The sequence below is a fragment of the Oncorhynchus mykiss genome, chromosome 14, assembly GCF_013265735.2.
Source record: "Oncorhynchus mykiss isolate Arlee chromosome 14, USDA_OmykA_1.1, whole genome shotgun sequence".
Lineage (NCBI taxonomy): Eukaryota > Metazoa > Chordata > Actinopteri > Salmoniformes > Salmonidae > Oncorhynchus > Oncorhynchus mykiss.
This window is the reverse complement of record NC_048578.1, coordinates 3,353,577-3,480,000: the sequence shown is the minus strand read 5'-3', so window position 1 is coordinate 3,480,000 and position 126,424 is coordinate 3,353,577. Positions and strand designations below refer to the sequence as shown.

Here is a 126,424-nt window from a genome sequence, read left to right as displayed (position 1 = left end):
TTCAATATATCCACATAATTTTCCTACCTCATGATGCCATCTATTTTGTGAAGTGCACCAGTCCCTCCTGCAGCAAAGCACCCCCACAACATGATGCTGCCACCCCCGTGCTTCACGGTTGGGATGGTGTTCTTTGGCTTGCAAGCCTTCCCCTTTTTCCTCCAGCTGCAAACCGTTGTCTGGCTTTTTTTATGGCGGTTTTGGAGCAGTGGCTTCTTCCTCGTTGAGCGGCTTTTCAGGTTATGTCGATATAGGACTCGTTTTACTGTGGATAGATACTTTTTTCCTTCATAAGGTCCTTTGCTGTTGTTCTGGGATTAGTTTGTACTTTTCGCACCAAAGTACGTTCATCTCTAGGAGACCTCCTTCCTGAGTGGTATGACGGCTCCATGGTGTTTATACTTGCGTACCATTGTTTGTACAGATGAATGTGGTACCGTCAGGCGTTTGGAAATTGCCCCCAAGGATGAACCAAACTTGTGGAGGTCTTGGCTGATTTATTTTGATTTTCCCATGATGTCAAGCAAAGAGGCACTGAGTTTGAAGGTAGGCCTTGAAATACATCCACAGGTACACCTCCAATTGACTCAAATGATGTCAATTAGCCTATCAAAAGCTTCTAAAGCCATAACATCATTTAATGGAATTTTCCAAGCTGTTTAAAGGCACAGTCAACTTAGTGTATGTAGACTTCTGACCCACTGGAATTGTGATACAGTGAATTACAAGTTAAATAATCTGTCTGTAAACAGTTGTTGGAAAAATGAATTGTGTCATGCACAAAGTAGATGTCCTAACCGACTTGCCAAAACTATAGTTTGTTAACAAGACATTTGTGGAGTGGTTGAAAAATGAGTTTTAATGACTCCAACCTAAGTGTATTTAAACTTCTGACTTCAACTGTAAGTACTTTACACCACTGCCTTTAGTCTCTATGGACCAGATGGTTGCTGTGTTCAAAGCCACTCTCTTAGCAGCACTTCATGACAACTTCTTCAACTGATGTGTATACAAAATTGCATCCATACAGTAAATGTACACTAAATCCTACTTTCAGGAACATTTAGCTATACCTTCAACACTATATATTATATATATATTGTGGTGACCGGACATTCTGCTCAACAAGCCGAGTCAGCCGACATCTAAGTAGACTGATCAGTGTATAGAAGAACTGGGGCACAAAGCCATGACCTTGCTGCTCACACCCTGCCAGATAAATGTTCCTCCTGGGCGCCTACAGCTTGTGGGGATCAAATTAACAGAATAGACAGCGGTCTCGTGGGGGTGGGGGGGAGTGCCCCGCCATGTCTGTGAAATGTCACTCATTCTGGGTAAACCACTACGCACCCACCCCTCGACTTCTCCAGGCCCTCCAGAACCTGGGTGCTGCTGTCGCCTCCTGAGGTACTGCCTGGCTGGAAAAGACTACATTTAGACAGAGGGGGGACTGCCCTGGAGGGGAACAAACGGAAAACAGTAACACAAATGAGGGAATGTTGGTTGGCACCCTGGCTGGGCGGGGGTGGACCCTTCATTAGGGTAGTGAAGTGCAGAGAGCTAGGGTCACCCCCGTGCCTGCTCCCTTCCAGAGAGGCCTTAAAAAGGCAATGTTTGGAGAAGATCCTCTGTTTACATCTGGAGAAACGGGGGCCATTAAAGACGGCAGCCAACCAGTGCCTCAAGGCTTGGCAGCTCCAAACCCTAATAGCCCGGGCCGATATGGCCCTTTATTTCTTCTTGTAAATCGCATGCTTCATGTGTGTGCACTTTTTCCCTCATATGGAGAGGACCAATGACTTATGGGCTTCCCCCTAAAGAATTGTATATATGGTGTCTTGCCATATGGCGTAGTGATTTTACCCCAAGAATAGACATTCCTTTTATGCTAAAATATTATATTTTTCTTATACACATCCATCTTTCTCCAGAGGCCCAAATGTGTTTTTTTTTTATGTCCTTTTAATTTATTTATAACTGAGCTAAGTTCAAAGAATTGATGGATATGATTAAGAGAACTTTGAGGAAATAGAGACCCAAATGAATTGTGATAAACACCAAAAGGGGTGATACACAAGCTGCTTTACTCAGACCTTGACACATTCTACAGCTTGTTAAGATTTGCAGCATACATATACAGAGATATACACTTTTACAGTTTATTAGGTACACCTATCTAGTACTTGGTCTGACCCCACTTTGCCTCCAGAACAGCCTGAATTATTCGGGGAAATGACACTTTGCTCAACTGGTATCAAGGGACCTAACGTATGCCAGGAAAACGTTCCCCACACCATTACACCACCGCGACCAGCAGGTACCATTGACACCAGGCAGGATGGGACGATGGACTGACTCATGACACAACAGGTACAGAGATACGTAGGACCAGACAATGTTTTTCCACTCCTCAATTGTCCAGTGTTGGTGATTGAGAACCCAATGAAGCCTCTTTTTCTTGTTTTTAGCTGATAGGAGTGGAACCCGGTGTGGACCTCTGATGCTATAGCCCATCCGTAACAAAGTAACGGGTTTTGCATTCTGAGATGCCATTCTGCACACCACTGTTGTACTCCACCGTTATTTGCCTGTTTGTGGCCCGCTTGTTAGCTTGCACGATTCTTGCCATTCTCTTTCGACCTCTCGTCAATTAGCTGCTTTCGGCCACAGGACTGAGACTATTGGCACCGACAATCAGACCATGCTAAAAGTCGCTTAGGTCACTCGTTTTGCCCATACTAACATTAAATCGAACAGTAACTAAATGCCTCAATGCCCGTCTGCCTGCTTTATATAGCAAGCCGAGGCCACGTGACTCACTGTCTGTGGGAGCGAATCATTTTTGTGAATGGGGTGGTGTACCTAATAAACTGCCCACTAAGTGTATATGAGTAGTACTGTAGACAAACATTCACCTTTGTTCAAATAACCCACTGTGTGCCCAGTGGGAACCTGTGTCAAGAAACTTAGAAAATCTCTGACTTTTGATCCCATTGTCCATTCAGTACCTCTAAAACTCAGGTTTGTGGTATTTTACCTTTCTATCTCTCTCAAACTGTTATTTCACACCATTCAGGTATGTGTGTGAATTGGAGTCTGACAATTGGCATCCTGAATCCATCTTAATGGAAAGGGAGCAGAAGCACAGGATGAAACACAAGAAATACTATGTTTCTCAGTTCTCTATTTCATATGAATCAAAACATTTGACCTTGAAGGGATATTTAGTAGCAGTGAGATGCTGGGTCATTAATAGGGCATTTTGTATAAGTCTAGGTCTAGGAGGCAGTGGCGGTTCTAGACCATTTCAACTGGGGGGGCCAAGCTGGGGCCAGTTGTACTGTTAGAGGGGCCAGTTACATTAGACGTTATTGTTGTCATCATCTTCTTCACTGCATTGCAGGCATTAGCAGGCAAAACACCATGTTCATAATCATCATCGTTGCCCCGGTCTAATAACGGATGTAAAAAAAAAAATGAACGACAGCAAAAATTTATGTAAAAATGATTTTATACTCCACATTTAGGGGGGGCCACAAGGGGGTATAAAAGTAATAGTTTTTGTTTTATGGAGATGACAAAAATCACATTTTCTTCTCAATTGCTTTATGTAATTAAATGTAACATATTGTATTTGAACCAAAATTCATATTCTATCAGGCAGATGAAGTTGACAGTTTATGGTTGTGATGGTGATTCCAACATTGTTTGTTTAAATCTATCAAAAGTAGATAACTTTACAGACCATGAATGGTCTTCTTACACTACATGTAATGAGGACATGAATAAGGGGTCATTATGGTATAGCTGACCCTCCTCATTCCTGATTAATTTAGTATTTTAGACAAATGTGACAAAATTAACCAAATCTCCAGACATCTTTTAGGAATCACAGTTTTGAGATAAATATTCTTTAAAGTCACAGGGGGCTATTGCAAGAAATGACATAAGATAATATTTCAGTTCATATCCATTATTGCCATTTAAAAAAAAAAATTAAACACTTTTTGGGAGAGTTTGAAATTGCAAACCTTTGCTCCGGACGAGGACATATCCAGGCACAGAGCTGACATGGAAATAATATTGAAAGTATTTTGAAAATTCCCCAAAAATATACATATTTTCTTTATAAAAATGACCCTAAAGTACATTTAAGCAAAAATATGCAAAAAGTATATTTTTGTCAAGTATAAAAAATAAGGTTTCCCTGCCGGACAAGGATTGTCCCGATGTTCAAGAATCCCTGAGCTAATTTCAGCTATTCTTCAGATTTTACCATAACGCTGAAAGAAAATGTAGCCGTTTCAAAGGTCATTTCCTGTAATTAGTCAAAATAAATTATGACGTGTTCATATGCTTTCTGGGGGGGGCCGACCTCCGGGGGGAACCCAACCCTGCGGGGGTGTGTGCTACGACAGTGGTAATACCCCTGGGCTTAAAGATTTCTTTTCCACATGCAACACAAATACATAAAACACACAAACCAATGGGAATTCCCACCAAGTCTGTCATTCACTCTATCAATGTATGTCACCAACCAACCCTCTCTAGACGCAATAACAGTATGCTGTTATTGGAAGGATTGAGTCATTTCAACAGAGAAGTGATCTTAAAAACACAAAGGGTTTGGGTAATGGGAGAAATACACTTGAATGACCTTGGTTACTATAGTATGGCTTGACAAGAGGCAGATTTGTGTCTCTACATTCAAAGAAATATAGCTATATATCCTAATCCTCTACCTTTATGTCCTGAGTAGGGAGGTGAGCCAATGTGCTAAAGATATAACTTTGGCCTGTCATGCCAGAATAAGTTTCTACCACAACAGGATCCACTCCGCGCACCGTCTGCCTGCCTGGGGGAGGGATGACAGAAACCATACAGCCCAGGCAGCAGGATATAGCAGCAACAGAAGATGGAGAGGAGAAAGGCACAGATCCTGTTTGGCTGACAGTCTGAACTCTGGATGTATGAGTGAGACAAGTAATGGGAAGGTGGGTGGGGGTACGGGTGGTTGTGAACTTAGTAACTATTCCTTACCCGTTGCATTTATGGAACCAAACGGGTCCTTCAATTTGGGAGTCTTGAGTCTTCACTGCTGCTGGAACAAAGAGATGGCAGGACTATATAAGGAAGTGGTTTTCAAAATCAATACTGACGGCCCTTGTTCATTTGCCTTTCTCTGAATTAGCTCTCTTACCAGCCTAGCGCTTCAGCTGTCTTGCACAACTACCAGTGTGTTCCAAAGATAAAATAAATGGAGAAAGGAGAATTGCATCATTTCCTTCAACCAGTCAGACCAATTACAACTGAAGAATGTAGGGAGAGAAAAAGGGAGTAAAAACACAAACAGGGAGCAATAATAATGAACAGGACTGGGATTCAGCAGAAAGACAACAGGGTCTCAGCCAGGAAACGACAGTCATGGACCCTGGAATGGCCAGGGCACCTTCATCACTCTACTGGTTTGAGTCACCCCTCTTTCAACTATCTACACATCACACAGATAGTGAGCCTGTTAGCCATTCAAATTAAATATAGCCTTGCCTCCGACATAGCTTGCCTGTTTTGGTCATATTTCTTTGAAAAGCCCGAAAATATCTAGCGTCTACACTCTGCTGTGTCTACGTCTGAAAAGTATCAACAATAGGAAATTATGTTTATACATCATGAACAAAGTGAGGAGACATTTCACAACAGGGGTCAATTATAAAACAATCATTTGTTCGGGTGGAAATTAAGATATGAATCATGGAGCTGAGCGCTAGCATAGATAACACTAATAGCCTAGGGTTGAGGAGGCAGATTCAGAAAGGGTCTTGCAAGATGTACGCGTCCCAAATGGTGACCTATTCCCTTCATAGTGGAGTACTTACAGGGAATCGGGTGCCATTTGGGATGCATACATGGTATACATGTGTGTGGATCGTCGTTTTCCACAGACACAGGCAGCTTTGGACACATCAACAGGAAAGAGTCAGGATGTGAGGCTTGGTAATTAGGAAGGTGGGTGTGGGCACCAGATCCTGCTCAGGGACATACTTCACCTTGTTTTCTATATGCCAGGCCTACCCCCCTAAAGTATTTAATATGCCATCTGGGCACAATTAAAGGAGTGTGTGTGAGGTGTTCTGTTGAACATGTTGCTGTACCAGACTTAATACATCTTCAATTACACAGCAGTACTTTTTTTTACGTTAGGTTGTTACTATTTCAGTGTACAACATTCTTAAACATTTTGCTAAATTGAAAGATGATTAACAAATCCTAGCTCTTTTTGGGAATGGTATATGGAGGTGATTTGGCCAAAGCTCTGTCACACAGACATGCTGCAGGTCCAACATCCCCTCCACAGGAACCAGAGTAGATTATTACACATCTCCACAAATCTTCTCCGCTTCCTGCTTAGACAAGGGAAAAGGGGACAACTGGCCTAGAACATTACACACCTATTCTGTGTCAGAACATATAAATAGTGTGACAAAGACTTACTCCAGACCAGCCGCACAACCTTTCTTACAGTACTTGCCTTGGAGTCCACTTAAAAACTAGATGTCTTTTTACTGCAGCAAGGAAATGGATTATCCAGATGTAGGGCAGCATTTACACTTTCGAATTGAAAAGCTGGCAATCTAACTCCACTTGGATGACACCTGCTCATCTCTGCAAAACCAGGTGTTTTAGGCCTCTTAATGAAAAACACCGTAACTACTTTTAAACAGGGCACTATATAGGGATCAGGGTGCCATTTGGGAGGCACACTCAGAATATATAGTCTCTTTTTAGATCTCACAACTTAGTGAACTTGTCAGTCGAAATAAAATAAAGAGGCTTCAGTCCATTCTCTGTGCACCCCACACACTAAAAAAAAGAGATGTTCACACCTGCATATGACATCACTGCCAGACAAAGCATGACACACACACTGACAGCGGTGCTCCACTTGATTCAGTTCTCCCTTTTTATTATGTGAAATAGTTTTTTTTATATAAACATATAAAACAAATCTTGGAAGATCCATTAAATACAGCACATCTGTACATGGGTTTTTGTACACAGGTTTTCTGCAGAGCTTAGCGTGTTTCTAGATTAACTTCACAAGCATTAGTAGCCTGGCTTTGGAAGAGGGTGGAAGGAGTCACCCAGACAAGAGAAAAAAGTAGAGCAGCAAGAAGGGGGTTATCACACTTTAAAAGGCTTTTTTTTATTTTTTTTTATCCGACTCTTAAAGTGCCCTTCAAAAATGTATTTCCTCGACTAACAGGAACACTGGGTTCTTTCACAGTTAACAGATTCAGCATTGCGTGCGTAGTTAAGACAAAATGCGTGTTTGTTTGCATACACCATCTGACTTCCTGCCGAAGAGCCTGTGTGAAACTCAAACATCCAAAGGGTAGGAGAGACTAGGGAACATCGAAGTGTCTTTTTCACTAATCCAGAGACCTAGAAAAGAAGCTTCAGAACATATGGTACATTCCTGTACTGTTCTTTCTTTCTTTCTCCTACTTCCTTCTGTGTTCCAGTGCGATGCACATACATGAACAAAACTTTGTTGTGCTTCCTAAAGAGAAGTATTATTATACCACATAAGACACACTGTGGTGCTCATGTGTTGAAGGTCATCTTGTTTGGATACGGTCTGCATGCTTGCAGTCATCTAGAGATGAATGAGACATGCTTTTACGACCCTCAAAAACAACCAGCCAGTGCCATTCTTGAAGTCTCTAGAAATGTGGGTTCAATTAGAGGCGGGGAGAATTCTTAAATTATTTGTAAGCATGAAAGATGCTTAACAATGAATGCCATTTCTTTTTTCCCCCCTTTTCTTTAGGAACAGCTTACAGGAGAATTGGCGGGGGGAATTAATTGGTAACAAAATTTATTTTGATACCGCCGCAGTTCTCTCGCTCTTGTTTTACCAAGTCGTGAGGTAAACAGAACTCCGCAAGACAGACCAGTCATAATGCACACCTAATGAACCTACCCACCCCCAACAACAACAGACCTCAGGAACAGAGGTGAAGGACTAAAACATAGAAAATACAAATGAAAACAAAGCATAAATAAATTAGCCAAAAAACTATTGGGAAAACAAGTTTTTTTTTTATACAAACAAATCTAAGGGCACTTCTAGCATCTAGCTTGAGGGTGCTTCTCTAAAGCTTGTGTCTTTGTCAGCACCAGAGGTAGGTGAAAACACCAAACTCCCGAAAACTGATATTCGTCCATTCCAGTGGAAATCTTGCCAAAACACAAAAAGGGAATTCAAACCCTCAAGAAAAATAACATCTTGGTGAAAACAGAATACTAAGCACTGCCCTTTCAATTCTCCAAGCTCAGGTACGTGGTTCTCTCTCGGTGCAGATCTCAGATTTATACAATAACATAGGCATACACACTTCCCTGGGTGCTTTAACATATACGCCGGTCCCCACACATAGTTTCAACATCACCTATACGGCGAGGTAGTGCATGGAAAGATCAACATAGCGTATCTATGAGTACGAATGGCAGGCAAGAGCAGAGCTTTAACTCCTCTAAGGTCAAGGAGCTGTCATTCCCCCACTGAGAAAAACCCTAAACAATGGCTGTGAGAAGACAACCAACCCACTGAGCAGCCTCTCGCTCTCCCTTCATGTAAGGTCAGAAAATACAAAACAAGGCAACTTGAGACAGACACTCCAGTGCCCCCTCCCTGGAGCTCCATTGAAAAATCTGTCAAGCACTGGTTCTCAACATTGGGTGGGTGGGTGCAATGCTCACAGTAGGAGCCTGGCAGGTAGACACCAGGGTGCTGGGTCTCCACTCAAGACCTCCTCCCCTCCCTCTCAGGTCTCTCCCCCAGTCCAGGACAAAACAGGAGGCACTAGATGTAGTCATCGTCCACAGGTTCGCCCCGTACGTCACAGTAGTGGATGAAGACCACCACCACACGCTGGAAGACCCCATGCCGCGTCTGGCGCCGCTCCGAGATCTCCTCACCGATGGTCTCCATGCAGATGTCTGCCGAGAGCTGGCCCTTCCTCCGCGGGGCGTAGATGGTGGCTGCAGGAGAGACACGGGAGAGGATGGTTGGTACCATAGCAAATGAGTAGAACGGGCTAGAAACCTTTCATCATGGCAATTTGACTGGTAAACTCATGGGTACACTCAAAACAGCTGCCAGTCCACCCATTATGGCATCATTGAATGTGGCTAGCACCTTATGATTGACAAGCAGACTCAAGAGTGCTACCGAGAAGGTACCTATCAGGGAAGTAGGCCCTAAAAGGTGCGTTCCATTCTATTCATTTGAATGCCTCAAGAGACAGATCACAGTTCACATATAACACAACTGACAATGATCCTAGAAATTTGGGAGCAGGTTTGCTAGTCACGGTCTCCAGGTTGAGCACATGTGTATAGCAGGTAGGTAAAGATGGTGACAACTGGACAGGGGAGACGGTCAACTCACTGCTCTCATCATCCTCAAAGTCATAGCGTGCGTAGCTGTTGGGATCAGCTGTCCGTAGGGTACGGAGCCAGGGGAAGTCTGTGATCATGGAGTAGGGCGCTTCATCTACCAGTCCTACAGAGAGTATGCACACACACACACACGAGACAAGCTACATCAGACAGGGCAGAGTAGCTACCACCCCAAAATTGCAAGGGTAAAGTGAACACAATGTAGGTCTTGAATCATGAAAGCCAGAGGGGGCCAATGAATGAAGCATGGAAAAACACTAGAACCGGGTGTACGCTACGCGATTTTGGCCCCGATTTAGCGGTCCCAGACAAGTTTGACATCGGAGACAAAAATCCCCATGTTGTTGTCTACTCGGGGCCGATGCACGTTTAATGTGAGTGGGCCGGAGACGCAATTTGAGGGCTACCGATCGATCCAGTCTTCGAGCAGTCCCAGACGTCCCGGTATTTTCAAACATGTTTGATTTTATCGGCACAAAATCTGCAACGCTCTAGTAGTGGTAGATATGCAATGACAAGATTTGAAAACGGCGATCAGCAACAGCCAAAAAAAGCTCTCCAGAGGAGCAGCCAGTGAGATGACGTATCGCATCACCCAGAATGTGTACTCTCGAGCAGGAGCGATGACTACTACTAGCATGCGTTTACTTGCAAGCGTGAACGTCTGACTGAAAACTTTTATGAGGCTGCTTTGAGCCATCAGCTCGTTCTAGCTATCTTATCACATCCTTGTTTTAGCGAGACAGGGTGGTATCGAGAATCCTCACGACCAAGTGAAGAATCATTTAGTGTATGACTCCACAGCTGGCCTTAATTGGACTGTAGAGATCCCAGTAGACCAGCACTATTCACATGGTTTATTAATAGAGATGATGTAGAATAGAGTGACTAGAGAAGGATGTAGCTTTGCTGTGAAGATACCGAGACCCAGTCTCAAAGGGTTTTAGACAGCACTTCATCTCACCCTCCAAGGTGTATATGTCTCGGCCCCAGGGGTAGCTGGGATACTTCTTGATATCCTCTTCCGTCCGCGTAGCTTCGGGGAAGAACTCGTACTTGATGAGTTCCCTGTTGATTAAATGAAAGTGGTTATTCATGTTGTGTTTTTAGATGAAGGAAGGAAATTGGCATTGGTCCTTGATCACCAGCCCAACAGTCTAGTACAGGATGGCTGAATAGGGTCAGGAGAGAATCAACAGCGCCACCTGCTGGCGGTAGTGAGAATGACACCGGGCCATCTTATTGGAGGAAACAGACTGGCAGCAACCCACTAAATATTATACTATAATATTATTGGGGCGGCAGGGTAGCCTAGTGGTTAGAGCGTTGGACTAGTAACCGGAAGGTTGCAAGTTCAAACCCCCGAGCTGACAAGGTACAAATCTGTCACTGCCCCTGAACAGGCAGTTAACCCACTGTTCCTAGGCTGTCATTGAAAATAAGAATTTGTTCTTAACTGACTTGCCTAGTTAAATAAAGATAAGAAAAACTATTGGAAATTGAAACATCTAACCAAATCCATAAACAGAGAGAGAGGGAGGGATAAAAAATAAAAAAAAAGGTATTATCAAGCAATATCTATGACTCACTGGCTGATGTTGGCGATGGTGTCCATCCAGCTGCGTACTCTGACCTTGTTCCTGACATTAGGAGGGTTGCTGAACTCGTGGATGATGGCGATGTGGTAGGGGTACGGCCCACGGAACAGCTTCCTCTCCAGGGCCAGAGAGTCAATCTAGGACAAGGTCACAAGGTTTACAAACCATATCGGCCTAGTGGTTAGAGCGTTGAACGTAAAGGTTGCAAGATCGAATCCCTGAGCTGACAATCTGTCCTTCTGCACAAGGCAATCATTGAAAATAAGAATTTGTTCTTAAATAAAGGTAATGTTTTACAATTTAAACTGGGGATACTTCTGCTAGGATTTAGTCAGAAATCATGCACACATTTCCTGTGGAAGCCATATCATCTGTGGTTCTGACTGACCTGCTGCATGGGGCGCATGTAGATGATGCGGTTTCTCTCCGGGGGCATGCGGAGGATCTGATCCAGGACCTGCTCCATGTCCAGCTTCTTACACTGGGCGTAGTCAAAGCGGTTCACTATGGGGGCACTCTCCACCTTCAGGTGCTTCAGCACTCTGCAGCGCGTGGCTGGAGGGACACAGAGGGGACGGCAGAGAGCCATTTAAAATGGCCAAATGGGGCGATTTGGGATTTAGCCTTCGTATGACAGAACGGCCCACTAATTATGTTCATTATCAAGCCTTGATCATATATCGAGGGAGAATATAGAAGGGAAACCTACCATGAACAAACATCATCTTAGGGCAGTCCTTCAGCACCAGGTCAGTGATGCCACAGTTTGTAAGGGTGATTCCCACTAGGTTTTTGGACTTCAGCGTCAGCACCTGAACGGCAATAGGGATAAGCAAAGGAAGGACGCTGCATTTAATATAGATTCATTAATTTTACCATATATGGCTTCGTTCCAAAATGGCAACCTGGCCTATTTCCTATGTACTGGTAATAAGGTGTCCAATCTATTTCTGTGCCGCTTTGCTCAGGAACAGTGGGTCTCTTCCTAGTATGTGTAGTGGTCCTACCTGTACATGGTCATCCTCAGTGACCGGGTCGCTGGTGCTGGTGGACTTGTCTGCTGTGCGTTTCCTCTTTACAGTGACCCGAGGCTTGGAGTTGGACAACTCTGCATGACAAAACAATAGGAACTATGAGAAACTCATTTTTCACAGGCTTTCCTACACTATCAAAGCCTTGACAATATGGCCTACATTTCAAATGATCAGCCTCACAATACGTTTCATGCTATTACAGAGGGACTGCTTATCCCCTGTCTAACCTGACTCAGACACCAGAGGTACAGATGACAGTCTGCTGCGGGCGCGGGTGACAGGTCGCCTGGGGAAGCCATCTCTTAACCCTCTGGGCTGGGGCTCTACGCTGGCCTCCCTGGAGCTCTGACCCAACATCCTCTCACCACGGTGCCCCTCAGGCACGCCCCTCGCCAGGCTCTCTTCAGCTGGGTCCCTGGCCTCCAGCCCCTCTGCGCCTGCTCCCTCCCCCAGATCCTGCCTCCTCTCTGGGGTCCTGTCCCCTCCTCCTGCCCCTCCAGAGGCTGGGTGGTTGGGCAAACTTCGAGTCCTTCCCTCTGGGATGGGGCGAGCCCTACTGCAGGTGCAGCGAGTCCGGACTGTACCCTCGTCCCCTGCCCGGGCTCTGGACTGTTCCTCCTGGTTAGCGGAGTCTTCTCTCCAGTGGACAGAGCAGACACAGCCCCCCGTGGTACAGCCTGCCCCCCCAGCAGCCCCTGTCCCTGCAGGAGGCTCCTTGGAGTTCTTGTCTTTGTCAGGGACCTCAGTTGCAGCCTTCATGTCAGCTTTGATCTGCTCACTGGTAACCTGGCAACCCTTTTCACAGCTGGGCTCCTGCAGGGGTGGCCCTCGTCGACGCAGGGGCGTCTTCCCTTTATCTGCAACACACAAACACAGCACAGAACTCACAATAATAAAATGTAAATATAAGCCATTTTGAGTTTTATGGCAAGGATAGAAAGTTACTTTTCATCGTCAGCAACCAGGTTCTTATGATCTCTTACAATCTATCATAATTGAAAGAGCTTATTTTTGATGTGAGGAGTAGGGATGAGCATTTGAAATGATTTCACCATTCAAATAATATCCTGAAATTCTTTTGAATATCCAGATAATCCAAATAAAACAATTGCTTGATGAATCAGAATGGCGCAATTGCAGAGGAAAGAGACACCACAACAGCGGGCGGGCTGCTATTCTCCTGTATTTTTAGCTAAAAACAACAGTGAAAGAGAAGTCTGATGCTCGCCATGATAGAACAGATTCTGTTTCAAGACAGTTTTCTGGTAAGTGTTTTGCATTGATCTGTGCCATGTCTCGTGAAACCTCCCTTAGGTGCGCTTGTCATCGCTAATTGAAGAGGGGAAAATATAATATTTAACGGAGAACTTTTACATTATTATTTTTTAGGCCTATATTAACAAACCTAAAATCGAAAACTCACAAGTTAAAACAGTTCAGATATTTTGAATAACCGTGCCCATCTCTACATTTGAGAGACTCACTAATGTGTGTGGCTGCCTCCTCAGCAGTGGCAGTCTTGCCAGTGGGCTGCGGTGGTTCAGGAGGATAAGTGGTCAGTTGCTGCTGCTGCTGCTGGGGCTGGCCTGGAGCCTGGGTTCTGGCAGGGCCCTCCTCATCCTCACTGTCCGAGTCGAAAATCACCACTGGCGGTTTCTTCACCACACACTGAACACCACTGGGACCTAAGCGCGTGGGGGGGGGGGGGGAAATAGGGTGCGGTGGAGAAACACAGAAGAAGAAAAAAGAGCGGGGAGTAAGATGGTCTGTTTATCTCTGACTGAGGAGATGAGAAAGAGAGAAAATAGTGGAGAGAAAAACAAATAAAACGAGAAGTCCGTTCTCATGTAAACTCGCTGAAATATGTGCCACTGTAGTGGAGTTAGTTCTGTCCAGACCTGCTTGCTCCTCGTCTGCGTTGTCTGGCCGAGGGTTGGCAGCAGGCTGACTGGGACCAGGGGGTTCCATCTCATCTGCAGGCCAGGCCTGGACCACGGCCTCAGCCTCGATGTTCTCATCCTGCAACATCCCGTTCACCTCAGGAAGCTCTGGAGGAGAGGAAAAGAAGTAAGGTCATGAGTTTGTACACTAGCGGTACATTACACAGCTAAGATCCCCCATGTCAGCAATACAAGCCATGTTGACGATGTCATTACAACTTTAACAAAAATGTAGCAATGTTATAACACTGTCAAGTAGTAATGTTGTAACAATGCGAGCAGCAGGGTACCCTCGGCCCTGTGTTGTGGTTGAGGCACGACAGCTGCACCCTCCTCGTTGTCATTGTTGTGCGGTGGGATGTTGGGTGCATCGTTGTTGTTGTTGTTCTGGTGGTTGTTGTTGTTGTTATTGTCATTGTCATTGTTAGAGTTCTGGTTGCTGACCAGGGCAGAGGAGACTCCTATCCCAGTGCCAGCACTCAGACCCACACGGGCACAGCCCTGAGGGAGAAACAGAGGGAACACACTAAATGTATTGGGTAAAGTGTTATGGAATGTCATGTAATATTTAGCATTTTATGTAACTGCCTTAATGTTGCTGGACCCCAGGAAGTGTAGTAATGGGGATACTTAATAAATACAAAAAAAGATCAAAGACCATCATGACCGATTATTTATTGAGCAGATGGTCAGGGGGCCAGAACATAATTACAAATCATTTGTAGACTGCAAATTGACCACAAGAAGCCCAAACAGATATTTCCTAAAACATAAGAATTTCAAACCTTGTTTACATTTGTATAAACTATCACATACATCGAGTATACCAAACATTACAAACACCATCCTAATATTGAGTTGCATCCCCTTTTGCCCTGAAAAAAAGCCTCAATTCTACAAGGTGTCAAAAGCGTTTCACAGGGATGCTGGCCCATGTTGACTCCGATGCTTCCCACAGTTGTGTCAAGTTGGCTGGATTTTTTTTGGGGGTGGTGGACCATTCTTGATACACACGGGAAACTGTTGAGCATGACAAACCCAGCCGCGATGCAGTGCTTGACACACTCAAACCGGTGTGCCTGGCACCTACTACCATACCTCATTCAAAGGCACTTAAATATTTTGTCTTGCCCATTCACCCTCTGAATGGCACACAGACAATTGAGACATGGATTGTGTATAAAGGCCTCGTTAACCGGTCACCTCCCCTTCATCTACACCAATTGAAGTGGATTTACAAGTCACATTAATAAGGGATCATAGCTTTCACTTGGATAGTCAGTCATGGAAAGAGCAAGTGTTCCTAATATTTAGTACACTGTGTATATCGCTTTTATTATGCATGGGAATACAACATTTTCAAAATTAAATTCACATGGAGCTGATTTGCTGGTGTTCTTAATGTCTTTCATGACCAACAATACAATTAAAATAAATAATGTTTAGGGGAACCCTGACCTATGAGGTGTTAACATTTTTGTCCAGTCTGGACTAAGCATAGAACTTCATATTCAGTCACAATCCCTGTGTTGTTAGATCACTTCCAAGGTGGTTAATATTCTATATCTGGTCCTCTAGTCTATAGCTCTTTTGGTAGCGCATGGCTTGCAAAACCAGGATAGTGGGGTTTGATTTCAAACACCCGTATGAAAAAAAAGTTGCACCTTGTGTAGTAGATTTCGAAATGTTGTTTTGCATCAGCAGTTTTCTTGTTAGGTCAGTCACTTAGCCCATGTCAGCTAACATTTTTTAGATTATTAAATTAGTTATCTAAACTTGTTATCATGGTCGAATTACTGGCCAGGGGTCCCCATTGATTTTGTTAATCAGTCTCACATAGATATATTAAAAACTACAAACATTTATCTACACCCTATGGCAAAATGTATAGAATTCCAGTAAATTAGCTGTTAAACGGCTTATTTTCCTCTCCAACCCATGGCAAAATTGCACAAAACTCAAAAATGTCAACATTTTCTCTCCGCTGTCATGAGGGGGGCCCAGTGCAGTGGACTTACCTTGGGTGGCTCTCTGAACATCTGGTCCAGGGAGATGAACTCCAGGCTGGGAAGCAGTTCAATGAACTGGCTGAACGACTCCAGCTTGATGGCATGGCAACGCACCAGAGTCAGGTCCACCAAGCGACTCCACCGCGAGTGGTCTGATGACAACACAGACACAGTTCTCAGTGTCCTCTAAGCTTTCAATGTTCATGAGCCTGCCCTAGTCATTTAAGTAAAAACCCATAAAATGATCGGTTTCATCAAAGCTAAGAATGCATACTGCTTCAGGCAAGGTATTAAAAAATGTTTAAAAAATAAAAGACCCTAAAAACCACAAACAGATGATTTGGTCCATTACCTGTAATCCACTTGTGTGGGTTGTGGAGGTGGGGGCAGTTGTATATGACCAGATACTTGATGGAGGAGAACACCTCGTTGACAGCCTTCATCCCGATGTCTGTGATGATACCTGGGTTTTCAATGACGTCAGCCAGGCCATACTTCACTAGCTCAGAGTGGCTCATTTTACCTAACCAAGAAAATACATTACAATCAATGCATTTTATATAATAGCATAACCATAACCTACAGTTAAAAGGCTAGACTTTTTATTTTTATGGAGCATCGTCCTACTTAGCTACATATTGTTTATTTGAAAGTAGATTATGGGGTACAGTAGTAAAGGGGAGGAAAGTAGGAAAGTGTAAGGGGTGGTATTCATATCCTTTGCCCATAGACAATGTGTTTTGTAGGCAGGTTTCCGCAAGATGGGCAATCTCAAAGTCAAAATTGACTATACCTGAAAAGGTCGAGAAAAAAAAATGTTGCTTTTTGGTCTTAATTTAAGGTTAGGCATTAGGGTTAGCAATGTGGTTATGGTTAGGTTTTTAAAAAAAATCTGATTAAGAATTTGCTGCCATACCAGCTAGTGACCACTCCGCAGAGCGTTTTGCACTTCCTAACGTTTAATCGAACAGTAACTGAATACCGATGCCTGCATTATATAGCAAGCCATGGCCACATGACTCACTGTCTGTAGGAGCGAACCATTTTCGTGAACGGGGTGGTGTACCTAATACACTGGCCACAGTGTATAGAACTATAAAATATTCTAAGTTTTAGATAACAACTTAGGCCTTAACTGACTCACACTGCAATAGGAACTCATCGACGTATCCAAGGTGCAAAGTCTCAAACTGGGGAAATTCCAGCTCAGCCATCTTCAGTGCAGAGAACACCCCGTCTTTGGTTAGGGAAGGCTGGATTCGAACTTCATGTAATCTAGATACACAAATAAAAAAAATAAAGCACTAGCTAAATCTCACTATTCATCACGTTTATCCATTTGCTTAACTCAATTAGTGAGTTCTTTGCTTACCTGCGTGCAGCAGTGATGATGAGGTAGCCCAGGTCAACTTCAAGTGCATTCTTACAGGCACCAAATACAATAGTGTGCAAATTGCGAAATCCACCTGGGGCACAAAGGGTAGGTATAGCCATTTCATCTAGCATGTTCATGGAATGCATTTTGATGTGCAACATGTAAAAAAAGGATCCAGAATAATCCAATATATTTTTGGCTCTAGAGATTCATTTGCCTGCATGTTCATTTATATTTTTGCATATTGGCCTAAACTATGTTTGGGAAATCAAAACACAGTGCCTATTTTGAGGGGTGACCTAGCTAGTTAGCTACTGTTTGTACGTTAGCCGATGATGGCAGTTGCCTGAAGCATGATTCTATCATGACCAGGTTAGTTAAATAATGCTGTTTTATTGACAGTAACCTGGTAATGTTACTTGCTCATGTCTAATAGGTCCTTGGGACGTCCAACTGATGTCGCCCCATTTTACTTTCAAATTTTAGTCTTTAAAAGTGTCAGAACAACGCCACTTTCATGTACCACACGAGAAAGTGGGAACTCAAAACACATTAGCTAGATTGCTAACTCTAAATATGATTGTTGCTAGATAGCCATGGAATTGATCTAACAGTAAATGTATAATGTCCTACAAAAACTTCCATTGGTTGGCCTGTCAGTATGCTTGCGCTTATCAAAATGCATCTTTCCCTTCACTCCGTGTGCAAAAGGGAGGCGCAGGAGTGCGAGCCAGCAGCGAAACAGCAACAGGGCAAATACTTTCATTGCAGGAAGCAGGTTAATGCAGATTACTGTTGACGAAATAATGGTTTTAGAACACAAACATCTGCAGGGACGTTGTATAGCCTAATCACTGACAAAAGCAAATTGTGTCGATAAGAGGAGGCCAATGTCGGTGTCTGTAATTTTCGGTTTATTGTCCCAGGTCTAGTTAGTGCTGTTGTCTATCAAATTGTATAAGCTATCTACCTTGCTCTATCCTCTGGCAACCGCACGAATCGCACTGGCACACACAGAGAGCCACACATGCGGTTGGATAACTAACATCTTGAAAGTGCACGTTGAGTATTATTTGATGTTTTTAATTTTTTTATTTAGCCGCAGTGGCAACAATTAGGCAGTGGCACAATATAATGCAAAAACTGTAGTCATGGTCACATTTAAGACCTTTGAGAACTGAATTTAAGACATTTTAAGACTCGGGGCCTTTTTTACCCTTTAAAAAAAAACAACTTTATTTAACTAGTCAGTTAAGAACAAATTCTTATTTTCAATGATGCCTAGGAACAGTGGGTTAACTGCCTGTTCAGGGGCAGAAAGACAGATTTGTACCTTGTCAGCTCAGGGATTTGAACTTGCAACCTTTCAGTTACTTGGCAATGCTCTAACCACTAGGCTACCCTGCCGCCCCTTTAAAATCAGATACGTTAATGTAAGACGTTAAGGAACCGTGGACACCCTGATACTTATTGGACTGGTTTCCCAGACACAGATTTAGCCTAGTGCTGGACTAAAAATACCTGCTATTAAGGTTCCCTGTTGACCATGTTTTTAGTCCTGACTAGTCTTAATCTGGGTCAGGGAAACTGGCCCATTATTGAGCATGACACACAACACACCTCCAGATGTACTGAATTAAATATAATTACGATGGTCCATCCTTCCTTACCTGACCTCCAGCTGTCCTCCACCACATGCTGGATGAGCCCCCCCAGGAAGGGCACTCTGACCAACTCCAGCTGCTCCAGGTTGCGGGCCGAGGCAAGGCCTGTCACCAGGGGCACGTACTTCAGAGAGTTGGTGGGGCCAGCGCAGTTCCTCATCACAAAGGTCCGCAGGCTGACACACAGGAAGTCTTTGAAGGGCTGGGGCTTGGTGAGGCGAACCCACTTCAGGTACAGGTGTCTTAGCATGGAGACGCACGGGATCTCTGGCACATTCACCCCTGGGACGTAAGAGAGGAGTACATTGAGTTAGTACACTGGTGAGTGTCGTTAGTCTGGTAATTATTAATTATGCCATTGAGCACAACAGAGTTGGCGAAAGCCTACACAGATCTGCTACCAGTCTAGGGTGCCATGACCTAAACAGATTAGGAGATATATGCCTAGTCCTTGATACACTCACCGACAAGATGCAGGGTTTGTATTTTGGCTGCGATTGGGATGGTGAGCTTGTTTTCAGGGGGAATGGGGAACGCCCCGTTGCGGTTGCGGAACTTCCCCAGGATGTGGACCTGAGGCATGTAGTTCCAGATTGCCTCCACCAACTCCAGATGAGACGTCTCCACTCCCTGCAGATAGACAAAGACATCTTAGTGTAGACAAACCTAGCAAAACATATTTAGGAGTAATACAGTATCATAGCAATGGTATAACTCAAAATGGATCACATCAATATAAAGATATTTATGTCAACCTAAAAAGGCTTTCAAGATCACCTCACCTATTTTCTGAATTGAAAAACATGACAGTCACAATTGTTCCTTGCCCGGTCTGTTAGACCCAGACTCACCAGCAGGTTGGGGCAGGCCTGAAGTGCCTCCAGTACTCCTGGGATACTGAAGGCCTCGTATCCCCGGACTCTGCGGCGCTCCAGGTAGCGGGGATGAAGCCCATACAGCTGCTCCAGGTCTGGCATCTTCTTCAGCAGCATGAGGAAACTGCAGTCTGTGAATCCTGCTCCATGGCACCAGGCCAAAACAGTTTCAGAGGGTTAACTGAAGAGTGCATTGACACTTTTTTTGTAAGCCCACAATCATTCAATATCACAGAGTATGTATATATTACCTACAATCTTAGCTGCTTTAGACTTTAAGGTAGATTTATGTTTGACAGTGCTTCAAAATCAATTATCAACTATTCTGTACCCTAAAGGATGATATGCATCATCAATATCCTCCTGCTACTTTCCAAACATGCCATGTACCTCTCTGCCTACCTGAGGGCATGTACTCCCACCAACGGCTAGCACACAGGTCCACCACCTTCACCACCCGCAGGTACAGTGTCACCGCTTCCCGAAGCTTCCGAGAAAGGCACTCCATACACATGATGTCCTGCATGGGCAGATACCTGCATGGAGGGGGATAAAGGCGGGAAATATTTACAGCTACCCTATCCTGGTCATTGTGGCAGAGTATCACCTTTGAGGGTCAAAAAAATAAAAAGTTAAATGGTAAAATAATCAGATTTTGTAAAAGCACATTGAGATTTTCAGTCCAAGCAAGGACCAATGATGACATCACATTGTCATGTCAGAGGGTGAACAGTATCAAATAACGCTTATGTCCCAAATCGCACTGTATTCCCTATATAGTGCTCTACTTTTGACCATAGGGGTCCTGGTCAAAGTGAGTGCACTATATAGGGAATGGGGTGCCTTTTGGGGGACACCCCCATCGAATTCTGTTCTTTGACACTCACTGACCGGAATATGTGGCAGAGGACCTCATGGGAGAGTTCATTGATGTAGTCCTTGGGCTCCTCCAGTCTGTAAGGATTGGCAGCTCCCCCACTGGCGAGCTGTGTCTTGGTGGACTTCCGCCTCGGGCCCATCATGTCCAGGGCAGTGAGATATTCACCCAGAGAAGGTAACAAACTCACTCCCTCTCACGCGGGCCCTGTTATTCAGGCATGCACACAAGGACACGCAAACTCTCACTGATGACACTTCTGCAAGAGAACATTTTTTCCCCTCAGTCTGGGATAAAGATGCCGTACTTTGTGGACCAAAAGTGAAAGATACTTAAGTCACCAAGCATAACTTGAACAAAAAGATAGTAATAAGTAAATATGACAACGTTTGCAGACTCAACGATTTATGATGGAGTTGATCAGCGACTAGTGTGGGCTGACTGGAGAACTGACATCACATAAAAGTTTGTATAAACGCGGGCTATTCTTTGGATGCTGAAATACGGAGTTTAAGATAAAAAATACATTTCACATCGGAACTACAGTCCACCCACACTAGTCACTGCCATCTTAAATCATGGAGTTAAGTTTAGGTGGCTATAGCAGCCTGGTTTCATAGACTAGACGTAAATCTGAGACACTCAAATTAGTATGATGTGTTACATTTGGTATGGTTGGTCGGGGTGGATGGATGGACATATAATGTGAAGACTAGCAAGCCAAAGCTTGTGAGTTTAAATCATCACGGACAACTTTAGCAAATGTTCAACTACTTTCCACTTTTTAGCTATTTTGCATGTTAGTTAACCCTTCCCCTAACTCCTAAACTTAACCCTAAACCCTAGCCTAGCTAACGAAATGGGTGATGGACATCCATAAAATTAATACACACCATACGAAATGTAACATATCATACTAAATGGAGTGTCTTGGATTTACGTGCCGAATAATACGAAATGCTCCGAGACCAGGTTGGCTATAGAGACCCATGACTGACAAGCTATCTGTCAGGAATTGGCTCATACTAAATTTGTCATGTCAAATGCTAGCTACATATAGCTCACATACAATAAGCTTTTCACTTAGCCACATGCCATCTATTGAAGAGTTATTGTAATTTCATAATGAGATCGTCACTACAGCAATACAACTAGCCAATCAGTGAACCAGAATCTGGCCTTACAGGAGATGTTGCATATGGCGATTCTCCTTTATTAAGCCCAGTAAGTAAGGTTGTTATTCAATCTGGCTAGTTGAATGGCTGCTTCATGGGCTTAAAGGAGAGTCGCCATATTCAACGTCTCATGTAAAGCCAGGTTCTGGTTCAGACAATCAGTAGCTTAACTATTGAGTTCATTCAACAGAGTACCACAGTGTGAGTCATGTACCCATAAAAGCTAGAGGTCAAACAGGGAGATAGCGTCAATCATTTTTTCCACCATTCACTTCCCCCCATAAGGGATTTTCGAAAAACTTTAAAATAAGTGCTGTTTCTCATGTACATTGAATGACGTTTTGATAACCCTGTAAATATCTCTAGGACAAAGTGACTTATTAAATTAAATTAATTAGCTGCTAATGTGGCTATCACAAAGAACTACAAATTATATCATTTGTCTCTGGGCGAGACTGCAGAGGCAAAGGTGTTAAGAATCTCTGCATTAACAATCCAATGTTAGCAAAATGTAATAAACGGGCTACATTTATTTAAAATGGACAATTCTGTGAACTGTCTTGTGTAAGTTTTAAATTGACACAATACCTGGTAGCAAAGGTGTCCACTAGAGATGACATGCAGGAGCTTGCAGGGATTTGTAGTTTTGCATTTGTCTACTTTGATGCTTATTAGCATTTTAGAATCAGTAAATAGAGCAGGATATACTGACAAAAGTCACCTTGTCCTAGAGAGATTTACATGGTTATCAAAAAGTCATGCCAGGGTAAGCCTACACGAAACACAGCCCTTATTTTAAGTGTTTCTAAAAAAAAAACTATGGGAAAAATGAATGATGGAAAAACGGTTGGAACCATTTCCCTGTTGGACTACTAGGTTTTATGGGTATTATGACACCTCCACTGTGGTGCTCTATAGGCTGCTTAACACACCAATTAACACAATAGCCAGGTAGCTAATGCTAACTTAACTAGCTAGCAAGCTACTGTGTTCATTACAGTATTTCTGCATAAACTGAAAGCCATAAAAAGCCACCAAGGCTTCCTATTACATGACAGCATTTTAGAAGACTAAATACATCTCCAGCAAACGAACGAAACCCACTAAAAAGTGAGACAATGGACATAAATAACGCAAAGTAACAATTAACAAGCACGGGCCACCCCAAAACACAAACAGTTAGCAATGACTAGCTATTACCAGCTAGCTTTGTAGCATGTTTTGCTAAGCAACATTCACCTTTCAGGCTAGTGAGAATTCACGAAGAGAGGGCTGAGGAACATTTGATTCTTTCCAAGTTCTATACAGGTTCTCGTCAGTTGGCTTGCAAGCAAGTTGACTCTTCTTCGAAGCTTTCAATCGCTCAATACAGGTTGACTCAGACAGCTGGCTGGCTAGCTAGCTAGCTGGCTAACAACATCCCCACCCGACACCCGTGGAAGTAACTTAAAGCCTTTTGTGGCAGTGGCAAGCACTGAAAAACAGTTTTAGTTATCCGGTGGTTCTATCTGAACTAATCCTTGTCTGAGGACTTGGACCGGGCCTCTCTGTCTGTCTCCAGGAGGTCCGATAAACACAGCATATGAAAGATGAACTCGCACCTCGATATCTGCGCTCAGATCAGAGACGTACTTCCGCCATACACGCGTACCTCGATTTCTGCGCTCAGATCAGAGACGTGCTTCCGCCATACAAACGCTCCGCCCTACGGTGAATGTATATTAGATAGCGGTGCCGCTTAGGCCGCCCATTGTGACTCGCTTGTGGGCGTGCTGGCAGCATGTTCGATTGTGCGTCAAGAATTCAGCATAGCAAGTTTGTATGAAGGTCTAGTTATTAATTAGTACATAGTTCAATAGTAATATCCTCGAAAACGCTCTGGTGACAAACAAACTTTGCTGCCCTGTTTCCAATTGTCCACATGGCTGGGATAACCTATTCAAGTAAGTAAATACATTTCGAAAATGTAAAAAAAACAACGATATATTATTAGCTAACTAACTACAGTGCAGGCTAACTCAAATGAGCTGCTAAATGAGCTAACTTCACATACTGTATAGATATCTAGCTAAGTGAATGAAATATCACCATCTACCTAACTTCATATTAGCTAGCTATCTTGATGCATTTATCACTGTAAAAAAACAAACTCCAAATTAATTTGTAGGTAGCCAGCTAACAGCCATGGAGGAGGGTGATAGGATAGCAGCCCCAACTGTGAGTAGGCTATTCTGGTTAGGGCAGGTACTTTTGCGTAGTTCCTGTCTCTAGAAGTGAGGATGGAGATAATAGTAACATAATATTCAGTGCGGTGTAATTTGACTATAATGAAGTCTGTTTCTTGTGATGTTTTCTGTCCTCAGATAAAGAGGGCTATGAAAGCATGTCTACATATGAAGTGCAGTGGTTCTCAGTCCTGGTCCTGAGGACTCAAAGGGGTGCACATTGTTGTTTTTGCCTTAACACTGCGCAGCTGATTCAAACGATCAACTTATCATCAAGCTTCAAGTGGTATTTCTGTATTCATTTGTGATGCTATCCTTGATATGATCCTGTTATTGTCACATGCACATGTGCCCATGTATCTATCAATCCAATCTTATCATAATTTATTAGGGATATTATACTTTTGTAATCCACAATGACCTGGTGATGTAAAAGTCTAATTACATTGTCTTCCATATTCCTACAGATACCTTGTAACTGGAGATTTTTTCAAAATGAGTGCCTACAGTTAAGGTGTAGGGTACTGCAAGGTTGGGTGACCAGGAGGGCCATCTGGTACTGCCTCCTGGAGGAATTCAGGTGTGTGAAGACTACCTGTGTCCTGCATAACTTCATGAGGATGGACACGAGGACCAGGAGGGGATCTGCAGCTCGCTGCCATCTGCCAGAGGAGAAGTCTGCTGCTCTGCAGGATGTTTCAAGGATGGGGTCCAACAATGCAGCAAGAGGCAATCCTTGTGCGGGAGATCTTCACCTCCTACTTCTTCAAAGAGGGTGCTGTTCCCTGGCAATACCATAGACTACACGATGCACAAAGGTTCTTAAGAGTCATTCACATTGCAATAAGAATATTCTTCCATTTACTATTCTTCCATGTCAACTGCAGTTATTCAATTCCCCAGTTTCTCTCCCTTTGATTTCTACTTCTCAGGTGAGGGTGCTGTTAAGGTAAGGGTGTGATGTCTGTACAAAAACAGGCTATTTTAAATCACCCATATTGAAAGACACCCTATAACCCACACACTCGTATCAATCTGATTAATGGATTGTGTTGTGCAGTAAGCAGGCTCAGGTGTATAACTGTGGCTCCTTGCACCTCCAAAAATAGGCAAGAGGGCCAACCATGGAGAACAGTAAGACACTTCATTATTTCTATAACTACACTATATTGTTTGTTTTTCAGCAAACGTACTCTGCAGCCACTTAGTGTGGTGTGGACACCAGGTGAGGCCACACACACAGATTCCTGTTGAACACTGTCTTTAACTACCTTAATTTCTCAATAAGTCTCTCTCCTTCACTTCATCCCTCTCTCATCTTCTCCCTAAATCCTCTAGGTTATCAGCTGTGTCGGTGAACCCCTCCCTCATCTGAACTGGCTACATGGAGGGCACAGCATGATCAGAGATGAGGTCACTTAGTCAGGTCAACAGGAAGTATTATTAAAGAGATGCTTAATGTTGAAATACAGATATAGATGCAGTAGTCCCAGAGTTAATGATCCAAGGTCAGTTTTGCATTTCACCTCCTGATTATTATGACTAACAAGGTTAGAATAAAAAATTAAAACAAGGCTTAAACATGCTATCTGTCTCTAGTCTGCAGATATGTTTTGACGTGGGAGATGCCAACCCCCAGTCCCATCATTGCCACCTCACCCGCTTTTAAGATAACCTTCGGACTGTCTAGTTTCACTACTATGTAATTGTGATGAACTGAGAGAATATTTGGGTTGCACTGTGATTCATTAATCATATGCTGCCTTCCCTGCCCCTATGCCTTACCTCTTTCCCTTTCTGTCTTTTACACCTCTCACCACCTCTCTTCCTGTTTTTATAATGCACAACAGATGTGCATTGAAGTACAGATTGAACTTTTATTTATAATATGACAATTATATTTATAATGCATGTATTTATAACACTTGGATAATTAACTTCTTTCAATAAAGTGTTTCACATTCTCTGCTGGTTGAAATTAAGTCTCATTTAATTTATATCCTGTATATCAGGTCAATGCAGATGAAAGGCATTAGATATTGAGATTAACCAGTTTTAGAGTATTTACATGATGCATAGGAAGTGTAGTGTACTGTTTAAAAAAAAATATGAATTACAAATCAATCTTTAACTAGTTAAATCCTGTTTCTAGTCTTAGTTACAATGTGTAACCATTGATGTCCCAGGACCAAGATTAGTAAACACTGTTGAAGTGTATAATTGTAATACATGCATGCAGATATAGCATCTTTCAAAGATCTTTTGATACTCCTGGTATTGGATATGACTGAAAAATTCTCAGACATTCATACCTGAACTGCCCCTTTATTTGCAAAGGTAGAGTACATGATCAGTGAATATATTAAATGTACAGGCTCCAATGTGAGGATCTTATGCATGGTAATGTCTATACAACTTGCATCCTTAGCACAAAGTTATATTCTACTCAATCCATAGGCTTCATTAATATAATTCAGACTGTTTTGAAGTTGATACAACTGGCTATGATAGCTGAGATTCATAGCTAGGTTCTGAACTAATTTGTATACCAAACGTTTGGGTCCATACACAGATGGGGCTAGATAGCTAGCTACACATCCATACAGGTATTTTTTATCCTCCACTGCACAATAAGCAAAGAACATAGCTAGCTAGTTACGTTATTCATCTCTCTGCATTGCATGGCAAATATCAGCAAGGGAAGCGTACAAAAGTGTACATTCAATTTGCAGTAAATGCTTTAGCTAGCTAGATTCTTTACACCCACTGTTTCACAAGACGACAGCCTGATTTGCTGGTTGTTTCAGGAGTCCCTAAAACATGAAACAACCAGACTTACAATTTCATACTCATGTCACAACACCCATAAAGCTAGCTGGCTAATGTTAGCTAGTCAGCTAGCTTGCTAAATCGCTATTTTCGTAAATGAACTTTATGATATAATCGTTTGTCTCTACATTAACTAACATATTCCTGTCAACATTTTGTTGCATGATTCGTTATCTCGTTATAATCACTTACATTTGCTTCCAACCAAGTATTTTTGTCAGCCATCTTTGCAGAAGAAAGTCTCCAGCCTTGGATCGCATAGCGTCAAATTCGTCATGGGAACCACTCGATATGATTGGACATCCCCCAGCGGTCGCTGCATAAAGTTGGGAAAAGTTTATCATTGTCACCGCCTCCCACGCCACATCCGCACCGCCCAAACTTTGCGGAGGTTGCATTGCTTCGCAGTAAAACTGTGTAATAGTGTAAAAACAACACAGCATGTCACTTTAGATTAGAACTCGTGCATTCATTACACTGCAATCATATCAGGGAATGTACATGTACATTTGAAGTTTTGGATGTTTTTCTGTTCAATCTATGGCGCTAGTATTCCACTAGATGGCGGGAAAAAACAACACAATTTGAGGGTTTTATGCATGGTGTGAAACAGCCAAACTCCCTGGCCTTTTCATTGTAGCTATATAGATAGATACGTTGATTTAATTGGTAATCATAATATGTTAATTCATTAAAATAATGTTTTGTGACTATTTCGTTATCTCAGAGAGAGAAAAAAATACAACCAACAAACTAATTGGGCAGGTTGCCTAGCGGTTAAGTGCATTGGACAGGTAACCAAATGGTTGCTAGTTTAAATCCCCAAAATGACTATTTAAAAAAATCATGTTCCTGTTCCCTTGAACACGGCACTTAACCCTAAATGTTCCTTTCAATCTCGCTGGATTAGAGTGTCTGCTAAATTATAAAAAAAATATAGTGGAAGGAAGCGACATCAGGTTTGACACTGGGTTTGACCAGTGGTGTAAAAATACTTTAAATGACTACTTAAGTTGTTTTTTGGGGTATCTGTACATTACATCACTATTTATATTTTTAACAACTTTTACTATTACTTCACTACATTCCTAAAGAAAATGATGTAATTTTTACTCCCTCGCACATATCAAGAGAACATCCCTGGTCATCCCTACTGTTTCTGATCTGGCTGACTAACTAAACACAAATGCTTCATTTGTAAATTATGTCTGAGTGTTGCTCCTGGCAGCTGTAATAAATATATATATATTTTTAAGAACATATTTGTGCAGTCTGGTTTGCTTTTAATAAGGAATTTGAAATGATTTATACTTTTACTTTTGATGCTTAAGTATATTTTAGCAATTACATTTTCTTTTGATACTTTCACTTGAGTCATTTTCTATACTTTTACTCAAGTATGACAATTGAGTACTTTTCCAACACTGGGTTTCACAAATATCTGTTGTTCCAGTGATGATTTGCAGTTACTGTCTTCCAGTGAGAAACGGGGGAAGTAGCCCTGTGCACTGTGTCTGTGTAACCCTACCCTCATATTAATAGGTATCAAATCCTATTAGGAATATTTATTTCCTTGCCTGGTGTTGAACGCACAACTTGATTTTCCCAGAGCATTCCAGAGGATGTTAAACTAACAGTGGATGGAGGCCTTTCTGGGGAGTGTAAAGTAGCAAGTCAACATGGACCAGAATGGCACTCTGTTTTTTTTCACATTTCGTATGTAAACGTCCTCATTGAAATAGATTTTGCAAACACTACACAAAAAGTATAGAAACCATTTTTATTACAAAAATATTATTGTACAGTACTAAATTTACATGAGCACCAGAGTGAGTTTGCATCATGCAATGTTTCAGAGTAATTGCACAAGATTAACGTGACAATTTTAAAACACTTGGGTACTAGATTTATGGCTACTTGAGAGTAGGGTGAATGACTCTTTATTAAATTATCTTTGTAATGGTTGCCATGTTTTTCAACAAATAAAAAAGTGAAAATATATAAAGATATGGTCAGGTTCTTAATAAAATATGAGACAACTAGGCCAGTAGAATCTGTAATTCAACTTAACAATACAATCAACACTTGTCATATTTTTGTCTAAATCCAATCTGGAATAAGAATATAAGCAGAAGAGAAGACACTTTTATCCAAAGCAACTTACAGTCATGCGTGCATACATTTTTACATATGGGTAGTCCCGAGAATCAAACCCATTGACGTTACAAGTGTCATGTTCTACCAACTGAGCTACAGAAGAATAATGTAGGTTACAAATAAATATAGAACAATAAAATAAAAACACAGCTAAATAGCTTTTTTGTGAGTTTTTAAACCATTAGACAAAAGGTACAGTACAATACTTGTCCTACCTTATACAACAATATACCTCACAAGAATTGTAAGTAATATACACATCTATAGCGCTGCAAAAGAACTTGGCATCTGACAGACACTGTACAGAGTAAATAATAGTATTTTTCAGGCACAGTTGGATACATATTATACAATATCTGAATAAAAAAAATACTTTTTTTCACCTCATCCATTCATCCATCCATCTAATTTCCCTGATGAGTTGTACTTTCCTACATGAAACACACACATTTACAAAACCTCTTTAAAAAAAAATTATACCACCTATTTCAAAACAGAGGACACCACAGTTTGTGTTACTATTAGGAGAATATAAAAGCTCGAAACACATTGTAAACATCTTGGCTAGATTTTGATTTGTCACAGTTACATTTTAAATTTTCTTTAAAAGCTTATAAATCTTGAATTTTCCAATTTAGACAAGCTTAAAAGTTCATCATATTACTTTATGCTTTGAAAGTTTGGACACAGGTACATGTTTAGATGAGTGTTATTTTTTATTTTTTTTATAGGGTTGGGGTCAATTCTATTAGAAACACTAATTTGTGTAAATTGGATGTCCTTTACCTAAATTGAACCTAACCCTGACACTTCTCCCATTAACTAATTAATGATTTCTCCAGGGCTACGTGCATCCAAACACACATCTAAATATTTATGTTTGAGTGCCCTGCATTTTGTTGTTTATATAGACATTCTATCATTTGTCCATTCCTTTCCATCCTTTAAAATACAATTCGCGTTTAATCTTAGTTGTCTGATATTAAAAAAACATAAATTACTCAATAGCAAACATGGGAGGGTTTCCCTGCCCTGAGACATCTCAATGAAGCGGTATTAGCTGGCAGCTTAGTAACATTTGTCCATGCCTATCCCAGGATCCAACCTGGTAGGGCTTCTGCCACCAAATGGTGTGTTAACACTGCTTATCATGGGAGGTGTAGTTCATATGAACTACAAGCCTTTCCTTGGTTCCATCTACCAGGCTCATTGTCCCTTGCTCATAGTCCATTGTTGGGTCAGAATAGCAGCAGTGGCTAGGAGACAAGGCCGTAGGTATGGGGTGGGATGAGAAGGGGCTGGTTAGCACTGGTAGTGGAAGTGCTGGTGTTGATGGACCTTACCATCCACATGGGCATGTGTGTGTGTGTGCGTGTGCATGTCTGTGTAAACCTTGGAGTAGATCTTAGGGGGCCCACTGAGGCCGGGGGTTCCCAGGCCCACCAGTCTCTGGCTGGGGTAGTCAGGGCTAGTCAGGGCACTACAGGGGGTGGTGGTGCTGGGCTCTTTGTCCGAGATGTGGTGGTCTCTGTGGACTACAGGTATGTGCCGGGGAGCCAGGGTGTTGTGGAGCCGACGGCTGTGGCACAGCCAGAGTACGATAGTGCCTACGATGAGGAGGGCTGCTGCAGGGATGCCGATGATCAGAGGCCAGGGCAGGCCGGAGCTCAGGTGGGGAGGCGTCACTGTGTTCTCCACCTGAGGGTCTAGACAGAGAGACAAATCACAGTGATATGAGAGACAGCTCTACAGATGTAAGTCTCCATCCCATCCCGTGAATGGCTGTACTCACCTGGCAGCACAGTAAGATAAGCACTGCGAAAGCTGTAGCCCATAGTGTTGGCTCCCAGGCAGATGTACATGCCAGCATCCTCATCGCGGGCCTTGACAATAGCCAACTTGTTGAGGTAGGAGCCGTCAGGCCGGGACCACACATCCCCTGTGGGAAGAACCACAAAATGCTGCCCGCCGACCTCCAGGGTGGAGTTATAGCGGTCCTGTGTGCCTGGGTCCACCCTCTTCAGCCACTGGACCACGGGCTTCACGTCACTGTGGACCTTACACTGGAAGGAGGCGGTGCCACCATACTCCACGGTGGTGTTGACCGGGTGTGTGCCGGTCAGAACAGGCTTGCAATGCGAGCGCTCTGTAGGGAGAAGGACAGGAGTTTATAAGCATGTGAATCATAATGACAATAACACAATTAATTTGGCAACATATGGGAGGTCTGGGTATAAATGAAATTGGAGTGTGATAGAGGAAACTGAAAATTATTTGTTGTGGTGTCGGTGGTGTTACCGATGACATCCAGCTTGTAGGTGGCATTGATGTGCCCTGCTGGGTTAGAGACGTGGCAAGTGTACTTGGCACTGTCCTGGGGCTGCAGGTTCTTCAGGGTGAGGGTCCACTGCGGGCGCTTGCCCTGGCGCGGGGGTGGCAGAGGGGTCTGGTCTTTCCACCAGGTAAAGACAGGGGGAGGGGTGCCCGTGGCCTGGCACTTGAGCCTCACCGAGCTGCCCACCGGCTTGTACAGCACCCGCCTTCGCATCTTAGTGGGCTGGCTGAACCGAGGCTTTACTGCAGAGATAATACATCATGGAGGTTAGGTAACACAGATGTCAACAGCATTTAGATGACAACGTGTACGAGTCTTATAATGTAGTGAAGTGAAGCAGTGTGCTGCTCACCCCAGGGCTCTCCTGTAGGGTCAGGCTGGGTGAGCTCAGCGTTGGGTTCCAATACAGCAGGTGGAGCGTCAGTCTGAGTCGCTGCAGTGTCATCTGAAAAACACAAAAGTCATTGACTGAGGGTTATTCCTCTGTCACTCACACACACACACCCATGCAGGGAGTATGAAGATTGTTTCATAGCGACCCGACCCGTTTCATTTTCACCCAACTTTTCACCTAAATCCAATGAAATGGTGACATTTTTTGTTGATTTCACATTGAAGTCAACCAAACGTAAATCCAAACTAGACGTTGAACTGATGTCTGTGCCCAGTGAGAAGTCTGAATAAATCTGATCGTAGGACTGTGAAAGACGATGCATTAATCTAGTATCTAAAAAAAACACCAAAGCAAAAAAGTTAGGGTTTATGTAGTCTTTCAAAAAACAGAATATTGCAGAAAGATGATGTACTCTCACGCTACAGAGCAAAGAAAGGCAATATAAAACCAATGGGTTCAAGAAAAGGGAGTTCTCCTACCCCCTGCCATTACCACAAAGTATCGTTTAGATATTGCCACATAAATCTAGCGGTCAGTTATCGTTTCAGTGATGTGAGGTATTTCACCCAAGATCCAAGTCTTAACGTCTGAAAATGGCGTCATGTAAATGGCACGGGGGTCTAGGGATGAGTGCAAACTGCTGAAGGATCTCTCAGATTTATTTGCCTTACTTTGAGCTCCAACAAGGACCCCTCTGTGTGACGCAGGATGAATGATTCTGCTTGGAGATCAGTGGACTGTGAGGTGTGTAAAATGACTGCGTGTTTGGCTTTCAGAGCGTATGAAGTTTTACAACTCTATGGGAACGATAAGCAGGCAAAGCGCTGGTATTATTCTAACTGGCTCTGTGAGGCAGGGGTGAGCAAACAGTGCCATATTATTGTTGCTTCTCTCAAGTTTCCACACTGTTTTAAACAAGACGGCGTGTTGACTTAACCCTGAGCTGGAAACCAATTAGCTGCCTTTAACCTAAACTGTGCAGGCAGGTCAGCAGGCAGTCAGACAGGCAGGCAAACAGGCAGACGGACAAGGCTGAAAGAAAGTGCTGCTTTGTTTGGGCCCGACCCACAGGAATGCACAGAGAACCTATTCTAACCCTGAGTCCACTGCTGACTGAGCTCACACACACACACACACACACACACACACACACACACACACACACACACACACACACACACACACACACACACACACACACACACACACACACACACACACACACACAGTACCAGTCAACATTTTGGACACATACTCATTCAAGGGTTTTTCTTTATTTTTACTATTTTCTACATTGTAGAATAATAGTGAAGATATCAAAACTATGAAATAACACATATGGAAACATGTAGTAACCAAAAAAGTGTTCTTCAAAGTAGCCACCCTTGATGACAGCTTTGCACACTCTTGGCATTCTTTCAACCAGCTTCACCTGGAATGCTTTCCCAACAGTCTTGAAGGAGTTCCCACATATGCTGAGCCCTTGTTGGCTGCTTTTCCTTCACTCTGCGGTCCAACTCATCCCAAACCATCTCAATTAGGTTGAGGTCAGGTGATTGTGGAGGCCAGGTCATCTGATGCAGCACTCAATCACCCTCCTTCTTGGTCAAATAACCCTTACACAGCCTGGAGGTGGTTTTGGGTCATTGTCCTGTTGAAAAACAAATGACAGTACCACTAAGTGCAAACCAGATGGGATTGCGTATCTCTGAGAATGCTGTGGTAGTCATGCTGGTTAAGTGTGCCTTGAATTCTAGAGTTCCTCTGTGGAGATGAGAGAACCTGCCAGAAGGACAATCATCCCTGCAGCACTCCACCAATCAGGCCTTTATGGTAGAGTGGCCAGACGGAAGCCACTCCTCAGTAAAAGGCACACGACAGACCACTTGGAGTTTGCCAAAAGGCACCTAAAGGACTCGCAGACAATAAGAAACAAGATTCTCTGGTCTGTGTACTAAGCTGATTGTCCACAATGTCTGCTCTGCCTAGCCGTGTCTTATGCCAACATCACTGTTGCCTGATGGAACCTCAGGTCACCAGGTATGAACGGTCAAAGTCATGTGTGTGTGCGCTTGTGTGTGTGCACTTATGTGCGTGTGGATACTGTTCTTTGTCCTGATTTAATCCTGGTGTTCTGGTCCAGGGGGCCATACGACAGCCAGAGGGCCGCGCCCTGCTTAACACTGCGTAGTGAGGTACAGGAGAGCCCAAAGCCAGCACCAAGTGTTTTTTGCTAGCCCCCATTGTTGCTATTGGCCCAGGGTTCTGGGAGAGTAAGCCTGGGTGTAGCAACGGTTCCACTGGCACGGGAGAGGTGGCTATTCAGCAACACCGAGGTGGAATTAGGGGGGCATTATCTTGTCGAAAGAGGTCTTAGCTAGGGCTCATATCTTTACTCTCTGTGTGCTGATGTTCTCTCGAAACAGGTGCAGAGGGACAGAACAGAGGTTTTCCCTTATGCAGCATTATTAGGAGAACATTGGACCATTTCCTATGTATTGGATATGACATTTTTCAGATACTCTATTTATACATTAAATACACATGATGCAATCTGTGACCGGTTTAAATTATTGGTTGGAAAAAGTGACTGGTTGATAAAGATTACCCAGTTCAAGAAAGTACGTCATACTTTCAGGCAGCGGTCAGTGGAATGGCCTGATGTGATGACTGAGGTAAAGCACGGCTTTACCTTACGGCTGGGCAGACTGTGCCAGCTCTGGCTCCTGTGTGTAGTGGAGCAGTGGAATGGAAAGTGGTGCTGGACTGGTGTAGCGCTAGGCTGAAGGACAGGGGACCCCTTTTCCTCTGCTCCAGTCCAGGCCCACAGAAACACACACAGAGGGGCAGTGAGGGAGGGTGGAGGTGGAAACGGCGGGTCTGGGCGAGAGAGAGGGCGAAGGAGGGCAGCCCAAGTCCCAGTCCCTGAAGCTCCTCATGTGGAAGGAGTGTTTATAAGGTCACATATTATTCTTTCCTACTGGGAGAACTTTAAAGGGTCACCCCTCAAAAAGGCCCATTCTTCATTCCTACCGGGTACCCGTGTTCAAACATACGTGCCACTGTGTCTCATGAAGCACTCTCCATCTGAACATGGGCCCATATCGAATGCAAAACAAACATGGTTTCACAGTGATTTTCATTAGTGACGGCACAGCTGACGTTTGAAGATAACGGAACAGTTGGTCGTTCAATTTATCTTAGAAATTGAAAGAATAGAGTATTAAGTGGCAGTTCCATTCCACACACCATGGTGGTGGTGAACTATTACCAGAACAATAATGTTAATGAAGAGAAAATGATATAAGATTTAAGCAGTGATATGGACCCGAATGACATATACATTAGTTCAACTTGAGCAAAGCAATTCACAGACTAGAAAATAGTCATAGAACTTGTCAAGAACATTAAAAGCAGTTCAGAAGTTCAGAAGATTTGAGGTTCAGATTTGAATTATAACAAAGGTCATTGTTCGATGTACAGGGCATTCGGAAAGTATTCAGACCCCTTGACTTTTTCCACATTTTGTGACGTTACAGCCTTATTTCAAAATTGATCGAAATAAAAATGTTCCTCATCAATCTACACACAATACCACAATAGAATGACAAAGCAAAAAATGGTTTATAGAAATTTGAGCAAATTAATTAAACATAAAAAACATACCTTATTTACATAAGCATTCAGACCCTTTGCTAAGAGACTCAAAATTGAGCTCAAGTGCATCCTGTTTCCCATGGTCATCCTTGAGATGTTACTACAACTTGATTGAAGTCCACCTGTGGTACATTCAATTGATTGGACATGATTTGAAAAGGCACACACCTGTCTACATAAGGTCCCACAGTTGACGGCACATGTCAGAGCAAATACCAAGCCATGAGGTTGGGTCAGTCTGTTATATTTCGTCTGTCTTATCCGGTGTCCTGTGTGAATTTAATTTTCTCTCTCTCTCTCTCTCTCTCTCTCTCTCTCTCTCTCTCTCTCTCTCTCTCTCTCTCTCTCTCTCTCTCTCTCTCTCTCTCTCTCTCTCTCTCTCTCTCTCTCTCTCTCTCTCTCTCTCTCTCTCTCTCTCTCTCTCTCTCTCTCTCTCTCTCTCTCTCTCTCTCTCTCTCTCTCTCTCTCTCTCTCTCTCTCTCTCTCTCTCTCTCTCTCTCTCTCTCTCTCTCTCTCTCTCTCTCTCTCTCTCTCTCTCTCTCTCTCTCTCTCTCTCTCTCTCTCTCTCTCTCTCTCTCTCTCTCTCTCTCTCTCTCTCTCTCTCTCTCTCTCTCTCTCTCTCTCTCTCTCTCTCTCTCTCTCTCTCTCTCTCTCTCTCTCTCTCTCTCTCTCTCTCTCTCTCTCTCTCTCTCTCTCTCTCTCTCTCTCTCTCTCTCTCTCTCTCTCTCTCTCTCTCTCTCTCTCTCTCTCTCTCTCTCTCTCTCTCTCTCTCTCTCTCTCTCTCTCTCAAGCCTAAGACCATGCCTCAGGAATACCTGACTGCTTGTTGTCACCTATGAACATTTGAACATCTGACCATGTTCTGTTATAATCTCCACTCGGCACAGCCAGAAAAGGCCACCCCTGGCCTTCTAGGGAGTTTTTCCTAGCCACAGTGCTTCTACACCTGCATTGCTTGCTGTTTGGGATTTTAGGCTGGGTTTCTATACAGCACTTTGTGACATCAGCTGATATAAGAAGGGCTTTATAAATAAATCTGATTGAAATTTGATGAGGTTGATGGAATTGTCCGTAGAGCTCCAACACAGGATTGTGTTGAGGCACAGATCTAGGGAAGTGTACCAAAAAATATCTGCAGCATTGAAGGTCCTCAAAAACACAGTGGACTCCATCCTTCTTAAATGGAAGAAGTTTGGAACCACCAAGACTCTTCCTAGAGCTGGCCACCTGGCAAAACTGAGCAATTGGGGGAGAAGGGCCTTGGTCAGGGAGGTGACCAAGAACCCGATGGTCACTCTGACAGAGCTCTAGAGTTCCTCTGTGGAGATTGGAGAACCTTCCAGAAGGACAACCCTCTCTGCAGCACTCCACCAACCAGGCCTTTATGGTGGAGTGGCCAGATAAAAGCCACTCCGCAGTAAAAAAGCACATGACAGCCTGCTTGAAGTTTGCCAAAAGGCATCTAAAGACTCTCAGACCATGACAAACAAGATTCTCTGGTCTGATGAAACCAAGATTGAACTCTTTGGCCTGAAGGCCAAGCGTCACGTGTGGAGGAAACCTGGCACCATCCTTACTGTGAAGCATGGTGGTGGCAGCATCATGCTGTGGGGATGTTTTTCAGAGGCAGGGACTGGGAGAATAGTCAGGATCGAGGGAAAGATGTACAGAGCAAAGTACAGAGAGATCCTTGATGAGATCCTCCCTGCTTTATAGCACTCAGGACCTCAGACTGGGGTGAAGGTTCAACTTCCAACAGGACAACGACACTAAGCACACGGCCAAGACAACGCCGGAGTGGATTTGGGACAAGTCTCTGAATGTCCTGTAGTGGCCCACCCAGAGCCCGGACTTGAACCCGATCGAACATCTCTAGAGAGACCTGAAAATAGCTGTACAGCGACGCTCCCCATCCAACCTGACAGAGCTTGAGAGGATCTGCAGAGAAGAATGGGAGAAATTCCCCAAAGACAGGTGTGCCAAGCTTGTAGCGTCATACCCAAGAAGACTTGAGGCTGTAATCAAAGGTGCTTCAACAAAGTACTGAGTAAAGGGTCTGAATATTTCACATTTACATTTTTTATAAATTGGCAAACATTTCTAAAACCTGTTTTTGCTTGGTCATTTATGGGGTATTCTGCGTAGACTTATGAGGAGAAAACAACAACAATTGAATCCATTTTAGAAAAAGGCTGTAACAAAATGTGGAAAAGGTAAGAGGTCTGAATACTCTCAAGTTCATCAATTATCAAGACTCAATTACAAATCTCATTGAACCATGTTTCTTTCAATGTGAAATTGACACACAGTATTTAGGTGCCGATACCTATTTCCAGCAGGACACATCTGACTGAGTGTCTGTTCTGGCTCACGTCAATTGAAACCAGAGAGTTAGAGAGGCAGGCAGGACGGCAGTCAGGCAAATTAGAAAGCGTCGTCAGCGTCCCTCCACACAGCATGAGAGGAAAGGCTAATTAGAAGTCTCCTGGTATCTTTTATAGAGCTATAAGCGTATTGCAGCAGCAGGCGCATGGCGACTCCATAGGAAATTACCCACCTAATGTGCCTTTTCTTTTCTTCTCTGTTGTGCCTGGCTGAGGGGCGAGGTGGGGCATGGAGGGGGAGAAGGGGCGGGCCCCGGTGCATCCTGCCTGTTAAGGTCCCAGCCCAGGCCCCCAGTGAGTCAACCACCATGAAAATCTGGATGAAAGCTGCTTTAATGTGGCGACCCCGTCAAGGTGGCTAATTTGCATCCTTCCAGTTTAATTAAACCCTTGGATCAAACCCTTGGATCTAACAGTAGAGAAGCAGAGGCTGGCAGGGTTCTGTTGGGTCATGGAGGGCCTAGCTAGCCACCCAGGGCCTGGGGTGTGTGGGGGAGGCTTAAGGGCCACTGGTTAGAGATTGGGGGACAGGGGTCTCAAAGTGAGGGGTTATATTGGAGTAATGTTGACTTTAAGCTGAAACGCTACACTTGTAATTATTATGGATCTGGACAGCATCTGTTCTGAGCTGTTCTCACTAACATTAAATGAAAACAGATAAGAGTGTAAGGGTGTCTTTGGTACAGAGAGCATATTTATGGTCGCACAATGATAAGTGCACCATATTACGTATTGTACTGGATCTAAAAAAAAAGAAGTAACTTTTACATTATCGTGCAGTTATCAATTAAATGGTCCGACGGTAAAGTGGACATACTCGGCATTCATATTCTGAAAGAAAGAAATGATCTCACTACAATACATTTGAATAGAAAGTTAGCCAAATAAAATAAGATTGTGCTACCATACACTTAACGACTTGTTTTTTTTAATTATATGAGCAAAAAATATTCCACTTTATTTGGAAAGGCAAGGCAAACAAAATTAAATTAGCCTGTTTATATGATGAATATGAATTTGGAGGGCAGAAATGATTAAATATTAAAGCATTGGACCTCTCACTAAAGGCTTCAATCATACAAAAAAATATACTTAAATCCGAACTGGTTCTCCAGTAGATTAGTAAAAATGGCTCACCCAGGGGTAAAAAAATTGCCCTTTTCCCTTCATTCAGATTACAACCTCTCACTTTCGGTTACTTGAAAATGAAATCATCTCCAAAACATCGCCATTTTTAAAACAATAGAAAGCTGGTTGCAATTTCAATTTAATCCACCAGAAAAGACAGAACAAATATTTCAACAAATATTATGCGTTACCGCAAAGATAGAGGAGGCAAGTGGAAAGAGGCTCTGCATTAAAGACCAAAATTGGCTAAAGAAAATTGTGATAAATAAAAAAGTATACCAGTTTCATTTAAGGACTCAAATAATGACAGCTGCACAGTACAGGTTGCAAAATAGTTGGGAGGAGATTTTCGATGTACCGATTAGAGGTCGACCGATTAATCGGAATGGCCGATTAATTAGGCCAGATTTCAAGTTTTCATAACAATCGGAAATCGGTATTTTTGGACACCGATTTGGCCGATAATTTTTTTTTTTACACCTTTATTTAATCTTTGTTTAACTAGGCAAGTCAGTTAAGAACACATTCTTGTTTTCAATGACGGCCTAGGAACGGTGGGTTAACTGCCTCGCTCAGGGGCAGAATGACAGATTTTTACCTTGTCAGCTCGGGGGATTCAACCTTACAGTTAACTAGTGCAACGCTCTAACCACCTGCCTCTCATTGCACTCCACGAGGAGACTGCCTGTTACACGAATGCAGTAAGCCAAGGTAAGTTGCTAGCTAACATTAAACTTATAGGCCTCTTGGGTGGCGCAGTGGTTACTGCAGGGTATATAACAAAGTATTGAGATAAACTATTGTTATTGACCAAATACTTATTTTCCACCATAATTTGCAAATAAATTCATAAAAAATTCTACAATGTGATTTTCTGGAATTTTTTTTCTAATTTTATCTGTCATAGTTGAAGTGTACCAATGATGAAAAAATTACAGGCCTCTCTCATCTTTTTAAGTGGGAGAACTTGCACAATTGGTGGCTGACTAAATACTTTTTTGCCCCACTGTAGGGTGATTTGATAAATCATAGTCAATCGATCAATAATCTAATAATACACCAAGCAAAGTTATTTATCTTTAATTTACAAGCTGTAGGAGCTATGAGAATAGAAAGGTTCAGAATTTTTCAGTGGGAAAATGTATGCCAGCTAGAAATTAAAACTGGGTGGTCTTCAGAGATAGATTGGAGGGAATCTGAATACTGGGACAAAAACAAATAAAAATATAACATGCTGTCTGTGAAATGTATGTAGTAGCCTAATTATTGTTTGATCACTCCAATAAGGGGAGTTTAAAAAAAAACGTTATTTAACTAGGCAAGTCAGTTAAGAACAAATTCTTATTTAGGAACAGTGGGTTAACTGCCTTGTTCAGGGGCAGAATGACATATTTTCCTTGTTAGCTCAGGGATTTGATCTTGCAACCTTTTGGTTACTAGTCCAATGCTCTAGGCTACCTGCCACCCTGGGTTAGTAGGGTTAGTGGACAATAATAAAGAAGGAAAATATATTTTTAAAATATATATATATTTCAAATATTATATATGAGAGATTGGAAATGATGCAGACAATTACATTGATAGAAGCCACAATCTGCAATATTAAAGCTGATATTTTTAAATGATTGCACAATGAAAATTCCTTGTATTGCAAATTGCAATTAACATGTGGTATTGTTTTGACCAATACTAATGTTAACCTTGACCATGAACCCTTCTGGCTCTCAGCCAAACCCTCTCCTAGCCTTACTATTAACCTTTAACGTATTTACATACTTAACCTAAACCTCACCCACATCCTGGCACTATCTTTAACCCTAACCTCCCTATAGCATTTGCCCTTGCCCTAGGTCTCAAAGTCTAGACAGAACTGACTCCCTTACTGCTTGTCCTGCTACCCACACTTATTTACAACGGAGAACTCTTTCTCTGTCTCTCTCTTTGTTCAGCTTAATTTCATATGAGACCGAATGGTTTCAATTTCATCAAACATCCTTTAATCTTTCCCCCTTTCCCCCCAACACAGGCCTTTCTTCCACTACTCACAAGCATGGATTCATTTGTGTCCATATGTGTTTGTGCTTTGAACTTGCCTCAACTTCCCTACAATGAATGAGGAAAAAAACAAACATGTTCTAGGAGGCCCGGGTGGGTCGGGTTGTCGTGGGGTTCGGTGTTACACGAGCAGTAATCACAATTAGAAATTAGATCATTGTCACGTCGGTGGAAACATGATCAAAGGGGCGACTCAATCCCTCACACGCATATTTCACTGTTCGGATGAGTTAATGTAACGCCTCCAGTTTCAACTGTATCACTGAAACCACTACTCACTGTCAAGAGCTTTTTATCTCTCAACATGTTAACAACTCACAAATCTTACCTCACCGATAGTTCACGGGCTGTTAAGAGAGAGAAGAAACAGGGAGCTGCCTGGAAAAATACGTGTAAATCATTCTCGCTCCAAATATTGCCTGGCTTGGAAAGAACAGAGAGGGAAAAGAGAGAAAAGACGTGGATTTAAAAGCCAACGGATAGGGGTTTGTGGTGGTAATTGTTGAGTCACTCTATTTCCAGGAGTATGGTCAGTTAGGTGGAGGGAGGAAACTGGTGGAGGGTGTGTTCAGTTTTAACCACACAGAGTAATTTATTAACACTGGTGGCTGTGACTCCTGGCAACTAAACCCCCCCCCCCTTTTTCCTTTAACATGGCACAACCCAAAGTGTGCCTGCATTTCTGACAAACTCCACTGAGGCCGCAGCAGGCTGAACCCCCCGCCCCAGCCTGGCTGCCCCCCCTGCTGTCCGTCCGTCTCGTACAGAATTCTAGAGCTGGGCCTGCCAGTATAATTTCGATACAATTATCCATTTAGGTGAGGGAGGCGTGGGCTAAACTGCAACACATGTACCTCACCGCCTGCAAACAAAGAACAAAAGGTCTGGGGCTGGAGCTGCTCCACCAGGCCCTCTAGAAAACCTTCAGCCCTAACTCACTGACCGACTGTCAGACCGCACTCGCCTCCCGTCTGACCAGAATCCACAGTCTCATAGTCATAGAATAGAATGCCTCTCTCTCTCCTACCATGTGTGGTTGTTTAGAGTCAACATTTACACAGGGCATATATAGAACAGCAAGGTCATGCAAGCCAAATAGACTAATCTGCCTAGTATCGAACTATACATGACTGTTCTTCCATTTCTGTTTCAGTGGGTCTGGTAGACTTCCGTTGCCTCTTGTATTGGTATGGTACGTGACCCAGAACTGGGGCAACAACTGTTACTGACTCCATCCCTTATTTACAACTGTCGAGGGAGAGCTTCAGTCCTTTCCTGCAGAATGCCCAAGCGAGGCACTAGTGCTGAGCATTAACAATGTTGGCTGCGTGAGGCCTGGCCCTAAAACAACAGGGTTACACAGCAGGGGACTGTATTCCTGCAGACAAAGGGACCACCAAGGCTACAGCCAGGGGTGCAGCCAGTGGTAGGCTACAGCTAAGAATAGGGGTACAGCCAGTGATAGGGGTACAGCCAGCCAGGCCCTGGGGGAGATGGAGGGGCTATGGGGCCTGGGTGCTGTGAGTGGGACACTGGAGACTAGGGAGGGAAATAGAGTGATGAAGGATTTGTCCCCCTGCCGGACAGGATATCCAGAGTGAGTGGTGGGAAGGTCACAAGAGGTCAGGGTCAAGCTTTACCTCTCCTGAACTCTGACAGCTTCCAAATGTTTCAAACATCCCCTGACAAAATAACACTTTTACTACCATGGAGGTAAAGAGGGAGACATTGTAAATCCTTGTTTTTGCAAAGGAGCAGCACATTACACAGCAGCAACAACCCAGCAGTACTTACCCAGCAGTGTGAGATTGGACCTGTGTTTATGATGTCATTAAAACATATCATGCAGCTGCAAAAATGCAAGTCAAGAGCACAACTAATACCTATGGGGTAATTTCCTGCTGCCACTATTGTGGGAAAAACATGTTTCTATTTACACTTGTGTGCAGAAAGGCACAAAGAAAAAGTACTTCAGTGAGAACTGTGGTCTATGTGTTAAAAAATAGTTTTAAAATTACTGTTACCTCACTCGGGTTTACAGCCAAATTACCACACCGAGGCATCAAGAGCCAAGAACAGAATATCAGCTACAGGGATAAAATTACATTTTTATGACAAGTATGCTCTACTCAGTGTGTTGCAGGATTGCAGCAGTCATTAAAAAAAAAGGATCGGAACTTGAGGTTAGACTTGCCTCTGCCCGTGCTTGCTATGAGGAGGAGTTGATAAGATTGGAGACATGTTGACAACAAGTGCTATTGAATGTCACCAAATACACTATATACAAATGTATGAAGACATCCCTTCAAATTAGTGGATTCGGCTATTTCAGCCACACCCGTTGCTGATAGGTGCATAGAATTGAGCACACAGCCATTCAATCTCCATAGACAAACATTGGCAATAGAATGGCCTTACTGAAGAGCTCAGTGACTTTCAACATGGCACTGTCATAGATTTCCAACAAGTCAGTTCATAAAATTTCTGCCCAGCTAGAGCTGCCCTGGTCAACTGTAAGTGACATTGTTGTGAAGTGACAACGTCTAGGAGCAACAACGGCTCAGCCGCAAACTGCCTCTGGAAGCAACGTCAGCACAATAACTGCTTGTCGGGAGCTTCATTAAATGGGTTTCCAAGGCTGAGCAGCTGCACACAAGCCTAAGATCACCACGTCAGCTGGAGTGGTGTAAAGCTAGCCGCCATTGGACTCTTGAGCAGTGGAAATAATGGTCTGGGGCTGTTTTTCAGGGTTCAGGCTAGGGCCCTTAGTTCCAGTGAAGGGAAATCTTAATGCTACAGCATACAATAACATTCTAGACGATTCTGTGCTTCCATCTTTGTGGCAACAGTTTGGGGAAGGACCTTTCCTGTTTCAGCAGAACAATGATCCCCATGCACAAAGCGAGGTCCATACAGAAATGGTTTGTCGAGATTGGTGGAAGAACTTGACTGGCCTGCACAGAGCCCTAACCTCAACCATAAGACTCCTGAACAGGTGTCCCGCCACCAGCCAACCCCCTCTTTTACACTGCTGCTACTCCCTGTTTATCGTCTATGCATAGCCACTTTAACTATACCTACATGTACATTTTACCCCAATTAGCCCGACTAACCGGTGCCCCCGCACATTGACTCTGTACCACCTGTATATAGCCTCGCTACTGTTATTTTCACTGTCATTTCACATGTATTTCTTTACTTATCTATTGTTTACCTAACGCCTACTTTTTACTTAACAATTGCAATGTTGGTTAGTGTTTGTAAGTAAGCATTTCACTGTAAGGTCTACACTCGTTGTATTTGGGGCACGTGACAAACTTTGATTTGAACCCCATCAAACACCTTTGGGATGAATTGGAACGCCGACAGTGAGCCAGGCCTAATCGCCCAACATCAGTGCCCGACCTCACTAATGCTCGTGGCTAAATGGAAGCAAGTCCCCACAGCAACATCTAGTGGAAAGCCTTCCTAGAAGAGTGGAGGCTGTTAAAGCAGCAAAGGGGGAACCAACTCCATATAATTGCCCATGATTTTTTACTTTTGGTCAAGTCAAACATGAGTTGGCTTAGAGGTGTGTCTTGATGTGGTTGTTTCTTGGGTGTGCCCTTGTCACCACCAAGACACACCTATCTGTCAGAACCTTGCCTACAGCCATTTCCCCTTCTTCGATGAGGTTTAACAGCGGTTGGCATCCAATAAATGTTGCATTGCTGCCACCAACTATACTGAAATAGAACTCCCTTATGCCTTGCTTGAAAAAGTTAATCAACAAATACCCTACCATCTAACCCTACACTCATTAAAAACCCACCACCCTACTCCACTATTTAAACCTATCTAGTCCTACCTCAGGCCAACAGTCTGAAAGGACGGGGCACCACCACTCAACACACCCTGTAAGTCTTCTGATGTCAAATCTTGTACACCCAAATATTTCTCTGCAGTTGCCACCACTACCTCTATTTTCTGCAACTTAAGTTTCATCCCTGCAATACAGTTGATAACCATTGCTATGAATGCTAAATAGCCAATCACTCTTTGGCCTTTCCATCTGTACTGATACAGATCTGGTAACCTCAACCTGCCTCTCTCGCAGCGGACAGTTCAGATTCTCAACCCTACGGGCACGCACCCCTACAATTAACACATACCGCTTCTTTCCCCAATGCTACACATTCGTTTGTCTCCCTTCTGCACACTTCTCACACCTTGGAACCTCCCTCCTGCACACTGCTGCCACATTCCCATAAGCTTGACACCTGTAACAACGTAATGTATTTGGCACATAAGCTCGTACGGGATAACTGAAATATCCTAACATGAATTTGTCGGGCAGGGACTCAACATCAAAACTCAAAAGAACAGACAATGACTCTTCTGTTTCACCACTCACGCCACCCTTTCTGTGTCACACCAAATTACAAGCATCACAAACACAGGGAATCTTCCCCTTCAGTTGGTCCACTTTCACCGCTACCACAGTGATCACTCTTTTCAATTTGCTCAAGAGCAAAACAAGTCACATCTCTTGTCCCAATTAACACAAAACCACTTCAGTTTACCTTCACTGATTCCATAGCACCCAATTGTTTTCACCCACCCTGAAATCACAAAAGGCAGGCGTCCACCTTCTACAAAAATGTCACACTCACCTTTATCCTCTGAGGATTTCACCACACCTGCTACCTCCGATAATTCGCCCTCAATTCCATTCCTCCTCCAGACCTCGATCCGGAATTCGACTCATTCTGCTTACACTTTCTACCATTCTTCTTCGACAAGCCATCTTCCTTTTTCCCCAAATTTTTACCCGACTCAAGCTCACCCTCTTCCTCCCTCTCTTCGACTTCCTCTGCCTATATATGTCTCCTTATGATAATATTGAACTTCTCCTAACATATATTTCATTTTTGCACTCTCAAGGGACACCATTTCAGCTGTTTTCCCCCACTCAACCAAAACAAACAAACCTCCTGCACATTGAGTTCAATAACTAAAGGCAGATAGATGTATGATGAGATGTCAGAGGAAGCTTTGAATAGGTCAGTAGCCCACAGAGTAATATGAGAATGCAATTGCTGAATAAACAACCCTTTACATAATACAATAGTAGCAGTGTTCAGCTAATATAACAATGTGTACCTTTCATTGTCATTCCCAGCTGATGCAGATACTGTACCTCTCCCTCCCCATATTGACGGATACCATTCAATTCAATAATACAAAAGACAATACTAGTCAAAGTTGTGTCTAGTAAAAATTTTATGCCAAGTGCCAGGTTTCTCTACATTTACAGACATCAGTTTCAAGCCCGTCTGTCAGTCTGGACATCACATCATCTTGCAAGCCTCCATGTGTTGGCTCCATACATGTTTCTGTGAACACAGTCACTGTTCTATTAACAGTGGTAGTTAGGATAGGTCATATCTGACACACAAACAGGTACTGCGTTGAAGTTTGAACAGGTCAGACTAAACCTACCTAATTATGGTCTCCCCATCACGATGGTTGGTGAGCAGGCAAGAGGTGAGGCCTTTGCCAGTGCCCCATTGATGGGCATGGCAGTGCAGATCAGCTCCTGGCCCCTCAAAGATACTGGTCGGTCACACACACAGAGCACTGATTACGTTATTAATGGTTGTTATGGTTAGCCTGTTGGAACCAACCTGATCACTGCATTCACCTTTCTATTTCATATTATGATATCGGAAGTGAAATAGAATGGTAAACGCAGTGATCAGGTTGGTTCCAACAGGCTAGATTATGAAGGTGAAGTGGGACAAAACTCGAAACTGTTTTGACCTTCGACCAGGTCAAATTTCACCAACCTGTTTCCATTTATAGGAAAGCTAACAGCGGGGGCATATCTACATGATGCTGAGAGTTCCTTTGCTGGTCTTTTCTATGTTGCATGTTCGGCTGCAAACTGGACATCTCTCGAACAACTGCAGCAGGCAATCCTTATAAACACCACCTCATCTTATGAGGTGGTGTTGACTGGGAGGGCCTGTGACATGGGGACAGCCAAGTACAAAGGTTTTCGATAATGTACTTCACAACCAAAATGACTCTACTACCTGTATCTGCTTGGCTGGGCAATTAACCTACTAGTTCATCAAACCGGGTATTTTTTTCACACAACACACATTAACATTGTTGATGAAGACGTCTGTGTCATCAGGCAGTTTCTCGGGTCAAGCTTATTCTAGGTCGTCTGTAACCTTAAATTAGGGGTGTCAAACATACGAGGGGGTCCAATCCAGCCTGCGGGTGGTTTGAATATAAAATATTATAAAAAATGACAATGTAGAATAATAGTGGAGATAAAAAAACTATGAAATAATACACCCAGCTCATATGTATATACTGTACTCTATACTATGCCACTGTATCTCAGTGCAATGCCGCTCTGACATACATGTATATATATTCTTAATCCATTCCTTACTTAGATGTACGTGTATTTGGGGTATATGTTGTGAAACCGTTAGATATTGCTGCACTGTCGGTGCTAGAAACACAAGCATTTCGCTACACCCGCAATAACATCTGCTAAACACGTGTACGTGACCAATAAAATGTGATTTGAAGTTCAAGTTGAGGAGTGATTTGAAAGAGTAAGAGCATTTCAGCGAGACAAAATCCAATAACGGTAAGATAGTGGAATTTATTGTCCTACTTGCTATGGGCGTCACGCCTGACATTTGGACCAGCAATGTCAGCCCCGAGAGCATGCCGAGTCAGACAGCACAGTGGGTTCGACGAGGATTTCGTACTGAGGAAAGCCGTATTGCATGCTCAAGAATGTGCTGGTTTTCATACCAATGCTGCCATTTGAGAACATGAACACACTCCTAGCGCCATTCGAACAACTGACTCGAGAAATAAGCTAATCAACTGTGTCTGCAGCAGACGTGATACCATCTGTCATGGCATTGAAACGCCTGCTCAACAAAACTGCCGACACAGACCGTGGGGTTAACTTACAAAAGTACTCGAGGCTGTGAACAAGCGATTCGGTGGTATTCTCTCTGAGCCTCTTTGCGGTGTTGCCACCATGCTCGATGCTAAGTACAAGGCCGCTACTTCGATGCAGACAAGAAACATGGTTTACGTGAAATGTTACATACACAGCTGGACAAGAAGGAAATGGACACAGTGACAATGCGCACAGAGGAAGAGAGGCCACGGACAGACAGAGCTGAAACTTCACTGCTTGACATGATTAAATCCTGGTTGAGAATGAAACGACTGAACAACGAAAAAGCACAGCAAGTAAGTGAAAGAAATAGGTTTTGATTTAGTTTTACTGGTAATGGGGACATTCGTAAATTCCAACAAAACAACTTTTTGGTCAGTGTGGTGTGGTGTGTGTGTAACCTTTATTTAACAAATTCTTATTTACAATGACGGCCAACCCCGGCCAAACCCAGACGATGAAGGGCCAATTGTGCACCGCCCTATGGGACTCCCAATCACGACCAGATGTGATACAGCCTGGATTCGAACCAGGGACTGTAGTGACGCCTCTTGCACTGAGATGCAGTGCCTTAGACCCTTAGACCCCTGCGTCAATGTGTGTGTTAACTATTTAACTGTACTAGAATGCTTAAAAGGCCGCTAAAATGTAAAATATCGGTTATTGGTATAAAAAAAATTTGGCAAGGAAAATATTGGATATCGGTGTCGGCCAAAAATGTCTCATCAGTGCATCCCTAGTTACTACATGACTCCATTGTGTTATTTCATAGGTTGTTAAAACTTATTTTGTCTTCAGCGAGGTCCGGAGGGCCACACTGAAAACGTGTTATATTTCCTTGCCATCAACATTTTATGAAAATAGAATCCATTGTTTTGGGGGTTTTCGATGCTTCCTGACTGTCCTAGCTTTCATTCTGGTTGTTTTAGTGAGCTGGACACAGTCAAGAAACTGTTTGAATGTAGGCCCATTATCATTTCTACACAGTTTCGATTTGGTTTGAGTAATTTTCAAGTATATTGAGTTTGTTTTCCCCAGCGACGGGATCCAATCCGGCCTGCGGGTGGTTTGAGTAATTATATTTTATTTTTTTATACACTACCGTTCAAAAGTTTGGGGTCACTCAGAAATGTCCTTGTTTTTGAAAGAAAAGCAAATTTTTTATCCATTCAAATAACATCAAATTGATCAGATTTACAGTGTAGACATTGTTATATTGTACATGACTATTGTAACTGGAAACAACTGATTTTTTTATGGAATATCTACATAGGCGTAAAGAGGCCCATTATCAGCAACCATCACTCCTGTGTTCCAATGGCACGCTGTGTTAGCTAATCCAAGTTTATCAGTTTAAAAGGCTAATAGTACCCGCAAAACACCAGAAGAAGAGGCGACTCCGGGTTCCTCTGTCCAGTGTCTGTGTTCTTTCGCCCATCTTAATGTTTTCTTTTTATTGGCCATTCTGAGATATGGCTTTTTCTTTGCAACTCTGCCTAGAAGGCCAGCATCCCGGAGTTGCCTCTTCACTGTTGACATTGAGACTGGTGTTTTGCGGGTACTATTTAATGAATCTGCCAGTTAAGGACTTGTGAGGCATCTGTTTCTCAAACTAGACACTAATGTACTTCTCCTCTTGCTCAGTTGTGCACCGGGGCCTCCCACTCCTCTTTCTATTCTGGTTAGAGCCCGTTTCCGCTGTTCTGTGAAGGGAGTACAAGTACTGAGTACAAGTACTGTGAAGGGAGTATCTTCAGTTTCTTGGCAATTTCTCACATGGAATAGCCTTCATTACTCAGAACAAGAATAGACTGACGAGTTTCAGAAGAAAGGTCTTTGTTTCTGGCCATTTTTAGCCTGTAATCGAACCTACAAATGCTGATGCTCCAGATATTTAACTAGTCTAAAGAAGGCCAGTTTTATTGCTTCTTTAATCAGAATGGGGCATAATTGATTCATCACCCCCAACGTTTTCAAATGATTACGGAACCTATACGGATTGAACATGCCTCCACAGCCAAAGTTTTATGGTATGCATGCTCTGCCGAAGAACCCTAGTATGTGGAATAGGTGTTTGGAGTTCGTCGGTCCCCAAGTCTGCACCAGTAACGCTAGTTTGGTGTGCAAAGACCAGTGGTAGTGAGTATAGCCAGAGATACTGGAATATAATGACCTCTCTGGTATAACTTTGCTAACATTATTGCTGATTTATGTAAGTAGCTATCTTTTAATAAAGCGAGAATGAGTAGCTAACGTTAGCGTACTCATTACAACTTAATTAGGTCGTAGCTCATAAGTTTGTGTAGATACTGCTGGTTATGTGACGTTAAAATTTGGTAATGATGGCTAACGTTATCCTACAAGTCGGATTTGCAAGTTAATTGTCTACATACTTTTTATATACATTACCGTTCAAAAGATTGGAGTCACTTAGAAATATCCTTGTTTTTGAAAGAAAATTTAAAAAATGTGTCCATTAAATTGAATTGATCGGAAATACAGTGTAGACATTGTTAATGTTGTAAATGAAACGGCTGATTTCTTTTAATGGACTATCTACATAGGTGTACAGAGGCCTATTATCAGCAACCATCACTCCTGTGTTCCAATGGCACGTTGTGTTAGCTAATCCAAGTGTATCATTTTAAAAAGGCTAATTGATCATTAGAAAACCCGTTTGCAATTATGTTAGCACAGCGAAAATTGTTCTGATTATACACTGCTGGTTATGTGACGTTAAAATTTGATGATGGCTAACGTTATCCTACAAGTCGGATTTGCAAGTTAATTGTCTCCATACTTTTTTATATACATTTGAGCCAATCAGTTGTGTTGTGACAAGGTAGGTGTGATATACAGAATATAGCCCTATTTGGTAAAAGACCAAGTCCATATCATGGCAAGAACAGCTCAAGTAACAGACACATCTCCACATCAACTGTTCAGAGGAGACTGCGTGAATCAGGCCTTCATGGTCGAATTACTACAAAGAACCCACTACTAAAGGACACCAATAATAAGAAGAGACTTGCTTGGGCCAAGAAACATGAGGAATGGACATTAGACCGGTGGAGTCCAAATTTGAGATTTTTGGTTGCAATTGCCACTCTGAGACGCAGAGTAGGTGAACGGATGATCTTTGCATGTGTGGTTCCCACCGTGAAGCATGGAGGAGGAGGTGTGATGGTGTGGGGGTGCTTTGCTGGTGACACTGTCAGTGATTTATTTAGAATTCAAGGCACACTTAACCAGCATGGCTTCCACTGCATTCTGCAGCGATACGCCATCCCGACTGATTTGGGCTTAGTGGGACTATCATTTGTTTTTCAACAGGACAATGACACAACACACCTCCAGGCTGTGTAAGGGCTATTTGACCAAGAAGAAGAGTGAAGGAGTGCTGCATCAGATGACCTGGCCTCCATAATCAACCGACCTCAACCGACCTTGAAATGGTTTGGGATGAGTTGGACTGCAGAGTGAAGCAAAAGCAGCCATCAAGTGCTCAGCATATGTGGGAACTCCTTTAAGATTGTTGGAAAAGCATTCCAGATGAAGCTGGTTGAGAGAATGCCAAGAGTGTGCAAAGTTGTCATCAAGGCAAAGGGCGGCTACTTTTAAGAATCTAAAATATTTTTTGATTTGTTTAACACGTTTTTGGTTACTACACGATTCCAGATATGTTATTTTGTAGTTTTGATGTCTTCACTATTATTCTACAATGTAGGAAATAGTAAAAATAAAGAAAAACCCTTGATGAATGAGTAGGTGTCCAAACTTTTGACTGATACTGTATATCTGCATCAGTGGAGTCTTCTCAGAGGAGGAAAGGGAGGACCATTCTCCTCAGTGAATTTCATAAAAATACAAATAGTAAAACATTTAAAAAGTTGTCATTGTTAGATAAAGCTATACTAAACATATTCACGTGACCAAATAATTTATTTAAACACACTGTTTTACAATGAAGGTCTAGAGTAGTCTCAACAGCACTCTGTAGAATAGCACCATGGTGTAGCCGGAGAACAGCTAGCTTCCGTCCCCCTCTGGGAATATTGACTTCAATACAAAACCTTGGAGGCTCATGGTTCTCACTCCCCTTCCAATGACTTACACAGTAATTACGACAACTTCCAGAGGATGTCCTCCAACCTATCAGAGATCTTGCAGCATTAACTGACATGTTATCCACCCAATCAAAGGATCAGAGAATTAATCTAGTACTGAAAGCACAAGCTACAGCTATATAGCACTGCCGTGCATACAATGCGGTGAGTAGTTGACTCAAAGAGAGAGAAAGACAGTAGTTTAACAGTTTTGAACAAATTAACTTCTTCAAAAATGAAGGAAAAGCAAGAGAGAGATAGCTATATTTCATACTTTTTTTCTTTGCTACCAAATGCAACTAGCTAGTTTAGCCTACTCAAACACCCGGCTCAAACAGAGGGAAGCTATGTTAGCTAGCTGGCTATGACTATCCAACACAACACTGGAACTCTTCCAAGTCAAGGTAAGCTTTTGTTTTACTAATTTTATTGCCCCCGGAGCCTGCCAGTGTAACTGCTAAAGTGCTTACTGAACTGCTTACTGATTGTACACTGTAACGTTACTCCATAATTGTAGCGGGTTTATATTAGCTATGAAGATGTGGATGTCACTTAAGGCATAAGGCAGCCCTGCGCACCTTTCTGATTCAGAGGGGTTGGGTTAAATGCAGAAGACACATTTCAGTTGAATGCAGTTGTACAATTGACTAGGTAGCCCTTTCTTTCTTTCTTTCTTTCTTTCTTTCTTTCTTTCTTTCTTTCTGTTGGCTATGACATTACTTTAGCTAATATGGTGACAACGATGTAGGCTGTGTGTAGTGGTTATCATATGATTTGGCATGGAATTTTTTTTTCTTCGCCTGCTTACACAGCTGATTTGTTATTCATTGAAGTCCAAAAGTGGAGGGAAAAGGTGAGAGGAGGAGGGTGCATAGATGCGAGAAGGAATGCAATGTGGCTGTTATGAAAGTGAACTGTGTTTACATGTGATCAGGGGTGTAATCAATCCGTCGATTCTGTTGAAAAATCTTTCTTAAACGGAAGCAAACGAAACGGGAATAAACATACCTGAATTTGTCCAATAGACAATAGACACTTGCCTGCATCAGCTAGATGCAGGCAAGAGTGTGCAAGGCAGTGCTGAATGTGTCACTGTCTGATTCCTCATATTTTTCTCTCAACCTATGTGCACCTACGTTGTAAACTTTGATTCGTAGGCTAGTTGTAGTAACCTCATGATGGGTATAGCCTAAACCTATCGATGATACATTGAACTGGGTGAATGGAATATGAATGACAGTCATTCAATATGATGTAATAGAAATAAAGCCATGCTCATGAAAAAATGATGTGGGTTCTCCCTCATCTTAAACGGCAGCGAACGCCACTGATCTGATCAGTGTTTTTTGTTGCAGGGGAGGCCCTGAGTGGAACCAGTCAGGGGCCTAGGAGGGGTCACTCGAGTTTTTTCATACTCCGTTTAAACTTAATTCAACAGATCGAATTTGGCAAAGTCACATCCCTTGCTTTGTGTCACAAACTTACAACAATCATAAACCATCAGCCCATATCCTTCACAAATTGCCCTGAGCCTCTGTGCTAAACACATACTGAAACTACACATTTTAGCCCGTTTTGTTCCAGGGCTGTTCTAGGGCTATTGTTAGTTAATGACTTCAGTAAGACTTCAGCACAGTGAGTCCCAGAGAGAGCAAGGCCACTATAACTCACAGTTCCACATTACTCCAGGGGACCAAACAGGAAAGCAGCAGGCTACCTTCACTCCCCACGCAGGGAGGCTGGAGGGAGGGGAGGCCCTGTTCAGAGTTCGAACAAGACGAGGAGGACACAGAGGACGAGGTCCGTGGAGGTCGATCAGGGCCAGTTCAGCCACCTCAGTCATCAACCGAGTAATTACCCTCCCTCCTCCTCTATATCCTCCACACACACACACACACACACACACACACACACACACACACAGTGCAGCTGCTCTCCTCACCCGCCCCATGGATCAGGCCGACCAAGGCCAGCACAGGAAGGGCTGGGGGCTCCGTCCCGCTCAGCGCTCCTCACAACTTCTCAGTCTTTCAGCATCACTGGACCGGAGCAGATTTATAGTGGTGCAGGCGGCAGGACGTCTATTTCAGCGGCCTCCTTGACGAGTGCTTTGGCAGAGAATGCCCGGTCTACAGTCCCCCAGCAGCCATCCCTCCTCAATCTCAACCAGAAGTATTTAGCAAAAGCTACACTGCCAAAACCCTCTACCCCCCTCTCCAACCACCTTCCAGACAGAGTTCATTCTTTTACCACACAACCTCACACACTGACACACACACGCAACATTAATTTCTCATTGTGTCAGAGGGGGGTGAAACCCCCGACAGTGTGTGTAAAATAATTGAACACTGGATTAAATTACCGGCACTATAAACAAGCACCAGGGTGTAGTGTGACAGGCGCAGCCAGTAAAGAATCCTCCCTTTGTTCTCCTGAGGTTTGATATGAAACCTGACAGAAGAGCTGCTGGGGTTCTGTAATGCTAACAAGTCATAAATTGGCATTGTTACAATGCTCACTTGTACATTTTCATTTTGCATCGGTTACGTAAATGAAACCATATTCTTTTAATAACGCCAGGGCTGCCAGTCATGTCGGTTCTGTCAAATATAATCACATCTAGGGGCTAACGTGGGGCCAGTAGGCCTCCTGCATTACAATCCCTCTTAATGTGCACTGTGAGTGTAGAATCAAGGCTAGGTCACACTACTAGACCAAGGTACCGGGGAAATGTTGTCGTCATTTTATATGGACATGTCTTAGTAACATTTCAGGGAGTATGTCTGATATGGGACAGGTTTGGAGTTATTCAGTTAACTGGCTAAGGTATGAAAGAATATAGAGAGCTACGTATTCATTAAAGGAGTCACAGAGAATTGGAGCATAAGGCATGTGTGTATGTAATGTGTGTTTACATGATGTGTATGAAATGTAAGTGTGTGGACATTGACTAGGGATGAGATCAGACGCTCCTTGGCCCTACCGATGACGATGAGGGTGTAGTTGAGGGCGATGCTTCCGAAGCCGTTGGTGACACGGCACATGTACACCCCCGCATCCCCCAGCTCCACCTCTTTGATCTTCAGGCTCTGTTTCAGCACCCGGTAGCGGCTCCAGCCCGGGTGGACGTTACGCCCGTCCTTCACCCACAGAATCAGGGGAGGAGGGTCACCCTCTACGGGGCACGCCAGCCGCACTGTCTGCCCCAACCTCGCTGTCTGGCGCTCCTCCACCTGACGACTCACCCACGGGGGACCTGAGAGAGAGGCAGACAATGATCACATCATTTTTTTCTCTACAGCTTTTTTATAAAAAAAATATCCGAATCAGAATAATCTTTATTCGCCAAGTTCATTTACACATACTCGGTGATACGGTGCTGCTAGTGACAGGCGGGGTACGGTGAACATAGAGTTGTAAGAGAATGAGCAGTGGATAAACAAATATACAGTTTTAGCTACAGTAGCAATATATACGTCTATCTAAATGCAGAGAGGGGAACAGAGTGCAAATGGAGCATAGTGCAGTTATTTTGTGTGCAGTACACCCTTTGTCACATTGGATCATGATGTCATGGTGTATAATCACAGACACAAATGATAGTTTCTCCTACAGGTACATTGTTTTGTGGATTACTTATTCAGAGGAGTTAATCGCCAGACCTGGGCATCTGGTAAGACATACTAACGTTCTGCTAATGAAAATAGCCTGCAGTGGACGAGGGTCCATGTTTGAATCATGCTCCAATGGCCTTGCTGGACAAGCAGTTCAATTCATACAGCAAAGATTGTCATTGGAATCATAGCATAGTTTCCTTTCATAATTCCCTCGGTTTTCATGACATTTCCATGTTATTCTATCAATGGGCCTTGCATAGCCTATTTGCTGGTTAAATCATTTAAATTAACTGACTATAATTCCACCATTCAAGAATATTCAGTACTGCATGTTTCATTTGCAGTTTAATTCAAACACACGTTGATGTTTTGCTGCACCTTGTAAATAAAACACCTTCGTTAATCATATGAAACATTCTATTCATTCTGTTGCTGCTGGCGACACAGGGTCTAATGACTTTGGGCAGGTGTGCCAGATGAACCATGGAAAATATAATGGAATTAGAGAGGCAGACCAGAGACCTGCTTCCCCCTAACTAACACTAAGCCTGTCTCTGAGTCAACTGCTGTCTGACTCGGTGAGGGGGGCCCTGTGTCAACTTCACTTCACACACATGCATGCACGCACCCACACGCACACTGTATGTGCCCAGGCCCCCAGACACAGATGTGTAAGAAGGTGTGTATAGAACCGGGTTAGGCTACCTCAAGGGATCTTTCCTATCAGCAAAACAAACCAACTTGGGTACGCCTAAAGTCCACTCAAAAACATAAACCTTCTCAAGAAGAGCGAGGGGCAACTTTGGGGTCTTTTTCTCAACTATTTGAGGGGGAATCTCTTTTTTTTTTATCCGGTCCTTGCGTGCACAAGGTTCTTTTCATCCTGTTCATTCAGACCTCTGAGACTCCCATGAGAGCTCCCTTTCCATTTCCTCTGGCCCTCCTGAGCTGCCTCAGCACTGGGGCCCGGGTGTGTGTGTGTTGGACGGCAGTGGGCCGGGGTGTGTGTGTGTGTGTGTGTGTTGGACGGCAGTTAGGTGGTGTGTGTGCGTGTTTGTGTGTATGTAAGTGTGTGTGTGTGTGTGTGCGTTGGACGGCACTGCTCATTCATGCCTGGTACTTTCACATCCTGTAGCAGTACCAGCAGCTGCTGTGAGAACTGCCAAGATTATAGGAATCTAAAAACAAAACTCCCTCCTCTAAAAAAAGTATCTCTCTCTTTCTCTCTCTTTTCTCTCTCTTTCTCTCTCTCTGCGCTACACATCTCTGTGGAGGAGTGAAGTGTTTTCACCTGGTGTCTACTGGTTGCCATCCAGGAAAGTGGCAGAAAAAGTAAAGATTGTTTTGGTGCTGGAGTTAAATTACAGCACATTCCATAACGTTAGGCCGAGAGGGTTTCACTGACTGCACCAAGTATAGAATACAATTCCTCCGTCTCCATGAATAGAACATAAAGGTAGACATTAAAGACCTATTCCAGCAGGTTTGAATGTTAACACAGCATTCTCTCGTAAACTGATCCTTACATTGACCTTCGCTAATTCACCTCACTGGGAAAAAGGTTGGCTTGAAGACATTCAGACTGTATGTAAGATTTGGCTTAGTATTTGCTGGTTGGTTGGTGTCTGGTTGTCACACAAGTTGGCTCAGAGACTGGCGGATCGGAGTTGAAGTGGCCTGGGGAGCTGAGAGAACGGTGGAGTGGGGCGTTGGGCCGCTCTTGGGTGCTAACAGACACTACACCCCACTGTAGACACACCGAGGCTGGGGAATGGATGGGGGATGGAGGGGTGGACAGACAGAGACTCCTACTACCACTCTGTGAGCCTGACACACACACACACACACACACACACAGCTGGGTGCTGAGAGAGATCAGAGACAAGTGCTCTAATGTAACAGGCCTGGGGGGATCGTAGGGCAGGGTGGGAGTGATATGACTGTCTGAGACTTGGTCATGGCCTGCCTAATGTATAGAGTGTGTGTGTGTGTGTGTGTGTGTGTGTGTGTGTGTGTGTGTGTGTGTGTGTGTGTGTGTGTGTGTGTGAGAGAGAGAGAGAGAGAAAGAGAGAACCTCCACTAATACACCCACCCAAGCCCCATCCTGCAACCTAAGAGGCATTCACCAGATGCTCCGCATGCTCTGCTGAAACCTAATGGTCTGAGCCTAAACCACACGGATAACAACAGTGAACACTATGGAACACAAAGCTTTGACTATCTCATGCTGGAATATACAAGGTCTGAGGTCATTTGTCTTTGGCCTGAAGAGCAGAAACCCAGATCACCAAAATACAGACATTGTCATCCTACAAGAATGACAATGTCTGTATGGTATAGAGGTTGCCCTCTAGGTTACAGGGAGTAGGTAGTCCCATCCACCAAACTACCAGGTGTGAAACAGGGAAGAGACTCAGACTGTTCATTTGGTATAGAGCAGACCTAACCCACTCTATTAAATTAATCAAAAGAGGAGCATTTTACATCTGGTTAGAAATAAATAAGGAAATTGTAAAAAATGTAGCCATGTGTGCTACCTACATCCCCCCAATAGAATCCCCATACATTAACGATGACAGCTTCTCCATCCAAGAGGGGGAGATCAACCACTTCCAGGCCCAGGGACATGTACTAGTCTGTGGCGACCTAAATGCCAGAACTGGACAAGAAACTGACACTGTCATGCCCTCAGACAAACCATCAAACAGGCAAAGTGTCAATACACTAAGATTGAATCGTACTACATAGGTTCTGACTCTCGTTGGATGGGGTAGGGCTTGCAAACTATTATGGACTATTATGGACTACAAAGGGAAACCCAGCTGCGAGTTGCCCAGTGACGCGAGCCTACCAGATGAGCTAAATGCCTTTTATGCTCACTTCGAGGCAAGCAACACTGAAGCATGTATCAGAGCACCGGCTGTTCCGGAAGTTTACATACACTAAGTTGACTGTGCCTTTAAATAGCTTGGAAAATTCCAGAAAATTATGTCATGGCTTTAGAAGCTTCTGATAGGCTAATTGACATAATTTGAGTCAATTGAAGGAGTACCTGTGGATGTTTTTCAAGGCCTACCTTCAAACTCAGTGCCTCTGTTTGACATCATGGGAAAATCAAAAGAAATCAGCCAAGACCTCAGAAACCTCCACAAGTCAGGTTCATCCTTGGGAGCAATTTCCAAACGCCTGAAGGTACCATGTTCATCTGTACAAATAATAGTACGCAAGTATAAATACCGCTCAGGAAAGAGACGCGTTCTGTCTCCTAGAGATGAACATACTTTGGTGCGAAAAGTGCAAATCAATCCCAGAACAACATCAAAGGACCTTGTGAAGATGCTAGAGGAAACAGGTCCAAAAGTATCTATATCCACAGTAAAATGGGTCCTTTATCAACATAACCTGAAAGGCCGCTCAGCAAGGATGAAGACACTGCTCCAAAACCGCCATAAAAAAGCCTAACTACGGTTTGCAACTGCACATGGGGACAAAGCTCGTATTTTTTGGAGAAATGTCCTCTGGTCTGATGAAACAAAAATAAAACTGTTTGGCCATAATGACCATTGCCATGTTTGGAGGAATGAGGGGGAGGCTTGCAAGCTGAAGAACAGCATCATGTTGTGGGGGTGCTTTGCTGCATGAGGGACTGGTGCACTTCCCAAAATAGATGGCATAATGAGGGAGGAAAATTCTGTGGATATATTGAAGCAACATCTCAAGACATCAGTCAGGAAGTTAAAGCTTGGTCGCAAATGGGTCTTCCAAATGGACAATGACCCCAAGCATACTTCCAAAGTTGTGGAAAAATGGCTTAAGGACAAAAAAGTCAAGGTATTGGAGTGTCCATAACAAAGCCCTGACCTCAAGCCTATAGAAAATTTGTGGGCAGAACTGAAAAAGTGTGTGTGAGCAAGGAGGCCTACAAACCTGACTCAGTTACACCAGCTCCGTCAGGAGGAATGGGCCAAAATTCACCCAAATAATTATGGGAAGCTTGTGAAAGGCTACCCGAATAGTTTGACCCAAGTTAAACAATTTAAAGGCAATGCTACCAAATACTAATTGAGTGAATGTAAACTTCTGATCCACTGGGAATGTGATGAAAGAAATAAAAGCTGAAATAAATAATTCTCTCTACTATTATTCTGACATTTCACATTCTTAAAATAAAGTGGTGATCCTAACTGACCTAAGACAGGGATTTTTTTACTAGGATTAAATGTCAGGAATTGTGAAAAACCGAGTTTAAATGTATTTGGCTATGGTGCACGTAAACTTCCGACTTCAACTGTATATACTAGGCGGTGTCAGAGGAAGGCCCAAAAAATTGTCAGACTCCAGTCACCCAAGTCATAGTAAGCATTTCACACCTGTTCTATTCAGTGCACGTGACAAATACAATTTGATTATCTTAGAGAAGAGTCCCATCAGCAAGCTGGTCCTGGGGCTCTGTTCACAAACACAAACAGATTCCACAGAGCTCAGGAAAAGCAGCCCAATTAGACCCACACAAATCATGAGAGAACTCGACACATTTCAAAGAACAAACCAAAAAACATTGGCTTTGGCAATGTAAACCTGTTTCCCCTGTGGATAAAGCATTTTGAATTGAATTGAGCTAGAGAAGGGGGGTGCAACCCATTTACTGAGATAAGGAATAAGGGCAGTGTGGTGTGTGAGAGGAGGGAATGTTGTCTTTTTTTACACATATACAGTGCCTTGCGAAAGTATTCGGCCCCCTTGAACTTTGCGACCTTTTGCCACATTTCAGGCTTCAAACATAAAGATATAAAACTGTATTTATTTGTGAAGAATCAACAACAAGTGGGACACAATCATGAAGTGGAACGACATTTATTGGATATTTCAAACTTTTTTAACAAATCAAAAACTGAAAAATTGGGCGTGCAAAATTATTCAGCCCACTTTCGCAAGGCACTGTACATATTTGCCATACTTTTTAAAAAGATGTTTCACATAAATTCTGAACCTGTCTAATCGCATAGTATCTACAGTTGTAAGTTAAATATTTTTTTACTGAAAGTATTTTTATATTGTTGATTGATTGACTATTGTTTTCCAAATCTCCAGTGCTATATTTATGGCAATTTTTTTTGATAAATGTTGTGATTTTTCAGCCATTCCTGAACCTGTGACCAGGAAGAAGCTCCATAGAGGCAATACCAAAATAATTGATCTAATGATTCTGTCTCTTCATAGCAAAATCTGCAGAGCTGACATGGTTGTTTGCCCCATCCACATAATGTTCTGTTTGCGGCACCAATTTTGCATAATAATTTAAATTGAAAAACTCTTAAGTTTTGAATCAAGTGTTGTTTTGCTTATCAGTTCATAAACCACGTGCCAAGGAATCGGCACGTCGAAAATCTCGTCCCAACTGTTTTGCAACCTGTATTGTGCCACGGTCAACATTTTGGTTCTCAAGTAAAACTGATAGATTTTTTTATTTATGAAAATAATATTGTTGTCAATTTTGGTCTTTAATAAAGGGCAAACAAACAATTTCCCTACCTTCTCCCTTCTCCCCTTTCCACTTTTCTCCTCCATTTTTGCAGTAAAGCTGCAATCAGTTGGTTGTAATTTTGGATAGAGCAAACATTTCCATATACTATATGTTTGGTAACTGCACGCGACATAACTCCACCTTTTCTATTCATAATATCATTAACAAAGATAATTCCTTAAGAAAAATAATCCATAAAGATTTTTTTACTTTTATCAATTAGTATATTTGAATTGAACCATATTATTTGTTCGGTCTTTTCTGGAGGATGAAACTGGAATTGCAACCAGCTTTGTATGTGTCACGCCCTGACCTTAGTTATCTATGTTTTCTGTATTATTTTGGTCCGGTCAGGGTGTGACGAGGGTGGGTATACATGTATGTGTTTTTTCCATGTCTAGGGTTTTTGTATGTTTATGGGTTTTACCTGGTCTAGGGGTTTATATGTCTATGGTTGCCTAGATTGGTTCTAAATCGGAGGCAGCTGTTTATTGTTGTCTCTGATTGGGGACCATATTTAGGTAGCCATATTCCTTGGACAGTTTGTGGGTTATTGTCTATGTGTAGTTGCCTGTTTCAGCACTCGTTGTGTATAGTGTCACGCTAGTTTTTGTTCTTTTGTTTAAGTGTTCTTCGGTAATAAAAGAAGAATGTATTCTAATCACGCTGCGCCTTGGTCTCCTCTCTACGACGAACGTGACAGAATAACCCACCAAAAAAGGACCAAGCAGCGTGCCAAAGAGGAGTGGACATCTTGGACCCGGGAGGTAATGGCAGGGACAAGACCCTGCCATGGAAGCAGCTGGAGAAAGCACAGGAAGAACGGTGACGATATGAGGGTACACGGCTAGCATGAAAGATTTTTACAGGGGGGACACCCAAGGAGATTGGCTGAGTCAGGTAGGAGACCTGAGCCACTCCTCGTACTTACCGTGGGGAGCGTGTAACTGTTCAGGCACCGTGTTATGCAGAGATGCGCACGGTGTCTCCAGTGCGCTATTCTAGCCCGGTGCGCTCTATTCCAGCTCCTCGCATTGGCCGGGCTAGAATGGGCATCCAGCCAGGAAGGAGGATGCCTGCTCAGCGATCCTGGTCTCCAGCATACCTCTGGACCAGGATAGCCTGCGCCGGCTCTGCGTGCTGTGTCTCCGGTGAGTCAGCACAGCCCAGTGCATCCTGTGCCAGTACCCTGCATTTGGGGCGAATAAACATCCAGCCGGGACAGGTTGTGTCAGCTCTACACTACAGACATCCAGTGCGCCTTCACAGTCCAGTACGTCCTGTGCCTGCTCCCCGCACTCGCCCTGAGGTGTGTGTCCCCAGTCCGGTACCACCAGTGCCGACACCAGCACCAGGCCTACAGTGCGCCTCGGCAGTCCAGAGCGTCTGGCGACGGTACCCAGTCCAGAGCGTCAGGCGACGGTCCACAGACCGGAACCTCCGGCGACTGTCCACAGACCGGAACCTCCGGCGACGGTCCACGCAGCGAGGGTCCCCAGCCGGGGGCCTACGGCGATGATCCACGGGTCAGTGCTACAAGAGCGGATGGTAGATGCCCACCCGGACCTTCCCCTATAAGTTCAGGTTTGCGGTCGGGAGTCCGCACCTTTGGGGGGGTATAGTCACGCCCTGACCTTAGTTATCTATGTTTTCTGTATTATTTTGGTCAGGTCAGGGTGTGACGAGGGTTGGTATATTGGTTTTTGTATGTTTATGTTTTGTTTTTTTGTAGTCTAGGGGTTTATGTCTATGGTTGCCTAGATTGGTTCTCAATCATAGGCAGCTGTTTATCATTGTCTCTGATTGGGGACCATATTTAGGTAGCCATATTCCTTGGACAGTTTGTGGGTTATTGTCTATGTGTAGTTGCCTGTTTCAGCACTCGTTGTTTATAGCTTCACGTTCGTTTTGTTGTTTTTGGTTAGTTTGTTAAGTGTTCTTTGTTAATAAAATAATGTATTCTAATCACCCTGCGCCTTGGTCTCCTCTATGACGAACGTGACAGTATGGCTTGTTTCATAAAAGGGCGATATTTTGAAAAGGTTTTCAATTAACTGAAAGTGAGAGGTTGAAATCTGGATAAAGGGGAAAAAGGCCATTTTTGAACAAGGGTTGAGCAATTCTGATTAACCTACAGGAGAACCAGTTTGGGTTTAAGTATACCTTTTGTATGACTGATGCTTTTAGTGAGAGATTTAATCATTTTAGCCCCTCGAACTCATATTCATTATATAAATAAGCACATTTTATTTTTCCTGGCTTGCCATTCCAAATAAAGTTACATTTGTTTTTGCACAAATAATTTAAAATACAAATAGTTCTGCATGGCAATAAGTAAATAGGTAAACTGGAATATGACTAAAGAATTAATCAGGGTGATTTTTCCACAAATAGTATTTACCTTTCCATGGTGGCAAGATTCTATCTATTTTTGCTAACTTTCTGTATAAAAAAAAAATTGTAGGTTCTTTTATAGCTCCAGCTGGACTGGGACTCAGCGAGTGACCTGACTGACCACTGGCTCCACAAAGGCAGCTCCTTCCTTCTATAGAGCCCTGCTCCTAGACGCCTGCTCATAGAGCCCTGTTCCTAGACCCCTGCTTATCCTGTTCTAGAAATGATATAAACAGCCTCCCTCCTTATTGAAATCTAAAACAGGGGCTCTGACTGCTGCATCGCACCAAGTCCACTGCTTGCTTTCTGAACTTAAACACACTGCAGGGTGTTCTCTGTCCAATAGCGACAGGGCGGTATAAGCGTGGAAGGAGCATGGAGTGACGCACACAAACACACACATGTGTAGTGGCATTGATTTGAAATTAATGTCAGGCTTGACCTCTCTCTTTCCTCATTTGTCTTGTTAAATGTCAAAGTCTTCCCCGGTTGCTTTAATCTAAGTTTAAGGGATCCAGAGACAGACATGTACATGTTGGTGGTTGAGCTGACGAGCTGAGAACCCTAACTCCAACCATAGATGGGCTTTTGAATGGCAAATACCCTGACAGGCAGACCTCCCAGTACCACGACCTACAGCATACAACAGCATATTATCCAGACATGTAACGGCATCAATAGAAACAAAGGCAATTTCAAATTTATATTTTACATTTACATTTTAGTCATTTAGCATACGCTCTTATCCAGAGCGACTTGCAGTCAGTGCATTAATCTTAAAATAGCTAGGTGGGACAACCACATCACAGGCATAGAAAGTACATTTTTCCTCTAGAAAGTAGCTATCAGTAGAGTCAGAGCTAGGGGGGGGATCAAGCACAATTTTTGGGGGGGATTGGGGAGTCGAGGTGAGGAGGATTATTTAAAAATACTCTTTGGAGAGGTAGGGTTTTAGATGTTTTCAGAAGATGGGCAGGGACCCTGCCCTCCTAGCTTCTGGGGGAAGCTGGTTCCACCATTGGAGTACCAGGACAGAGAAGAGCTTAGACTGGGTGAGCGGTAGCTGCCCTCCCATAGGGGTGGGAGGGCCAAGGGACCTGAGGTGGCAGAATGGAGTGCTCTGGTTGGGGTGTAGGGTTTGAGCATAGACTAAAGGTAGGGATGGGAAGTTCCTCTTGCTGTTCCGTAGGTAAGCGCCATGGTCTTGTAGTGTAGTTTAGGGGAATCTAATCACAACAGCTGGAACCATCCAAGACATTTAATCTGTGTAAGACAGAGGGAGGACCCCTAACCTATGGATAACCAGGGATCACTGTAAAGCGTCACTGTGCTTGTCCGCTCGTGGCCCACTCTGTTTTAGACATCTTGATAGAGGTTTTTGATTTCAAGGAGGATTTATGGGGAAGGGAGGCCTCCCCAGAACCGCAGCCCCAGAAGAGCTTTGAAGCCGAGGCAGCCGAGGCAGAGTCACGAGGAACAGTGCTGGGCTGGTGTTGTACGGAGAGCTTCAAACAGACCTCGACAGCGCTCTGCCTAGATAAATTATTATGGTAAAATAAGTAGCAGAGCTTTGAGATGAGGGGGGAGAGAGAGAGGAAACACTAAAACAGAAATACACTAAGAAAAAAGAAGGAACAGCATGTCAGAAAACAGCTCAATGTGATTGAAGAATCCATAGAATCAAGTCACTTCTGGGAAAATTGGAACACACTAAACAACAAGGCGGTCGTCAGTGAACAGGGAGTAGAGGAGGGGACTAAGCACACACCCCTGAGGGGCCCCAGTGTTGATAGTCAGCGTGGCGGATGTGTTGTTGCCTACCCTCACCACCTGGGGCCGGCCCATCAGGAAGTCCAGGATCCAGTTGCAGAGGGAGGTGTTCAGTCCGAGGGTCCTGAGCTTGGTGATGAGCTTGGAGGGAACAATGTTGTTGAATGCTGAGCTGTTGTCAATGAACAGCATTCTTACATACGTATTCCCTTTGTCCATACGTATTCCCTTTGTATAGATGTGTGTGCTACTGGGCGATAGTCATTTAGGCAGGTTAACCTGGCATTCTTGGGCACAGGGACTATGGTGGTCTGCTTGAAACAAGTTGGTATTACAGAACGGGTCAAGGATAGGTTGAAAATATCAGTGAAGGCTGGGCCTCCCAAGAGGCGCAGCAGTCTAAGGCACTGCACCGCAATGCTAGAGGCGTCACTACAGACCCGGGTTCGATCCCGGGCTGTATCACAACCGGCCGTGTTCGGGAGTCCACATATGGCCAAGCGTTGTCCGGGTTAAGGGAAGGTTTGGCCGGGGGGCTTTACTTGGCTCATGGCGCTCTAGCGACACCTTGTGGCGGGCCGGGCACCTGCGGGCTGAACTTGGTCGTCAGGTGAACAGTGTTTCCTCCGACATATTGGTGCGGCTTACTTCCGGGTTTAGCGGTCGGATGTTAAGAAGCGCGGTTTTGGTGGGTCATGTTTCAGAGGACAAATGACTCGACCTTAGCCTCCCGAGGCCATTGGGGAGTTGCAGAAATGAGACAATATTGAAATTGGCGAGGAAAAGGGGGTAAATAAATACATAATGTCAGTGAAGACACTTGCCAGCTGGTCAGTGAATGCTCTGAGCACTCATCATGGTATTCCATCTTGAACTGAAATAAGTTCCTGCCAAGGTGCCCTCCATCTTGAGTTTGATCTGTAGCTATTAACTCATTCAGAGAGCAACCCTGCTTATCTCTGTACTCAGATCCTGGCATGGCAGGGGGGGGGCATTAGACCAAACAATGACAGATCTCAGTCTAGTGTGTGGAATTCAGGTTCCTTATCACCGATGAGAGATTACGCAGTTGGAGTCAGAGGAGACAAGAGGAGGGCTTGGTAAACAGAGCTAAGTAAACAATCCCCTGTTTACCTCTGGTTTACCCCAGTGTTTCTCACTCCCACTCCTCTCAATCAAACACCCACCCAGTCACTCCTCACTAGTAGTAATCAGGCTATTTGTGACGTTAAGGTCCCATATCCACTTCCCATAGGTCTTCTTCAGTCACTCTGATACCTTTCTCATCTCTATTGAGTGACATCTACTTGAATACTTCTTCGATCCTACACTTGGCGAAAAGGGTCAATATCAGAGGATCTATATATTTCCGGATATCTGACATTTTATTTGATAAAATGAGTAGACATGCTCCAGATACGCATGCTCTTAATTTCATATATGGAGCTAGGATATTCTCTGTAATGGGACAGTTTCTACATCCACATCCGGCTTCTTCACCTGTGGGATGGTCTGAGGTCAGACCAGACAGCTGATTAAAATGTGGTTTTGCACAACCGAAAAATGTCTGCACAACTGTCAGAAACCGTCTCAGGGAAGCTCATCTGCATGTTCGTCGTCCTCAGCAAGGTCTTGACCTGACTGCAGTTTGGCTATTAATCGACTTCAGTGGGCAAATGCTCACCTTTGATGGCTACTGGCATGCTGGAGAAGTGTGCTCTTCACAGATGAATCCCAGTTTCAACTGTACCGGGCAGATGTCAGACACTATGGCGTTGTGTGCACAAGCGGTTTGCTGATGTCAACATTGTGAACAGAGTGCCCCATGGTGACAGTGGGGTTATGGTATAGGCAGGCATAAGCTACCATCAACGAACACAATTAAATTTAATCTATGGCAATTTGAATGCACAGAGATGCAGTGACGAGATCCTGAAGCACATTGTCGTAACATACATCCGCTGCAATCACCTCATGTTTCAGCATGATAATGCACGGCCCCATGTCGCAAGGATCTGTATGCAATTCCTGGAAGCTGAAAATGTCCCAGTTCTTCCAAGGCCTGCATACTCACCAGACATGTCATCCATTGAGCATGTTTGGGATGCTTTGGTTTTACGTGTACGACAGCGTGTACCAGTTCCCGCTAATATCCAGCAACTTTGCACAGCCATTCCACAGGCCACAATCTACAGCTTGATTAACTGTCGCACTGCATGAGCCAAATGGTTGTGACTGTTTTTTTGATCCACGCCCCTACCTTATTTTCTAAGGTAACATATGACCAACATATGCATATATGTATTCCCAGTAATATGAAATCCATAGGGCCTAAGTCATTTTTTTCTATTGACTGATTTCATAATATCAAGTGTAACTCAGTAAAATCTTTGAAATTGTTGCATGTTGCGTTTATATTTTTGTTCAATGTATATGAAAGCAAGCTTTACTTTAATACTTCCAACACCATCAGGCTTGATTGAGTGAGCTGTTTCGTGTTGCCCGCCTGTATATCTATAAACCTTAATATATTTCATAACATATTTCTTGGTCAGTAGGTACCGTACCTAACATAACAAAAGGAGGAGGTGTTTTCGACACAGTCACTCATATAGATATAGAGGTCTATAGAGCATCCCTGTCGAATGCCTTCAACACCTTGTAGAGTCCATTCCCTGACGAATTGAGGCTGTTCTGAGAGCAAAAGGGGGGGGGGGGGGGGGGTGTGCAACTCAATATTAGGATGGTGAATATATACTATTTTAATAGCAGGACACTGTAAAGTCCATTATCCCTCCGAAGAGTATGAATTAGGCTGTTTGAGAAGGTTTGAATCCTAAGCAAGCTGCCTACACATTGTTGGAAGACAGTGGAGGCTGCTGAGGGGAGGACGGATCATTATAATGGCTGGTATATTTGATACCATTCCACCAATTCCGCTCCAGCCATTACCCCGAGCCCATCCACCCCAATTAAGGTGCCACCAACCTCCTGTGTTGGAAGTACATAAGACCAACATAGCTACTGGAGTAGGTCAAAGCTGTGTGCTGGAAAACCTTGGTAGAGTATGGGTGAAATTCCTTTCTTTTTTGTCTTCAAACCAATGCTGCCTTTTTAAGTTTTCATGGTTTTTACCCCAGAAGGTGATTATACAACTATCACGTTTCAGGAGAAGACCCAGATGCAGACAGTGTCGAAGTAACAAACGTTTATTACTAGAACGGGGGGCAGGCAAAACGACAGGTCAAGGGCAGGCAGAGGTCAGTAATCCAGATCAGATTCCATAAGGTACAGACAGCAGGCAGTCTCGGGGTCAGGGCAGGCAGAGGTCAATAATCCAGGGTGGTGTGACAAGGTACAGAACGGCAGGCAGGCTCAGGGCACGCAGAATGGTCAAAACCGGGAAAACTAGAATACAGGAACTAGAAAAAGACAGGAGCAAGGGGGGAAATGCTAGGCTTGACAAACTAAACAAGCAACAGACAGAACAAAAGGTATAAATACACTGGGGGTGGAAGATGGGCGACACCTGGAGAGGGGTGGAGACAAGCACAAAGACCGATGAAACAGATCAGGGTGTGACAGTACACCCCCCTCTAGGGGGCGCCACCTGGCGTCCTACCTGAACGCATACCTGGTTGACCGGGGTGCCGGCGTTGGAAATCAGCAATGAGGCTTGGGTCCAGGATGTCCCTGGCGGGGACCCAGAACCTCTCCTCCAGGCCATAACTCTCCCAGTCAACAGGTACTGGAATCCCGTGCCCCAAGGTCGAACCTTCAGGAGACGCCTCACCGTGTACTCCGGTTGGACGTCAATGAAACAGGGGAGAGGGGTGGGCGTGGAAACAGGAGAGAAAGGGCTGTGAGACATTGGTTTGATCCTAGACACATGAAAAGTGGGATGTATACAGAGGGTACGGGGCAACAAAAGACGAACAGCAGAGGGGCTAATGATCTTGTAGATGGGGAAAGGGCTGATAAACCGGGGGGAAAGTTTGCGGGACTCCACCCGGAGGGGCAGATCTTGGGTGGACAGCCATATCCTCTGCCCAAGACGATACCGGGGAGCCGGGGTCCGGTGGCGGTCCGCTTGTCGTTGATACCTGGAGGTGGTCTTGAGAAGAGCCGACCGGACTGTCTTCCAGGTACGACAACAGCAGTGGGCAAACATCTGGGCTGAGGGTATGCCGACCTCTTCCTCTTTCTCCGGAAAGAACGGGGGCTGATAAACTAGGGAACACTCAAAGGGTGAGAGACCCATGGCAGAGCAAGGAAGGGTGTTGAAGGGCATATTCGACCCACCCTAGTTGCTGGCTCCATGTGGTGGGGTTGGAGGAGACCAGGTAGCGAAGAGTCATCTCCAGGTCTTGGTTGGCTCGCTCCGACTGGCCATTGGACTGGGGGTGGAACCCGGAGGATAGGCTGGCCGACAACCCAATGAGTGTGAAGAACACCTTCCAGAACAGGGGCGACAACTGAGGACCCCGGTCGGAGACTTTGTCCACTGGGAGTCCATGGATCTGGAAGACATGCTTCACCATGAGATGGTCCATCTCTTCAGCAGAGGGTAGCTTACGTAGAGGATTGAAGTTGGAAGTCCACTACTGTCAGGATGGCGGTGTTGCCATCAGACGGGGGGAGACCCGTGACAAAGTCCAGGGATATGTGAGACCAGGGATGGTGAGGAACAGGCAGAGGTTGAAGGAGACCAGCCGGAGCTTGTCGGGGAGTCTTGTTCTGTGCACAGATCGTGCATGCTGAGATGAATGTGGAGATGTCAGGAACCATGGTAGGCCACCAAAAGCATTGTCACACAAATGCCAGGGTCTGACGGGAGCCTGGACCGAGGAGCGGACAGTGCCAGGAGCAAATATCTGGTTATCTGGGTCCCCCTTGGGTTTCCTGGGAACTCTGCACCTCACGAACATGCTTCCCTATTCCCCAGCTGAGTGCCGTCAGCAGGCACGAGGTGGGAAGGATGGCCTCTGGTTCCGTGCGTGGAGCCGCGGGGCTATAACGGCGTGACAGCGCATCCAGCTTGACATTCTTGGATCTCGGTCGGTATGAGAGGGAGAAGTTGAACCAGGTGAAAAGCAGGGCCCACCTAGCTTCACTGGAATTGAGACACTTGGCGGTGCAGAGATATTCCAGGTTCTTGTGGTCTGTCCCCACAATGAACAGATGTTCTGCCCCCTCCAGCCAGTACCCTCCACTCCTCCAATGCCATCTTCACCGTGAGAAGCTCACGTTTCCCCACATCGTAGTTCCTCTCCGTGGCGTTGAGGCGATGGCAGAAGAAGGCGCAGGGATGTAACTGGAGGTCCAGGTAAGAACATTGGGACAGTACAGCCCCCTCTCTGACATCCAAAGCATCGGCCTGTGCAGACAGGGGGGAAGCCAGGGTGCTGTAACCCCGGGATAAAGCGGCGATAAAAGTTGACAAATCTCAGGAAATGTTGCAGTTGCATTCTGGACATACGCTGGGGCCAATCCACCACCGCTCTCACCTTCCCGGGATCCATCTGTACACTCCCTGCAGCAATGATGTAACCTAGGAAGGGGATGGTGGAGCAATGGAATTCGTACTTCTCTGCTTGCACAAAAAGCTGGTTCTCCAGGAGGCCTGTCGGATGTGGAGCACGTGTTCTTGGGCAGAGCGGGAGCAAACAAGGAAGTCGTCGAAGTAGACGAAGATGAACCGGTTCAACATGTCGCGGAGAACATCATTCAACAGAGCCTAGAATACAGCAGGGGCATTGGTAAGACCAAATGGCATGCCAGATACTCGTAGTGGCCGCTGGCCGTGTTGAAGGCAGTCTTCCACTCGTCCCCTTCCCGTATCCACACCAGGTGGTAGGCATTCCGTAGGTTCAGCTTGGAGAACATGGTGGCCCCCTGGAGTGGCTCGAAGGCCAAGGAGATGAGTAGTAGCGGGTAGCGGTTCTTCCCTGTGATGTCGTTGAGGCCCAGGTAGTTTATGCACGGGCGCAGGGCAAGCAGAAGGAGGGATGAACCCTGCAGCTAGGGAGTCCTCAGAGAGTACAGTCGTTCCCGGGGTAGAGTGGTGCCTGAGAGAAGGTTGATCCCGCAATCATAGGGTCAGTGTGGCGGAAGCGAAGTGTCCCGGGCCTTACTAAACACCTCCTGGAGGTCCTGGTATTCAGCGATAATGGCGGAGAAGTCCTGGGCAACTTTCGAGCCCCCAGGAAGACATCCTGGGGCAGGCTATTCAAGCAATGAGCATGGCAGAATGGGCTCCAGCCCATGATGGCACCAGAAGACCAGTTAATAAGGGGATTGTGTCGCTGGAGCCAAGATAATCCCAATACCACAGGAACCTGAGGAGACTTAATAAGCAGGAATTAGAACATCTCACTGTGGTTCCCTGACACACGTAGGTTGATGGGGGTGGTATTGTGGGTGAACCGGCCTATAGAGCGCCTGTCCAGTGGGGATGTCCAGATCGGATGCCAGGGTAGTGTCCATAAAGCTCTCATCGGCCCCAGAGTTGATGAGTACCTGGAGAGATTGTGACAGGTTCCCCCACAGCAAGATGGAATGAAAAGGAATGCCAGTAAGGAGAGAGGAAAAGTTATCCGTGTGACCCACCAGAGTACTCGCTACTACCGGTGAGCCTGGTCTTTTAGTGGACAGGTGGCCACGAAATGCAATACAGGCAACTCTTTGTGTGAAGCCTGTATAGCCGTTCGGCTGGGGACAGCCTAGCTCTGCCTAATTGCGTCGGTTCGGGGAAGAGGTGAATTGGCAGACTTCTGAGACTCTCGGGGGAACTCGGGTAGCCTCAGGTTCTCTCGGCAATAGAGCCGTCGGGGACTTCCAGGATGTCGAGGCGAGGTGGATGCCTTGGGCAGGCGAGTGAAATCGAACCTCCTCTCCTTCCCTTGCTCCCGTAGTCGCCCATCGATCTGAATGGTCAAGGCGATGAGTGAATGGAGATCAGTCGGTAGTTTCCGAGCTGCAAGCTCGTCCTTTACTTCGTCCGATACTCCGTGCAGGAACATGTCGAACAGCGCTACCGGGTTCCAGGCACTGTCAGCTGCCAACGTGCGGAAATCCACTGCATAGTCAGCCACACTGCGGGAGTCTTGCCGAAGCTGGAGTAACTTCCGGGCAGCCTCTCTCCCGGACAATGGAGCATTGAAAACTTTCTTCACCGCCACGATGAACTCCTCCAGACTGAAATATACGGCCAACTGCTGATCCCGTAATACTGCCGTAGCCCAGGCGAGAGCACTCCCGGACATCAGTGTGATGAGGTATGCTATCATCTTACAGCGGTCTGAGGGGAAGGAGGAGGGCTGCAGCTCGATGATGAGGGAACACTGAGCGAGAAACGTCCGACAGGTGCCCGACTCTCCACCTTCCGGGGAGGTAAGCAGGGTTCACGAGAAACCGGGGTGGCGGTGCTGCTAACAGCCGTGTTACTGAGGGGCTGGGAGGGTACCTTTGTGGTAGGCTGACTAACAGGCAACCCGCGGAATTGCTCCAGCAATGTGTCCAACGCTTGGTCATGGCATTCGGCCAAGGTCTGGAACCCTTCCACAAGACCATGAAGCAACTCCTCATGCCTTCTGTTGGTGGCTCCTTGGGAGGAGATGGTGTTGCGGAGCTGGTCCGAGTCTGCTGGGTCAGTCATGGCCAGTTCGTACTATCACGTTTAGTGAAGACACAGATGCAGACAGTGTCGAAGTAACAAAAGTTTATTACTAGAACAGGGGCAGGCAAACGACAGGTCAATGGCAGGCAGAGGTCAGTAATCCAGATCAGAGTCCATAAGGTACAGAACGGCAGGCAGGCTCAGGGTCAGGGCAGGCAGAATGGTCAAAACCGGGAAAACTAGAAAACAGGAGCAAGGGGAAACCCGTTGGTAGGCTTGAAAAACAAAACAAACAGGCAACAGACAAACAGAGAACACAGGTATAAATACACTGGGGTTAATGGGGGAGATGGTGCGACACCTGGAGGGGGGTGGAAACAAGCACAAAGACAGATGAAACAGATCAGGGTGGGACAACATTATAATACAGCAAAACAAAGCAATAAATGTAAAGTAAAAGTACACAATAATGACAAATGGCAACAGAAATAATGTTGTTATTAGTATTTATTTAATATTAACAGCTGATTTTCCAGAGGGAATCAAAAAACCAGAAACCCATTTAAGCTAATATGAAGTAAACAGGATTGTTTTTCTCTACCCATGTTCTTAACTGACTTGCCTAGTTAAATAAATACATACATACATACATACATACATACATACATACATACATACATACATACATACATACATACATACATACGTACCTACGTACGTACGTACGTACGTACGTATGTATGTAACTATTTACATGAAAATACACTTTAAAGTTTACTGAGGAAAGGCCTTCTACTATATTACATGTAAACAACAGTGAGTTATTACAAAATATACAATTTAGAATCAAACATACATTCATCAGATATAGTAAACTTTGTACATACAATTCAGGGAAGGTCACACTTGCTTTTGAAGAGCCACAGGGTTCTGCAGGCTTTCTTGTTGAAGCCCAGTTCTACCACACCTGATTTTACTATTCAAGGTCTCGATGAACAGCTGAGTAGTAGAATCAGGTTTGGTAGCACTGGGCTTGAACAAAAAAGCCTGCCTAACCCTGTGGCTCAACTTGTCATTAGCCATTTTGGTAACTCCTGATACAAACTGTGACAAATGACAAACTGCTGAGAAACATCTGTAAAATACAAAGTCGTTAGACAAGTACAAAACACTTTTAAGAATAATTATTTACAAATCTGACATTGGATAGGTGCTTTAAATCCTTAAGATATAAATGTCCTTAGAAATGCTCTACACGCTTGTTCAACTCCAGTAAAAGAGCACACATTCCCACATTTATAAATGGCAGTATAAATATGAAAGCAGATGGGAGTACTCACAGATTTGGAACAGAACATACATAAGTGCTACTGATAGTGTGCGATGTACTGTGTGCATACGAATAAGCGTAAGTCGTTTGTCAGCTCCACGTGGGCCGGTTTAACAGATTTCTTAGCTTCTGATAGGAAGCAATGTTTACAACCTGCCAACTTATCGTGTACCGTAGGGATGGCGTGCATGTGACAGATGAGTGCAACGACCTTGTCCTTGAAAGTTTGAGAGATGGTCTCTCCACGTTCTCTCCTCTGTAGTAGCGAGATGAGTGCACTAGTACTAATTGCCACTCAATGAACCCAAAGGTGCTTTTAAGAGACAACTAATACAATAAAATAAGCACACATCGTGTGTGTGCGCATCAGCATGTGTGTCAGGAAAGAGATCTCAAAAACTATACATGACAGAGAATGGTCAAAATATCCCCTCCGGCAGACCTTCAAATCTTAGGGCGGTAACTCTAACTATTGCGCTACAAACCCTGTTATAGATATGGCAACTTGACATTATTTAAATGAACAGTCTGATAACGACAGCACAAGTTTGTTCCAAAATATTTTGTTCATTCACTCAGTACTGATTGATTACTGATTACATAGCTAACCAAGTTAGCAAGCATGGTGTTTTCATTTGACTGGCACAGGTTGCGCAAAACAAGCAATGATTATTATGATCCACACACCTGTTCTGGTGTGTGCATTTATTATAAATTAGCAGAGTGGCAGTTTTCCCCAAGTTTGGTGGATCTAACTGACTATAAAAGCAGCCAAGGACGTTCCCTAGCTTATTTGTTTGTGCTCTGGTTACACACAAGTGTCCAGATCAGCAGTTTACACAGATGACTTCAGCCATATGAAAAACATTCCATAGAAAATGATATCTACCTACTAGCTAGCTACCTTCCTTTTCCATCTACTAGGTAGCTGTTACTGTTGAGCAGCAACTGAGTTGCACCTGGTTTAAGAACTCTTTAAAAAAATATATATATATTTCACCTTTATTTAACCAGGTAGGCAAGTTGAGAGCAAGTTTTCATTTACAATTGCGACCTGGCCAAGATAAAGCAAAGCAGTTCGACACATACAACAACACAGAGTTACAGATGGAGAAAAACAAACATACAATCAATAATACAGTAGAAAAAAAGTCGATATACAATGTGAGCAAATGAGGTGAGATAAGGGAGGTAAAGACAAAAAAACGCTATTAGCATGATTGGTAATGTTTCTAAAACAATACATATATTACTAATAAGAAGTAATATGGTATATTGTTTCATTTCAAAATATCAAAAATGTCACATGCCCTTTAACGGTGGGAGGTTACGACTGTGGTAATGCAAATCTTCTGAGAAGCCGGAGGCTAGCGAGTAAACTCCCAATGCCTTCCATTCTCCTTGCTAATGTGCAATCGTTAGAAAATAAAACTGATTACTTACTATTAAGATTATCCTACCAACAGTACATTAAAAACTGTAACATCTTATGTTTCACCGAGACATGGCTGAACGAAGAAACGGACAATATAGAGCTGGCGGGATTTTCCATGCACCGGCAGAACAGAGACGCTACCTCTGGTAAGACGAGGGGTGGAGTTGTGTGTCTTTTGTTAATAACGGCTGGTATGCAATGTCCAATATTAAAGAAGTCTCGAGGCATTGCTCGCCTGAGGTAGAGTTCTTCACGATAAACAGTCGAACACACTATCTACCAAGAGAGTTCTCATCTGTATTATTCGTAGCCATCTGTTTACCACCACAAAGTGATGCTGGCACTAAGACTGCTCTCAACCAACTCTATAAGGCCATAAGCAAAGAAGAAAATGCTCACCCAAAATGCTCCTAGTGGCTGGGGACTTTAATGCAGGCAAACTTAAATCAGTTTTACAACATTTTTACCAGCATGTCACATGTGCAAACAGGGGGAAATCAATCCTAGACCACCTTTACTCCACACACAGAGATGTATACATTTGGCAAATCTTACCACAATTCTATCCTCCTGATTCCTGCTTACAAGCAAAAACTAAAGCAGGAAGTACCAGTGACTCGCTCAATACGGAAGTGGTCAGATGACGCAGATTCTACACTACAGGACGGTTTTGCTTGCACAGACTGGAATATGTTCCGGGATTCATCCAATGGCATTGAGGAATACACCACCTCAGTCATCGGCTTCATCAATAAGTGCATTGATGATGTCGTCCCCACAGTGACTGTACATACATATCCCAACCAGAAGCAATGGATTACAGGCAACATCCACATCGAGCTAAAGGCTAGAGCTGCCACTTTCAAGGAGCAGGAGACTGATCTGGACACTTATAAGAAATCCCCCTATGCCCTCAGACGAACCATCAAACAAGCAAAGCGTCAATACAGGATTAAGATTGAATCCTACTACACCGGATGTGGTATGGCTTGAAACTGAAATTTGAAACCTAGCCACAAGCTGCCCAGTGATGCGTGCCTACCAGACTAGCTAAATGCCTTTTATGCTCGCTTCAAGGCAAGCAACACTGAAGCATGCACGAGAGCACCAGCTGTTCTGGATGACTGTGTGATAACGCTCTCGGTAGCCGATGTGAACAAAACCTTTAAACAGGTCAACATTCACAAAGCCGCTGGGCCAGACGGATTACCAGGATGTGTACTCAAAACATGCACGGACCAACTGTCAAGTGTCTTCACTGACATTTTCAAACTCTCCCTGACCGAGTCTGTAATACCTACATGTTTCAAGCAGACCACCATAGTCCCTGTGCCAAAGGAAGCGAAGGTAACCTGCCTAAATGATTACCGCCCCATGGCACTCACGTCGGTAACCATGAAGTACTTTGAAAGGCTGGTCATGGCTCACATCAACAGCATTCTCCCAGACACTCTAGACCCACTTCAATTCACATACCGCTTGTAACGGTCGTCGTATGAAGGAGAAGTGGAGGACCAATGCGCAGCGTGGTAAGTGTCCATATTTAATAGAACTAACTGAACACGACAAAATACAAAAATAACAAAGTGAAATAACAAACCGAAACAGTTCCGTGTGGAACACACACAGACACAGGAAATAATCACCCACAACTCAAAGGTGAAACCAGGCTACCTAAGTATGGTTCTCAATCAGGGACAACGATTGACAGCTGCCTCTGATTGAGAACCATACCAGACCAAACACAAAAATCCCAAATTAAGAAAAATGAACATAGACAACCCACCCAACTCACGCCCTGACCATACTAAAACAAAGACATAACAAAAGAACTAAGGTCAGACCGTACCCCCCCACCCCCACCCCCCAAAGGTGTGGACTCCGGCCGCAAAACCTGAACCTATAGGGGAGGGTCTGGGTGGGTGTCTGTCCGCGTTGGCGGCTCTGGCGCGGGACGTGGACCCCACTCCACCATAGTCTTTGTCTTCCTTTTAACCCGCCTCCGTGGCCTCTTTAAAGCGGCGACCCTCGCCACCGACCTCGGACTGGGGACCCTAGCAATGGGTGCCAAATGGACGGGAGATTCCGGCAGCACCGGACAGGCGGAAGACTCCGGCAGCTCCGGAGTGAAGGGCAATTCCGGCAGCACCGGAGTAACGGTGCCTGCAGCTCTGGCAGCTCCTAACTGACCGGCAACCCACCCAACTCACGCCCTGACCATACTAAAACAAAGACATAACAAAATAACTAAGGTCAGAACGCGACACCGCCCCAACAGATCCACAGATGACGCAATCTCAATCGCACTCCACGCTGCCCTTTCTCACCTGGACTAAAGGAACACCTATGTGAGAATGCCATTCCATACAGCTCAGCGTTCAACACCATAGTGCCCACGAAGCTCATCACTAAGCTAATGACTCTGGGACTAAACACCTCCCTCTGCAACTGGATCCTGGACTTCCTGACAGGCCACCCCCAGGTGGTAAGAGTAGGCAACAACAAGTCTGCCACGCTGATCCTTAACACTGGGCCCCCTCAGGAGTGTGTACCTAGTCCCCTCCTCTATTCCCTGTTCACCCACGACTGAGTGGCCAAACACGACTCCAACACCATCATTAGGTTTGCTGATGACACAACAGTCTGATCATCGACAACGATGAGACGACCTATAGGGAGGAGGTCAGAGAACTGGCAGTGGTGCCAGGACAACAACCTCTCCCTCAATGTGAGCAAGACAAAGGAGCTAATTGTGGACTACAGGAAAAGGCGGGACGAACAGGCTGTAGTGGAGCGGGTCGAAAGTTTCAAGTTCCTTGGTGTCCATGTAACAGATGTGAAACGGCTAGCGGTGGTGCGTGCTAAATAGCATTTCAATAGGTGACGTCACTTGCTCAGAGACCTTGAAGTAGTAGTTCCCCTTGCTCTGCAAGGGCCGCGGCTTTTGTGGAGTGATGGGTAAAGATGCTTTTAAGGGTGACTGTTGTTGATGTGTGCAGAGGGTCTCTGGTTCACGCCCGGGTATGGGCGAGGGGACGGTCTAAAGTTATACTGTTACATCCACATCACCAAACATACCAAGACAGTTGTGAAGAGGGCACAACAAAATATTTTCCCCCTCAGGAGACTGAAAAGACTTGGCATGGGCCCCCAGATCCTCAAATGGTTCTACAGCTGCACCATCGAGAGCATCCTGACCGGTTGCATCACCGCCTGGTATGGCAACTGCTCAGCATCTGACCGCAAGGCGCTACAGAGGGTAGTGGGAACGGCCCAGTACATCACTGTTGCCAAGCATCCTGCCATCCAGGACCTATATAATAGGCGGTGTCAGAGGAAAGCCCATAAAATTGTCAGAGACTCCAGTCACCCAAGTTATAGACTGTTTTCTCTGTTACTGCACGGCAAGCGGTACTGGAGCGCCAAGTCTAGGACCAAAAGGCTCTTCAACAGCTTCTACCCCCAAGCCATTAGACTGCTGAACAATTCATAAAAATCACCACCAGACAATTTACATTGAAACCCCCCTCACCCCCCACCCTCTTGTACACTGCTGCTACTCTCTGTTTGTTTGTTACCTATGCATAGTCATTTCACCCCCACCTACATGTACAGATTACCTCAACTAGCCTGTACCTCTGCACACTGACTCAGTAATGGTGCCCCCTGTATATAGCCTCGTTATTGTTATTCTTATTGTGTTACTTTTTATTATTACTTTTTACTTTAGCCTACTTGGTAAATATTTTATTCTTCTTGAACTGCACTGTTGGTAAGCATTTCACGGTAAATTCTACACTTGTTGTATTCGGAGCATGTGGCAAATAAAGTTTGATTTCATTTGAAACCATGTAAATAGTCAAGGAACAAAATATCAACATTTCACTTCAGTAGACTTGTTTCAAGTAAATTAGACCAAGTGTTGTGCCTGTGCGCAGCGCTTCTAAAAATGAATCTTTCACTCAGCTTTTCACAGCCTCCAGCCAGGTAATTTTGCAGCACGAGGTGGAATAGGCTATATAGGATTCGTAGTTCTTTGACTTTGTGCGATTAATTTACCAGCTATGAAACAAAACAACAGAAATACTTTGAAAACAGCTACTGCAGCATTTATTTTACTACGTGGTCATACTTGACTATTTTTATTCACAGATGCGAGTGAAATGCTCGCACTGTGGAGTCCTGACCAAAAATAGAAATAGATATCTTACACTGCCTAAATCTACCCGCATCCGGCAGGTGACAGTGTTAATTTTAGGCCCTGATAAAAACTGTTGCACCTACAAACTTGCGTAGAGGGCAGGTCACTGTTTTCTGGGCTTCCAGCTTCATTTCACTCACTCACTCTTCTTCTACTCCACCGTGTGGATGTAGCTGTGGATGTAAATGCCTAGCAGAGTGTGTGTCTGTCATTCTTTCATTGGCTCCATGTCCATCCATCCACCTCACCCCGCTAGAGCTCATCCAAGCCCCCAGCTGTCTCTCAGACAGACATCATAGAACATCGTCTTGGAATCTTGGAAGAACACTCTCCCCTACCTTAGAAAAAAATACAGAAACCTGGTCATTCCTCAAAAGCAAACCATTTAACATTTCTGGAGGGTGGCGTCGAGTGTCTGCCTCTTTTTAGCTCTGGCATGTTGTTGGAGCAAAGGCTATGCCCGCTCCACCTCCACTGGTGCAGAAGCTGGAGAGGGCACAAGGCCTGACTGTTGGCCCTGACGCCAGGCCTATGTGGGTAGCTGGGTGTTTGGGTTGGTGTGGGGGCAATGATGTACCCACCTCTGACTCTCCTTTCCATACCACTGGCCCTAACACACTCTCACTGGAGCAGATATAAATGTTAATCTCTTATTTCAGTCACAGGAGGGAGTTTTGGGCACTGGGCGCTCTATGTACACACTCTATCTGAATCATAGAGGCTCAGATTCTCTAGTTGTGTTGTTTCCCATCAGATTTGGGAACGCTGCTCTCCTCTGCTGTGAGGGTAAGACAACCCAACCAACAGCCTTGGCCTGAAGTTACCCAGTGGTGGTGGTATGGGACCCCCATGTATCTGTTCACACACAGGTTGGACCACCAGCAGCTCAGACCACACAAACAGAGCCACAGCTCCACAGGGATTCTGGGTAATGTTGTAGAACGCCGGCCCCGTCACAAATAACGAGCACCTGCTTATTAAGCACAACCCTTTGTGTCAACAGTCCACACCGACAGACAGCTATTATCTCACGCATGGTTCCTAATTCTGGTTTGGCTCTCGCTATACACAGTATGTAATGTTTACATGTTCGGGTGTGGCTCACACTCACAGACCCAGCAAGCTACTGCTGCGGCTGCTGGTCTGTCTGTCACTGCTGAATGTGAGTGCCAGAGCAGAGCAGACTAGGCAGGGAGGGCAGGGCAGCTTGCATAAGAATCACCCAGACAAGACCGTGCAGCACAGGTCCAAGGAGGAACATGCCAGGTGGTGATACTGATCAGTGGCTCACCCTCACTCTCACCACTGTTTTACCCAAACCTGCTGCTGCTGTCGGCTCAGAGTAGGGCCGGGTGGGCGCTCCCTCTCTCTCTTTCATCAGGGTACACTTTAAGCTCTATGTATGGCCACTTATTGGTAGCAGACTGAAGAGAGGCCCGTCTTCCTTGTTGTAGAGCATGTTTTCTTTGCTGCTTAGTCCCAGAACATTGTGTAACCTATGGCGCTGAACCAGGGCCGGGCAGAAGTGGGCCATGCCATTGAATGGGTGAAGCAGCAGCAGAGCCGGGGATGAAAGCCATTAAGGAGGCCCTTCCGTTGAGCCACAGGTTCTAAATGCCTGGAATGTCGGTGTTCTGAGAAAACCACAGGATTCTAAAGAGAAGCCGTCCACTGCCCTGAGTCAATGGGACAAATGCACGGAATGGGAATATTCCCTGCTTCTTTTCTGTGACATTTTAAAATGCCCAGAGTGTAGGGCTATGAGGAGTGGTGATGGTTGGAAGGGTTCTGCAATCCCCCTAGTTAAAGGCTGTGTAATCCCACCTTTACCCAGGGACAAAGAGACTGCAACAAAGCAAGCTTCCATTAGGAAGAGGGGCCCCACATCAAGAACAAATTGCTTGTGACGAACACTCAGCCTCACTGGTCTTGTGCAAGCACACTGCTCCGACAAGTTAAGTCCACGGGAATGGAGAGAACAATTCACTCCAAGGTGCCCTCTCCCACCTGTGCAAACAGTGCAGTTCCGGGCTCAAGTAGGTAAAGAGCACACAAACAGGGTCCACGCAAGATGACATCTCGCTGACCTCCAGCGGAGTGGGGCCTTTATCTAAACCAGGGTGAGGAATGTTTGAATACCCGCCGCTAACCTTTGTGTTTTTTATGCCTCCACTATAAATACCAAACACTTCTCTAATAGCCGTGCTCAAGCAATACGTTTCAAACCAAATGCAGCTCATTAACTGCCTTGTTTACGTAAAGTTCCATTCCCCTCACGCGAAACACCACAGACTTGTTTTAAGTGTACACGTTTAACAGAGATCACAGCTACAAAGAAGACTGGGACCTACTTCAAAACAAACATTTAAAAAATATGGAGTGAGAGATACAAAATGAGGTTTGGCAAGCTGTGTTCATGTGGACTTGTAAGAGCCGGATGTTAACACATTGGTTTGTGCACCACACACTCTGAGATCTGCCACAATGAAAATCATGTTCAAATCTAATAACGAAGCTTTATGGAGCCAGAGAACACACACAGTCAGGAGCATCAGCCAAACTGTCGGTTCCCAGGCCAAAAAATAAGTACATTAAAATACAATCGCAAACGAGGTGGGCTTGTGTTAACTTTGAATGGGAGCATGTGTGTTGTAAAATGTAACTGTGTAACACCTGACAAATCCTTTAGCAGTGTCATCATGGTGGACAACATGCTTGTATAGGCCAGGCCCACAGTAATGGTTTGAGTTCCCTCCATCTACAAAATTGACAACAACAAAAAACAGTTTTCTTCTATGCTTGACCCATGAAACATAATTTAAAACATCAGCCACATTAGCATTATATTATATCCTTGCTGACATCAGTCGCTGTAGGGTTGCAATGCTACCAGTAATTTACCAAAGTTACCGGAATCTTCAGTAATTTTTGTAATTAAATGTCACGTCCTGACCATAGAAACTTTTATTTTCTATGGTAGAGTAGGTCAGGGCGTGACTGGGGTGTTGTTCTAGTTTATATTTTCTATGTGGGGTTATAGGTTTATTTTCTATGTTGGTGATTTGTATGATTCCCAATTAGAGGCAGCTGATTATCGTTGTCTCTAATTGGGGATCATACTTAAGTAGCATTTTTCCCACCTGTGGGTTATGGGATATTGTTTATGTTTAGTTGCCTGTTAGCACTGCATTGTCGTCACGGTTCATTTATTCTTTATTTGTTTTCTCTTGGCTAAAGTTTCACTTTAGTCTTTAATAAATATGTGGAACTCTACATACACTGCGCCTTGTTCCGACCATTATTACAAAAGATGTGACATTAAAAGAAAATTAAACTTTGGAAATGTATACTTGAATAACTTAAAATAACATTGATTAATATACAGTATTAATTTATTATATCGGTGTCCATATTGTCCATGAGTTTCTAGTAGATAGACCATATGGTTCAAGAGAAAATAGCCAAATTAATGAAAAAAGCATTTAATCAATAATGGAATTATTTTCATTTAACTCTGCAACTTCCAACTATTGGAACTACTTCCAACTGACACCAGTTTGACGCCAAAACATTCCCAACAAATACATATTGAAATAGTCAAAAAAATCTTAGTTTGTAAAAAAAATATATAGAAAGGATATTTCATGCTGAAACCCTCATATTAAACACCAATGGTATTCACTGTTTATGGTTTATATTTAGGACAGTGTTTTACAGCTTTGTACTTCTATTTCTTATTTTAAAATCATGTTATTTAATTATTTCATATATTTTATATGTGATAAATCCACATAGAGGGCCAGAGATTATAACAGACACCTGTGATAATCTGAAGTAACCAAAAGGGCCACTAGATGTCTTGTGATAGATTACATCTGGTAAATTTGAACGTTTCCATTAATATACTCTCCCTTTGCAACCCTAATCGTTCTTCTGGAACAGTCAAGTCCTCGGTGTGAAGACTGGACGGGCATCTGATACGGTTTAACTGTGTGCACACATTCAAAGCAGGACCCTGCACCGAATCAGACATCCAGCTGGAAGAGGTACTAGCAAATAGCACTCAGATGGATCAGGGAAAGAGATGAGCACTGATGATGTTCTGAAGATAAGGGAGCTACAGAGGAAAACTGACAGAACACTGTGGACTCATCACAGATATAATTGGAATTTTACTCAACAAGTGGAATTGTGTCAGACTGAGCTGCTGTCCATCAAAGGCTGCTGAGGCCAACCCAGTCTACAGTCTCCAGTTAGTCCCCATTGCTCCAGCAGAGGCTGTGTATAATCAGCCGCCAGGCTTTGTGATAAGCAGGAGGCCTGCAGTGCCACATTATCCACCATTATCTGCCTAATGAGCTGGAGGAGCATGATACCTGGTGAGAGAGGCCCACAGCAGTGATAGGGAGCTCTGTTTAGTACTACTACAGCCCCAGAAGACTTCATCACTGAGTGTACTAAGTAGTAGACTACTGCTTATTGCAGCATTGACAGGATGGATGACCTGAACTGGAAATAAACAGCCACAAGCCAGGCTTAATTTCCTGGCCTATCAGTTGAATCCAATAATCTCATATTTATTAAGTTGTTACAAGGTTGTTTAGGGATCTTGAGTGGCCAGAAGGCCTTTCTGTGCTGTGAGGTCTCTGAGAGGAGAGGCCATGGGCCATGACACAAAAACTCCCTCACCGTGCAGTATGCAGCATGTTACTATGTCTCATTTAACACCAAATAGACTCCTCAAAACCATTTTCAGATTGAAAGGCTTAAGCGCAAGGCAGATGCTTTGATGGATGTCCAAGAAAGAAAAAAGGAAAAAGAAGAAGCATGTGGCTGTCGCTGAGTCTGAGATAGAGACACTGTTTCTTCAGAGAGTTTTGTACTGCTGAGTGGAAGTACATAAATCAAACGGCTTCCTACTTATTAGCTTTTGATACGGTCTGCTTGACTTGGTCCTTCAAATCGGCTCAGAGCCAAGCCTGCAATCACCAGGCCCATCTGAGCATGCACATCCGACAGACGGCTGGCTGGTCCTGGAGCTGTGATAGCCAGGCACAGAGCCATGACGCTGGGTGAGAGAACAGGTGAGCACCGGGCTGAACTGCATTGGGTTGGCAGCTAGGCTAGCTAGAGCCTTAGCACCTGTGGGAGGCTCACTCACAGTCAATGTGGGCCACTTCTCTCCAATCCAAATGTCAAAACGAGCCAGTGAGGAACAGGAACTATGTGACGGCATGAGGGAGAGAGAGAAGCCAGAACATTCCGCAAACTGTCTGTGTTCGCACTTTATCTCCGTTGGCGGGTGTGTGGAGCGTATCTATGTTATCCCATCCAAGGATGTGCCTAGCTCCTGATGTGCCTAGCTCCCTCTCTTCATTCATTGAGGGCCAGCCAGCATGAACTTGTTTTTTATCAGCGGCAAATCGCATGCATGGTGCCTGGACTTTCTCTCGCGAGCCCTGCTTATAGCACTCTTGGGAGTCATAACTTTGAATAGTTGAGTATTCCTACCGTGAAAATGGGAAAACTGAACTTTGGATTAAACCTTCATTGCGAAACTGGAAACGCTGTATGATAACAGTTATGTCAAGCACACTCATGCAGATAAGTGGAAGCCCTTCAAAAAATGACTTTCTCTGCTGGGAGAAAAAAAAATCTCAATGAAATTAGGATTGTCAATTTTTTATCTGACCCACCGGAGTAACAAGAGGTATTTGTGTATCAGGCTAGCCCAGAACAATCCCTAAAACCGAGAAGAAACCCAATAATAGGCTGCATCTCTCACCTGGATCACAAGCAACACTTTACAATGCACCCATTCCAGACTCAGACCTCCCGCATGACACCTTTTATCTACATTGCCAGAGAGAGAGACACACTGCATAACGTCCTGGGCTCTGAACGGGCATTCCTAGGATAACTCCGACAAGGCAGAAAGGAAAGGAGCAATCCAAGGACAACACAGATTGTGTGTGTGTATTTCCTTCTACCACCCACCCACTCCAGCACACGTACACACACACAGCCACACAATGTGAAAGAAGTGCAGTGAGCAGATACCAGGGTCAACAGAGAAAACAATGGACTGATTACTCCACAGAGTATGGTCAAGATCTATCTGATTTGCCCAGCAGTCTTGAGGTGGTGGTGGCCTCTCTGAATGTGATCAGGTAGCTTTAGTTACAGCCCACCTGGATGATGATAGACTAAAACCATGAGACACAATAGTTTGAGAATTCTACAGTAGGGGCCAACTTTTGAAACATATCACAGGTGTCATACTGAACTGAATAAAATGTTTGGTTTTTTTTAAACGATCAAGAAATCCTTGAAGAACCTGATTTCGAAACATTTGCATCACACTCAAATTCACATAGTCAATTAATTTCCATATTAACATCAAAAGGGAATTCCAGTAGTATATATATTACAATACAAAATGAAATGTTGTTTCAAATCAAACAAACAATAGCCATTCCCCTTGGACTGGGCTCGTTGCATGTTGAACGCAGTTTGTATTTCCTGCCACTATGGGGACATGGGACACACTCTTTTCATGCCACTTCGATTCAAAGTGATTTTCGAGGCAGGTTAGGAGAGCCTTTTCGCTAACCCATTTCCTAACCTTAACCTCAGTCTCCTAACCTGCTAAAAAAACTCACTTCGATATCGAAGTGGTGTGAAAAGAATGTTTCCCATGGGGACATTGCAATGCCAGTGACCCTGAGTCTAGTACAGTCAGCAGGGTATAATAGAGGACCACAGAGGCCTGGCAAACAGCTCCTCGCTGCATAAAGCAAGACTTCTTCCCCTGGTTTACGCACACAGCCCAGTAGGTGTCATCAACCCTGCTTTGATGTACGCTAACAGGCTCTTCAACTTGGCAGGAGATACAAACTTATGCACCTCTAAATTCCTGCAACGATTCCAAGAAAAGGCATGCTTGTTTGGTTTCTGACGGCCTCCCTCCGCTGATGCAAACTGGGCTTCTTCAAAAGCCACATTTATGTGCAGCCCCATGGTCTGTGTTTTGTCTGTAAACACGGCACAGGGCCACTCTCTCTGGGTGCGCAGTTAATCATTAAACACATTACCACTGAGAGGATTTTTTTGTTTCTGTTGACCTTAGGGCAAATTTGAATGTGGGGTTGGAAGCCAAGTAGAGTTCACAGAATTGTTAAATAAATTCCTGTGAATTAAACATGTGATAGAAGAGGTCACTCTAGGTGGAGTGTAGACTCTGTCTCTCAGTGTTGCAGACACAAACATTCTCAAACAAATTCACTGACAATAGTCTGTGGAAACAGACTATGGTGCCAAAAAATAATGTTTAAAAGATTATATTATCTGACAAAAATGTGAGACACACATGTATTATTCAGATTTTCATCTGGATATCCATTTTCATAAGTATTTGTACATCAATGAGGACAGACGAAACATAATTCTTTCCACATTTCATTGGGTTATTTGCGGGACAATGTTACAATGTAGTAACACTACAGTAAGATAATAAGCAGTTTATCTTACCTCTAGCCTCGCTTGATGTTAGAATCATTAATATCACTGTACACACAGCCAGACATCCGTCCTTAGAGAACATTTTCAGCAAACTGCAGTTTGTGTCTGTTCTGAAGAAAATCGGCAAAATAGAGAATTCAATGACAAAAGTACCGTATAACATCAAGAGACTTGATTGACTTGACCCAATGACGTTTAAATTACATAGCCACACTGACATAATGTAATGATCATACACACGCAATTTGAGTGAAGAGCGCAGATTAGTGGGCATACTCACGTGTTGTCCTCTGCCAGGCAGATGCTTTCCACAAAATGTTTGTAAACACAATGGTTCACTGTAAAGTCTGACGTATTAATCAAATGTCTTGTACAATAAAGTATACTGGTATTCATAACATCCTCCACGCGGGAAATGTAAATAAAATGTACTTCAATATCATATCAATGACATCTCGGCAAAATACTGTCTAATAAAACGTTTAACAAAAAAAAAAATTCTCGCAAAAAAAGGTAAATAACAGGTAGGCCTAATGGTGAAGTTTTCGGGTTTACTTCTTTTTCGGGCTTACTTCTCTCACCTCATCCCTGGTGTGCCCTTCTGCATCCTTTTGCCATGAGGAGCAGTATAGAAGTTTCCAAGAACAGATGTGGAATTCCATTGGCCAATCGTGGACCGGATCGAGCTCTGCTCCTCATGGACAACGTTGCGCTGCAGCAAAGCACGGGCGCCCCCCTCCGGGTCGGGTCGATTCATGTGCAGCACACATGACCTCTACAGTCCTGGACGAAAGTTGAGAATGACACAAATATACATTTTCACAAAGCATATACTCCAGAATGTTATGAAGAGTGATCAGATGAATTGCAATTAATTGCAATGTCCCTCTTTGCCATGCAAATGAACTGAATCCCCCAAAAACATTTCCACTGCATTTCAGCCCTGCCACAAAAGGACCAGCTGACATCATGTCAGTGATTCTCTCGTTAACACAGGTGTGAGTGTTGAAGGGGACAAGGCTGGAGATCACTCTGTCATGCTGATTGAGTTCAAATAACAGACTGGAAGCTTTAAAAGGAGGGTGGTGCTTGGAATCATTGTTCTTCCTCTGTCAATCATGGTTACCTGCAAGGAAACACATGCCGTCATCATTGCTTTGCACAAAAAGGGCTTCACAGGCAAGGATATTGCTGCCAGTAAGATTGCACCTAAAGGGGCCTCCCAGATGGTGCAGTGGTCTAGGGCACTGCATCGCAATGTTAGCTGTGCCACCAGAGACTCTGGTCGTGGCTGGCTCTGTCGCAGCCGGCCGCGACCGGGAGGTCCATGGGGCGACGCACAATTGGCCTAGCGTCGTCCGGGTTAGGGAGGGTTTGGCCGGTAGGGATATCCTTGTCTCATCGCGCACTAGCGACTCCTGTGGCGGGCCAGGCGCAGTGCACGCTAACCAGGTCTCCAGTGCACCGTGTTTCCTCCAACACATTGGTGCGTCTGGCTTCCGGGTTGGATGCGCGCTGTATTAAGAAGCAGTGCGGCTTGGTTGGGCTGTGATTCGGAGGACGCATGGCGGGAGTTGTAGCGATGAGAAAAGATAGTAACTACTAACAATAGGATACCACGAAATTGGTGAAAAAAGGGGGTCAAATTCAAAACAAAAAAAAAGAAATTGCAAATATTGACTCTTTGCATCAACTTCATGTAATTGTCAATAAAAGCCTTTCACACGTATGAAATGCTTGTAATTATACTGCAGTATTCCATAGTAACATCTGACAAAAATATCTAAAGACACTGAGGCAGCAGACTTTGTGAAAATTAATACTTGTCATTCTCAAAACTTTTGGCCACGAGCGTACACACTGTATCAAATCAAAATGTATTGGTCGTGTATACATATTTTGCGGAATGTTATCGCAGGTGCAGCGAAATGTTTATGTTTCTAGCTCCAACAGTGCAGTAACACCTAACAATACAAGACAATACACAAAAATGAAAAGAATTGAAGAAATATCAGAACAAACAATGTCAGTCCAGAATATAAATATATACAGTATATATGTAAATAATGGTGTATATAGACAGTATATGAATAGAAAAGGCGTGTACTGCAGTAGGTATATAGGATCAGCCTTGACTAGAATACAGTATATATACTGAACAAAAATATAAATGCAACATGTAAAGTGTTGGTCACATGTTTCATGAGCTGAAATGAAAGATCCCAGAAATGTTCCATTCGCACAAAAAGCTTATTTCTCTCACATGTTGTGCACAAATATGTCTAGATCCCTGTTAGTGAGCATTTCTCTTTTGTCAAGATAATCCATCCTCCTGACAGGTGTGATATACCAAGATTAAATAGCATGATCTTCACACATGTGCACCTTGTGCTGGGGACAAAAGGCCACTCTAAAATGTGCAGTTTTGTCACAACACAATGCCACAGATGTCTCAAGTTGAGGGAGCGTGCAATTGGCATGCTGACTGCAGGAATATCCAACAGAGCTGTTGCCAGATAATTTAATGTTAATTTCTCTACCATAAGCCACCTCAACATTTCAGAGAATTTGCCAGTACCTTCAACCAGCCTCACAACCGCAGACCACGTGAAACCATACTGCCCAGGACCTCCACATCTGGCTTCTTCACCTGCGAGATTGTCTGAGGAAGGGGTGTGCTGCTGAGGAGTATTTGCCCTTTCGTGGGGGAAAAAAACTTGACTGGCTGGGTCTGGCTCCTCAGTGGGTGGGCCTGGAACCCAAGTGGATGGGCCTATTCCCTCCCAGGCCCACCCATGGTTGCACCACTGCCCAGTCTTGTGAAATACATAGACTAAGGCCTAATGATTTGTCAGTCAACTGATTTCCTATGAAATTGTTGCATTTATATTTTTGTTCAGTATACATAGGAAGTGGGTAAACTATGTAAACAAAGTAACCAGTGTTCAATGATTATGCACACATATAGGGCAGAAGTTTTTAAAGGTGCAGGGTAGAGTACCGGGTGGCAGCTAGCTAGTAACAATGATTAAGTCCAGGGCAGGCTAGCGGCGACTAACATTCTGATGGCCTAGAGAGGGCGTTTCTCTCCGGTCTCTTGGTTCCAGCTTTGATGCACCTGTACGGTTTCCGCCTTCTAGATAGTTGCGGGGTGAACAAGCCGCCAGCGATGCGTTGGGCTGACCACACCACCCTCTGGAGAGCCCTGCAGTTGCAGACGGTGCAAATGCTGTACTAGGCGGCAACACAGCCCAACAGGATGCCCTCGACTGCGCATCTGTAGAAGTCCCGAAGGGTTTGAGGGGCAAAGCCTCAATTTCTGCCTCCTGAGTTGACTGTTGTACCGTCACACCATCTGTGTGGACGGATGATTTCAGGTTGTCAGGGATGTGCACACCTAGGAACATGAAGCTCTTCACCCTCGATGTAGATGAGGTCGTGCTCTCGCTGCCGTTTCCATGTCGACAATCAGCTCTTTTGTTTGATATTAAGGTTATTTCCTGGCACCACTCCTTCCTGTAAGTAGTATCGTTGGTGTTCAGGCCTACCAGTTTAACTAGATTCTCCCTCCCCTAGATAGGGATACAAGGCGGGCAATTTAGATTGATTGACTAGTGGGGGGGCGGGTGCGCGTCAGAACAGTCATTTCTAGCTGAACAAGCCCATGTAGAAAACATGCAGAATAGGCAATTACATCAGCATCGCCCATTACAATTATCTGCAGCAGTCAGTTACTCAACATGGCCCTGGTTTGGTTATATAAAAAACTGCCATCAATGTAAGAACTACAGTTCTTCACTATAACCATCAGTCAAATCCCCACAGCCTGTTTGTGAAAAGATCATTTGGTTATTATTTCAATAAAAACCTCTGCTTTTAACCAAAATCAATTATAATTAAAAACAAAACGTACAAAGGTCAATTTTATTGTTCACCGCTTGACACTGTTCCACTGTCTATGCAGTTGGGACCATACATTCAATTCATTATGTGGTACATTTGTTCAGAAAACACTGACATTGCAAGACAAGAGGATTATGCAGTGACACTCCAGGGTTAGATGTATCAAAGGGCCATGTGAACAAAGCTGGTGGCGGCTGAGCCAAACAGTCTGGCCTGGAGTTTCGTGAATCTGCAGGGTGTAACATTCTGTTCCCCACCCAAGTCCAGAAAGAAACAATCCTGTTGACACATCAATATACATTCAACATATTGCAAATGCAAGCATCTCAGCTCTACTAATCAGATGTTGTAGATCAACTACATGAACTGAAGTCCTGTTCTATTCTCCCTGAATTTAAAAAAAATATAAACTGCCTGAAGATCTTATAGGTACATTAACTTGAATAAAGTTCAAGCATCAATTACTGTCCAAGCAGCTTCCTGCCTTTTCTGTCTTTGGAAGACAAACACGAGAATGTAGACAGTGAGCAATTCAGGAAAGAACTGTGCTCAGGGTTACATAGATTCTGCACTAAGCAATAAGTAGGCGATAATTGATTTAGCTGAACAAAATCTGATCCAACCTCACCTTCAATGGAGTTGTCGCATTCCATACAATCTGCATGTCTACCAGAAATAAAGGAATCCAATTAGTCCCAAGTAAATACCATGTAGCCAGAAACTGACATTTTGAAATTGTGCTCAGAGTTAGAACATAGTGTTTTCACCAACAGTAGGAAGACTGGGTTAAAGCTACTAAGCCCTCAATGCACAGTACAATATAATATACTACTTGCGTTCACAAATTCAAATCAGATGTTTGTGCATTACCTTGTATCGACTCAACGAAATATCAATCCAGTCCAAGCAGTGCCATGTTGTCTGCCTTATCCCAGTGGAGGACAAAGGAAAATGCATATGAGCAATGTATACATAACATAGGGAGCGAGCCATTAAGAACTGTGCTCAATGTTCTGAAGGTTCTTCACTATACAATAAGTAGGCGATAAACTCACTGCAAGTACATGTTTATTTTGTTAAGATACAATTCTTAACCATCCTCACCTATGCTTCAACTCGATTGAATGTAAAACACACATGTATTCCTGAAATGCAAAGACAGGAAGTTATGAATAATCTTAGTCTAATATACAAATACAATTTATATATAGTATACAAATACAATTGAGGCCATAACAGCCATTACAAATTGTGCTCAGTTAGGACAGTGTCTTCACCAACAGTAAGAAGACTATGGAGTTTACCTGGATAATTTCCTGCTGAAATGCAAGCAGTCCACCAAATTTCATTTTTCCTGAAATGCAAATGAATAAAATGACTAAAGCCCCAACAGTGAGTCATGTAGGACTACAATGTAAATATTAACCATTTTACATTGTGCTCAGAGTTGAAAAGTCTTCACCAACAGTAAGAAAGCTGGGTTAAAGCTGTAAAGCTCTCATCAGTGCACAGTACATGTTTAGCTATAACAATTCCCATCCTCACCTTTAATACCCTTTCCATTTAACCAACAATCCAGTCCCAGCAGTTCCATGCTTAGTCTACATTAGAGGAATAAGAAACCTAGTGAGCAGTAGATAAATACAGTGTAGACAATACCAGCCATTAGAAATTGTGCTCCGAGTTAGAACATAGTGTCTTCACCAACAGTAAGAAGACTGGGTTAAAGCTATAAAGCTCTCATCACCGCACAGTGCATTTTCATGATAGCACTAGGGTTTCAAAATCAATGTAGACATTATAGTACATTACCTTCACATATAACGTATACAGTAACAGACATGGGGATGTGCACATAATCTCAGTTTCAAAGTCAACAGTAAAGCTGGGTTAAAGCGATAAAGCTCTGTGCACAGTACATGTTTTTGTAGCTATAATAATTCAGAATCAGCTATGGAGTTTACCTGGATAATTTCCTGCTGAAATGCAAGCAGTCCACCAAATTTCATTTTTCCTGAAATGCAAATGAATAAAATGACTAAAGCCCCAACAGAGAGTCATGTAGGACTACAATGTAAATATTAACCATTTTACATTGTGCTCAGAGTTGAAAAGTCTTCACCAACAGTAAGAAAGCTGGGTTAAAGCTGTAAAGCTCTCATCAGTGCACAGTACATGTTTAGCTATAACAATTCCCTTCCTCACCTTTAATACCCTTTCCATTTAACCGTCAATCCAGTTCCAGCAGGTCCATGCTTAGTCTACATTAGAGGAATAAGAAACCTAGTGAGCAGTAGATAAATACAGTGTAGACAATACCAGCCATTAGAAATTGTGCTCAGAGTTAGAACATAGTGTCTTCACCAACAGTAAGAAAGCTGGGTTAAAGCTGTAACGCTCTCATCAATGCACAGTACATGTTCATGGTGTTTAGCGATAACTACTGAGCCATCCTCACCGTCAAAACGCATTGACTAGAGTTGAATCATCTTCAATGGAGTTGACGGCGCATGCTTTCCTGGAATGCAAAGGAAATGCTCAACTTACAATACCCGAAACGATGTAAAACATTTGATAAACAGTAACAGGCCTTAAATATAGTGCTCAGTTTTTTTTATATGAATTCTCTTCACCATACAATAAGAATGATGTGTTAAATAAGCATCATGGCACAGTACATCACATTTGTATAAACAAAATTGTTATTTATGCTCACCTTAAGAGTTGATGCAATTCATTCAGTCCGCATGCTTGCATGAAATGCAAAGGAAAGGATGAGGTCATTAATGTCAGGACTTAGAATAAAGTATCTACTCATATGGATTGCTTTAATTGTATATTTGTTAACCCTTCTACTAGGGCTGCCCCCGTGTGTAGGTGCAGACCACTCTCAGAAGGGCACAGTTCTGCTACAGCTCAGCACCAACAGCCACTAAAACAGCGTCTGCTGGACCAGGCCACTTTAGCAGAGCCTTCCTCTTCCAGCAGTGTAACACTAGTTCAGGCATTGGCTGGCCTGTACAGCTGACTACCGCTGGATTACTGAAACAACCCAATCACGAAAACCTAATTAACCTTTCATTTTTTATGTAAGGATGTGAGAGACAACTACCTTGAAGGGGGATCGTGTTATTCCCATTTGCAGCCCTCCCATGTCTGAAGACCTGAATGGTGGCACAACCTGTGAGGGTAAAGACATGGTATGCATGAGTTGCGACAACGTTATCGCGTTATAACAAATGGTATCCATCTCGGTTTTACACACTGGCTAGCCAGCTTGGCTACAGTATTTAACTAGGCCCATCTTTTGCACGCCACCACGTGTCATCTAGGCCTTGCATGTGAAACTTGCCAGTCATTTTACAGGCTAGTTCGCCTTGGATACCTATCGCCAAAACTACTAAATGGATGCCAATGCAACACAACTGTTAGCTAACAGAGTTAGCTGGACGTCATTTTAAATTACTTACCTAGATATATTTTAGCCAGTGCTAGAGGCAGCATTGGTTTTGCATTTTTTGTTTATTGTTTAGCTAGGAGCTTCCTTACCACTTAAGGCTTTAGCAATTTGTCTTACCTGACGACTAAAACTCAATTATTCCGATCTGTTCACTTGGTAACGTTAAATAGCTACTTCATTGCGGAAAGAAACTAACCGCCGCAGCGTTTGGCCGGAGCAAGGCTAGCCAGCCAACAACAGGCTCCATTCCAAGTTCCATGAAAGCAAGCAACTATTGCCATAAACGAAAACGGACCTCCTTTCCTTCTCATGTCTGCAAAAAAAAAAGACAGCTGGTTGGGCACATGCACATTTATAGTCTTCCTCGGCACCATAGAATACATGTTCCGGAGTGAATTGTGGGATAGGTCTGTACCTCCCAGAAATGTGGGCTATTACTGCGTTCATATAATAATCTGAACAAGGAAACTCGGAAATGTCAAACTTTCTAACTGGTCCATTTTTCCGTGGACTATTAGTACATTCAAGACAACTGGGATTTGGGAAAATAAGAGGTGAAATCATGACGTCAGTGATCTTCAAGTCTGAAAATTGGAGTTCTAAAGAGTCTTGAGTTCCCGAGTTGGAGCTCGTTTCTTCCCGTGTTCCCAGTTGTCATGAACGCACTGAAATCAGAGATTTCCGAGTACAAAACAACTGGGAACTAGGGAAAAAACGAGTTCCCGAATGGGAAACATCTTTTGAACGGACATCCAACCCTGAACGCACCATAGCATATAGGCCTACCTCCAATAAAAGTAACCAGCTGTAGCTAGGTTTCGATCCAATTGGCATTAGATTTTCATGCAAATATTCTAAAATCCACATAAAAATAATATGCTGCAGAGTTATGTTTCCATCAAATGACTTGTTGCAGATTAACGGCTGTGTGTGATGTACCAAAGGCAAAAAACATTTGCATTTTCAACTCTACTGATGGTTTTATCACAAAAAAATATGGTATTATATACAATGAACCAAAACATAAACTCAACATGTAAAGTGTTGGTCCCTTGTTTCATGAACTGAAATAAAAGATCCCGGAAATGTTCCATACTCACAAAAAGCCTATTTATCTTAAATGTTGTGCACAGATTTGTTAACATCCCTGTTAGTGCGTATTTCTCCAAGATAATCCATCCACCAGACAGGTGTGGCATATCAACAAGCTGATTCAACAAATGCACCTTGTGCTGGGGACAATAAAAGCCCACTAAAATGTGTCAAACAGCACAATGCCAAAGGTGTCTCAAATTGAGGGAGCGTGCAATTGTGCCCCATGGTGGTGGGGTTATGGTATGGGCAGGCATAAGCTACAGACAACGAACACAATTACATTTTATCGAAGGAAATTTTAATGCACAGAGATACAGTGACGAGATCCTGATGCCCATTGTCATGTTATTCATCCCCTGCCATCCCCTCATGGTTCAGCATGATAATACAAGGTCCCATGTCGCAACGATTTGTGCACAATTCCTGGATTGCATGAGGAAAGTAGAGACCCACAGTGGAGGTGTCATAATATCCATGAAACCTAGCGGTCAAACGGAAATGGTTCCAATTGTTTTTCCACCATTCATTTTTCCAATAAGGGATTTTAGAAACACTTAAAATAAGGGCTGTTTCGTGTAGGCTTACTGTGACGTTTTGATAACCATGTATATCTCTCTCGACGGGCCTCCCGAGTGGCGCAGTGGTTAAGGCACTGCATCGCAGTGCTAGCTGTGCCACTAGAGATTCTGGGTTTGAGTCCAGGCTCTGTCGCAGCCGGCCACGACTGAGAGACCCATGGGGCGGTGCACAATTGGCCCAGTGTCGTCTGGATTAGGCAAGGGTTTGGCCGGCAGGGACATCCTTGTCCCATCGCACACTAGCAACTCCTGTAGCGGGCCGGGCGTAGTGCACTGACACTTCGCCTGGTGTTGTGTTTCCACCAACACATTGGTGGGGCTGGCTTCTGGGTTAAGTGGGTATTGTGTCAAGAAGCAGTGCGGCTTGGTTGGGTTGTGTTTCGGAGGACGCACCTCCTTCGCCTCTCCTGAGTCCGTACGGGAGTTGCAGCAATGAGACAAGACTGTAACGTGGATACCATGAATTTGGGGAGAAAAAGGGGTAAAAAATAAAATAACAATCTCTCTCGGACAAGGTGACTTTTATCAACATACACATCTCTATTTACTGTCATCAGATTCAAAAATGCTAATTAGCACAAATGTAGACATCATGCAAGACTACAAATCCCTGCAAGATCCTGCACGTCATCTCTAGCTGACACCTTTGCTAACATGTATTGTGTCAATATAAAACTTGCACGAGACAGTTCACAGAATTGTCAATTTAAAAGAAATATAGCCAATTTATTCACAACTACATTTAGCTAACATTAGATAGTTATTCCAAAGATTCATACCTTTGCCTCGATTCGGCTGTCTCCCCCAGATCATGGCATGTGTAGTTCTTTATGACAGCCATTTCATCAGCTAATTAGCATTTCATTTTTGTGGTGTAAATACAGGCAAATATATTGATAAAAGTCACCTTGTCCTAGAGATTTAGGTGGTTATCAAAACGCCATGTCTGGGTATGCCTAGACAAAACACAGCCCTTATTTTTTTTAAGTGTTTCTAAAATCCCCTATGGGAAAAATTGTGAAGAAACGATTGGACAGCAAGGTTTGGTAGTATGACTCGTATTATATAGTCATACCAGATTCGGACTGATTTACTGATCCATGCCTCTACCTTAAAAAAAAAAATTCTGTGACCAACAGATGCATATGTGTATTCCCAGTCATGTGAAATCCATAGATTAGTGCCTAATGTATTTCAATTTGACTGATTTTCTTATATGAAAAATTACATATTTGAAATTGTTGCATTTATATTTTTGTTCAGTGTCGATTAACTTTCTTTGGCTTTCACAAACCAACAATCTAGCTTGCTAGACAGCTAGCGAGTTAACTTAGGTGGTGAAGCAAGATGTTCTTATGTTTGTGTAGCAGTGTGATGTTGTTCCTCTTGATTATGCACCAAATTGCACACAAGGACCAATTCAAATAGGCCAGGTCAAGAGGGGATGTTAATAATTTGATAATAATAATTCAGTGTATTTTTTTTATTTAATTACAGCTGCATAGCTAATGTTTTTCTTTGGTGTACAAACACTTGTTCATATTAATATTGTACATACATGTGATTGTAAAAGTTTGTATATTTTGGTTTTGCCCATCGCGGGTTATCTGTATTTCCGTACCCCTTTACTGTTGTCTTTTGCCTGTCATTCGGCTAGCAAGGTGAGCTAGGACTGCGCCAAGGGTTAACATAATGTGTGTCGTCTCTTCGTGTGCAGGGCAAATAAAAATAAGTCCACTAGCAGACCTTCAGTTGTGGCAGCGTCCTAATTAAAAGTACACAACGCAGAACGAACCACGCTACATTTGTATATGTGGGTGATGGGTAAGTAGCCTATTTCAAGTACTACTTGACTTGTAGTTACTTTAGCTAGTTGTATTATTTTGGTCTGGCATTTTAAGAGGTTTCAGAGATCAACTGATTTGCATCCTCTCTTGAGTCAAGAGTTTGCTTACTGTACTATGGGAAGACTGATCTGTTTTCTGTTACCCTCTGGCCAGCAGTATAGCTAGTAGGCAAGGTTATGTAACCTTATTTAGTCCTACCTCCTATGGTGGGTTTTAAATTAAATGGTATTCACGTTTTTTTTTAGGTACAATTACTGTTACGTTATTGATGCCAAATTGCAAACCTTAGTTGCACCTTCTGTATTCAAGAACCAATGGGTGTGCCTGTCTTATCACCTCTTAACTAGGTAAACTGTTTCAACCTGGAACACTATTATTTTGCTTTGGTCTGTTTCAGTCATTGAGTGTATGAAGGGTTTTGTCCCTGCCCATCTCTAACACCTGACTTAAATAACCAACATAATTAATCACGGCGATAGGCTATGATTTGTAATCATGTATGAGATGGGCTGGAACAAAAGCTTCAGATCTTCTCCATGTGTAGGCTATTGTACTGGCCTGTGTGGTGCAGTCTTTCACATGTGTAGTTGTAGTTTTCCATTTGTGTCAACTTTAAACTCAATCTAAGCCACAGACTAACTTTCTCCATTTTGTAGTTAATCTTTATAGACACAGACCCGAAGACATTCAAGCAGAAAGCATCCCAAGTCTCTAATGGTCCCGGTACTGGTTGATATGCCGGCCTAAGTGACCACACACTCAAATGGACCTACAGCTGTTGGTTGGGGTAAGATTCTTCCATCATTCACACACAGTAGACATAGTGTAAATCACCATGTTATCAACAAAATGCTGTCCTTAATTCTTAATTTGTATTGTGTAAGGATCAATTTGTTAAAATGCTGTTTTAAACTCATCTTTAATGTTGTGATCCAGACACACGATGAGCATGATTTGAATGCTGCAACTGAGACTGAATGATGTTTAGGGACACGTGCTGAGATCGTGTGACTGGACATGGGCCGGGTATTTGTGACCACGACCTACAAGGGGTGAAAAAGCACAGCAGCAACCACTTTTTTTATGTTTATTCCATCCCTCTAGCTACCCCTTATTCCACACTATGCCTTTTATGTTCCCTCAACTTCGGACACTTTGGAATGCTCCATCTTCTCTCAATAAACCCACCCTACCTTCACCCATTTTCCCTATACTGGTTCCTTCACTTGTTCTTCCCCCTCATTTGATAACATCTAGACTCTAACACATTTAAGTGTTGTGGTGTACTGGTTTTGCAAGCTTTTTTTTTCACCTGTGTAATGAATGCTGTCCTGCTTATTCTGTGGTTCATACTAAATGTAGTGGTAAATGTGCTTCTCACAATTGACAGCAGCAACATGGAACTGTTAAATTGAGAAGATGAGTGTTGACATTACTTTAGGCATGGCTTCCATGTTTTGAGTATGTTAGATGATTTTCTCATTTGATCTAGTACTTTTTAAAATTAAACCTACTTTAAGCATCCAGTTGTTTTGTCCATTTGTAACTCACCCACCAAAAATCATAATATGCTGTTTTACATTGTGTTATTTGTGGTGGTCTAATTCCTAAAAATGAAAAGCAGAAGAATATGTTGGCTCTCGCATAGTAATAATAGATTATATGGTGCTTTTCGATGTCACAGGTTTGTGACATTGATGAATAATTTAATCTTTACCTCAAATCAGATGTTTATACAAGAAGTTTGACTTGATGGCTGGGTGACTAGGTGCATTCTCGTCAAATACATTATGCTTATTTATTCATGAATATCTGCAATGAGTTAATCTGGCTTTGAATCTGCAACAGAACATGTCAGCAAATTAGTTCTGAATTAATACAGCAGTGCATTCGACTCCATGACTTGACATGGATTTCATATAGTATATAGTTGGCAGAAATTATAAATATTAAATATAGAGGATCTGGTAAAATAAAGTTGTTGCTAATATCATCTAGGTAGCTTGCTAGCTTCTATGCAAAAACTAACCTAGTATTCGTGGCAAATTGTAAATATCTGGCTGCTACTAGGACAGTATTTTGTACAAGACACAACCAATTGCATAAAAGCTAAGAAATATTAGCTTAAAATATTGAACAGTAAATTAAAATGTCCTATATCTTTAGTTTTGGATCAAGGTAACGTTAGCTATTAGCTAGATAGCTGACAGCAAAGGTGTCGGCTAGAGATGATGCAGGAGTTTGCAGTCTTGTGTGATGTCTACTTTGCTGCTAATTACCTTTTTTTATAATCTGAGAGTAAGTAGAGCCATATATAAAAGTCACCTTGTCCGGGAGAGAAGTGGTTCTAAAATGAGTGTTAACTCCGATTGGAACCGTTTTTGTGTTTGACCGCTAGGTTTTATGGGTATTATTTTATTTGTCACATGAGCTGAATATAACTGGTGTAGACTTACTGTGAAATGCTTGCTTACAGGCCCTTCCCAAAGATGCAGAGTTTAATAATACAAATAAAATAGTAACACAAGGAATAAAATAACCAAGAATGGAGCTATATACAGGGAGTACCAGGTGGCATCCTATGATGGTGCCATGCTTGAAAGTCACTGAGTTCTTCAGTAAGGCCAATGTTTGCAATGGAGATTGCATGGCTGCGTGTTCGATTTTATACTCCTGTCAGCAACGGGGGTCGCTGCAATAGCGGAATCCACTAACTGGAAGGGGTGTCCACATACGTTTGTGTGTATATATAGGGTATGTACATGAAGGCAGGGTAAAGTGACTAGGCATCAGGATAGATAATGTGAGTGAAATAAACAACCGAGTAGCAGCAAATGATCCAAATGATCAAGTGTGTGTTTTTTTTGTGTGGGAGTGTCAATGTAGTGTGAGCGTGTACTAGTGTGTGTATACATAGTGAGTGTGCGAAGGATCAGTGCAAGAGAGTCAGTGTAGCTAGTTTGGGTACCAATCTGGCTACTTAGCTTCTACCCCCAAGCCTTAAAATTGCTGTCTCGGAGCCTGTTGGTCCGAGAGACGATGCTACGGTACCATTTGCCGGACGGTAGCAGAGTGAACATACTAAGGCTTTGGCGATGGGAGCCTGGCAGATTTTCGGGCATTCCTCTGACACCGCCTGGATAGAGGTCCTGGATGGTAGGTAGCTCGGCCCCAGTGATGTACTGGGCTGCCTGCATCACCCTCTGTGGATCTCAAAAACTGGACTTGGATCTGCATTAAGTAGAAATGATATCTTTCGCCACTATTGTCTTACAACACAACAGATAGTTCGAACTAGTCATGATAATTCAACAATACATAATTTTCAAGTTTCTTACCAGCAAAGTTCTTAGTTACATGATTGTTTAATAAATAGCAAAGGAGTTTTGAAGTTGAGGGTGCAGTATCTATGAAGTTTAGCAATGAGGACGAAAACAATCATAGTTCAGCTAGCCAGGAATACCGGGAAAAAACCTTGGGACGGCATATAGCTGGGCGGCCATGGCACTTGTCTAATTCAGGACACAGATTGTCTTTTTTTAAATCAACGGGCCAGAGTTCATGTCTAAGAAGCACGGCTTCGACTGCTCCTACAGTTTTGGTTCGGTACTGCAGTTTAACTGACGCCCTGCCCAGAAAGACAATTTCCATATATGGCAACATATAGATGTAATAAAACACTTTAGTCATCAACTTTGAGCACAAAACATTCATTGAATTATTCAAATATTTTATTTTTTATTCCTCATCATGTCTTCTCTACTTTTGGTGGCCTTAACTTCATGTTGTTTTGCAATTATAATATTGACAAAGTTCCAGTGAAACTTTCTGCTTTTCATCGGCAGGTTTTCTTGTCATAGTCCTTAATTTATAAACACAATTTTTCTCCACACAGATATTATATATGGAATAATCGGGATATATTGTATAAAAATACCTCTCTGTTTTTAGAATATAAGTTCCGAAATAATATCCTATTGGTGAGCCAACTGGTAAATGCAGAGGGTCTTTTACTCAGTTATAAAGAATTCTTATCACTTTACAAGGTCCCTGTAACACCTAAAGATTTTGCAATTGTTTTAGATGCCATTCCCTCAGGTGTTGCTATGTTATTCAGGAACATGTCAAGACCTGACCCTCAGAGCCTACCTTCTATTGACCCTGTTGACTCATCAGTAGGAAAGATTTGTTTCTCTGTTGGTCCATTCAACAACAGAGCGATTGCGATCCTTGTTTCAGCAGGATGTTGTATCTACCCTATGTCATGCCTTATTGGAATGGATTTATTGATAATATCTGTTGGAAAAAAGTTTGGATGTTGCCACACACATACCTACCTACTTGTTAACAAAATTAGGGAAGTTTCCTTTAAAATTATTCATAAATATTATCCTGCCAACCACTATATGAAGAAGTTTAAGGAAAACATCAACTCAAATTGCTCCCAGAAACAGTTGTGCATCTTTTTTGGCATTGTATGCATGTAAGAAAACTGTGGCAAGACATCAGTAGGTTTATAATTGAACACATTTATGAAGATTTTACACTATTGTGGAGAGATGTACTGTTTGGATTCTTTACATACAATAGAAATAAGCGGAATCATTTTTATGTAATTAATTTCATTATTCTTTTGGCCAAATTTCATATACACAAATGTAAATTTACAAACAGAAAACCACATTTTCGTACCCTACAAAAAGAAATTGAACTGTATTTTAAGACAGTTAAATGCTCTACTAACAAAAAAGCTGTTTTTAATTTGTAATCTATGTATGCTTGTGTTCCCTCATGTGCTTTATGTATTGATTTGATATTAATAATTTTTTTTTTATTTTTTAAAGTGAGTAGATTACACTGAGTTATAAGAACTGGAGACTGTGTCCAAGATGTCCACCCGTTGTTTTGAAGGTAATATACCCATATGCTGATTCATGAACTGTCTATATCCTGGTTGCATCCGGTTTATATACATCGCATACGCGCCAGCATTCACAGGGAGCATTGCAAACAGCAAAGCATTCCCCAAAAAACATGGCAGACAATGGATGAATATAAAATGTTAATATCTTCGGCCGTGAATGAAAAATACATTTGGCCTAAGCAACAAATATTTGAACAATTCAATGGATGTTTTGTGCACAAAAGGTGATGATTAAACAGTCTTATTACAGTATATATATATTTTCCAATCTGGCCATGTATGGAAATGCTCTTTCCAGGCTGGGTGTCAATTAATCTGCAGCACTGAAACAACTGTAGCAGTCACAACTGTGCTTCTAGACCGGAACCGCTGGGCCCTTGGTGATTACATTGCATCCAAGATGTCCAACCGTTTTCAGTCTCCCGTTATTATACTTGTGGTTTTTATGCCCTGAAGCAAAAACAATTACATATTTAAGGAGAGCAAATCCAAATACAATCCTGAAGTCAAGCTGTAACTAAGTCGTAAAACAAAGCTTTAAAAGGATGTTTGAGTCACTTCCGGACACGGTAGACTTCTCGTCACCGATTGCCAAAGGAACAAATTCCTAATTTAAAAAGGAGACCAACAACACCGTTAATTTATTATTTTATTAGAAAAATGAGCACCGGTACAACCTCCTGGCTCACAAACCCACCACATACCAGACGTATTTTTCCCCTCTTCCACTGCTGTCAACTTTGTCTGATAGCTGTCCTGTGCGAAATGCTGCCTCTGGCAAAACAAAATCTCCAGGGCAATGACTTACATTTTTAAAGTGAGATGTGTTACTAATGTGCCTCCTCATCCAATTACACTCATTGGTATAGTCCACATTACCGATGTATCATACGTTGATGTTTCTATTTGTATGCAAAGTATTCTCTCCCAGTACAGACCCATGATAATGTCAAGAATGAGCCAACTCGGGGCTCCTCTGTACTGAAAGGAATACCAGCATTTAAGGATTCAAATGTCTAAGAACAGAAATAAAATGATACATCTTTAACCACACCTATGTGGCTTTACTCGTATCACTGTACATATATACTCTGTTTTCATAGAGCAGATACACTTGATAAACAGGATGAAGCTAGAGAATATCCAAGCTTCTTCTATTGCATTTCCACTGGAGTCGTCAGTTGACCGGACAGAAGCAGAGCTACATGTACAAATGAAACCCAAATGGCGTCACGGTAAGACAAACAAATAATTGCTATAAACACAGATGCAAATAAATGTTTTTAAAATGGACAGGATATATTGTTTTTGACAATTAAATTAAAGGGGTGGAAGAACATACATTATTATACTGTATATTTTACTGCAAAAACACAGTATGTGAGAATGACTTGAAGGCAATAGCCGCCGTTCAGAACATGTATACGCTCCCAAGCCCATCAGTCCATGTTCCCATTGTCTCCATGACAATCGCAAAGGTTTTACTGCTGGCCTTCCTTCTTCTCTCCAGCTCCACCTTCAGACGATGATGATCCAGTGCTGTTGCCACTGCTGCCTTCCCTCTCTGCTGCCATCTAGCAAGAAATTGACAAATACTCAGTTAATAAATAAGTAATATTTCAATTTACCCATTGTAAAAAAAATTGTTGGGCTCTAATTTGACAAGCTAAGCAAACAATCCAGCCTTATTCCAACTCTGTTAGAACCGCAAGTTAAGGAAAAAAAGATTTGACAATATTGGGGTGTTGAGACAATTACCTTCTTGTAAGCCATTTCAAAGAGTTTGAGTGATGCCTGCTGGAGGGTGGTGGCAGCCTGTTTGATATTCTCGCCAGTCTCTTCGTCCTTCCGTGACAGCAAGTCTCTCACTTTGGTAATCTCTTCCTTCAGTTTGTTGCACTGAAAGATGGGGGAAGAAAGTCAAATACTGGGACTATGGAATTTCCTGATATTTGGGATGTTTCAGATGCATATCTGTTCTTGTCAATTTTGTTGTTCAGGGTCTGGGCTTTTTTGAAAAGCCCTTTAAAACCAATGTATTAATATAATAACATGTCCGACATGCCTCATCAGCAGGGAGCTGATCCTTGAACTCTTCCATCTTGGACTCAGTGTCATGGACGATGCCCTCGGCCTGGTTAACAGCCTCAACACGGTCCTGGGCAAAAACAAACAGATTCAAGGACAACTGTCAGCATTCAGTCACACGGTTATCAAAACACACAACTCCAGCTGGGAGTAGCCTGCAGTTGATAAAAGTTTAACGGATGCTTGATAAGAAAATTGTCAACCCTACCTTTCGCCTCCTGTCCTCCTCGGCATACTTCTCTGCATTCTTAACCATGTTCTCAATGTCATCCTTGCTGAGGCCACCAGAGGACTGGATAACAACTGGAGAAGTGAGGGAAAAGGCAGTGTTAGACGAAGTAAATTCATACTATTGAAGACCTACTATAAGTTAACATGTATTTCAAGGGCAGGTTGTTAGATGATCTTACTCTGCTGTTCACGGCCTGTGCCTTTGTCTTTGGCAGACACGTGCACGATTCCGTTGGCGTCAATGTCGAAGCAGACCTCGATCTGAGGTACTCCACGTGGGGCAGGTGGTATTCCAACCTGCATGAGAGAAACACCAGTAAGACATTAGTATCCTTCAGAGACTTAAAAGATACTAGACTTAAAGTGTAAGTATGAATCGGCTAGGACAATTACCAGAGTGAACTGTCCCAGGATCTTGTTATCTGCTGCCATCTCTCTTTCTCCCTGGCATACTTTGATCTCCACCTGGGTCTGGCCATCAGCTGCTGTAGAGAACACCTAAGCACAAGGAACAATCAGTACCACTGATGAAGTACATACAATTAATATAGGTTTCACCAGACTGCTTCAGACAGAACAAAATCTGATATTTGTCCCTCACCTGGCCCTTCTTGGTAGGAATAGTTGTGTTCCTGTTGATAAGTTTGGTGAACACCCCTCCAAGGGTCTCAATACCAAGAGACAGGGGCGTGACGTCCAGAAGGAGCACATCAGTAACATCTCCAGCCAGCACACCTCCCTGGATGGCAGCTCCAATGGCCACAGCCTCGTCTGGGTTGACTGACTTGCTGGGGGCACGGCCAAACAGGTCCTGGACTGTCTGCTGGACCTGGGAGAGAAGACAACAGGATGGGTGGTCAGACGGGGGCAGAGCATGATGAAGAGGTGGGATAGAACCAGGGAGAGATCTGCTCACCTTGGGCATACGAGACATACCACCGACCAGAAGCACCTCGCCGATGTCCCCCTTGGAGACCTCTGCATCCTGCATGGCCTTCTGGCAGGGGGCCACTGTCCTGCGGATTAGGTCAGACACGATGCCCTCAAACTGGGAGCGGGTCATCTTCATGTTCAAGTGCTTGGGGCCAGAGGCATCCATGGTCAGGTAGGGCAGGTTGATGTCAGTCTGTGGGAGAACCAAGGATCTATGAGTGTTTTTTTCCATCTTCACTGAAAAGGGGGTAACCTACAGTGAGCTCCAGAACTATTGGGACAGTGAATTAATTTTGTGTTGTTTTGGCTCTGTACTCCAGAACCTTGGATTTGAAATGATACAATGACTGAGGTTAACGTGCAGACTATCAGCTTTAATGAGGGTATTTTCATCCATTTCCGGTAAACAGTTTAGCAATTACCACACTTTTCGTACATGGTCTCCTAAAATGGGGGGGTTAAGAGACTAAAAGTATTGGGACAAATTCACTTGTGTATTAAAATTGTAAATCATTAAGGGTTTGGTCACATTCATAGCACACAATGACTACAAATTTGTTGGATGCATTTACAGCTTGTTTTGGTTGTTTCTGTAGTCAAATTGTCCCTACCCTGACAGACAGTCCCCTCAGCAACGACCACCCCCTGTCCAATCCCACTCCAGAGGCGGGACTCCAGCACCTTCATCACCTTTAAATAACCACACCTGTCACTAACCAGTGTGGCAGACCTTACCGTTTGCAAGTGTTTTGTTACAAGACACCCTTTCTCTTGTAACCCTGTGTGTATTTTTTGGGATGAGTTTAAGTAAGATTGTTCTTAATTCATACACTCATTTAATTGAGGGCATTTGTTTGATTTTGCCAGTTGCTTTATGCATTTCCTTTACTCATGTTTAATCACTTAAGTTACTTCACTAATATTATCGTTGAGATTCATGTACATTTGTTTCCTTTGCATCTTTGTTAACCAGCCCATCCTTACATCCTCAACAATTCAACTGAAATAAACTGGGCAACAGCCCTTTGAACTCCACATCCCCATTAGTGTTTTAAAATGTACACAACCACAATAGCCCCAACTCAAACCAACAGTTACAACTCTGATCAGTTTTCACATTTCAGATTGTGCCCAATAGAAATGTTAAATAAATGCCATGTTTCTAAACAAAAATATAAATAAAAAAATGCAAATTTCAAAGACCGAGTTAGTTCAAAGACCGAGTTAGTTCATAAGGAAATCAGTCAACTGAAATAAACTCATGTGGCCCTAATCTATGGATTTCACATGACAGGGAATAAAGATATGCAGCTGTTGATCACATACCTTAAAACAAAAAAAAGGTAGGGGCGGCATGGATCAGAAAACCAGTCAGTATCTGGTGTGACCACCATTTGCCTCATGCAGCGCAACATCTCCTTCGCATAGACTTTGTCGATAGTGGCGGGAACTGGAACACGCTGTCGTACACATCAATCCAGAGCATCTCAAACATACTCAACGGGTGACATGTCTGGGTAAGCAGGCCATTGAAGAACTGGGACATTCAGCATCCAGAAAATGCAAGTGTTCGTTTTCCGTAGCTTAAGCCTGCCCATACCATAACCCCACCATGAGACAGTGTTCACAACATTGACATCAGCAAACCGCTCGCCCACAACACTATCTGCCTGGTACAGTTGAAACTGGGATTCATCCGTGAAGAGCCTACTTCTCCGGCGTGCCATTGAAAGTGAGCATTTGCACACTGAAGTGAGTTACGGCGCTGAATTGCAGTCAAGTTAAGACACCGGTGAGGATGACAAGCATGCAGAGAAGCTTCCCTGAGACTGTTTGAGCAGAAATGTTTCGATTGTGCAAACCCAGTTTCCTCAGCTGTCCGGGTGGTTGGTCTCAGACGATCCCACAGGTGAAGAAGCCAGATGTGGAGGTTATGGGCTGCAGTTGGGAGGCCGGTAGGCCATACAGTCAAATTCTCCAACGATGTTGGAGGTGGCTTTTGGTCGAGACACAAGACAGTCTGCACTTAACATCACAGCAATTGTATAATTTCAAATCCAAAGTGCTGGAGTAGAGAGCCAAAACAACAAATGTGTCACTGTCTCAATACTTGGAGCTCAATGTATATCAGTCTTACATACTTTACAATCTCCATATAGACAACATTTTAATTTGGTGTTAAGGTTTACTCGAGCTCCCGTAGGGCTGGGCGATGTGGCCTAAAAATCAGATTTTTTGTTGGCAATTTTATGGTCAATTCACAACTTTAAAAAAAAAAAGTTATCTAAATAAGCTGTTGTACAATCAAAGGTAAAATATTCTGCATTTCAAACAGTCAGCAATAATCTCATGAATTGAGGGTTTGTGAAATTATACCTAGGCTAAATATAAGCCTTCCATAGGGGTTGATATCTATACAAGCATTATACTCAGATTTGTACCTCTACATATTGTACAATACACAAACAATAGCCTAAACTAATTAGCTGGGTGGCTATAGAGATTAGCCTTGAAATCACTACGAGTAGTGCTGTGCAGACCAATTTATTGAGTGTTTATGGACAGCTCCCTGGTGCAAGAAGTATGAATGTTGACTTCTGCAGAGGCCGCATCACAGTAAATGCTGTATGGCCACTGCAGAGCCTTTAAAATGGGAACGTGCAGCCACAGCAGAAAGAGCATAAAACATGACAAACTTGATTCTTACGATACAGACATTTATATCACGCAAAACCACATTTGAATATTGCCACGCCCTAGAGCTCTGCATTGCATGTTTGTTAGCCCTTTGAGTAGGGCTGCCCCAGTGTGCAGGTACAGCAGCTCTGCTACAGCTCATCATCCACTAAAACAGTTGCTCTAATGTGGCCTGGGCCAGAAGACTTCCTCACTCAGCAGTGTAGCTAGCTCAGGCATAGGGCTGGCCTGTACAGCCGACTACTGCTATGAGATTACAGATTTTCAAATAAAGACAGAGTCCAGGGACTGTATAAATTACAAACAAGTTACTTCTGTTGACAATGGTCTTGTTTAGACTAATCATTAGCCTACCAAATAGGTAATGAGAGAAATGTCTGTTGTGGGATGATGAAACTCACCTGCAGGGATGATGACAGTTCACATTTGGCTTTCTCAGCTGCCTCCCTCACTCGCTGCAGAGCCATGCTGTCTTTGGTCAGATCAACTCCAGACTGGAAAGAAAAATCAAAGGTTTGATCAAAATGGTTGGCTCACGTGAATATGGCAGATGCGCTTGGTCATAGAACGGTGTGTATCCAGGATATTTCCCCCCTTCTCACCTCTCGCTTGAACTCCTTCACAATGTGGGTTAGTAGGTGCTGGTCAAAGTCCTCTCCACCCAAAAAAGTGTCTCCGTTGGTGGACTTCACCTCAAACACACCCTTCTGGATCTCCAGGACAGAGATGTCAAAGGTGCCACCTCCCAGGTCATAGACTGCGATGCTACAAATCAGGGACAGGTATGAAATACGAGCCGAAACACCTTTAGGCATGGATCAAAAAAAAGTTAGGGTCATGGTCTCATAAGTTAACAGCAGTTTGTAGGGTTGTTGTAGTTACATTCTGTCCTGAGTCTTGTCCAAACCATAGGCCAGAGCAGCAGCAGTGGGCTCATTGATGACTCGCAGCACATTCAGCCCAGCAATCTGACCAGCATCCTTTGTGGCCTGTAAACAAAATTAGCTACTCATTACACACATACACATCTAAAATGTTATTTGTCACATGCGCCAAATACAACAGGTGAGCTTAGTGAAATGCTTACAAGCCCTTAACCAACAAAGCAGTTAAGTGTTAAGTATTTACTAAAATAAATATAAAAACAAATAATTAAAAAGAGCAACAATAAAATAGCGAGCCTATATACAGGGGGAAGGGGGGTACCAGCACAGAGTCAATGTGCTGGGGCACAGGTTAGTCGAGGTAATATGTACAGTTTGGACACGCCTACTCACTCAAGGGTTTATTTATTTTTTACTATTTTCTACATTGTAGAGTAATAGTGAAGACATCAAAACTATTTATTTTATTTATCCTTTAACTAAGCAAGTCAGTTAAGAACAAATTCTTATTTACAATGACAGCCTAGGAACAGTGGATTAACTGCCTTGTTCAGGGGCAGAGTGACAGACTTGTCAGCTCTGGGATTCGATCTAGCAACCTTTCGGTTACTGGCCCAACACCCTAACCACTAGGCTACCTGGAGGTGTGTTTAGGTCATTGCCCTGTTGAAAAACAAATGATAGTGGGACTAAGTGCAAACCAGATAGGATTGAGTAATACGAGGAGGATGGAGAAGAAAGTAAAAGTGCAATATGTGCCATGTAAGAAAGCTAACGTTTCAGTTCCTTGCTCAGAACATGAGAACATATGAAAGCTGGTGGTTCCTTTTAACATGAGTCTTCAATATTCCCAGGTAAGAAGTTTTAGGTTGAGGTTATTATAGGAATTATAGGACTAATTCCCTCTATAGCATTTGTATTTCATTAACCTTTGACTATTGGACGTTCTTACATGCACTTTAGTATTGCCAGTGTAACAGTATAGCTTCCGTCCCTCTAGTTAGCGCGCGCTAACTAGCTAGCCATTTCACTTCGGTTACACAGGAGGACTGAATTATGGTCAGATTTGCCAAATGGAGGGCGAGCTTTGTACGCGTCTCTGTGTGTGGAGTAAAGATGGTCTAGTTTTTGTCCCTCTGGTTGCACATTTAACACGCTGATAGAAATGAGGTAAAACAGATTTAAGTTTGCCTGCATTAAAGTATCTGGCCATTAGGAACGCCGCCTCTGGATGAGCATTTTCTTGTTTGCTTATTGCCTTATGCAACTCGTTGAGTGAAATCTTATTGCCAGCATCGGTTTGTGGTGGTAAATAGACAGCTATGAAAAATAGATAAACTCCTGGTAAATAGTGTGGTCTACAGTTTATCATGAGATACTCTGCCTCAGGCGAGCAAAACCTAGAGACTTCCTTAATATTAGATTTCAGCTATTATTTACAAACAGACAGACCGCCATCCCGTCTTACCGGAGGCAGCTGTTCCATCTTGCCGATGCACGGAAAATTTCCATTTCCTGGTTCAGCCACGACTCGGTGAAACATAAGATACAGTTAATGCCCCGTTGCTAGGTTAGTCTTGATCGGAGCTCACCCAGTTCTCTCCACTGATTGCACGTTGGCTAATAGGACTGATAGAGGCGGATTACACACTTGCTGTCGGATCCGTACAAGGCACCCCGACCTACACTACCGTTCAAAAGATTGGTCACTTAGCAATGTTCTTGTTGTTGAAAGAAAACAATTTTTTTTGTCCATTAAAATATCAAATTGATCAGAAATACCATGTAGACATTGTTAATGTTGTAAATGACTATTGTAGCTGGAAATGGCAGATATATATATATTTTTTTTTAATATATCTACATAGGCCCATTATCAGCAACCATCACTCCTGTGTTCCAGTGGCATGTTGTGTTCGCTTATCATTTTAAAAAGGCTTATTGATCATTAGAAAAACATTTTGTAATTATATTTGCTGAAAACTGCTGTACTGATTACAGAAGCAATAAAACCGGCCTTCTTTAGACTAGTTGAGTATCAGGAGCGTCAGCAATTCTGGGCTCGATTACAGGCTTAAAAAAAAACTCTGAAACTCTTTAGTCTATTCTTGTTCTGAGAAATTATGGCTATTCTGTGAGAGAAATCTCCAAGAAACTGAAGATCTCATACAACGCTGTGTACTACTACCTTCACAGAACAGCGCAAACTGGCTCTAACCAGAATAGAAAGAGGAGTGAGAGGCCCCGGTGCACAACTGAGCAAGAGGACAAGTACATTAGTGTGTTTAGCTTGAGAAACAGATGCCTCAAGTCCTCAACTGGCAGCTTCATTAAATAGTACCCACAAAACACCAGTCTCAACGTCAAAAATGAAGAGGCAACTCCGGGATGCTGGCCTTCTAGGCAGAGTTGCAAAAAAAAAAAAAAAAAGAAGTCTCATCTCAGACTGGCCAATAAAAAGAAAAGATTAAGATGGGCAAAAGAACAGACACTGGACAGAGGAACTCTGCCTAGAAGGCAGCATCCCGAAGTAGCATCTTCACTGTTTAACTTTGAGACGAGTGTTTTGCGGGTACTATTAGCCTTCTAAAATGATAAACTTGGATTAGCTAACACAGCGTGCCATTGAAACACAGGAGTGATGGTTGCTGAGAATGGGCCGTTTTGGTCACAAGAGACAGTGGCAGAAACATTATGTACAAAATAAGTTATAAATAATGCAAAAAAACACAATAAGTTAGGAGCCCGTAAAACGGCAGCCATTATATGTACTGATCAGTTGAGAGGCTTGCTAGATCACCATTCTGTGAGTCAATGGCAAAGGAATAGCTTTTGGCCACCCGTATGTTCCAGTCAAATGATTTAGCAGACAAAGAACTTACCTGTCTCTGGGAGTCATTGAAGTAGGCTGGCACGGTGACAACGGCATTCTTCACACTGTGACCCATGTAGTTCTCTAAAACCAAGACAATTTTACAATGAGCAAGGTTTTTTTAGAACACAGGCAGGCGTAGTTGGGAACAGAATTGGAATGCTAGTTTTCCCCCTGGGGGCAATAAAGATTGATTGGTAGTTTACCTGCTGTCTCCTTCATCTTCATCAGCACAAAGGCACCGACTTGGCTGGGGGAGTATAGCTTTTCGTGGGCCTCCACCCAGGCATCACCATTGGAAGCACGGACAATTTTGTAGGGCACGTTCTTCCTGTAAAGCCACAACAATAACCATGTCATACATTCATCTCCAACTACAAAATATTTCTCAACTAATGATGCGTTACAATGGCTAGTATGGTCTGAGACCTAATTTAACAAAACACACTCACAGGTCCTTCTGAACCTCTGCGTCATCGTAACGGCGACCGATGAGACGCTTGGTGGCATAGAGGGTGTTGTTAGGGTTGGTGACTGCCTGTCTTTTAGCTGGCATGCCCACCAGTCTCTCCCCATCAGCTGTGAAGGCCACCACTGAAGGAGTTGTCCTTGCTCCCTCTGCATTCTCCAGTACCTGTCACACAACAAACTAATCAGTAACAATCTAGAAAAGGAACTATAAGAGGAGGATTTCAAAGGGATCTACGGTCTTTTCATTACACAGGTCACACAAACATAAAATGACTGGTAAAACTTCAACCGACCTTTGCTTGTTTGCCCTCCATGACTGCCACACAGGAGTTTGTAGTTCCCAGGTCAATTCCAATCACGGATCCTTTGATCGCCTCCGATCTGTAAAACAATGTCAAACAGTAAGTAAAAATACAAAGAGCTGCTCATGGATGTTAAAGGAATAAATATTGTATAGTAACATTAAATAACTAACAATACTTACGCATAGTCACGTCTGGACATCGCTCTGAAAGCATCTTGTTGGAATCCATTCCAGCAAGCCTGGCAAAAAAAAAAAAACATTGATTAGCTACCATGACTACTTATTAGTGAAATCTGTTTAACTTCAACCAATATGAGAAGAAACTCAAACAATCTAGTTTCAATTCACACAGGGCATAGACATGACGCACAGTAATCCACATTTGGTATAAAGAAATGCAAAGGTGTCCATGAGTGAAATAGTTACATAGATAAGCGTGTGTAACATTATGTTTGGTTATGATATTTGAACATTATGCCATATGACTGCGGTGTACTAGGGTGGGTGGACAGGAACACCACAATGAAGGTCACAGATGTTCTCTTCACATAAAACAATGACACCCCCATTCACAACAAGACCGGTAAACTTCAGCAGCTTGCTAATGCTAACATTATCTTGCGCAATAAAACGAACCGTGTCTATAACCAGCTAAAGGTCTTGACACCCCGCTTAAGTCAGTTTAAACCAACTCACTGGTTGAGGATTTAGCTAAAACACATTGAAATAACACGAGGTGGTTATACAAACATCCATGTTAGGTAACGTTAGCTAGATGGCATTAGCTTGCCTGAGAGGACTAGCCTCTGCTGCAGTTTTCAAATTCAATCAGACTATACGTGGGAAGCTAGCCAACTAACGTTAGTTAACTTATCCCCACTGTGATCGTCAATGAACATGACTTAGTATGTTTAGTTCAGACGAAGGACACATGATAAAACATCCTGGCTAACCTAAAAGTGAACTTGTTAGCTAACATTACTACTAGTTGCGTCATAGCTAACGTTAGCTGGCTAGTTCGTCTACCTGACCAGGCTCAAGCCCAGGCTGTTCCCACATAGTTAGCAAGCTAGATAATTATTTAACAGTTACTAACCTACCATGACTTGACAATTGTTAACTAGCTAGTTATTAGTTTTATCCACTAGCAGACGCTAGTTAACTTACGTTAGTAGCTAGCTAGTGTGGTAGCCAACTGCGACATTTATTTAACGTTTTTAGTTAGCAAGCGAGCTAACGCTTAGCCATCAGTTATCCTTCATTTCTTGTTACACCTCTTGGAAACATTTAATTAACCTAACATATTGGATATTTTTGGGGGACAATTTTAACTGACTTACCTTCTTTATCAAGGAAGACACGCTTCTTGAGCAGTTCGGAGAGGGGAGAGACCTTGAAGCTGTTCTTGCAACACTTAACATTTTTGACAATTCTGGTAGCAAGCTAGTTGGCTTTAAAATGGAGGCCGCAATGATCAAATCCAAACTGTTGAGCTTTTGTCGATTTTAGCGAGGACCCAGGTATAGATATCTTATTTCGTTGGAGAGATGTAATTTCCACGACAAATCTAGGAATATATTTAGCCTGTCAGAACCGGTATTACAGCACGGCTACTCTCCAACAATGCAGTTGAACTTCCGATTTTCTCGAATTAACTGACACATGAGTTGCTCCATGCATTGAGAAACGGACCCATTTTAGAAACTTAAAGATTGCCTGGGTAAAATGACATCCTTCAAAAATAAATTACAACGTTATCCAAGTATTATATTACATAATTACACACTTTATACTTACAAACACATGTAGTTTATGTTTAGGGTGCAGTATAATTATTTTACACAATAAATTATGCTAAAAGAAAATCATGCCCAGACCGGGACATCACACACCACTGGGCTTTTGAAGGTCATTTTGAAAAAGCGGTGAAAATTCTCACGTGAGTTTCATCAGCGATGCCGGCACTGTACTGTTTTTGATGCCAGTGTCTGGCCTGATGAAACATCTAGCTAAATGTGGACAAATTATCTATATATTTAATTTATTTTGTATATATATTTTTAAATACATTAAATTACCAAATAAAGGGATCAGTCGACCATTTTGCTCATCGGCAATATTGCTACTCGGTTTGATTCTATTGGACTTTGCCTCTCACTCATGTCATCTGTATGTCATTGCAGCTCATCAATTTGGCAGCTTGCTGCAATTAATTAATAGTTTTTACCCCCTCTCTAATGTGGTGGCAACACGGTTTTGGGTCCGGTACTGTTCAGTTTATATATTGTAACGACCCTGGTTTTATAAGCACGGATATCGACTGCCACTTGAGCATGCTTTTGTGCCACAGTTGATAGTGGGCTGGAAAGTTGAGGGTTCGAGACCTGCTCCCTGCCAGTTTCAGTACATTGTTATCCTTTGGCAGCATTATCAGAAAGCACAGCATTGATTATGACTGCTATGCAGCTCATACACAACTTTTCATGTCTGTGTCACCAAAGGATTTTTAGCTCCATGGATAAATTATTAGACTGTATTAGTGATTGAATTACTTTGATGGATCATAACTTCCAGCAGCTAAATCAAGACAAGACTGAGGTACTTATTGTTGGAGCCAAAGCACAGAGAGAGAATCTGGCCACATATTTTAATTCACAAGCAATAAAGATAAAACACCTGGTAAAAAAAACCTAGGTGTTATTTTAGACTGAATTCAATTTTGAATCACACATTAGGAATGTGACCAAATTAGCTTTTTACCACCTGAGGAACATTGCCACTGTGCGACCATTTCTCTCTGAGGCTGATGCAGAGGGACGCATCCATGCTTTTATTACAAGCAGGCTTGATTACTGTAATGCTCCCCTGTCTGGTTTACCCAAGAAAGACATTGGTCAACAGCAAAATATACAGAATGCTGCAGCATGGGTACTGACCAAGGTCTCCGCACTGGCTGCCTGTGAGTTAAAATACATTTTAAGATTCTTCTATTGGTTTTTAAATCAATCCACGATTGTGCACCCCAATACATGTCAGACATGCTTTTAAGTTATGTACCCAGTAGGTCCCTCAGGTCCTCTGGCATTTTAACTATCCCAAAGCCTAGGACCAAGAGGCATGGAGAGGCAGCCTTTAGTTACCATGCCTTCAGCCTCTGGAATAGCCTGCCATGGAACCTGAGGGAGGCCGAAACTGTGACTAAAAACACACCTTTTTAGCTTTGTTTTTCCTTAGGGTGCTTTTTAGTCGTTCAGTTTTGTTATTCTTTAGTTTATCCTCTTGTGTTTGTGTAGTAAATATTTCAGTTTCTTTTTTCCTTGTTTTTATTCATTTTTTCCTGTAATGCACATTGTATTGCATTCCATGTCTGTCTATAAATAAAGCTTGATTTGAACACATAAAACCCAACAAATGCCAGAGATATAAAACCCTAAACAAGAAAGCATTATTGGACATCTTCAGTAATTCCACTACTATGCCAAAAGATGGAGCCCAATTTATGCTGTGCGATCTTTCTGCACCAGTCTATTTATGGCCCCACTCACCAACAACATGTAACATTGGCCTCTCCACAGGAAACAGTAACAGCAAAGTGAATGGATATAGGGTGACAGTGAACTTCCATGTCAAATAGGCTACAACTGATTTTTTAATATATTTTTTTACATGTCCATTCACTACATCCTATTCAATGGAAATACTGCAACTTGACTCTCCATCCTGGTCCAGAGGGGTGCTGAAATACATTGGGTTTATCACAACTTAGGATATGACCCAGATGCAGACATGGGAGGCAGATAGTACAGTTCTCAGAGTATTTATTAATAACACAGGGAAGGCAAAGGTTTGTGATCAGGTCAGAGTCAGGCAGGTACAGGACAGCAGGCAGAATGGTCAGAACCAGGAAAAACTAGGAGACTATAGAACTAGCGCAACAGGAAGGTGGGAAAGACCACTGGTAAGACCTGACCAGACGAACTGGCAACAGACAAACATAGAACACAGGTATAAATACACAGGGGATAATGGGAAGATGGGTGACACCTGGAGGGTGTGGAGACAAGCACAAAGACAGGTAAAACAGATCAGGATGTGACAGGGTCCTTAGGGCAGAGAAAACAAATCTACTGTATTACCTTACTTATACCTTTTTAAAGATTTCATCATTTTAAGATTCAAGCATTTATATAATGAGGACAAAAACGCTGCACCTTTCTCTATAGCTATAGAGAAAGGTGCGTGATTTTACCCACGCCCCGCTACTGCACACATTACAGGCAGTGGAGGCTCCTCAGAGGAGGATGGGGAGGACCATCCTCCTCAGGGAAATTTCATAAAAATATAATTGTGAAACATTAAAACTATACTAAATATATTCATGTCACCAAATAATTGATTAAAATACACTGTTTTTGTCACACACAGATCTGTTTCACCTGTCCTTGTGCTTGTCTCCACCCCCTTCCAGGTGTTGCCCATCTTCTCCATTATCCCCTGTGTATTTATACCTGTGTTTTCTGTCTGTGCCAGTTTGTCTTGTTTGCCAAATCAACCAGCAGTTTTCTCCTAGCTCCTGGTTTTCCCCAATCTCTCTTTTTTGTCGTCCTCCTGGTTCTGACCCTTGCCTGTCCTGACTCTGAGCCCTCCTGCCTGCCACCCTGTACTGTTTTGGACTCTGACCTGCCTTTTGCCAACCCCTTGGAGTATAATAAATATCAGAGCTCAAACCATCTGCTTCCCGTGTCTGCATCTGGGTCTCGCCTTGTGTCGTTATAGATCAGTTTTATTATGACATGAAAAGGTGAGGGCGTTCAACACTAACTCGAATCAAAAGTATAGCTGGTGAACAGGGAGCCTTTCATCAGGCGGCCTGTACTGCTGGCCTTACCTGCTTTTTGGAAAGTCTGAGCCTTGGTTGAAAGGTGGGTGGGTGCAGTGACCTGAAGATAGGGCTGGGCGTTATAAAGTAATTTACTATATACCGGTATTGATGCGCGAACCGGTTTGGGTTTTGACTTTACCTTCTATAACGGTATTTGAATGTTTGGTTTGTTAAATGTGATACGCCATGTGTAACGTCCATTTAAAATAGTTTACTCCGTTACTTGAGCCTCCCCTTTCTCTCCATGCCGCTTACCACATAGACCTAGTCCCACTCCGTCACTCAAGGAGCGCATTTGTTGTTGCTTGACCATGAGACACTTTCGGTCAGTCTGCATGGTCAATGCAGCACATGCAACAATGTTGATGACAACGATGTTGTTTCCAATTTTATCTTAATATAAATCCACAAGCGTTCTATAATTACAATATTAGTTTGTGTTTCTTACATCTGGAAACAGCTAGTTTTTATTTTCTTAGCAAGTTAAGCTAAATTGTGTTAGCTGGCTAATACAAGTACTGAGTCAGAGCAAACGTTGCTAGCTAATACAGCCTGTTACCAGTGCTGATGGAGGCCTAAATCAGCATGTAGTTTGTGCAACAGTATCTTCTAAATCAAAGAGGAATAGGCGAAGCATGAATATGCTGGCTACATGAATAAAGATTTAATGTAGGCAAAGATTATATGGTCCCCTAGGAAACACTGAACATCACTTTTGTTCCTAACCTGTCACAATAACTCGTCCATGGCATTTTCATTCGTTGTCATGTCAAACAACACTATTCAAAGTGGCCACTATTATTTATATTCTAACTATAGAATTAGAATAAACATTCTATTTCCATGATTCCAAAAGTTCACCCAAGTGTTTTGATCTAAATCGAAATTGCAACATTTGGTTAAAAATTACATTTTGGCCATATCGCCCAGCACTACCTGAAGAACATTGATGGTTCAGCTAAACGAAAAAACAAAAGCGGGGAATGCAATAATTTTATTTTAGGTGGACACTACGATATGAAAAGTTCCGTTAACAAGAGCTTGCAGAGGTAATTGCACATTATGATGCTTTACTTGCTGAACATATGGAACTTTCGACTGTCTTTTCTGGGAGTTGACCCAGGGCATTTTTTCGCGTGTGCTCAGGTAGGCTTTCCACTTTCTTCCAGTATTTATTTAGCAAAGAGGATAACACATAATCACTCCGGACAGACGCAAGCAAAAATTCATGACATAGATGTTGCAGCAGCATAGGCTACACCTAAACATTAGGAATCTGACATGCTGTATCGGCAACTGTTAAAAATTGCCCCACCGCTCTGGGACCTGCACCAGTTTGCTTGCAGTTGTCCGTTATCTTCAGGTATGTGGATGGTCAGGGCTTTATTCAGGGACGTTTCTTGGGCTACTTTAATGTGTCAAGTGGGCGAGATGCGCAATCTGTGTTTGACTTTATGAATTTTGAGATGTCTGAGTTTAAGTTGGAGACTTTTATCTCCCACACCAACTTTAAACATCTGCTATCTGAGTAGCTAAGCGATCGCTGCAGCTGTACATAGTCCATCGGTAAATAGCCCACCCAATTCACCTACCTCATCCCCATACTGTTTTTATTTACTTTTCTGCTCTTTTGCACACCAGTATCTCTACCTGCACATGACCATCTGATAATTTATCACTCCAGTGTTAATCTGCTAAATTGTAATTATTCGCCTACCTCCTCATGCCTTTTGCACACAATGTATATAGACTCTTTCTTTTTTTTCTACTGTGTTATTGACTTGTTTATTGTTTACTCCATGTGTAACTCTGTGTTGTTATCTGTTCACACTGCTATGCTTTATCTTGGCCAGGTCGCAGTTGTAAATGAGAACTTGTTCAAATAAAGGTGAAATAAAAAATAAAAAAGTTCATAGAGAAACTCGTTGTCCAAATCTATGATGGCGCTGCTGTAATGGAATGTATCTGCCATTTGTATTTACAGCTAAGTCCACTCCACTACCATTGTCAACTTTCTTTTGGCATGAACTGAAGCCAAGTCTCATGTGCCTGCTCATCCACTGGCACATTGAATGTTTCCCCTCCAAGCACTGTGAGTACCCTATCAATTTTCTCTCATTACTGCATGTAGAGTCAATCACTTACACAGTCACATTATTAATGATTTTACTCCTTGCTTGGACTAACTCATTCTTAGCTCTTTTGTCTAACTGTATAGTGTGTTGTCTTATATATTTTTTTGTCTTCCCAGTCAAATCCTGTCCTGCATTGGTCAAGCCTCTGAACACCTCAACTCATGCCTCATACCGTCATTCAATCACTGCTGTGATCCCTTTCCAAAATGGTGTAAGACGACCTCTCATTCCTATTCCCCATAATATTGTATTTTAAATGTCTTTATTAAATGCTTTAGGTTAAAAGAATTAGTCTTTGACTATTTTTTAAATACACTTTGTCATCTCTGTGCATTCTGCCCCTATACTGTGGGTCTCCCATCCTCCTAAATGGTTCTAGTCACCAGCCTCCACTGGTTACAGGGAAGCCTACTCTGCTGACACTGACAAACATATCTATAAAAACGACATTGTCTGGTCCCTATAATAGGTTGACGAGAAGGGGAGACACAAATACAGTATGATGTCCATCCAAAAACAAAAGTTTATGTGGCACTGACCCAACAATGATATAGAATGAATATGAGTGCTTACCGGGGATATGACCGATGCGCTTTGCTGCATGGTGCCAGTATGATAGGCTATAACCTACTGTTCGCTAAATTAAGTTGAGAAGAGGAATAGGTATTTCCATTGTCTTCTCTTTACCATTTTCCCTCTAGCCATTTGCATTCTGAACTATGTTTTCCCGCGATTGTATTTTGAAATATTGCAATATGCCAGGCTTGGCCTCTACTTTTCACTGACAGTCGCAACAATCATCTATTTCAGGGATGGGGAAACTTCAGTCCTCCGGGGCCTGTAGGGTGTCACACATTTGCCCCAGCCCCAGCTAACACACTGGAGTTGTCCATCCCTGATCCACACCAAGGGGCTCGGGTTCCCGTCTAGAAGCACTGTTTCGACTGCTTCTTTAGTCTTGCTTTGGTACTGCAGTTTGCAGAAAGCAAATGTCCATACATTTACCTGGAAGATGTAAATTGGGTGGTTATTTAACCTGACATTTTTAGCTGGTTCTTTGTAGAATTTTGACCTGTAGTCATACAAAGCTGTGCTTCTCTACTCCAACGATTAATCCACAGATAAAAGAGGGGAAAAGTACGTTTTTAGTTTAGTTTATCTTTAATGAATCTCTCCTTGATTGTCTTTCAAGCATCCATGTGGGTTTGTATCTTCCTGATATCCAGTAAGGAGTGGACTTGCTATCCAATAAGGAGGGGACTTGCAGCGCCTCAAATAAAACCAAGTTCTATTTTAGCCCTTGGTTACGCATACACGAGCGCAAGCGGTGTGGGTGAAATGATTGAATAACATGTCAACTTATTTTGCAATGCTCATGCACGCATACTTATCAGGTGACCCAGTGGGCAGAACCTGGTTGAAAAGATGTCAGTCGCAAACTGGTTGAAAAATGAAATTTTTATGAAGTCTTTCTCTAACCACCATATGACCAAAATGGTCATAATCCTGACCACTTTATTATGGGCTATATGATGTACTGGTCATAGTTAAAACCTCATCATAACCTGGTAATGACCACCTGACAACAGCTTATTACTCAGTGGTGTAAAGTACTTAAGTAAAAATACTTTTAAGTACTACTTAAGTCGTTTTTTGGGGTATCTGAACTTTACTATTTATATTTTTAACTACTTTTAATTTTACTTCACTACATTCCTAAAGAAAATTATGTACTTTTTACTAGTATTAGTTACAATTTGAATGCTTAGCAAAAAGGTCAAATTCACACACTTATCAAGATAATGTCCCTTGTAAATTATGTTTGAGTGTTGCAGTGTGCCCTTGGCTTTCAAAAAAATAAATAAAAAAGGAAATTGTGCCGACTGGTTATAAGGAATTTGATGTTTAGCATTTACTTTTACCTTGTACTTTTACTCATGTATGAAAATGTAGTTATTTTTCCACCACTGTACTTAAGTACATTTTAAATCTGATACCTTTACTCAAGTAGTATCTTACTGGGTTACTTTCACTTTAGTCATTTTATATTAAAGTATCTTTACTTTCTCAAGAATGACAATTGAGAACTTTTTCCACCTCTGTTATTACCTACTGTAAAAAGTATTGCAGAGGATAAAGTTGGATATTGAAAACATTCATTACATTTCAAATTTTTTTCATAGGCACCAATTCAACTTAAAAGTGCAACATATTCTCACATTTCAAATATATCAAGCAATGGCAAAAACAAATCTACAGCACAATTTTTTTGCACATCTGCATACATTAATCGTTTCATTATTCACCCACAGACATTACATCCATAGAAAGACTGGGACACAGAGTGTATTAAAGGCCTAGCCCAATATTGGACTAAATGAGCCTAACTTTACTCCTTACAGGCTGACTACACCACTCGCGCAACGCGTGCGTTGCAAAATAAATGTGGAAATCTATATTATTCAATTATTGCACCCACACTGCTCGTTCGTGCCAACGAGCATCTGCGTTGCCAAGGGCTAAAATAGAAGTCAGTTCAATTTATGACGCAGATCGCGCTGCAAGTCCTGCCTCTCCCATCTCCTCATTGGTTTATAGAAGTAGGTACCCACGTGCCATCTCCTCATTGGTTATACCCACGTGGGTGACTGAAAGATGAACGAGGTCAGTGGCGGTAATGCAGCTAATTTATGAAAGTTGCCAATCGCAATATAAAGTTAAGAGAAGAAAAAGCCTAGAAGGAGGAGAGGTGACTAGAAACGATTCGGTTCACCGTTTTATGTGTGGATTAATTGTCAGAGTAGAGGACCTTGTACATTTCAGGTAAAATAACAACTCAATGTTTATATCCCAGGACATATTAGCTAGCAACAGCAAGCTAGCTAAATCGGACAAACTAAATTGCTATAAATGTTTAATGCTTTTCGACCTGTCCCCAAATTAATGTAATTGGTTCAGAGTTTGTTTTGATATTTTAAGCTGCGTGTCGTGATTGCGTTTGGTGTGGGTTGACAAAATACATTTATGCATGATGGCGCACGCGCGCAGCCGGTTTCGGTTCGGTGTTAGTCCAAGAACCTTACATGTTCTGTTTAAAGGGCGAATTGGCTCTAGTAGCCAAAAAAGCGAAACACTCCATCTAAACTTGAATTGATTCTCAATTGTGGTATGATTCCAGTCATAAATCCCTCTACTTTCATATATCAAAATGATTTCACAAACGCAAAATACACGCTTACTGTACACTGTTTTAACCGGTTTTAACACAGTTGCAGCCAACAGTATTTTTCAGTGACAACACATTTGTGGTGTCTGTCTTCCATTTAAACACAGGTGTTCATAGATGCAGATAGCTCCACTGAACACAAATATAAACGATACATGCAAATCAAATCAAATTTATTTATATAGCCCTTCGTACATCAGCTGATATCTCAAAGTGCTGTACAGAAACCCAGCCTAAAACCCCAAACAGCAAGCAATGCAGGTGTAGAAGCACGGTGGCTAGGAAAAACTCCCTAGAAAGGCCAAAACCTAGGAAGAAACCTAGAGAGGAACCCGGCTTTGTGGGGTGGCCAGTCCTCTTCTGGCTGTGCCGGGTGGAGATTATAACAGAACATGGCCAAGATGTTCAAATGTTCATAAATGACCAGCATGGTCAAATAATAATAATCACAGGCAGAATAGTTGAAACTGGAGCAGCAGCATGGCCAGGTGGACTGGGGACAGCAAGGAGTCATCATGTCAGTTAGTCCTGAGACATGGTCCTAGGGCTCAGGTCCTCCGAGAGAGAGAGAGAAAGAGAGAATTAGAGAGAGCATACTTAAATTCACACAGAACACCGGATAGGACAGGAGAAGTACTCCAGATATAATAAACTGACCCTAGTCCCCCGACACATAAACTACTGCAGCATAAATACTGGAGGCTGAGACAGGAGGGGTCAGGAGACACTGTGGCCCCATCCAATGACACCCCCGGACAGGGCCAAACAGGAAGGATATAACCCCACCCACTTTGCCAAAGCACAGCCCCCACACCACTAGAGGGATATCTTCAACCACCAACTTACCATCCTGAGACAAGGCCGAGCATAGCCCACAATGATCTCCGCCACGGCACGAGGGTAAAAAAAAAAACACGCCCTGTTAAGAACTCTTTTTTTAATTTCATTTTTTATATATATTGACTTTCAATGCCAACCCAGACAGGAAGATCACATCAGTGACTCAACCCACTCAAGTGACGCACCCCTCCTAGGGGCGGTATGAAAGAGCCCTAGTAAGCCAGTGACTCAGACCCTGTAATAGGGTTAGAGGCAGAGAATCCCAGTGGAAAGAGGGGAACCAGCCAGGCAGAGACAGCAAGGGCGATTAGTTGCTCCAGAGCCTTTCCGTTCACCTTCACACTCCTGGGCCAGACTACAATCATATGACCCACTGAAGAGATGAGTCTTCAGTAAAGACTTAAAGGTTGAGACCGAGTTTGCATCTCTCACATGGGTAGGCAGACCATTCCATAAAAATGGAGCTCTATAGGAGAAAGCCCTGCCTCCAGCTGTTTGCTTAGAAATTCTAGGGACATTTAGGAGGCCTGCGTCTTGTGACCGTAGCGTACGTGTAGGTATGTATGGCAGGACCAAATCAGAGAGACAGGTAGGAGCAAGCCCATGTATAATGCTTTGTAGGTTAGCAGTAAAACCTTGAAATCAGCCCTTGCCTTGACAGGAAGCCAGTGTAGGGAGGCTGGCACTGGAGTAATATGATCAAATTTTTTGGTTCTAGTCAGGATTCTAGCAGCCGTATTTAGCACTAACTGAAGTTTATTTAGTGCTTTATCCGGGTAGCCAGAAAGTAGAGCATTGCAGTAGTCCAACCTAGAAGTGACAAAAGCATGGATTCATTTTTCTGCATAATGTTTGGACAGAAAGTTTCAGATTTTTGCAATGTTACGTAGATGGAAAAAAGTTGTCCTTGTTCTTCAAAAGAGAGATCAGGGTCCAGAGTAACGCCGAGGTCCTTCACAGTTTTATTTGAGACGACTGTACAACCATTAAGATTGATTGTCAGATTCAACAGAAGATCTCTTTGTTTCTTGGGACCTAGAGGTTAAAAGTAGAAAAAAAGTAGAAAGTAGAAAGTTTGCAGCCATCCACTTCCTTATATCTGAAATACATGCTTCTAGCGAGGGCAATTTTGAGGCTTCACCAACAATTTCTAAGATTTTACTGAGTTGAGGCGGCAGGTAACCAAAAGGTTGCTAGATCGAATCCCTGAGCTGACAAGGTAAAAATCTGTCACTATGTCCCTGAACAAGGCAGTTAACCCACTGTTCCTAGGCCGTCATTGTAATTAAGAATTTATTCTTAACTGACTTGCCTAGTTAAACAAAGGTTAAATAAAAAAATATATTAAAAACTGTTCATATCAGGAAATCAGTCAATTGAAAT

The 126,424-nt window shown here is 43.2% G+C and overlaps 3 protein-coding genes, 3 long non-coding RNA genes and 1 other non-coding gene across 17 annotated transcripts; 2 read left to right on the top strand and 5 right to left on the bottom strand.

Moving 5' to 3' along the window:
- Positions 1–6,933: 6,933 nt before the first annotated feature.
- Positions 6,934–23,679, bottom strand: fbxo38 (F-box protein 38). 4 transcript variants are annotated; one of them, XM_036942685.1, is made up of 21 exons: positions 23,252–23,679; positions 20,852–21,096; positions 20,351–20,496; positions 19,937–20,100; positions 19,550–19,715; positions 19,092–19,367; positions 17,419–17,512; positions 17,191–17,321; positions 16,399–16,569; positions 16,056–16,198; positions 14,328–14,538; positions 13,996–14,145; positions 13,582–13,782; positions 12,325–12,954; positions 12,071–12,171; positions 11,773–11,875; positions 11,452–11,618; positions 11,055–11,200; positions 10,430–10,533; positions 9,455–9,568; positions 6,934–9,045 (listed from the first exon to the last, which is right to left on the bottom strand). In XM_036942685.1, the coding sequence occupies exons 2-21, from the start codon at positions 20,980–20,982 to the stop codon at positions 8,867–8,869; spliced, it is 3,528 nt and encodes a 1,175-aa protein (XP_036798580.1). In that variant the 5' UTR covers positions 20,983–21,096; positions 23,252–23,679; the 3' UTR covers positions 6,934–8,866. The 4 variants fall into 4 exon arrangements, with proteins under 4 accessions (XP_036798580.1, XP_021416485.2, XP_021416487.2 ...); XM_021560810.2 differs by having other exon boundaries at positions 19,937–20,103; positions 20,363–20,496; XM_021560812.2 differs by having other exon boundaries at positions 20,363–20,496.
- A 75-nt stretch (positions 23,680–23,754) lies between these two features.
- LOC110488563 lies at positions 23,755–26,201 on the top strand. 4 transcript variants are annotated; one of them, XR_005035898.1, is made up of 4 exons: positions 23,755–23,955; positions 24,180–24,229; positions 24,376–24,523; positions 24,705–26,201. It is a non-coding gene; the product is annotated as an uncharacterized LOC110488563 (long non-coding RNA). The 4 variants fall into 4 exon arrangements; XR_005035900.1 differs by lacking the exon at positions 24,180–24,229; XR_005035897.1 differs by having other exon boundaries at positions 24,376–26,201.
- Positions 26,202–28,832: 2,631 nt separating this feature from the next.
- LOC110488561 (fibroblast growth factor receptor-like 1) lies at positions 28,833–88,473 on the bottom strand. Of its 3 annotated transcripts, none has more exons than XM_036942684.1 (7): positions 87,952–88,473; positions 87,681–87,776; positions 55,245–55,517; positions 31,911–32,003; positions 31,522–31,800; positions 31,016–31,369; positions 28,833–30,929 (listed from the first exon to the last, which is right to left on the bottom strand). In XM_036942684.1, exons 2-7 carry the CDS (start codon positions 87,751–87,753, stop codon positions 30,526–30,528), a joined length of 1,476 nt encoding a protein of 491 aa, XP_036798579.1. In that variant the 5' UTR covers positions 87,754–87,776; positions 87,952–88,473; the 3' UTR covers positions 28,833–30,525. The 3 variants fall into 3 exon arrangements, with proteins under 3 accessions (XP_036798579.1, XP_021416482.1, XP_021416484.1); XM_021560807.2 differs by having other exon boundaries at positions 87,681–87,781; positions 87,952–88,472; XM_021560809.2 differs by lacking the exons at positions 87,681–87,776; positions 87,952–88,473 and adding an exon at positions 69,189–73,274.
- A 3,107-nt stretch (positions 88,474–91,580) lies between these two features.
- On the bottom strand, positions 91,581–95,383 carry LOC110488560. Of its 3 annotated transcripts, none has more exons than XR_002468440.2 (12): positions 95,152–95,383; positions 94,687–94,755; positions 94,291–94,324; positions 94,033–94,092; positions 93,780–93,835; positions 93,539–93,588; positions 93,120–93,175; positions 92,879–92,928; positions 92,679–92,719; positions 92,445–92,499; positions 92,203–92,240; positions 91,581–91,853 (listed from the first exon to the last, which is right to left on the bottom strand). It is a non-coding gene; the product is annotated as an uncharacterized LOC110488560 (long non-coding RNA). The 3 variants fall into 3 exon arrangements; XR_002468439.2 differs by having other exon boundaries at positions 95,045–95,378; XR_002468441.2 differs by having other exon boundaries at positions 95,330–95,351.
- Positions 94,414–94,613, bottom strand: LOC118938778. The gene has a single exon (XR_005036035.1). It is a non-coding gene; the product is annotated as a small nucleolar RNA SNORA74 (small nucleolar RNA).
- Positions 95,384–98,317: 2,934 nt separating the features above from the next.
- On the top strand, positions 98,318–100,067 carry LOC110488559. Its single transcript, XR_002468438.2, has 3 exons — positions 98,318–98,531; positions 99,211–99,341; positions 99,491–100,067. It is a non-coding gene; the product is annotated as an uncharacterized LOC110488559 (long non-coding RNA).
- A 4,047-nt stretch (positions 100,068–104,114) lies between these two features.
- LOC110488558 (stress-70 protein, mitochondrial) lies at positions 104,115–115,634 on the bottom strand. The gene is made up of 17 exons (XM_021560806.2): positions 115,299–115,634; positions 114,139–114,197; positions 113,948–114,035; positions 113,636–113,817; positions 113,390–113,514; positions 113,194–113,267; positions 110,310–110,416; positions 110,030–110,192; positions 109,829–109,921; positions 106,714–106,923; positions 106,399–106,626; positions 106,191–106,295; positions 105,977–106,094; positions 105,775–105,869; positions 105,544–105,636; positions 105,237–105,377; positions 104,115–105,052 (listed from the first exon to the last, which is right to left on the bottom strand). The coding sequence occupies exons 1-17, from the start codon at positions 115,377–115,379 to the stop codon at positions 104,960–104,962; spliced, it is 2,055 nt and encodes a 684-aa protein (XP_021416481.2). The 5' UTR covers positions 115,380–115,634; the 3' UTR covers positions 104,115–104,959.
- Between the last annotated feature and the right edge of the window lie 10,790 nt (positions 115,635–126,424).

What these genes read in the sequence shown, in the direction of transcription:
- fbxo38 (XM_036942685.1), bottom strand. Translation starts at nt 20,982, where the DNA reads ATGATGGGCCCGAGGCGGAAGTCCACCAAGACACAGCTCGCCAGTGGG. An exon ending in CTGAGGATGACCATGTACAG is followed by an intron (nt 11,876 to 12,070) that starts GTAGGACCACTA and finishes ATTGCCGTTCAG; the next exon opens with GTGCTGACGCTGAAGTCCAA. An exon ending in TAAGATGATGTTTGTTCATG is followed by an intron (nt 11,619 to 11,772) that starts GTAGGTTTCCCT and finishes GTGTCCCTCCAG; the next exon opens with CCACGCGCTGCAGAGTGCTG.
- LOC110488561 (XM_021560807.2), bottom strand. Translation starts at nt 88,067, where the DNA reads ATGAATACCAGTATACTTTATTGTACAAGACATTTGATTAATACGTCA. An exon ending in TGCCTGGCAGAGGACAACAC is followed by an intron (nt 87,782 to 87,951) that starts GTGAGTATGCCC and finishes GATTTTCTTCAG; the next exon opens with AACAGACACAAACTGCAGTT. An exon ending in CTACACCCTCATCGTCATCG is followed by an intron (nt 32,004 to 55,244) that starts GTAGGGCCAAGG and finishes TGTGTTTTTCAG; the next exon opens with ATGACACTGCAGCGACTCAG.
- LOC110488558 (XM_021560806.2), bottom strand. Translation starts at nt 115,379, where the DNA reads ATGTTAAGTGTTGCAAGAACAGCTTCAAGGTCTCTCCCCTCTCCGAAC. An exon ending in GCAGAGGTTCAGAAGGACCT is followed by an intron (nt 113,515 to 113,635) that starts GTGAGTGTGTTT and finishes GTGGCTTTACAG; the next exon opens with GAAGAACGTGCCCTACAAAA. An exon ending in TGAAGGAGTTCAAGCGAGAG is followed by an intron (nt 109,922 to 110,029) that starts GTGAGAAGGGGG and finishes TTTTCTTTCCAG; the next exon opens with TCTGGAGTTGATCTGACCAA.